We start from the raw sequence: 144,179 nt of genomic DNA, 5'->3' as shown, positions 1-144,179 counted from the left end.
GCACTTATCGCCTTGTTCTCGTTATTCGCGGTATTTTTGCTAACGATTCATTAAACAACTAGACCACAATCGTACTACGCTAGTCTTCAACCCACCGAAAGCGAATGTTCCCCACACATGTGCAAAAAACGCTTCGCTGGGGAATTTTATTCTGTTGGAAATAGTTTGCGACGCCAGGTCTCTCAAAGCAGGACACCTTCCAAAAAAAAGAATGTTTCCCTGGAGCACTACAAACGGAATCGATGTGGACCCACATCGCCTTCATTGTAGGCAATCCCATGTGCAAACAGGAGCAGTTCTCTGTGAAACAAGCATCCCATTTACTCGGTGCCCTCGTGGTCCAGCACCGTCACAAGGCGGGTATTGGTGTGCTGCCAGTCGTCGAGTGGCTTGAAGAGCTGGTAAAAGCAAAGACAGCCAAACCCCATCCAGAAGATGGTGGACAGAAGCAGCCCTCCGAGCACGGCAAGGAGCCAAGGTGAGTAGGGGCTCTCGAACAGCACGTACAGCCATGTCACCAACAGCACGAGGATACTCCCAGCGCCAAACGCCAAGCCAGCTGTCAAAGGTATTGCTGCCTCTTGAAATTCTTGCTCGAGGAACCACCACCACATGGGCTTGCTCTGGCGGCGCTCAGGATACGCCGCGCCACAGAAAAAGCACGATGTGCCGACAGGACCTCCCTTCAGGAGCTCCTCAAGGCAGGAGCGGTGATTGAATTTTTCAGTGCAGCTGCACGAGCAAATAAACAAAGGCTCATCCACACCATCCCCGGCGCACATGTTGCAATAAGGCTTGACTCCTTGCATCATTTGCGATGCTGGCGAAGAATTTCGAGTCGAGCGGATGTTGCGAGTGCTGTTGCGGTGAGTGCTGCTCGCAGAGCTGCCGCCCTGAACATTTGCCCTTGACGCCGCGTCTTCGCCGTTGTCCTGCCGGTAGTCATGGTCCTCCTCGTCTCCTTCAGAATGGAAGCGAATTACGCCGTCCCGCGACCAGCTGAAGAGTGCCAAGGTCTCCGGAGGCGACTGCAAGGTAACGAGATCGAACATCTCGCCCGCGAGACGACCCACGGCAAATATTTCCGCTTGATAATGATAGTGCCATTGGGGGTTACCCGCTGCAGCGCATGATTGACCATGGGAGTTAGGTTGCAGGCTTAATGCGAAAGCGACTATCAAAAGTGACAAATGGACACTTCCGAGCCTCCCTATCGAGGATTCTTTCTTGCACCATCGGCTATTTTTGTCAGTCTGTTTGCGCTCAGTTCGTCCTGATCAGGTTCGAGGGTGCAGAGAGTTTTATTTCTAGGGTAGCAGATGTTTGGTGGGCAACATCATCTCTAGATGGACCTTCAATTGTCAGCCGCCCTCTTTTGTCCCTGGGTGAGAATCCAAGGGGGCGTCGTCACATTTTTTGGCGGCACCGTCCTCTTCATCCGTGCTAGGCATTTATATTTTTGTGAGCCTAGACACTGCATTTCTCTCAACCAGGATCTAACTAAGAGTTCCAAAGCCCTATTTCTCGATGCAGGTGTCCCAATTAACCTACTACTGCGCGTGCATGCTCTGCGGTGAACGTGAAACAGAAGAACATTTTCCTACATTTCTGTGGTTTCACCCACGTCGATCGTCATCGTTGCAGCGCGGTTGCTCTCCAAGGCGTCAACTGTACATAGACGATCCAATGCGCCGACTTGACCGTAATCAGATTGTGTTTGGTGTGCTTTCCTTCGGGGCAGTAATCTCGTTACTCTTCTGAAGTGGTCGCAGCGGTATCTTATTGCTTTACTGACACAATGCGTTTATACTAGACGCCTTTCTATTTGTGTTTTACCTGCAGAAAACTTCGAGGTTTTGTTTTTTCTCATTCCTAATCGGGTGTTCATTTATTGCTAACCTTTATAATAATCTGTAGGTGTTAGACTTAGCTGTAAATTTTGATTTGCGCGTTTTCTGTAGGCTGTGTCTACAGTGCCGTGTCTACAGCCCTCCACTAAACCGACGTACGCCAGCGTTCAGATGAACAAATGCCGCGTCTGGCACTCCTTCACCCTCTTCTAACGTAATGCTGCTTAAAGTAACGTAACATAACCCAACGAACAGAAAAACGCATTTAAAACACCGAAAACTAACCTAAGTCTTCCAAATTATACTTAAAATATAAGAGATGTAAAAAATAAAGGAGGCAAGAGCCGAGCTCGAACCACCACCTTTAGTGACAGGAAGCTCGGACGGAACCTATACACCGCACCGACAGACACTCTGGCGTGTGTCAGCCCTGTCTTAAAAATTCCAATGTCGTCGGACGGCAATCTAGCCATGGCTCTAGAGCTGAGATGGAGTGCCGTCAGGCGGCACTCTAGACACTGCGTTTTCTGTAACTAGAACCGACAATTTATTGACCAATTCCCAAAGTGGGTAAGTGCCACGAGGACAACGAAATTTAAACACACCTTTGCCTACTCAAGCGTAGTTTTCACCGTCTTTTTCGGTACCGTATACCAGTGGTGATGGGTTCGAAGTGCAACGGAAAAGTAATATTGTTTTCCTGCCGTGGTGACTCTAAGGCTAATTACAAAATTTCGCTTTGGAAGTGAAAGGTTGACATGCACGTTTTTTACGGAAGGTGTACGACGCGATAGCGTCACTTAGACATTGAAAGCGCGTTTTGGAACAAACTTGCTGCATTTACCGATTATATTTTCCAAGCAGGGAAGTTGATTGAAAAGAGCAAGGCTATCTACTTGCGTTTCAATGACACGGCAAATGAAAGGTAGGGGCCATCTACGTTTAGAAAAGATTAAGTTAATGTCCCACGTTTCCTATCAAACATTTTCGCCCATCTGGATTTGTGAATGCGTGTGTCGGTTTGTTTCATGCGCAGAGTTTAGATTCTTCGGTGTTGAGATCCCCGTGTGGCATGGGGAAGTAGGCATCGTGCTCCTAAGCGTGGGTTGAGGAAACGCTCACCATGTTTTTCGCGGAGGGGAATGTCGTGGTCATGCGCGCAAGAAACATGGTATTGTAAGTTTGCGTATACATGTTCGTCGGTTGCGTCATTCCCTTCCAGACCCTCGTGTCCAGGTGCTAATAGGATGTGAACTTTATTAGTGCGAATTGGAGAATTTTCCCCAAGCTTTAAAGTTATCTGCCTGCATCCACCAGTCCAATGGCCTTTTGAGAGCGTGTAATGATGTCTAAGATTCTATTGGATACTTCCACTAGGCGTATATCCAAGCGGCGGGTATCCGTAAGTGGCTCCAATTCCTAATTTTTCTGTTCCTGTGTGTTGTAGGATCATGAAGTTACCACGATTTCCACGGTAATCCATTACGACATTTCTCGCCTTCGTACAATCGAATATCCCATCGTCGGCGCATACTGCGTCTCAGTTGTTGTGAAACTTTCCTCGGAGGAATGCGGCCGTCGTTTTCACCGGTCGGTGTATGTTGGGATCTAGGTTTTCTGGCAGAGGGTGAGCTTTTATGAACAATCGCTGGATCATTGACTTGTTCAGTACGCATTCTGGTCACTTTGTCCTGAGGTGTGTCTGTATTTGAGAAGATAGCCCGTCCCAAGTTTGTTTTTCCCAGGCGCTCAATTTATGCTACACTCTAGGAAATCGTGGCATATGGAAACCACAACGCCCCAGAACGACCAATCAGCGTGACCAAATGTGCGAATTTGTCGAATGGCGAGGCCCAGCATGCGATTAGCGCAAAAAATGGAAACTGCACTGGCACAACAGAAGGCGTACGTCTGCGCTGCGATTTCTAAGAGAGCAGGTCAGTACCTTTTCGATTATTTCAAGTAAACACCCAATTTAAGGAACTTTTCGGCGAAGGTAAAAAATGGGAGGTTGAGGGCTGCACTGTAGCGGAAGAACCACACAAGGTAGACCGTGACCATGGCTGCCCGAAACGGGGCCGAACGATATATCAAGACGGGTATTTAAATGATGATGATGAGAATTACCGGCGGATACCCGATGGGAGATTCAACATCCTCCCACGCCCGCCACGCTAGTTTCTAGCCTGGAGTACAAGCACTGAACCACAAGCCCAACGTGCTGGTTGTTCGACAGCTTCTCCAGCTGGCACTACGGGTCGATTACGTTCCTCCATAGTCTTTTGTCTTTTAACTCGGGCAATGCTCGCTCAGAGAGCCCCGAAGGTCACCGGATAGCTTGAGCTGCAGCTTGGACTCCTCGTTGCGTTACGAGCTGATGCGCCGCTCCTGATGCCTTTTAGACTCGCCTACGTTGAGTTGCGGCTCGGCTTTCTACGCGCGGATCGTTTACACGTCGCTCGCAACCATGTGGGTCCCTTTTCCTCTTCAGCGCCACACGACGGCGCTGCTTTCTTGACGCAGGACGCATCTGCTCCGGCGTCTCGTCTTGCGAGCAGAGCGAGACAGTGGCAAAAGGCAGCCTGCTGGATTTCCGTCAGCCATCAGACACGGTCACCGTAATCTTCCTTTATATCGTCGACCCGGTCGTACAGCAGCTGTTAACTCTCATCGATCATGTCTTGCTCACAGTATGCGAATGTCGCCTGCCAGCAACTGCCAGTTTGCAGAACAGAAACCTCGCTTCGCGTGATTAGCGCTGCTCGACTTCCACTGCATTCCGCAGCTAGTCCTGATGGTCGGCGTACGATGGGTAGTGGAACGTTTTCGTGCGCGGTCTCTCGATTATGTGCAGGCAAATAATGATTGTTTAGGGTGCGCAGGAAAGCGTAGCTTATACGATGATGATGGCGCCTAAAGGTCGCCGGATTCTTCGTCGGCTAAAAAAGGCTGATCCCATCTCTCACTCCCGCGCTCGAGGAAATCTCTGTGGGTATGAACAATAAGTCCACAATCCTAAAAGTTTGATGTTCGGTTCATAAGGTCAATCAACAGAAAGCTGACGGGAAACGCGGTTTTCTTTTGTCTCCAGCGGTGCATGCACCGTCATGCAGGCGACCCATGTGGGATGTAGGTGTGACCGCGAGTAAAACCACCGGCCTTATCCCGTTTGTAGCTGGTTGACGCTGAGGTTCAAGCAAACTAGAGTTAGGATGCGAGGGAGTTTTACGCCCCTCCGACTTAAGACATGATGTCGAGATATGATGTCTAAAGTCGAAAACCGGTACCCCCACATCTACGTACTTTGGGTATGTCGTACAGTATACTCCATTATAACCAGGAGGCCTAACGCCGTCAACTGCTACCGACCCCAAAATTACTAGTTATACTTGAGGCACTTGCTGCTGCGGGTGATCTATGACGTCGTAAGGCCTAAGAGCGTATAAATCATTAGCCCTTAGCATCTGCTTTCGCGCACAAGAGAAATCACGTGGGACAAAAATGTGGTATGACTATATCATGAGATAGTCATGGTTAGTCATTGATTGGTTTAACATTCAAATCGATTCCGCTAGGTTATGATGGGTATCAAATTAATGGTCTTGATGAGCGGAATAACGTTGGAGAAATACAAAAATGCTTCCTGGTTATAACCATGAGAAAGTCATGCCGAGCCTTCTATTGGGTTAAAATTCGAAGTGACCCCGTTAGGGCGTGTAGAGTATCAAATTTACGGTCTTGATGAGGGGAATCACGTGGTACAAATAAAAAAAGGCTTCGTGGTTCTAATCATGAGACAGTAATTATGAGTCATAGATTGGGTTAAATTCAAGGTGAGGCCGCTTAAGCATGTGGGCAGTCAAATTGAGGGTTTCAGTTAGGGGAATCACGTCGGACATTTAAATAATGCGCCCTGGTTACAGTCATCAGAGTCATGGTTAGTTTGACTGGTATGAATTCCATATGATCCTGCTAGGGTGTGTGGTGTATCAAATTAAAGGTCTCGTCTAGGGGGATCACGTGGGACAAACATAAAAACGCTTTCTGGTTATAGTTATGAGGATATAGCAAAAGGTATCTTTCTTTAATTGCTGGGTCGGGTTTAACCAAACTTCCTTGCCAACCCGTAAGGCAGTTGTGCTATATACATGAGAAGGCTTGTCCAGAGATGTCCATCAATGCGGTATATTCTAATAAAATTATTTCCGTCTAATTGCGGGATCATCGAGGCAGGATGGCATGGGGTAAAAACAAAAGCCATGCCAAGCTCTCGTACTGAAATCACCAGACTCAAAAACTCTCTGCTAATAACTGCCATTCAAACGTTACTTCCTCCATTTCCCCGTGTCCCAACAAACAAGCAAATCCTTCGACAAATACGGTGTCGTGGAAATTGTGGACGACCATAGGCGACAGGGGGCATCAGAGCTTATCAGAATAGCGAATTTCACATTTGTTTATGAATGAGCCTTGCGGACGCGTTTCGTGTCCGTAATTTCCTTCCAACAGTGTACCAACGTGCACTCGAATCCAGAATTGGCCAATTACATGTGAGACATTTACTCCTTGCTAGAGTGTAGGAGATAGAGAGGCAACAGAGCCACCAACACATAAACAGACATTGCGACAGAAATAAAACATTTCAGAAAAATAAGCAAGCGCAGTTTGTGTGTGCGCTCGAACTGATTTTATTACAATAAGAAATCAGCGCAAGATATCATAACTAGCAACTAGCAAATGACAACAATGTAGAGGAAAAGAATTAACTCGGGCTCTGCAGTTCTCAAACGACTACATGTCAAACACAATGAAAGAACAGATGACTGACGCAACACACACACACACACACACACACACACACACACACACACACACACACACACACACACACACACACACACACACACACACACACACACACACACACGCACACGCACACGCACAAGCACACGCACACGCACACGCACACGCACACGCACACACACACGCACACGCACACGCACACACACACACACACGCACACACACACACACACACGCACGCATGCACACACGCGCACGCATGCACGCACGCGCGCACTCGCACACGCACACGCGTGCATGCTGGAATTTAACAGCTGGGTACGGGGGCGTTAATTACTTACAACGATAGCGTGGAGCTTTTCCGAGCTACGAGAGGTCATCCCACCTAGCAAATGCTAATAACAACTAATACAAGTCCCTCAGCAAACGACGAGGCACTTTTCTGTTTGTCCCACGCGATTTCCTTCCTCGAGACCCTCAATTTGATACCCCACATACTTTAGCTCCACATCCCTCTGAATATTAACCCAAACTAAGGCTATCGATGACTCCCGTGTTACATGGTTCGCCATTTTCGATACTTTTTCTTATTTTTTTATTATTCCTTTTTTTAGTTTTTTAACATTTAGTTTGATCAATTGTCTACATTTACGCTTTTATAATGATTACAGGTTGAACTTCCGCGATATCTACATTTTTGTGTAAATGCAGGGCGTTACACGATCCTGGCGGGGGTAGGAGGAGAGGGGTACTCGGCAAATTGCTACGCATTAAAAAAGCAAAGGCATATCCATGAACGCCCCGCGCTTCACAGATTCGCGGGGACAGTTCGCTAGGACACAAGGCGTATTTTCAGGATGCAGAGCAACAATTCACGGAACCGTAACCCTTAACAGCTTCGACGTAAATGAATGGAGCAGTCAGCGCACGTCCCCTCGCCCAATCTTGCTTGTTTCGACCCAGGGACCCAGCACACCATCGAATCTGGACCGCCTCTGTCATAAACACGAACGCGGAGCCTACATCAATAGTTTTGTATTTAATATATACGTACAATTACTCGCAACCAGCGCTAGTCATCATGGGCAGCAGGTATAGCTGTATTAAATCTGCAACGAAAATTGTTTCCGACCTGACAGGAGATACGGTGTCATGTCGCCGAATGCAACGGCTTGAGCTCACGAATTTGCACCCGTAATATTTTTACCACGCGTGAATTTGAAAACACTGAATGCTAATGAAATCAGAGTCCATCTGAGCCCAAGTAAATTCCCAGCACGAGAGAGCTGTGAGGCCATTTGAGTTGTAAATTCATTTTGAGTTCTCAGCCCATTTTGAGTTCTGAGTTCATTTTGAGTTTTGAGTACATTTTGAGTTTTGAGTCCATTTTGAGTTTGAGTACATTTTGAGTTTTGAGTACATTTTGAGTTTGAGTACTTTTTGAGTTTTGAGTACATTTTGAGTTCTGAGTACATTTTGATTTTGAGTCCGAGTGAGTTCTGAGTTTTGCGCTCGATGTGAGTTTGACTTTGAGTGAGCGCAGATGTGCTGCTCATCATTGAGTCTGAGTTTGAGTGAGTGGTGATTCGAAAAAAAATTGTGAGTGAGTTTGAGTGAGCCGCGCCAACTTTGCCGAGGTATGGTACACACACATACACACACCCACACACACGCACACGCGCTCACACACACGAACACGCGCACGAAGGCACACACAAGCACACGCACGCATGTTCACACGCGTGTAGGCACAGACACGCACATACGCTCGCCCAAGCACATCCACACACGCACACACACATGTGTGCACCATGATATTAGAGTACGTTTTATAAAAATAGCTAATGCTGCTTTCACACGATATTCCGTCATAGCCACATCGTATAATCAAAGCATATATCAAATATATGACGCGCTTCCATGTAACCGTATTGTACAAACAGTAATGCCACTATATTTGTTATGCGTTCTCTTTGCAAATTTAAATTATCGGGTTTAACGAGCTGACGACCTGGGCTATGTTTTCACCACTTCGGTATCTTTAGTGTGGGCCGAAATCTCTAAACAAGGGCGTTTTCAATTTTAGCCTATGTCTGAAAGGCAGCCACCGCGGCCGGGATGGAACCCACATCCTTGGGATCACCACCACAAAGCCTCAGCCAGTGAGCCACCGCGGCGTGTCATGTTTTCTCTTGCATGTACCGATACTAAGCTTGCATGGCCCGATAGCAAGATTTTTTGTCGATCATAATAGAATCCATCAGCAAGGACTCAACCAGTTAACGAGCTGATTGACATCTATCATCTAAATTTCGGCGCCAAGAGTTGCTCCTGTCGCACCTTTCAGAAAGTGCTGACGTCAAAAGGGCTGCTGATTGGCTACTCATCCAGCAAGCACCTTCCTACCAAATGGCCCAAGCTTGAAATATTTCTCTCGCTGTGGTGCCTCTGTAACGATTCACAATAGCGCACCGGTCCCCTCACCCTCGTTATTCGCGCTGTTTCTTTCCAACTTGTCATGAACGCACTAGACTCTAATCGTACCATGGTACTCTTCACCTGCAAAAACGAATCTTGCAAACTTATGTAAAAACTGCTTACTACAGAATGAGCGTTTGACCTTTTATTCTGTGTCAAGTGGCTGAAGACGCCTCAACAAGCAATCTAAAGTACACTCCGACTCGAAAAATGAAGGAAGAAATGTTCTCCTGGAGCACTAGAAACGGGACAGACGTGGAGACGCATCCCCTCCAGTGTAAGGAACACCACAGGCAAAAATAAGCAGTTCCCTGCCAAACAAGCATCCGATTCACACGGGGCTCTCATATTTAAGCGCAGCCACAAGTCGGGTATCGGCCCTCTTCCAATCGGCCAATGGCTTGTAGAGTTGCCCAAGGCAAAGCCAACCAAATGTCACCCAGAAGACGGTGAACACAAGCATCCCTGCGAGGAGGACAATCAGCCACGGCAAGGAGGGGCTCTCGAAGAGCACGTACAGCCATGCCATCAGCAGCACAAGAATGCTTCCAGCTCCAAACGCCAGTTTGACTGGGAACAGGATGACCAGTGAGTGCCATTCTTGCTCCAGGAACCAACGCAAGATCGTCTTCGTCTTGCTGCGAACCGGATACGCTCCCCCGCACAAATTGCAGGTAGTGCCGCCATGACCTGCGTATTTGTGCTCCTCACGAGAAGAGCGGCGGATGAAACTGTCAGTGCAGCTGCATGTGGAAGTGAAAATAGGCGCTTCTAATTCATCACCGGCACACATCTTGCAATGCTGCTTGAAACCTTTCTTCATCTCTGAAGCCGTTGAAGAATTCCCGGACGAGCGGATGCGGGGGCGGCTGCTGCGTAGAGGGCGGCTCGCAAAGCTGCTGCCCTGAACAGCTGTCCTTGACGCTGTGCCGTACTGGCTGCCGTCATGCCAGTAGTCACGCTCTACCGCATCGCCCACCGATTGGAACCGAATGTCACCGTCTCGCGACCAGCTGAAGAGCGCCAAGGTCTCCGGAGGCGACTGCAAGGTGACGAGATCGAACATCTCGCACGCGAGACGAGCGACAGCAAAAATCCCCACTTGATAATGATAATTCGGTCAAGCGGGTCGCACGCTCAAGGGGCTGATTGGCCGCGGCAGTTATTTTTTCTGAGCTGCACTCCATATTAATGCCTACGGAAATCTGATAAGAGGCAAACAGACGCTTTCGTGTTTCCTATCGTAGGACGCTTGTTTTGCGCCTTCGGCTATTCTTTATTATCCCGTTTGCGCGACGTTCATCTTCTAAGGATTCCAAGGTGTAGAAACGTATACTTGTAATGTTCCGGATGCTTCTTTCGCAACATCGTCTTTAGGTCGTAATTCAGTTGTCAGCCACCCTGCTTCATTATTGGGTGAGAAAAGAAGTGTTCCACATCACATCCTTTAGAGGCGGCTGCCTTTTCATCTATGCTAGATATTCTGGTTTTTGTGAAACTCGTCACTGAAGTTATCTCAGTCGACATCTGATTCAGAGTTCTAAGGCAAAATTCCTCCATTGAGAGGTCACATCTAATCTCCTACATTATAAGTGCGCTCTGCGGTGCGCAATAAACATTAGACCACACTTATATTTCCGTGGTTTCTGCCTCGAGTCAATTGACATCGTTGTCACGTGGTTGTCCTCCAACGCGGCAGCAACATGTGGGCACTCCAACTTGCTAAGTAGACCTTTATCTTATAGGGGTTCATGTATATTCAGTTCGGTATCATATATACCTTGCATTCTGCAGAGTACAGGTGCTCCCAGCCGTAGCTCATTGATTTCTTACACCAGGCATCTATCCTACGAATTCTTCCCATTTGGGTTTTACCACTACTAATGCTCGTTTTAGTTTGAATCCTTCATGATCTTACTTTAATTTGTTGTTTACATTTATTGTTGGTCGTTCGCTTCTTGTTAGCTAAATTTTTTCTTCTTTGTCTTTTCTATAACCAACTGCGCCAATTTACCAACCAATCCCCGATGCGGGTGACTGCAATAACTCAAACCAAAATAAACCCACCTTTGGCTGCTCTATCGTGCTTTGGACCATTTAGTAACTGCCGTTGATCATCTCCTTTGGAAGGGTGATTTTGTATCTTTAATTCCTGCGCCCGCAACATGGCACATATTTCTTTACCTCTGTAGCTGTTCGACCCACCGGTGGGGATTGACTGCTGAAGAGTTCAATCAAATTCCTCCTCCAAGTGAAAGTCAAAACGAATTAAGTTTTTCCGGTTAGGTGGATCAATGGCGAAAGGCTTGTGCGGGTGAGACCAAAGACACGGGTTCGGTGCCCGAGGTGGTGGCATCTTTTCAGACAGAGGCAAAACGCGAAAACGGCCTTGTGTCGAGATTTCAGCGCTCGTTACAATCTTTTTCTGCAGCCCTGTACTATGGCACGTTAGGCCCCTAAAATATAAAAAAGTTGAATTTGGAATAAAAAAGGCACTGTCAAAAAAATGCAGACACGCACTGTTAATTATAAACTTTGAACTTGGGTGAAATATTTAAAAAATGAATTTGGAATAAAAAAAGGAACTGTTAAAAAATTCAAGGACACGATGCTGAATATCAACTCAATTTACTTACGATACAGAAAACATATATACCGTGAAATACTGCATAACATAAAGAAATGCGAAGCACTCATTCCCAATCGATACCAGTTCACGGCATAATCGCGTAGCGCCTGTTTTTATTTTCTCGTTAGATGCAGCCGAGGCTGTAGTAAACCACGTGTCACCCCTTCTTATCGATACCTCGTGCCTCGACAACATCGCATTCAAAGGGATTGTGTCTGCCGTACAATTTCATATATGCCGATGCCCGCGGTGCATGTGAATTGCAGCAAGGAAATGGAAGGTGGCCGAATGGCGTTGTCTTAGGCATGCAGCGTGTTCTTGTGCCTTGCGTTTATGCACCCGCCGGTTTGCTCCACCTAAAGTTGTTCTGTGCGATAGCGGTTCTTATGACATTTCTTATTGAAGGATGGTTCTTATCGCATTTCTCTGTTTTGGGTTGGTCGTTTACTCTCCACACATTTGATACGCTTTGTTAAGCCCCTGCAGGGCCTCTATCTCTTTGAGATTATGCCTTACGCCATGTAACCTCACGAACCACTCCTTTATTCCTTTTCGTGCTTCGACGTCTGGTATCTCTCGCTTCTTCATTCATTCCTTTGAACCGCTTTGCTAGGCTGTATAGCGTTTGATGTTTGCACTTTACGGCGAGCAACGTGGGACGTTTCTCAGCGCGCACCTTCCTTGATCCCAAGACGGGCGTGCGTGGTCGCCGGTGATGGCTGAGGGTGACAATGTAACCAACGCCATTCTGAAGCGCATTGCGGCCTTTTGAAAACAGTCACGCCCGTACAGACATACCAGGAGAGCGACTAATACACGTAACATATACGCCTGTTGGGCAGTGTGCACGCATCCCCAGAACTATAGTGTATAATATTCTAGTACACTATACCAGAACGCCGCTCGTAGTTTCCTTTCGGCCATTCTGGGTGCCGTTGCGATGGGAGTCAGCCACCGCTCCCGTGCTCCGTTTACTTCTATTCGGATATTTATATGGCTTCACGGATAACCTGCAGGAGATTGCGGCACTGCAAGGTGACTTCGTCGCGTGCAACGCCCTCAACAAGGCGTATCAAATGTGCCGTAGAGAAAATAACCAACCGAGAACCGGTAAATGGTGTAAAAACCATCGAACCACGTAGACACCTCTTCCAAACTGGAGTGGTATATAGCACACCACTATCATGGGGAAAATTGTACGTCAGAAACACCGGCAATGACTTAACGGCATGGCACGAGAACACATCGCATCACTCAGAACTATGCCATCCGGGCACCTACATTTTTTAATGCGTAGCATTCTTTGCCGAGTATAACCCCCCTCCTCAGCCAGGACAGTGTAACGCCCACAATTTCCACAGAAATGCAGAATTTGCAGATGTAACACATCTAATCGTTGTAATAGCGTAAATGAAGATTATTGATCAGACAGAATATTGAAAAACTAAAAAAATAAGTAAAACAGACAAAAATAGCGAAAATGGCGAACCGTGTGACGCCATTCATTTACACAAAAATGCCGATTTGGCGGAAGTAACATCTGTAATCGTTACAATAGAGTAAATGGAGATACATGGTCGGAAAGAATTGTGAAAAACGAAACCATTTGGCTCTAAAGAACTCACACTCTCGACAAGCGGCATAAGGACGCTACGCGTTCGTAGACAATTCTCTGAATTTCTGTAGATTTTTTACCGTCAATGCACATGGACCACGCGCACCGAGGAAATACACATGCTTGAGAGGAACACAATCACCCTTGCGCACGAGTTTGTTGAAGCACTATAGTCATTGACAAGGGTGGCCCGTGCTTGAGCACAGCTTCGTCGCATTCACGAAAAAATAAACGTGCCTGCTCCGGGATCATCCTGTACACTGATGCCGACTGGAAGTGAGTGTTTCGCATTTCACAGCAAAGCTGCATACCTCTACCCCGGAACGGTTTCATCGCCGAAGGCAAAAAAGATTTCGGTGGGCAAAAACGCCAAGGCACAAAGGCCTAAGACGCCAATTCCTAATAAATAAAAAAGTTTCGCAGGAAAGAACACCGCTCCGCTACGCCGATGACATCGCCTATTGACAAAGGAGGTTTGTGACTAGTCTGGAGCGGCCATGAATATGGAAAAAACTGAGTAGTTTTAAGTTTACCAGTGGGGAAACAAACCTTCCAAATTTGCGCGTATTAGTGAACAAGTCTGCAATTTCCTTTTTCTAGCAAAGCTTGTTTATGTGCTTCATGTATTGCACTGTCCGCGGGCGGAAGTCCAGGCTGTACACAGGATATTTGCTACCTTCATGTGGCGATCTCAATGGGGGCCAACGCGTAGGGATAAGTTGTTTCTTCCTTTTATGTCTGGTGGTGTTGGGTTACAGCGTTTGTTTTTGCACCAACTTGTGCCTCGTTTTTTCTTCTATTTTTCTACAAGTTGGCAAATCATCCGATTTTACTTACTGTACTCCAAAGCCACATAAGTTACCATTTATCTTTTCGCCTTGTTTCTACGGATGAGGTCCACAAGACGCCTCCATGGGGTTCTTTAAAGGAAGTTCTTTATACTTATCATTTTCTTACTACGCGCTTTACTCTGGAGTATCTATTTGTTTAAACTTTTAAGGAAGACTATGACCATCACTTTAATTCATAATATGTTCCCAGTGCCTCTTTATTACAAGCCCTGTTTGCGGGACCGTAAGAACAGTGTTGTAGATCGTGTCAAGCGTATGTACGTGCCGACAAATGCCAAAACGTTTTTTTTAAGCTTATTGGGAAACGCTTCCATTTCAAACATGGCTGCGCGACAAAAGGGATGTCGATGCCTTGGTCAGACAACTGCCGCTTGGGCAATCAAAGAGAGACTCTTGACCATTGTTTTGTGCTGTGCCGTGATGCTGCACCATGCCCTCCTCCCCGAACACCATTCGCTTCTTGCCATTTGAAGATGTTAATCGGGTGCCATATGAGGTTTTTTGTTCTGCTAAGATTGTTTAGCAAGTGGGAACGCCGCATGAGTGATCGGCATGCAGAACCCCCTAGGCCACCCAAGTGCATGTTTTCTGGAGCAGGCAGCGTTAGTGCGGAGCGTTTATGCGGCGCAAAGTGATCCACCGGAGTGGCTGCCTCTTTTGAATGCGTGCGTCTGCTTACCTGAATTTTGAAACGGTGCCAATCTTTGTTAGACTGACGGGCTCGCTCTTTGCTTTCTGTCAGTTTTTATATTGTGCGTTAATTGTCATGTCTGAATTTGTCTGAAAGATTCATGCATTAAAGAAAAAAAAAGAGTTGGTGTTACCTTGCGCCCGTACCAATACTACAGCGATGTGGGTTCGAATTCGACCTGGGCGACTGAAGTTTTTTTTTTTTTAATTATTAAAGAATTAGTTTTTCTACGAATGCATGTGCACTTCTTTCTATATTCAACACACAAAAAAAGGAGAAGGCGGGAATTCACAAAATATAACCTCTTGCAGCGGTCCCAGTGTCACTTTGTAGCGTCTGCGGCTCGTCTTTTAATACAATTAATAATTGAATGAGGGCCGTAAAGGGAAGGTCCTCGTACTCTTTTATTTCTTCCCAGAAAAAAATAAATCTCGAGAAAATTTTAATTATTAAATCTTACTGACTAATAGAAAATGTATTTTATAAAATCGGTAACTATTACGGGTAGAGTGGGTGGTTTTTACGACCAATTTTAATGCGGAGGAAACAGTAATATGACAGTAATTGAAGTCTAAAGATGAAAGTTTCTCTTGAAGGAAATGGTTCCGCCCGTTTTTCGTCCAGGCATTAAGGACATCAAGCTTTATTATTGGCATGCACGTTTTCCGGAAAATACATCGATGGGCACGCAGTACATGAAAAAGCACAACATGCCCGCAGTCGTGCATCTAATGCTTCAACCATTTCTTCCAGAACCAACAACCGGCTTGAGAGCTTTGCTTTGAAATTCCAGCACAGATTACACACATGCCAACACATGTCATGCATCACATGCGATGCATGCAGTTTCGTGCAGTGGGTCCGTGCAATAGTTGCATTTCCACTTGTGTGCACGCTTCCTGACATTCAATATGTTACTTAGTGAAAGCCAACCATCGTCTGCGAAGATTTCCCTACGCCGGGACGTAACTCTAGACACTGGCTTAAAGTTCAATTTTGGGTTACTTCGGATGCAACTCTGGACACTGCGTTTTATATTGCACATTTTTTCTCGCCATGTTCTCCCTTCCCTTGTTTTGTGGTCATCGACTCCCCCCCTTCCCCTCTATCTGTAAGAAATCTTCCGTGCGCTACTGCCTGCTGATTTGAATCGGCAAAAGTTGAAGAGGCAGCCATCGGCGTTTACAGTGTACAGCACATTCTTTGCGTGTGTGACTAGAGCTAGTGTTACTAAATAACGTTACAGAGTACCGGCACTCTTTTCTCCTATTGTTCCGTGCCGCCGCCGCATCATTGGTCAGTCGCCTCACGTGACACTTGTTTACACTGAGCCGGTTCATGCGCGCCGCCATTTTGTCGTTAATGCGTTTTCTGTCGGTCAACTGTGGTAGTCTCAGGTTGTGCGCCCTCCTCTTTGGCTGCGCGCGAGTGGCGTTGTTCCGAATGCGAATCAAAGATAACGCGCTTCGCCCCATTTCAGCTGGAGAAGTGTGTCCTACGATGCCGTGTTGCTGCGTCTTCGGTAGCGTTGTGTACAAATGACCTCGTCCAAGTTAGTGATGAGGCCGCAGAAGCGGGAATTTGGCAGCACTGATAAACAACAAAATGGCCGCCATTGCTCACTTGTGTCATAGAGTTTCATACTAATGTATACTAGAGGGAAATTTCGCGCGACTGGCGTCCCACTTCTGCGAGCGTTCCGTCGTGTGCCGGGTAGGCACGTTCCACTTGTCCTTGCATGGCTGACAAACAGGCTGAAAAGTTGAATCTGGCTGCAAAAAGCAATAATATTACTGTAGACGGTTAATGGAATTTGTTTTGTTATTATAAAATTGAGCCTACAAAAAAGATTAATTTGTCACTAATTATGTAGAAACTTCATGTACCATGAACAAAAAAAAGTTACCATTTTTTGTTGATTCTGGCTTTTTTGCTGATGATGGACCTTGTGGGCCCGTTCCCTACGTCACGATCCGAGATGTTGTTGTTAAATCTTTTATTCAAAAAGGGAAGGCCGGAGGCCTTGGGGAAGAGTTGGGAGGGGAGGATTCATGGTTGAAGGGGGCTCGTATGAGTTCGTGGACTTCAGGAGGCGGCATCAGTTTTGATTGATTGATTGTGGGGTTTAACGCGACGACGCAACGCAGGCGATGAGGCGCGCCGTAGTGGAGGGCTCCGGATTAATTTTGACCACCTGGGGATCTTTATCGTGCGCCGAAATCTCGTACACACGGGCGTTTTTGCTTTTCGCCTCCATCAGAAAAGCGGCCGCCGCGGCCGGAATCGAACCCGCGACCTCGTGCTCAGCAGCGCAACGCCTTAGCCACTGAGCCACCGCGGCGGGTGCATCAGTTTTTCACAGTACAATTGTTCAGCATTGAATGGTCCATTCACTGGTGTAGGCCATCGCTATATAACTCGCGCTAGACCACTCTTAGTGGCGAACCGTATTATAAGGTTAAGGGTGTGTTCATCTAATGTGAGGGAATCGATACGGGTTTAGGGATCTGGGTTTGGAGAAGTGAAATTCCAGTATCGAGAAAATTTGCGGCATATCCAGACCAGGTGGTGCAAATCAGCCTTGACGGCTTGCTGACAGTATGGACATTTTGGGTTGACGGGGGGGTAGTACCATTTGCGAATTGTTTCCGGTGAAAATGATGCATATGTATAGAATTTGTTAATAAATATTTCTTGCGTTCTTGTAAGGAAGGTCTGTTGGAAACGTGATCCTTCAGCGTAAGTTGCTTGAGTCGGAGTTTATTTTCGTGTTTGTACCGGTGTATGCGAATGGCGGGGGTACGCTGGTATTTTCGGTCGTGTACAAGCATTCAGGAAGGTCTGAAGGCGGGGCGACGGTGAGCTCATCGGAGGATAGAAAAGAGCAAGCCTCGTGCACAGCTCCATGGGCTGCCTGATTCCCCGGTGCCGCCAAATCATGGCCAGGAGTCCAGTCTATGCGGACTTGAATGCCATACAGTTGTAGGGTCATTGTTTGCCGGATAATTTGGTTTACGGAAGGGTGTGTTGAAAATGGTTGTCGAAGTTCTTGAAATGCTTCGTAGCAATCGGTTAATATTCTGATCTATTTTGTTATAGGTTGGTGGTGGTCGTACGTAAAGTAGTCAAGAGCATGAGTAATGGGAGTAGTTCCGCTTCCGTGGGCGTGCCAGGAATTTTGGAGTGTCGGCTTCCTATAATGGTTCGGTCATCTGGGGAAACCCAGGCAGTTCCAACATTTGGTGGTGTCAGGCTGGCATCAGTATAAAGGTCGATTTCGTCGGGTTGTTTTGTGCTGAATATCCTCTGACAACGTTTTTGTCTAGGAATGGTTGTTGTGCGGGTGATGGGGTGAGTTGTTGTTTGTTCGGTCAGGAGAGTTCGTTCACACGGAGGAATAGATATCGGTAAATCTGGTAAGGGGATGTGACCTTGCTTATCCCAGGCCGTCAGTATGGCACCTTGATGGGTAAGTTTCCACTTGAAGTTGTATTGGTCGGTTTCCTCTAGAATAATTTTTTCAATTGGTGGAAGGGCAGCCGCAGATTGGAGGTGAGAAATTTTTGTATGGCGTGGTAAGCCACTGATTGTACGAAGAGTCGCGTTGTGAAGGACATTAAGAGCGCGTCGTAGGGTACAATTCTATGTGTAAGATTGGGCTCCATATGTAAGAATACCGACTGCAACGGCGCGGGCAAGTGTCTGCACTGCTTTTTGCCTTGCTCCTCCTTGCTTATTAGATAGTCTTCGTATGGCATGTTGAGTCGAATTCCTTTTCTCTTTTAATTGGTTCAGCCATATAGTCGGGCTACTTTTGTAAGCGACGGGGATGCCTAGTAGGCGAATGTGGTCGAGTTTGGCGGTGATAGGTGTGGTGCCATCGATGATGCAAGGCGAACTAAAGTCAGGAGCTGGGTTGCGGCCAAAAAATGACAGAAATTCGATTTTATTATGGGCTAAGGAAAGCCCGAGATCCGGTAGGGTAGATTCACCGTAATCATAGTTCGTTCATTCGGGTAGTACCTTGACTCGGTCCATATTGTGATATCGTCCGCGTAAATAGTAAACCTCGCACTAGTGTCTCTTTGAAGGTTCCGGGCTATCCTATGGCTAGATTAAAGAGTGTGGGACTGAGGATCGAGCCTTGAGGAACTTCTCTGTCGAGGTAGAAGGTACGAGGGGTCCAACCTGGAAATGGTTTTTGAAGCTTGATGGGGCGGGCTTCTAGGAAGTTTCGGACCCATGTCTGTGCTCGTTGGCTAGGAAAGGCCTTAGCAAGTTCATCGAGGATGGCGCTCTGACTGACACAATCAAAGGCCTTTCGGAGGTCCAGTGTGAGTACATAGTCCGGGAGTCTCGAACAGCTTGAACGATTAATGACGCGTCGCAGCAGCCATAGGCTGACGGTAGTGCCGAGATTCGGGCAGAAACCAGTTTGCGCTGGGTGAAGGTATGGTTGGACACACTCGAGGTAGTGCACTATTCGATTGCTAATGAGTCCTTCGATGAGTTTGCATAAGACAGGGCCGAAGATGGGAAAAATCGTTAGGACAGGTCTGTTTTTTGTTAGGTTTCGGTATGGGATAGATGAAGGATGGCTTGAGATGTGGAGGTACCTGCCCGGTTTCCCAGGTATCGTTGATTTGTTCCAAGAGTTTATATTGTGCTGGTTCTGGAAGGTTGCGGAGGTGGGTCCATTGTATGCCGTCGTGTCCGGGGGCTGACTTCGGTCTACCTTGACGAATAGCTGTAGAAATTTCAGCGATTGTGAAGGGGCTTTCAAGGTCGGAGCACGGTTCCGGGATCGGGATTTCGGATAGAGGGGGTGGGAGAGTTAGTGATACGTGTGGAAAGAAGCTTTTGAGCAGCAACTCTTCGGTATCCACGGGATTCGTGCTGCTCGGCATGATGGTGGTAATTATTGGTGTCTTACTGCGTTTTTTGTCCCCAAGGCTGCGGTAAAGTTTCCATAAAGAAACATATCCTGGTGTTTTCCCGAGGTTGTGACACAGATTTACCCAGTTGTCGCTTGATAGTTCTTTTTGGTATTGGTTAATGACCTTGTACTGATGTCTGATACATTGGAGTATGTTGTGCCTTCTTCCAGTAGAGCGGTAGAGCTGGGTGAGGTACTCCATTCGCTTCCAAACGTTGGCGAGGTGATTGTCAAAGGCAGGGGAATCTTCATCACATGTAATAGTTTCCGATGCAGCAGCAGAGGATTTCCGTATAATTTCAGCCATTGCTGCAAGTGATGTAGGGGGTTCGTATTGAAGCAGACGATCTCGGAAGGAAGACCAATTAAGGTGGGTGCACTGTTTCTTGTTCCGCCCGTCCCGGATTCGTTTGCCGCGAAATGTGATGATAATAGGGAACTGATCACTGCCCCACGTTGTCGAGCAGGGTACGCATGATTTTGTAAGACCTGGCGAGGCAGACGTAAGGTCTGGTGTGATATCCTTTTGAGATGCATGGAGACCGATGCGGGTAGGGTATATTGTATCATTGATTAGTTGAAGATTTAGGATTTCAATAAATTCAACTAAGTTTGTTCCACGAGCCGAATTTGCTGAATATCCCCATGCCGTATGATGTGCATTGAAGTCACCCCCGACGAGAATGGGTTATTTGGATGTGCATTGATAAGGTATTGAAGCCATGTGAAGGGGCCGGTGCCGGTGGAGGCAGAATATGGCTGATAGTAGGCGTACACCAAGACTAACTTTTTAGCGTGGGGTGGCTGGGCGACAATGGCCACAACTTCGTGCATCTTCGAGTTCGAGGCGGGAACCTGCAGTTGTACAGCCGGAATCGACGCATCGACCAATATTGCTGCATACCCGAGGGTGGCTCCTTACGAAAGGGTTGTAGCCAGAAATTTTCGGGGTATCCAAAGTTTCTTGAAGGAGGAGGAAAGCTGGTCTGAGTTGCTTTACTTTACTGGTCAGAATTGTTTTCGCTGAAGAGAAAGTTCGGCAGCTCCACTGTAGGGCTGTGAGTGATGTGGGAATCATGGTTTGGATCGGGGTTGAACTTTTCTTGGGGGTTCGGGGATGACGGGTTCCGGAGGATGCATTGATTTAAAGACTTGCTGGAGGTCTCTGATTTGGTTGAGTTGACCTTCAAAATATTCTTGCATGTGACGGCCGTCGTCCAACAGTGCAAGCCGTTCTTGATGGATCTCCGTGCGAATTGTTTGTAACGTCTGGGTCATGTGTGGGTCATTTTTGGCCTGAGAGGTAGGGGTTCGCTTAGATCTGGGGCTGCGGCCGGGACCTGTGAGCGGCGCCACAGGTTGTTTTGACGGAGGGTTATTTGGGGGGTTCCGCTTGGGGACATGCCCACGCTTGAGATCAGAGATTTCAGCTTTAAGTTGCTGAGCTCAGCGATTTCAGCTTTAAGTTGCTGATTTTCAGTTCGAAGAGCATTCAACTGAGCAAGGATGGCGGCGAGTTGTGGATTTTGGTCGGTTGTCCTGGCTGCATTTCTTGTTTCGTTTAAAGGGGCTGTAAGGGAAGGAAAGTATATTTCTTTGGTGCTGTTCTTGACACGGTCTACCCCCGAAATTCCTTGAGCTTTATCTTTGGAAGGAGAGCTCTGGGTTGTTTGGGGTACGCGTCCAGGGCAAGTTGGGTTCAGCGAAATGTGACCGAACTCATCACAGACCACGCAGTAAATCGTCGGGCCACAGTCGTCTGATTCTATGTGCTTTTTTCCGCATAAGCGGCACACCGTTTGGGAGGGGCAGCACTTTGACATATGACCAATGTTATGACAATTAAAGCACACCATTCTGCGTGGTTGGTATGGGGACACTTTCACAATGGCCATATAGTATTTGACTACTTTGAGGGGCACGGGGGAATCGAATGTAATGACAGCTTTGTTAGTGCGGCCAAGGCGGTGCCAGTCAAGGATTTTGGCCTGTTCACATGGTAGCCATTGCTTGATTTCATCATTGGTGTCGCTGGGTTCAATTTCGATAACCCCATGAGAGGAGTTGGGCCGGTAGAGGGAAGGCTTTATTTCGACTGGGAGGGTGACAGTGGTGCCAGACTAAGGAAACTGAAGGTCAGTTACTGTTATGAGGCGGTCCTTGTGGGTTTCGTCGTACGTCGTGATGTGCAGGCAGTTTCCGAGAGTATCGTATTGATGAGAGGCTAGTTCTGCAAGGTACGGTTGTGGGGCGGTGTTACCGATGAGGTGAGCGAGGTTGTTTGGGTATGTTGTTAATGCTCAATTTTGATAGCGGTCTTAGCACGAGCAGATAGCGAGGTCTACTCACCTGGTCGGTTTGGTTGACAGGAGGGTGTGTAGCGGAGGATCTCTTCCACGTGACCAACTTGCAACGAGGATCGGGGCCTTGAATGAAGTTGTTGGAGGCGTCTTGATGATTCGAGCCGAGTTGATGACCAGGATTGGTGTCTTCAGCAGGAACAGTTTCTGTTTCATTCATCGCGACGTCTTGCGGTGTGACCGGACGGTTAGCAGGGCTCGGGTCAGACGGCGTCGGAGAGTGCTGGGGCTGCGCGGTAGGTGGGGGCTCTTGCGATTGTGAAGACGACTGCGGAGGCGTGCAGGGGTCCTTCAGGTTGGTCGGCGGGCATGGATACGCCAGCAACGGCGGCCGAAATAGCCCCGGTGGCGTCGAGGAATACATACCCCATTTACTAGGCCTAACGGCCGGACGTCGCTGTTGATGACGATATTCCAATGTAACTGCGAAGCAGTGGGCGATAAGAAATGCCAGTAAGGAGCGGTGAAAGTCCACTCACTGTAGAGGCACGTTTGAGGTGACCCAAACCCAGTCTAACGGGCGAAATAACATTGAAAAAGACAGCTGTTGCAACGTGGCCGGGCTATGGTTCACTTCCCACGATCCAAGAACAAGTGGATTGTCGTAGCGACAGACTACATGACGCGCTACACAGAGGCCGCCGCTCTTCCGGGGTAGACTGCACAAGAAGTCGCGAAGTTCTTCATAAACTGAGTTGTGCTGCGACATTGAGCCCTGAAGTCCCAATGACGGACCGTGGAACGGCCTTTACTGCGGATCTGATGCAAGGAATATTACCCTACAGTAACAAGAATCACTGAAGAACCACGGCGTACCACCCCCAAACAAACGGACTAACGGAATGTCTGAAGAAGACAATCGCGGATATGCTATCAAGGTACGTCGACGTTGAACATAAGACTTGGGTCGAAGTGCTCCCGTATGTCACGTTTCCGAACAACACGGCTATCCAGGAAACTACGCAGATGACGCTGTTCGAGCTTGTCTACGGAAGACGGCCGACTACGATGCTTGACACCATGCTTCCGCATGTACAAGACGACTACCTCAACCCCGACGTCCAAGGATACCTTCAGCGCGCGGAGAAGGCCGGCCAGCTCGCTCGAGTTCGTACAACGACACCGGCTGGTGAATGCCGGCCGCTACAACTCCCGACGCCGACACGCGGAGTACCACCCAGGGGATCGTTTATAGGTTTGGACTCCCATCCGACGACGCGGACTCAGTGAGAAGCTTCTGTGACGGTATTTCTGACCCTACGAGATTCTACGACGTGTTGGTCAACTTACCTACGAGGTGATCCCCAATGGTGATTCCGAAACATCACTATGACGCACACGACCCGAAGTCGCCCACGTGGTTCGCCTGAAACCTTACTACACAAGATGACGAACTTTTTTTTGTTGCTTGTTCGGACTGTTTTTTTTATTTTAGTTTCGGGTCGATGCACTCTTAGAGGGGGGGGGGGGTAATGCCGCGAACCATGCATTGGGTTTGTTTATATCTTGTTTTTCCCGACCGGCTGCGCCGGGCTGTGTTATCTGTGTTATCCGTGCGCGACGTGAAGCCTGTGTTCTATTCTTTAATTTTATGCTGCAGGTGTTATCTCTTTTGATAGGGAGAGCGTTTGGAAGCAAGGTAAACTGTTTAGAATAACCTTTTTTGATCTACAGTGTTCTGTATGAAATCGACGATTTGAGAAACTCTTGCGACAAATATAAATTCCCGCAGAGCAGACGCCACGGCATTCCACTCGGCGACGTTCGCCTGCACATGTCGCTTTGTTGACTGCGGCTTCGCCGCCTGTGTATTCTTTGAGTTGTTAGGGGAGCACAAGTTCGCTCTAATAAACGTGTTTTTTTGACGACAACTGCATCGACTCTGACTTCATGACAATATAAAGAATGAGGAGCTTTGTTTTAAATGATTCAAATCTACCTGAAGAGAATTACATAGAGAGAAATGCACAAAAAAGCGAAAATTTTCTTAATGAGCCTAAATGCAGCGCTGTAAAATCTAAATTCCCCTAGCTGACGTGTAGACTATATCATAAATAGCTTTTGCAGCGCTGCACTTAAGCGGGGTCACAAATGTTTGCGGTTTCTACAATTCCGTTCAGGTGGATTTCGAAAACAAAGCTCCTCAGTTGTCTACTCTTTAAGGGCTCTGAACCTTATGACTACGAAAATGGGCACAAGGTTAATCCGGAAGGTGGATGAGGGAGCAAGTACGCGTATGCGGCGCTGTAAACGTTTCAGTACAGACGAATAAATCAATATTGCATAAGCGCGTGATATACGGAGCCCCGCTGTTTCACTTGTAAGCAACTACGTAAACCTACCTAAAAACAATGTTCTCCACACAGGTACAAAAACTACTCACTAGCAAATGAACTGTTTGACCTTTTATTAATGACAACTGGTTACGACGCCCCCCCCCCTTCCCCCCTAACTTTAAAACAACCAGACACACCGAGAGAAAAAAAAAACGGAATGTTCCTTTTAAGCACCCGAACAGGATATGAAACAGGGACGCCTCCGCGGCAACGTACGACCACCTTCTGCAAACATGAGCAGCCCCCTGTCAAAAGAATAATCTGAATCACTGGGTGTCCTCGCAGTCCAGCAGCGCCACAAGCCTGGTGTTTGTGCTCCTCCAGTGAGCCAGCGGCTTGTAGAGGGTGTGTAAGCGAAAGAAACCAAACACCAACCAGAAGATGGTGAACACAGTAAGGCCTCCGAGCAGGACAGGCTGCCATGGCGACGAGTGGGCCTCACGCAGTACGTAGAGCCATGCCATTGCCAGGACGAAGAAGTTTCCGCAGCCAAACGTCAGGTTCGCAGTGAATAGCAAGGCGTCCCCTCGCGATTCTTCCTCCGAAAACCAACGCCAGATTGGCTTCGTCTCACGGCGGACCGGATAGGCCTCACCGCACGACAGGCAGGAAGTTCCCACGGAGACTTGGTTTATCTGCTGCTCCAGACAGGACCGGTGAACGTACTTGTAGGTGCACTTGCACGGGCAAGCAAACAGAGGCTCTTCTCCGGCTTCAACATCACACATGTCACAATACGGCCCACCTTCTTCCGTCGCCTCCGAAATGGGTGAAGAAGAACGAGAAGACCAGGCACTGCAGCTGCTTCCCTCAGTGCTGCTTGCGAGGCTGCTGCCTTGGACAGCTCCCGTAGATCCTTCGTCGTCGCTTTCCTCCTGGGAGTAGTAACGCTCCTCCGTGGCCTGCTCCGACTGGAAGCGAAGAACACCGTCCCGCCACCAGCTGAAGGGCGCCATAGTCTACGGAGGGGACTGCAATGGAGCAAAATCGAACATCTGGCCCTCGAGGCAAGCGAAAGCAAAATTTCTCCCTTGATAATGACGATGCCGCCAAGGGGCCGCAGGCTCTGGCGGATGATTGGCCGCGGCAGATTTGCTTGCAGGCTTACAATCTGAGTTAACGCCTACGGAAACCTGAAACAAGGTGAACGGACAATTCTGTGGTTTCAGGCCATCTGACTCCACATTGAACCTTGGGTCTCGTTTGTCATCTCGTTAACTCGACATTCGTCTCACTTTGGTTCCGCGTCTGTGGAAGGATTCCTTTTAAATAAGGCGGCTGCTCCATTGCCAACATCATCTTTAGATGGCCTTTCGGATGTCATCAGCCTTGGCTTATCTTTTTGTGCAGATGTAGGTGGACGTTATCGTCTCGTTAATCTGTACAAGGCCTTTTTATTTTTGTGAATCTCGCAACTCAATTCGTCTGAATCAGCATCTGCATAAACGTTTTAAAGCCCTATTTTTCGACTCGAACATCTCATCGAACCTAACCTAGTCTATGTACCACCACGGCTAACATAAAACAGTAGGACGTATTTGCTTTATATTTCAGTGCTTTCTCCTCCATCTCGCGTGGTTGCTGTCTAATGCAGCAACGGCACATGGGCACTCAATGCTTGGGGATTTGGCCGTAATTAGTTAATGAATGTTTGTATTTTTATCATGGGCGCAATACTAGCATTCTGCCAAGTACAGGTGCCCGCAGCGGTTCCTCATTACGTTCTGACTCCGGTCTTCTATCCTCCGTTCTCTTTATGTCCATCAGCTGGATGAGCTCCGTCGCTTTACGGGATCCATCGTTTTGGGCGAGTTCGAAGTTTTCACCTTATGCGGAAGAACTGTGAGTAGACTTCAGGATTACGCACATTATGCAACAAACAGCCCTTTCGAAGCATTCATTGTTGAAATAGATAATACAGTAATACCTCGTTAACTCTAACTCGCATATCTCGAAAAATCGTCTAAGTCGAAATTTTTCGCTGCACTGAACCATTTCCTATACGCCCCATGTATTTGGTGCCCTTTATTTCGAAGTATTTTTGGACAAACTCCGGATATCTCGAAATGTTGACTGAGTGGAACGAAAATTTCGCCGCCGCGGTCCGTTTCACTTAATTCGAGCGATGCTGCCGAGCCTAAGTCCCTCGATTTTTTCTAGTTTAGCCACGCCTACCACAAAGCCGATGTTTTCCCCGAACGTGAAGTCTGGGTCTAGAGGCATATCAACTTCGGCAAGCAACCCTGTGGCACGCCATGTGACGGTAGAGACATGCGCAGAGGTAGAGTGTACTGAAAGATAGAGGGGTGTCGTGCGTCGTGCGGGGAAAACCCCAGTGGAGTTCAGTGACGCGGAAGATCGGCTCATGCAATGCGTCAAGCAGCTAGAGGCCTCCTTACAAGGCTCGAGTGCGACCGCAAATCAGACCAGCATTACGCAGTTCTTTTCTGCTTAGTAAGATTGCAGTGCCACAAAAACCAACTGGGGAACGTCTCTTGTGTTTTTTTCCTCTGTCAAACCTTTATGAAAAGCAAGATTGGAGGCCGCTGCTTAAGAGGTGGTAAGTAGTAGCGCCTTTTTTTTTTTTTTTGCAGACAACCCGATATTTCATGGCAATTCGCGCAACTTTGTTTATCTCGAAAATCCGCTTATCTCGAAATATTCCCCGGTTTTTACTACTTCGAGTTAACAAGGTATTACTGTATCTGTTTCAATCAGGAAAAATCTGCAGGAAGCTTAAACTTTTTCGAACCGCACCATGACGTATGCCATTTTTTTTCAGCCCTCGGAGGGGGCCCCTAAGCCCGGCGAGCTCGGTTTATTTCAACCGTTTGAACCATGGATAGTCCGCCCCTGAGTACCGCAGTCCCCCGGTGGTCACGAGGAATTCATGCAGGAGTGTTAATGCTGAAGGTGCTTCCTTCTTCATTGTAGTAATTCGGTTTATGAAGGCGAAAGCATGATATGTCTCATTGAAGGGTGAGATTGAATGATCCCATCGTCGATACCAACGGTGCAAAATACCGAGTCAGGACAGAAGCGAAACAAAGCATGCCAGCCGCGTATCATTTAATACTGATTATAATTTGTTACTGAGTAATACTATGGATTCGTGAGGTGGCTTGTGGTGCATTGGGGTGCTTTAAGATGAATTAGTATGAAATAAAATGAAATAGTGATTAATTAGTGAGTGTTACTAATGATTAGCAAGGTGCGATTAGGGTCCTAAGAAAAATGAAAATGGATTAAGGGGAAGTAGGTATGATAAAGGCGGACTGGGATAGATTACGGTACATTTAGGTATGACAATATCGGATAAACGTGCGATTAAGCAGGGTTAGGATAGGTTAAGGCGTATAAGATATATTACCGTCGATTAGGACGGAAAAAGGTGTGTTAAGATCGATTCAGAGCGGTAAAATAGCGTATCTCCTGCATCTACGCGTGGACGCGTCTATAAAATGTATCCGCAATAATGTCTTCAAAGAAATAAGCAGACTTAAGTGCACTGCAAAAATTTTCATTCCTGTGTGGTTTCTCCACTGGCGCTGTAAATTTTGTAGGGCTGCGTATTGACACATTGCTATGTCCCAAGCCCGTCGCATCTATCTTCCCGGAGATCCGTCATAATGCTGTGCTCTTTACACATGCCTAGCACTAGAGAGCCGTTGTAATCTGCGTATCAATACCTGCGTGTCGAAACGTAAAGCATACCGGTTCGGTGCTGTTCCGGGGGAGCGCTTTGCTGAAGTTCAGTTGCGGTTCAAATAAAATTTCCCGCACCATAAAAAAAGGCGGATATCGGCTTCTCAGCCGTCGGCGTGCCGTCAACGTCCACCACGAGAAAATATTACCTGTATTCCTCTAAATCAACATGGAAACACGCACACACAGAGGCACCCAGGCATACAAGCAAACCCAAACACTCGCGCACGCGCATAGATGCACACATTCACATGCACATAACCACGGACACCCACACGACCACGCACGTACGCAAACGCGTGCACGTGCATGCACGAGCAAAAGGCGTTCTCTATGTCATCACACGGCAGCCTTTGCGTTGAGCTCTTATTCGCGTAGCAGCAGGCCCAAATGGCCGTGTGCCTACATTATCAGGCCTCCAAGCTGAAGATGAAGAACGGAGACACTAAAACTGCCCTACTACGTGAGAAATCCAGGCTATGGACATGCGACTCATGCGACCGAGTTCTCGATGGCACCCTGAAGTCGCCATATTCAGCTATAGGGGCAGGAAAATGTGGGGAATGTGATTAATTGTGCGTGTTTTGTAGGCTACGACCGGATTTAAAAATCCTTGTAGATCCACCGAAACTACCTCAAATTTAAAATAAAATGCTGGGGGAAGCGCAACTGCAAGATCAAGACCTATATGAATCACGCTCGTTAAATTAAATGAAATAGCTTGGTTGCTTTCGTAAGAACTTGCGCGGTTCAAATGGAATGATCTGATCTGATCTGATTCTGGGGTTTAACGCGCCGACGCAACGCAGGCGATGAGACGCGCCGTAGTGGAGGGCTCCGGATTAATTTTGACCACCTGGGGATCTTTATCGTGCGCTGAAATCTCGTACACACGGGCGTTTTTGCTTTTCGCCTCCATCAGAAAAGCGGCCGCCGCGGCCGGGAATCGAACCCGCGACCTCGTGCTCAGCAGCGCAACGGCTTAGCCACTGAGCCACCGTCAAATGGAATGTTTAGAGTCTTTTAACACGTTGGGTGAAGTGCCCTGTGTCTCACAAAAGCCGACGTGTCGCTGTCAGCGTTGACCGTGGGCTTAATATCAGCTGGAAATAAAAATTCCCCGCATTTCCCCGAGGGGAAGAATGTGAAAGTGCGAATGCACGAGTTGAATTTGCGCGGTTCGGTAATGTTCGCGAAAGAGAAATCACACACACACACACACAACTACAAAGAAAGAAAGATGCATTTATTCACAGACACCTATTTGTGTTGTCGTTGTACTTGATTGCTAGAGCGGATCTCAGCTTTGAAATTTCGTGTCAGTACTGCTTTAAGCAGGTGCATTAGCCCTTCTCACGCCCGATTCTTGGCCAATCCCCCACGTGGGTATGTGCCATGTCAGCGGCCAGGCAGCGCGCGCCCATCTCCCCCCGTTGCCAAGGAAGACGAGGAGATTCCTGGCCAATCCCCCACGTGGGTATGTGCTATGTCAGCGGCCAGGCTGCGCGCGCCCATCTCCACGTGCGCGGACATCGCCGGTGGACGCAGGTTCAGGGTCGCTTAAGAAGTGCATTGCACTTAAAAATTCAGGATCGCCACCTTGCCGCACCCGCTGAAACCCCCTGGATGGTAAGACGCGGCCCCAACTGATTGCATGCTAGCAGTAGCGGAAAGTTTCTCTGCTGGCTGGCGCCACTGAACGCATGAGGCGATTCATATGCGATGCGATTGGGTCCTTTAACGCTATCCAATTGCACCCCTAAATACAAAGCTGAATCGTGCGACAATTTTCTTGTTTAGCAAATAATCCCATGCGCTTTAAAGTAATCGGCAAGTTCTGCAGCCAAGAAAGAATTTTGACGTTGTTGTTAAATGCAGAGCATTTCAGTAACTCACGATGTCACCCGCGTTGACGTCCGTAGTCCGCACCGCACCCCTCCCTACTATATAAAAAAAATACTATCCGGCGCCCGGTTTCGATCCCTCGACCCTGCGGGCGGAACGCAATGTACATGGTGCTTCACCCACTGCGCCACAAAGCCGACACAGAATGGGACACTACGAACGCGCCTTATATCGTTGACTCATTCAAATTACTGCTGACGAGCGCTCTCTCGTCAGCATTTGCCACAAGTGCAACATTAACGTAACGCAAACTACTTAACGTCGTGCGCCCCCGGAAATGCTCTGCATTTCATCGTGCCCCTCGCGAGGGGGATGTTTCACTGCGTCTTCTCTCGGTCGCGGGACCCGTGGCGCCATCTGGCAGAGGCGCGGCACAACTCGTAGCACTTTCTTTGAAAAAGCGTCTCGAAAGCGCGGCAAATATGAAATAGGGATGACGCGCTTTCGAGGCAATCCGAAAGTATATCCCCATTGGCTCCGAAAGTATATCCCCATTGGCTGCTTTGTGTACAGACTCGGCGGCGAGCGTCCCGGGATTCTGGTGCCGACCGAACCCCATTTTTTTTATCTTCTATTTCCAAACTATATAAGAGCGAATAGTAGAGCAATTTGCTTTTCGCGTCAAATTAATGGTGGGCGAAGGATTTCTCGAGGCACATAAGTCTGCTTATGTGTTTTGCCGGCGGAGTACGGTGTGTTCGGGTACCTTTTCGTGCCACGACCACTGCCCATCAGTTGGACGACGCATGTCCAACCTCAATCGTTGCTCCGCTTCCACCGCTCAAGAACGTCCACCCAGCTCAAGCATTCTAGTCATACCCTTACACGCAGAAGTAGCGACGTATTCACCGAATCAGTCCGTCCCACAACTGGTCTAATAGCGCACATTGGCGACTGTCATCCGGCGAATGGCTGGCAATGCACAATATGGATACATGGTCCTGTGACTGCCATCTATGACCTCAATGTGAACGAGTGCTGCTATTATCGCTTTTGTTCACTTTCTTTCTCTGCTTACGCACACTCGGACCTCTGGAAGTTCGGCCCTAATGAGTTGTTTCAATCAATCAATCTCTTTTCCAGCGCCACGCTGCAGGTGCGCGACCGGCCGTAACATGCACTTGCAAGGTAGGGGCTCACCTATTTCCCCATTTTGTAGCCACGAATGCAGCATGCGCATCCTTGTGACTGATCGAAAGCGGGAGAAATTCATGATTCCTTACGAGTTTAGCTGCACATGAAAGAGAAATACAGCAACTGAGTATTTGGTTGGGCGAGTTGGTACATAGCGAAGTAACGAAGTGCAGCACAAGACGAGGGACAGAAACACAAAAGAGGACACACAGAGCGCTACTGACACCGACCTCTGATTAGCCATAGCACATAGGGAAATTATTCAGCCGTGAACCAGTACATGCTATTTATTTTTTTAGTTTAGTTCCGTTTTGGGTTCGGCGTGGCCGCAAATGTCGGTTCGGTTAAACGTGGTCTGGACCCCCCTACACAGGGGTTCTCTCTTTTTAATCTCAGTCACAATAGCGGTGGCCGCATAGGATATCAAACCATTTCCCGCAGGGACTTAGCGCAAGGTGTTCTCAGGTCATGGTCTCAGCGCAAGGCCACTCAGCTACCACGGCTGGTGACCCGAAATGTTGTGAGCCCCACGGTTCATTGTTTTTGTACACACAGGAAGATGGAGATGTTAAGGTAAAGAAGAAACACAGAGTTCTTTTGCTATGGTTCCTGCGTCGACATGTCGACGTATTGAACGCATTTTTTGTACCAACTAAAAATCGGAGTACAGTCGGAACTCACGGAGAAGTGCTTCTGCGCTAGGCAGAGTGTGAATTCATATGTGTCGCAGCAGGAAGGCGATAACTTTCAAGCTTTATAGCTTGAATCAAATTGTTAATTCCAACACTAAACAACGCCATTCATCAGCGCCTCGGTTCACTTCCCTCATTCCTGTATTCTCTGCGTTCAAAATGTAATTAAAAATAAGATCATCAACATCAGTTAACTAAACAGTTTTGCCGTTGCATTGAAATCACTCTTGTCGTGGCGATGAGCCATACAAACCAAAAGTTAAAGTGATACACTCATGGAAACTCCAAAAGAAAAAAAAATGGCGGCGCAAAAAAATCCCGCGTCGATATAAAGGCTTGCCATAGGTAAGCTTACGGTGTGTGCAATGCACAAAAAACGCAGGGTTCACAACGCCAGTTGGATAAGATCAGTTTTCCCGTCGAAACCCTCCGTAATATTTGATTACTTCTCACCTAAAGCCACTCTCAAGTCCAAAAATGAAGATTGCTTTCAAAACACGTAACATCAAGGTCTCAGAGTATTCGAAAGTCGCTGTGGATATGCTCGGGATGAGCAGTCATTATTATGCTGTAGGCAAGGGACCCGTGGACTCGGTGATGCTGTGGCTCTCCTACATTCATTGCTGGTGTGCAAGCCCCGGTCGGAACTGGAGAGCGACGATGGCATACGACCACCCCTGGAGCACAGCCGTGTTCGATCTCTGTGGCGCGTGGCACTTCTGACGCCGCCGGACAAACACCGCTGAGGATGATTGTGGGAAGATGTGGATGATGATGATAGTGGCGCTAAATGCGGGTGATGTTGCCGCCACTACAATGCCGTACGTAATTTTTGTTTTTGGAAAAATGTTCGTATTCCGAGCCATAAGCTACTTATACAACTGAATGAACAGTGGTTTTGCAACTTACCCACCTCTGTTTCCCTTAAAAAAAAAAACGTATTGAAACCCCTTTGGAAAGGTTCACCATTGCACATGTTCAGTGCTGCAAGTTTGAAGGGCTAATGAAATGTGGTTGTCTTAAAGATTCTTTAGTGCCTGCGAACCCTGTGGAATATTTCCTGTCAGCAGCGCATATTTGCAGTTTAGCGATAACTTGCTGAAAAGACCCTTATTCATCATGAGTTTCTTTCTGTGCTTGCTTTCTGGCTTAAACCTATGCCGGCCAGTCACCGAGGTATTCTACGGAACAATAAATGAGAACATAATGGTTCCCAGCATTTCCGAACAAACGGGAGGGAAAACAATCTATTTTTATTTATTCGGTCACACGGACAAAATATTGTCACGAGAACACGAAGAAGGTATTCCACTGTGGCCCTGGCGATTGATGACGCAGAAGCTGTGTGTGGTGGTAACCAGTTTGGCCGATCTCCTGATTGGATATGCGCCATTACAGAGGAAAAAGAACAACAACAAGACGGGCTCTGCTATGGCCGTTTGTCGACTATTCGTCTCATCATGTAAATACATCGCTTCATCGCTACATGGTTCGCGCCATCTGTTCTTCTGCCACGTAACATTTTGGTGGAGCTGCTGAGTATATCCCCATCCTGGCCCCAGCATCGCCCCGTCCTGGCTCCATAAGCGATCGCTACATGCCTCTTGGATCACGTCGGCCCTCGCCAGCCCCGATGAGCTATGGACGTTGCCGTATTCAGCCCCGTTTCCGCAACCAACAACCATACGAGATCTGTCGACGTGACCAGCCGCGACCCAGCGAGAAGACTATGCCGACCCTGTGCCCGCTACATGGTTCGTGTCATCTGTTCTTCCGCCACGTAACGATGTGTTACAGACGGCGGTGATTACATTATAGGGTAACCAAGAATACATTCCTTACCAACGTACCCATGTGGGTACGTTTCTACGTATACAGGGATGGCGCTCTTGAAACAGTTATCGTCTTAAAACAGTCGTTGTCGGGCCGGGAAGGATATTCCATTCCTTCATTGTACTTACGTAGCACAAAAGACTGGAGAAAGGGTTAGTTATGCACAAAAGAATTTCAACTTTCTGAATATGGTCCGAACGCTGCGAATGCGACGGGGACGCATTATGAACACATTATGTTAATAAGTGCGGTTTTGCACCTTCTGAACAATACACAGCAAAACAATTCACGGTGTGATGAAAGGAAGGCTTGTTGGTCGATTGCGTTCAGAGATGATATGCCCGCTGGTTACTGTATTTAGGGATTATACAAATATCCGACGAACTTTTTAGCGTTTCCATCAGGTGAAATAAGTTTATATTGAAGGACTCACATGTGCATTCAACGTATTCCTTATTCGTGCGAACTAGTGGTTTGTGCATCATCTTATAGCTGAAGGCACTTTCAAAATAGTTCGGTGTAAATAGTACCCTAACATGCGGTTAGGTTTCCTTATGACCGATGGCGACGTGAACATTTTAGGTTAGATTAGTGTCGGCATGCATACCGAGGCATCTGTAAGAGGTTACGCATTTTCATAAGTCGTTACGGAGGTAGCAGACGAATAGTTGTATTCAAGGAGGTATACTTACACTCAGTGGGCTCGGCAGCACGACCAACACTGGCCGTACTAATTTTTCTCGCATCATTTTCAGGGAGCTTGCCGAGTTCTGGTGCCTGCATCTGTCCTTCACTGGACGTCACTTGCCTTTGCACTGCCGACACCAGCATGTTTCCCGCGTCAGTTTCCAGCCACTGAGCAGTCGTCTGGACCGGCCGACCTACAGCAACACCCACTCTCGGAAAGATTGCGTATCCTGGCGAGCACAACCCCTGCAGCAGCCAATGCCTTATCGTCAGCCGTTTTCGTCACCCTGGAACTGCCCGAATTCTGGGACTGCCACTCCGCAATCGCCGGTTTGCTCGGCAGCACGACCAAGATGGGCCAGAATTCACCGCATCGTTTTAGTGCAGGTAATCAATACTCACTACCTTTATACAAAACTAAGTAGTAACCGCGCTCTTCTCGTACATCCGAGCTCAAGCTCCATTTGTGCCACTGTGTATGACTGTGCATGCATACTCGCGACCTCTCGATCGTATATCCGGTGATGTCGAATCTAATCCCGGCCCTCCCGGTGATGTTGAAACGAATCTCGGCCCTCCCGATGATATACCAACTGATTTTTCTCTCCAAATGATCAACATGCTCAAAGAATCACAATCCGGGCAGACAGCCTTGCTTGAGCAACTGAAATTCATTAAGGCGACATTGGCTTATCGTGATAAAGCACTAACCGAAATTAAAGTCGACTTGACAACATTGAGTCAGCTCACACGTCTATCGAAACAGTGAAGTCTGAAATCACTAAACTGACAGGGCTACTAATGTAAACGGAAAGGAACTCAAAATTATGGCTGCCTGGATTAACGATGCCCAAAACTGATCTCGGCGAAACAATCTCGATTGATTGATTATGATGTTTTACGCGCCGACGCACGCTACACAATCGTCTTTTCTACGGAGAAAACAATCTTGTTTTGAACGGAAATCAAGATGAACCAAACGAACCCTGGCTGGATTGTGAAGACACCATAGTGGTCGCCTTTTTAATGTGAACATCCAGCCCCTAGAAATTGAGCGGGCCCATCGCATTGGATCTTATTGCAGGCGTATTAGAGTGACGTTTTTGAAAACTTTAAAATAAGGAGACAATATTGAGCGTGACCAGCGAGTGTAAAGGACCTAGCTTTAGCGTCGCTCAAGATCTGTCGGCTCCCATTCGTTTTGCCCCAAAATTCTTCAATTTTCGAAAGGCCCAGGACCTTTCGTTTAAGTTGCGCCATGAAAAGAACGCGACGAATAACAAAACCTATGTATTCGAACGCTCCATCAATCAGGTAGTTCAGCAAAGTTTCCAGCAATGCCCTCAACCAAAGTGTAAAACAATTCCACTTAATCGATATATATTGTCCTTTCTGTTTCATAATGTCCGCAGCGTTATGCCCAAGCGTGATTCTGTATGAAGCCTACTAAGTTCATCGTCACCTAACATTATTTTACTATCCGAAGAAGGGTTAAATTCGTCCTTCAATGACAGTGAAATCTTTCTTTTCATAGCCGACTTCAATGTATTTCGCAAAGATAGACCTGATATCTCACGCGGCGGCGGTGTACTTATCCCCACTAACCGCAGTCTACGTTGTTCACCCACGAAAATTTCCTCTCTCTCGGAAATGATTTCGCTCAGTTGCAGTTCTCGGGTTCGATTCCCGGCCGCGGCGGCCGCTTTTCTGATAGAGGCGAAAAGCAAAAACGCCCGTGCGTTCGAGATTTCCGCTCACGTGAAGATCCCCAAGTGGTCTAAATTCATCCGGATCCCTGCACTGCGGCGCGCCTACTCGCTTGTGAAGCATCGGTGCGGTTAAACCGCACAATCATGTCAATCAATAAGTTACAATGCTGCTCGCCCACGCGTCCCCATCGGTGTTTGTTATCCTGCCCTTGACACGATAACAAGCTTACTGACTGCTACTTACGACGCCTTAAAGGAGACCTAAATATTGTGGCGAAGGCTATAAGGCCTGGAGCTTTCATCCTTTCCTCTAGCCTCAAAGCCCTGTGGATGCTACAAGCTGATAAACTCGAGCCAAACAACCTAGATACACTTGCAGGGTGCTTGTGCTCCGAGGTACGCGCAGCAAGTGGCTGCGCTCGGCGGTTTGTCCGGCTTACTTTGAGCAGCCGGCGCGCATGCTCCACTTACTACTGGGGCTGCATGCCACTGCTTTTCGCGTCGACCGTGCTATCGATGGCACGTCAGTTCTAGCAGAGGGGAAACGCCATATCGGAAGGCTCCGAAAACAACAAGCTCGCTTACGATAATGAATGAATGAATGAATGAATGAATGAATGAATGAATGAATGAATGATCGATCGATCGATCGATCGATCGATCGATCGATCAATCAATCAATCAATCAATCAATAAATCGATCGATCAATCAATCAATCAATAAATCGATCGATCAATCAATAAATCGATCGATCGATCGATTGATTGATTGAATGATTGATTGATTGATTGATTGATTGATTGATTGATCGATCGATCGATCGATTTATTGATTGATCGATTTATTGATTGATCGATCGATCGATCGATCGATCGATTGATTGATTGATTGATTGATTGATTAATTGATTGATTGATTGATTGATTGATCAATTTATTGATCGATCGATTGATTGATTGATTGATTGATTGATTGATTGATTGATTGATTGATTGATTGATTGATTGATTGATTGATTGATTGATTGTAGGAGTTTACGCGCCGACGCAACGCAGGCGATGAGGCGGGCCGTAGTGGAGGGCTCCGGATTAATTTTGACCACCTGGGGATCTTTAACGCGCTCCGAAATCTCGTACATACGGGCGTTTTTGCTTTCCGCCACCATCAGAAAAACGGCCGCCACGGCCGGGAATCGAACTTGCGTCCTCGTGTTCAGCACGATAATAATTGAATATTTCCACCTAAGACTAGCGGCCCACTTGCGTTTCTTGAGAAGAACTGCGAGTTGGGCTTGTTGGTATAGGTTCATGATGGGGGCAGCGCAAAACAAAACTTGGACAAGAAAGACAATAGTACAAAGCGCTACTAGCAACTGAGAAGTTTAATCGGAAAAACACAAAAATATACATACACAATCAAAGCCACAGTCATCACAACATGTACAGTACAATCTAACATCTTGCACAGTCGCGAGAAACAACAACGAAACCACTGCATACAATCAGACCGCACGTGTACAAATCCCCGGAAGACGACACGGCAAACTTTATAAGCCTTTTTCCAAGAAATCAAACTCAGCATCTGAATACAAGACAGATGGTTGGCTGACACAGGTATTTCCTTCTTTGTTAATGCAAAAAGCTGCCATTATCTCCTTTGTTGCCCGCTTTCGGTGTTTGTCAAGAACGATGGTGTGTGGCAGCAGCGGACGGCACGCGCATTCATCGTGGTTGTGGTTGCCATCAGAGAGCGTGAGTGGCGACTCCGGACGGCCCGTGCACTTCATGAAATGCATGGCCAAATGGGGACATTCTACCCCCTTCAACGAGCTGTGATGTTCGCGAAGGCGAACGTTCAGGCAGCGGCCAGTCTGACGTATGTACTTGTTTCCACACTTGAGAAAGGGATGCTGTAAACAACGTCTTTACTGTGCTCAACAAATTTCATGCCTTGCTTCACCCCACAACCATCCGTCTTTTTTTCATTCTTGTCTGCTAACCTTTTCGCAGCTGAGTACTTGGTTTTGGGCTGAAGAACGCGCACTCCATATCTTGAAGCCACTTACTTCAGCCGATGTGATAAACCATGTAGGTAAGGAATGACAGCTATATTATCGGGCACCAAACCCACTGCCCCGGCCCACGCTTACAGCCTTCTTAATCTCTCGGCGATTCTTTTAACAAGCCAGAAGGACGTCCCGAACATTCAAGTGTATATACAGGGCAGCCTGATTCCACGCGTCGAGTGCATTCGCGTACTTGGCCTTCGTGTTCAAGCAAATGGAGCCAACACAGCTACTATATCGACGTTGAAATCTAGTGCGGAGCAAATCAGCCGACTTACAGCCCGCATAGCTAACAAACAGCACGGCCTCAAGGAGGCAAATTTACTGCGCCTGGTTCATGCTTTTATTATAAGTCGCATCATATACGTGGCTCCTTTTGGAACACCTTCCCCAACCCTGTTCTCTACAACCGATATTACCCAGACACGTATTCCGACAGATGCAAGTGGTGTGCAGACAAAGCCACCCTACAAAACATCATATGGGCATGCCCACAGAAACGTCGTTCACCTAATAGAGCATTAAACATCAGGACTCAAGAGCAATGGGAGGCCGCCTTGCTCAGCTCTCACCCCGACTTACAATAACTACTCGTCCAGCTGGCAGAAGATGCCGCTAGGGCCCACGGGCTCAGGTCCGCCATCTAACGGGGAAGCCTAGGTGACTTCCGCCCTGTCATCCCCTTCCTTCTACCACTTTGGGCTCAAATAAAGTTCCTTCTCTCTCTCTCTCTCTCTCTCTCTCTCTCTCTCTCTCTCTCTCTCTCTCTCTCTAACAAGCCAAATGAACAGATGCATCTAGGTGCCCGGCTGCTCTTAACCTCTCTACCAGGGCGGCGACACTCGGTTGCATAAAATGTTTGCAGGATTTCTTCAATGCCGGTTTAATGGAAGAAAAAGCGACACCGTTCTTCACCAGCTTTCAATCAGCCGAATCATAGCTTAGTAACTCCTTGGTAGAACGTGGGTGGTACATCCAGCAAGTGTGGGTTTGAAGTACCTAAGCAACGTCAACTCCAGTTTTTGGATATATTAATTATGTTTCTGCCAACCCACACTTGCTGGATGTACCACCCAATGTCTACCAAGAAGTTACTAAGCTATGATTCGGCCGATTCGAAGCTGGTGAAGAACGGTGTCGCTTTTTCTTGCATTAAATCAGCGTTGAACAAATCCTGCGAGCATTTTATACAACGTAGTATCGCCACCCAGGTAGACAGATTAAGAGCAACCGGGAATCCAGATGAATCCGTTCGTTTGGCTTGTGAAAAGAATCGTCGAGAGATTAAGAAGGCCGGAACCGTGGCTCGGGGCAGGCAAAAGGGATTGGGTAGGTGCCCGATAAGGTAGCTGTCATTCCTTACCTACATGGTGTATCACATCGGCTGAAGAAAGTGGTTGCAAGATATGGCGTGCGCTTCGTCTTTTCAGCCCAATACAAAGTGGCCAAGATTTGCTCAGTGGTGCAAAGGTTAGCAGACAAGGAAGAAAAAAGAACGGATGGTTGTGGGGTAAGGCACGGCATAAAATTTGTTGAGTGCAGTTAAGACGTTGTTTATAGTATCCCTTTCAAGTTTGGAAAGAATTACATATGTCATACTGGCCGCTGCCTGAAAGTTCGCCTTCGCGAACATAATAGCTCGTTGAAGGGGATACCGTGTTCCCATTTGGCCATGCATTCCAACGAGTGCACAGGCGGTCCGGAATTCCCTCTCACGCTCGCTGAAGGCAACCACAACAACGACGAATGCGAGTGCTGTCCGGAGTTGCCACACACCATCGTTCTTGACAAACACTGAAAGCGGGCAAGAAGGGATACAATTGAAGCTTTTTACATTAAAAAAGAGGAGGAAATACCTGTGCCAGCCAACCATCTGTCTTGTAATCACACGCTGAGTTTGCTTTTTTGGAAAAAGTCTGATACAATTTTCTGTGTCGTCTTGTGGGGGGTTTGTACACCTGCGGTCTGATTGTATGCAGTGCTTTGGGGCTGTTCCCCGCGACTGTGCAAGATCGTACTGTACACGTTGTGATAACTGCGGCTTTGATTGTGTGTATATATTTGTGTGTTTTATGATTAAACGTTTCAGTTGCTAGTAGCTCTTCCTCCCGTAGTCTTCCTTGTCTAAGTTTTGGCTTGCGCTGTCCCCATCATGTGCGTTTCTTGCATGCGGCGCTGTCCCGGCGAACAGGTCTCTCCTAGGCAGGGTGGCGCAAAAGACTTAGCATCGCTGCAGTTATTCGGTAACGGCTTCATAAAGCCGCAACGTCGACGATCCCTAGCACACTTTCACTTCACTATAATCCCCTTTCACGCATTTGTTAACTGACTTTCAAGACTTTCAGCAATAGTCCAGATATGGCAGGTGGCGACGACTTTTAGTTGCTGCGTTGTGTCCGATTCGTGCGCGGTCAATGTCCACCATGTAGGCAGATGGTTTCGCTATCACGTGCGTAGCGTTTCTGCCTGCAGAATACGCTCCGTGCTTGTCATTCATAATTCGTAAACGACGCGCCATATCAACAAGATCAGCTAAGCTCGTGCAACGGATTGCGAGGGCCGGCATTCATCCCTCGAACGATACGCCGTGCCAGAGTGTCGCTCTCGTGGACGCCGCCCGAGCCGCCAAAATCACCACAAAACCACCTGCGGCTTCCCCCAAAGCCGGAAACGCTGATTGGCTGTAGCATTTGAGGGAACCCGCCAATAGCGCCGCCGTTGACTTCAGCGCTTGCTGCGTCATCTACGCTACGTCAAAAACAATACATGAAAGCTCTGTTAAATAAGGGCAAGACCTATATATAAATAAATAAATAAATAAATACATAAAAAGATGTAACTTTTTTAGGAAACTGGCTGGCTCAGAGGCCTACAAGGATGTTAGGGAGGGAAAGGAGGGGGTACAATTAAGTCCGGCTCAGAATGTCAGCCTCGCGTGCGAAATCCCAGAGGGAACGCAGGACTCGGGTGACGTGCGTGTGCTGTGATGGTGTCATCCAGAACTCGTACGTGGGCACTTGGCGGCGATGGCGCCCGCGAATACTCTAAAGACCGGGACACTCACACACTCGGTGCTGCATAGTAGGACGTACCCCAGGTCATAGGTTCGACAGTTGATGTCAGGATGGGAGTGTTCAACGTCGTCAGGTTGCTGGCGTCCATGACGAGGGATGTAAGCTCGCCATTTAGCAAGAACATCAAGGGTTAGTGCCGCTCCAGCTCAAGCCTTATGGATGAAAACCTCAGCAGCGCGCCGTAGTCCGCTCGGCAATGGATGTGGGTCGAAAGGTACCGATGCCAGAAGCGCTTGCCGTCCCAGTTTCTTAAGGAAGTCACGCTGGTCGTCGCGGTCCTGGAGTGAATGGGTGGTAGTGATCCCGTGGTCCAGCGGCGGGGAGCGGGAGTTTAGAAGCGCGTTCGCCAAAGCGTGAGCGGCCTCATTTCCGAAGCCACCCGCATGGCCGGGAACCCATGGTTACATGTACGTCCACATTTTGTTGTACGCGAAGTGCGCGGCAACTGCTCTCAATTTGATGAGTCAGACAGCCGTGGTGAGAAATCTGCCTTAATTTTCTGAGGGCCTGAATGGAATCTGTGTAGATGGTGAGGCGCTCCCCAGGGTGAAAGGCGCGTTAAGCAATAATAGACGTTGACCAGAGAGAATCCATGTGCGGCGCCTTGAGTGATTGCGCCTCCGCTCTTCGATTGTTGCAACTATTGCAGGAAGAGAAGAGAAACGATGGAGCCCTTCCATTCGCGCGCGCCGGGGAAGGCCCGTAATGACACGCATGGATGCTCTGTGTAGCACCTCCAGTTCGATTTAATTGTGCCTGAGTGAGATCAAAGCACTAGGCTCCCTAGCACGCAATGTTAGTAGTGCAACTACTAACATGCGGGTGACCTTTCGTACCCGCACCCGCACTGCAATGATGGGAAATTCTCTTAAAGGAGCACTGACACGAACATTTTATGTTACACTTTTATTTCTTTTATCGATGCTTAATGGCCTGGCGAACCTGAAAGAGCACTTCAAATACTTCAGTGCGCGATAGTTATTTATATGGAATGGCCTGAAAATCGTTTGTTTCAAATTCCCACGCTTTCATCCCGAACGGCGCATATGACAGAATCCCTGACTGACCTCACCGCTTTGTGCGGACGTCACCGGCGCCCACTTGAGAGGGTGTTGCGCCCTCTCGCCGCTCGTGGGGCCGCGCACATGAAGTGACGTCACGAGTTTTTGACGAGCGCTGCCGCGTCACTTCTTTTGGCTTTCACTGGATGATGTCACGCCGATGTCCATTTGCTGAGTGCCGCGCTCCGCGCGCTGCTCCGTCGGCGCGACAAATGAGATCCAATTAAACTATGTTCTTCGCGTCGCAGGCCGTTCATATTTCAGCCAGGGTATTCTGTTGAGTGAAATAAGCGAACTGTGCAATAATATTAACGCCGAAAATTGGTGTCAGTGCTCCTTTAATGAGGTGAAGGATCTTCATCCATGCATGCGCGAGCTCTTTAAGCCATGCGTCGGGACCTCCGTTCTCGTGAAACGGTACGCCCAAGATGCGAAACTGGCGGGTAGGTGATCGGATGATTAATTGATCCCCGAGCTTCAGACTCACTTTAGCTCTTTCTTCCCGTGACCCTCCCAGGAAAATGTACTGGATTTTCTCAGGCAACGGGTGCATGCCAATTTGTGGAAGGTAAGCGAACAAAGCATCCAGGGCAGTTTTAACTGCAGTTACTGCTTGTTCTGTAGTGGCATGCTTCCACGGGTCACTCCAGATGGTGACGTAATCGGCGTACATAGTAAAACGAATGCCCCTAGCGTGATCGTGAAAGCAATTTGCAAGCCCTCTCATCACTAGGTTAAATAGGGCTGGTGAGAGGATTGCCCCTTGGGGTACTCCTACACTATTTGTGTAGTGACGTAGTTGGCTACGCCCGCTACATATTTCGAATGTGCCGTCTTGAAAGAACGCTTTAACCATGTTTACGATTCGTGTGCCGAGACGAGCTTCTTCCAATGCTTGAATAATGGCTTCGTGACAGACTGTGTCAAACGCTTTGCGAAGGTTCACGGTGCGCAGTATGCTCAGCACACCGCTTCGCAGGCCGCGGCGCTTGTTTGCCAGACGTTGGAGGAGGTAGAGGCTCTCGTGTGTGCAAAGGTTTGGCCGGAATCCCGTTTCCGCTGGATGGAAACGAGGACATCGTTCTTCAAGGTGGTAATTGAGACGTGTAAGAACTATTCTCTCGAGAAGCTTTCAAAGGGTTGAAGTCAGTGAAATTGGCCGCATGTTGCTCAGTTGCGTTGGGGACTTGCCAGGCTTGGGAATAGGTATTATGATGGAGTGCTTCCATTCGGACGAAAAAGTACCCGACACCCAAGACTGATTGAAGTTTTCGAGTCAGTGCTGCTTGCCAGTGTGATCTAAATTGCGGAGCATCTGCCAGGGGATCCGATCCTTTCCAGGCGCACTCCGCTCATTTACGCTGTCTAAGGCGTGCAGCAATTCTTGTAGTGTAAATGGTGACTCTACCCCGTCATCGCAGGCTAGGGAACGTTTTCGGTATAGGTGAGGTACCGGGGGTTTACGAGGCTGTGGAAAAGTCGTAGATGCAGCCAAATACTCAAATTCTGCACTGAGGATGCCTTCATTGAGAAGTATTGCTTGCATGGGGTTTCCATGTTCGCGCTCACCGTTGATGGCTCGAAACGTTTGCCAGAGTTTTCGAATGCCTGTTCTTTCTCCCAAGGAGGTGCAGTGGTCGAGCCATTTTTCGTGAGCAAGTTGCTTCGCATAACGTCGACCTTGTGCCGTCTTATCGCGTACCTTGAGAAGGTCCACGAACCACCTACCCCTGCGAGGTAAGCATGGGGCAACTGCTACCTCTATTCCACAGGTTCAATAGATGTTGATCTGGTGTGGGAATTTTCTCGTTGACTCAGATGTGCCGAGTTGAGTCTTCCGCTGCACGCAAAATTTTCACGTGGAATGGGATGCACATTTCGTAACGCATAAAATTATCACGAAATTCGTCCCAATTCACAGCCTTTGTGTGCCGCGTACGATTTGTTGTTGTTGCAATATTCAGCTCCAACCAAATTTGTTAACGGTCGCTACCCATGGTATCTAGCCCGCATCGCCACTCGCGCAAAATACAAGGTGTGCTCCACGTTATGTCAGGGGATGTGTCCTGCTGGCCAGCGTGAAGCCCATGTCGAGTTGGGTAGGCGGTGTCGTTCGCCAATACACGGACAGCAGCCTCAGTTTCGTCGCTAAGGCGCTTCCCACGGATTGAGTCCAGACATATCCCCAGCCACGATGCTGGGCATTGAAGCCCCACACATGAGTATGACGACACGCGGATATTGCGCACGAAGATCCCGTAGCCATGTGAAATCTGCTCGTCTCTGCACACTTGTGTCTGGACCGATATTGCGAGCATTGTCTTGCGGGGTGCCCGTTTGCATCTTCCTGCTACCACCTCCTGGTAATCTCTGCAAAATGCAGCTGTATTCAGTGCCGTGTGAGGTACAGGCAGTCACAGAATAAACCGTACCAAGCGAGCGGTGCGCGAAAACTATCGGCGCGACACCTTCCGGCCCAGCGCCTGCTCTCGAGATAGCGGAGGGCGCATGCGTGTCCCTCCCTAGAGTTTGTGCATGTCAGTTTCCTTGATTTCGGCTGCAGCACTTTCATCATCTCCAATGCGACGCGCGGCGGCGCCTTGCGCGGCGAGCCTACCGACCGGGCGTGATGCATGTCGCAGCCCGCAGCGTGCGCCATGCGCTGATGCCGCGTAACTGTGCGTTCATCTGAGAATGTTCGTTCGGCGCTCTTTTTAGATGCGCCGCTGAGAGCATCTCTTGTCGGCGGCCCTGTCCTTCCTGCGTGCGTCCGTCGTCGTCGTCGGCGTCCGCACTCTCCTCCGCTCACCCTCTCTCCTCTCCGATAGCGAACACTCTCTCGCGAGGGGCATTGGATTAGATTCGATTGGATTGGCTTCGCTTGGATTGGATTTGGATTGGATTGGATTAAAGTGGATTTTGTTGGATTGTGTTGCGTCATAGCCGCGGCAGACGCACTGGCACCGGCGCGTGCCCAGGTGAGAGCGAACACTCTCTCTCAACATCTGCGGGTGTGCGGCCCAGCGCGCTCTCACTCCGCCGGTGGGCGGCGCTGCGCGCGGTGCTGCGCATGTGCCGTACTCTCTCTCTCCGCGGTCTCCTCTCCTTCGGGCGCGCTGCGCTTATAACCAGTGTTCCGCTCTCCGGAGGCCTTTAAGGCGCAACCACATGCGACGTTTTGGTCGCGTTTGGAGACCGTCCGCGGCGACGCGCGTTCAGCGCGCGCCACCAAATACACAGCAGCGCGCTCGAAGCGCCGGTGTCTGCGCATCCCAGATTTTCGGTCCGTTTTCGGCGTCTGCGCCGGATGTTGCTGTCCTCAATTTCCGGTCCCCCTCCGCACGCAACATGGCGGCTCTTTATTTGGCGGCTCTTTAGCACTTTATTTAATAGAACATCAATTTAACGTGTTTTGTTTGTTGAAGTTTTGATTATTCTTCAGTTTATTAAGAATGACTTAAACAGAACGATGCTGCCTTTACCAAAGTAAGTCTGGCAACTTGGATCGGAGAAGCGCTCTTCGCGCGTCTCATGTGGTTGCTCGCCCTCTCCAACGCCCGTTCCGCGTCGGCGCCAGGTGCCGCAGACGGTTGCAAGACGCGGCCAAAACGTTGCATGTGGTTGCGCCTTTAGGTCGACGGTTGCTCTCCGATTGCGCTTGAACCCCCCTAAGCGTCGCATCACACCAGGGTTCCCGCGAGGGGAGGTGGGCGTAATTTTTTGTCATTTTATTGACTGAAACGCAAACTGGCGTTGAAGAAAGGCTGCGATAAAGATTCACACATGACTGAACCAGTGCTGGTCGTTATGCGACAAACACACATTTGATAGAACTAAAAACAGCGACGTTTTTTTTTTAATTTCGAGTTTTTCCCGTGCGGCATATGAGAGGCGGTTTAAAGATGGGAGGAGGGAAGAAAGTAGGAAGGAAAGTGTTTATTCGCTTCGCAAAAATAGACCGAAATACACAACTGTCGGTGTGAGTGAATTGCTATCGAAAAGCAATGAGGCGTTTCCTTCCATGTCACCCATTGGACAGTGATAGCTATGAAGCGTATAAAGCACGTAACTCGTCCTCCACGGCCATATTCGCGAAGAATGCCGTCCCGCGTCCCCATCGAGCAACGGAGGCACATCGTGCGACTTTTCATCGAAGGGACTACTTGGGAATTAAAGTTGCCACCTCACCGGGAGGTCTAGTACTTCTGTAAGCCGCATTATTCAAGCTTACCGCGATCATCAGGGCAGACTCATTGACGCAGAGCGCAGCGGGCGGCCTAAAGTCGCCTGTGAGGAGCAGGAACTACTGATTGTCGCAGCCGCTGTGGAAGATCCCCTCCTGTCTGCAAAAGAAATTCGACAGGAGCTGTCATTGAATGTCTCTTTCGAGACAATTCGAAGACGACTGAAGGAGGCGGACTCGGGAGTTGCGTGGCAGCGCAGAAACCGCGCCTGACGAACCGCCAGAGGCTGGAAAGGCTGGAGTTCGCCCGGGCGGTGGAGCGGTGGACAACGGACGAGTGGAAGGAAGTTATATTCACAGACGAATCGACTTTCTGCACTCGCTGGGATCAACAGCGGCGTGTTTGGCGTCCGATGAGCTGCAGGTACGAAACTAAACTGTGAAACGTAGCTGGTAATGTGTATTCTAGATGATATATAAACTACTACAGTGTAAGAGGTCAAATCGGGAGCACGGTTTAATGTGAGAATTGCTGAGAATTCCTTCGGGGGTCCCGAGTGCAACGCTAAGCGTAATTGTTAAGGCTAGCCATGCATAACTGCCTGTTAATAACTATATTTCGGAGCAACCGATATACAATGTCCCTGTAAATTTTATTCAGCTGGGTTCATTTGAAACGTTTTAATCGTAGTTTTATAAGCACCGTTTGTTAAGCGCTTCTTGTCGCTGTTTTTTTACGAAACACTTCAGGTAACCCGCATCGGCTAACGGGGCTTTTGTAATTCCCGATATGGAAAGAGGATGAAATTGGTGCATAGATTTATGCAGGATACTGTTCGCCTACGTGGCAGTGGGGGTGCAGCCTCCCGCTAAAAAATGTGCCAGTAATTTCAATCGATACAAACTATCAAACACGGCGAATGTCCTTTCATTGATTTAGCTAGTATACCCTCCGAACATCTTCGGAGATATCTTTCCTCGGAGATATCTTTCCTGGATGTATTTCTGTATTTAGCCCGATGGTATTTAGATACCAGCCCGGCTACATCCAAAGCGTCCTTTCCAGTGAGAGGTGCTACGTCAGCATATGGGGCGCAATGAGTGCGGACGGCCTGGGACCCCTCGTCAGAATTTCTGGGCCATTCAATGCTTCCCAGTACTGATACATCATTTCGACAAGTCTGCTCCCCTACGTCCTAGCCGGGTGCTTCATCCTGCAACAGGACCTAAGCCCTGTCTTCACAGCACGAGGCGTGAGCTCACTTCTCGAGGACCACGCGGTGCGACGGCTGCGGTGGCCTCCGTGCGGGGCAGACCTAAATCCGATAGAAAATGTGTGGGGGATTATAAAGATGCATCTCGGCAAACGAAGTGACTGCGGTCACACGGCGGACGAGCTGTGGCAGGCAGTGGAAGATGAATGGGGACGCCTGCGCCCCCGTCCCGAAATCATAAAGTCGCTTTATGAGTCGCTCCCCCGACGCATTCGTGAAGTTATCGAAAACGACGGAAACTTCACACACAATTAATAGAGAGTTTTAGCAGTACGTATGCTCCGTTCGTTACGTTCGTTACGTTGCTACCGGGTTTACCGGGACCCGACTGCGCATGCGCCATTTGTTCCGTACGCGGCCGGCGTCTCTCCAGGCGCTCGTCTTCCGTGTTACCGTATCCGGAGCCCGCAACCGGCTTGCTCGGGTGTTAGAAACTTTAGGCTTAGCGTCCTGGCGAATATTTGATCGCCGCTATCTGTGCAACTGCGAATGACACTCCGTAACACAACGTTTCACCTCACTATCATCCCCTTTCTCGCATGTGAAACTTTATTTGAGCTACAACTGCCGTGAGCGACCGGTGACCGAGACATCTGCGTAGCCTGTTTCGATGCTTCCGAGGCAGGTATCGCCATCTCTCGGCCACTCGCCGCACCGCGCGCCGCGGCATCCATGGCCGGTCAGCATATGCTTGCATCGCGGCAGATATATCTGATCGCCGCTTTTAAAATAAGCCCCGAGAACAATCCCTAGCACAATTTTTCACCACACTAACACCTACTTTCTCGCAGGTGGAACTTCGTTTTAGTGATCAGATTGATTTGGAAGAACAGCGACAAGCGGTTGCTACCGTGGTCTGCGCCGGTTCGAGCCGCTGAGTGTGCCGAGCTGGCAGGCGCGACCGGCGTGTGCGCTGACTGTTTCCGATGCAGAAAACGCTTCACGATTGCCTGCTTTATCCATTTCTTGCGTACAAACCTGCGGAATCTACAAATTCAGCTCAGCGATCGTCGTAGTTGACCATGGTGCAAAAACAGTGGGCGGAGCGGCGCCGACGAGGCATCGCACACCCGCATCGGGCCATGTGTCTCAAATTCACGCGTACGACTAGTCGTGGTGACAGTCGTAACGATCAGTCGCATACGAATCGCGTGTACCAATTGTACATGTGTCTAGCGCTTCAATCGGGCAAGGCCAAGGCCATTCCTCCACGTGAACGGCGCGCGACCATGTCGTCACCTGCGCTCGCTCTGGTGCCGTCGCCGCCACCGCAGCCCCTGCCTCACAATGCGTCCGGCCGAGCGCGATTTATTTTAGATTTGCAATGCTTTAGGGGAAACTGCGTTGTTTATTTACGTATTTTTAGCGTGCGGATTTTTGCAACTACTCGGCTAATCAGCCGTCACACGGAACGAACGGTACGACGCTACGGAGTGCTAAAACACGTTTTCCGTCTCACTCTACGGAAAGAACCCGGTACGTACGCGCGCATGCGCAGTCGGGTCCCGGTAAACCCGGTAGCAACGGAACGGGCACGGGCAGGGTGCCTGAGAACCCGGGCATACACGGGTAGCTACAGGCAGCAGGATGAAACGTGTGCATGCTGCGGCAGTGATCGAGAAACTATAGAACATATTGTCAGGAGCTGCACAGAGATACGGCCACCGTGGGGTGAGGGGGAAACGACGCTGGCGGAGGCTTTGGGATTTGGGGCGAGGGGGAACCTCAACTTCAGGGCCATAGAGGTGGCGAAGAGGCGACTGGAGTGGTGGTGGAGGAAAAGCAGGGAAGGGATGGGTACGCAGGTTGAGTAATCATGCGGACGAGAATTTAGAACAGCGAGGGGAGAAAAAAGGGGGGTGGGAGCGAGGAGTTTAAAACAGAAAAGAGGGAGAGATGGGAGGGAGGAAGCAAATATATAGGTTAAACTGGGAGTAGGGCATGTAAACGTAATAAAACAGGCAAGTCGATTGCTGACAACCGACGCCCCGATTCAAAGGGAAAGCCACTAATCATCATCATCATCATCATCAGCATCGAAACAGGCTACGCAGATGTCTCGGTCACCGGTCGCTCACGGCAGTTGTAGCTCAAATAAAGTTTCACATGCGAGAAAGGGGATGATAGTGAGGTGAAACGTTGTGTTATGGAGTGTCATTCGCAGTTGCACAGATAGCGGCGATCAAATATTCGCCAGGACTCTAAGCCTAAAGTTTCTAACACCCGAGCAAGCCGGTTGCGGGCTCCGGATACGGTAACACGGAAGCAGAGCGCCGGGAGAGACGCCGGCCGCGTACGGAACAAATGGCGCATGCGCAGTCGGGTCCCGGTAAACCCGGTAGCAACGTAACGAACGGAGCATACGTACTGCTAAAACTCTCTAATAAGGGGAACCACTCGGACAATCATCGATGTCTCTTTTTTTTGTTCCGAACCGAATAAACCTTCGCTGTATTCAGTTCTTGCTATCAACTGTGTTCGTCGCATAACGACCAGCACTGGTTTAGTCATGTGTGAGCCTTTATCGCAGCCTTTCTTCAACGCCAGTTTGCGTTCCAGTCATTAAAATGATAAAAAGAGCGCCGAACAAACATTCTCAGATGAACGCACAGTTACGCGGCATCAGCGCATGGCGCACGCTGCCGGCTGCTGCCAAGCGTCACGCCCGCTCGGTAGGCGAGCCGTGCAAGGCGCCCCCGCGCGTCGCATTCGAGAGGAACGGAGTGCTGCAGCCGCAGTCAAGGAAACTGACATGCACAAACTATAGGGAGGGACACGCATGCGCCCTCCGCTATCTCTACAGCAGGCGCTAAGCCGGAAGGTGTCGCACCGATAGCTATCGCGCGCCTCTCGCTTGGTCCGGTGTATTCTGTGGACGCCTGCACATCACGGCGAACAAACACTACGGGTTGTGCCTGAACCAATCTTTCCGAACTGTCGTGTCTCGCGGTATGCACAATAGAAGGTTGAAAGTAACCGTCGTAGCCTCTAATGCCCGGTTGAGTACCCCTTGTCCCTTGCAGTAGAAGGAGGGCCGGGTTCCCAATATGCCCAACTAGCATGTTCAGTTCATTGGCATATGACCCCAGGCTGCGGTAGTTCCGATGTTGGGCATCCGGACATCTTGACATAGTGGTTGAAGATGGATGAGGGGTATAGGTGTTGTTGAGGTCGATGTTTTGGCTGGATAAACAAAATGTGGGAGTCTGAAGGGAGCTGGGGCAGCCGAGCAAGTATCTGCTGCATGAATTGCTGCATTGTTTGCTGTTGTTGCTCCATAAACTGCTGTATTGCTAGTTGTTGCTGAGTTTGCGTGGCTGCAGGACGTTGCGCCAAGTAAATGGTAGAATGAACACTTCCTTCTTTGCCGGTGCTGGGTTCAGTGTTAACACAGTTCAGTTTGGTTGCTGTAATTTCCGATTGGGCAAGTGTGATGCTACTGTCAGGCGAACGTGGCTGAGGTCGGTCATGCGCCTCGATGCGGTCTCGCTCTTTCCGCAATTGATCCTCTCTGCGCTGCCGCATCAAGTGGCGCTCTTTACGTTCTTTGGCTTGGCTGGAAAACTGGGACTTCACAGTTTCAAGAGATTTCTGGAGTTCTGAAATTCTGAAATTTGTTTTTCAAGTGCCTTATACTCGACGCATAGTCACGCTAAGCTTAAGTTTCTTCTAGTGTCAGTTCCTGCAATGCTTGGTCGATCTCTCCTTGGCACGGCGTGATGGTGTTTGAAGGCTTGTGGGAAACTGTTGCTTTGCGAGCGGCACAGCCGTATGTCCCATCCTGTGAAACATCAGGAGTGTCTCTTAACGACGCCGACCTGGCAAGGGAGGATGATGTGCAGGAACTCCTACGAGTCCTCTGGTGCGACTTTGTTGCCTGGGGCCGCCATTAAGAGTGGCGGATACGGGATATGCCCTTGCTGGTGCGGTTTGCTTGCCTGTTGAAAACTTCTCGTTTGGGACACTTTGGGTCAGTGGCAAGGTGTCCTCCCTCATTGCAGTATGCGCAGAAGGGCTTTCTTTTGTTTGGACACTGATCTGGAGTTTCTTGGTGAACAGTGCCGCACGTGGGGCAGACCGCTACAGCCTTTGGGCATATGTCCCGCTTGTTCCCTGGACCGTGGCATCGGAAGTACACAAAGGACGTAATCTTGAAGGGTATCACTTTCTTGAGTGTTACCAAATATTTGATCATGCGAGGAGGCCGAGAAGACTGAAACGTGATGAGGGCGGAGCCACATTTGCCCATCGGTCTTGCCGCTAGAATTTTCACACTTTCCGTGGTAAGTGCATTCATGAGAGAGGCGCTAGTTTCTCCCTTTTCGCAGACATGCATGGCTGCAAGAGACATGCCACGTCCCGACGCCTGATTCACCATGACTGAGTGGAAGTGTACATCCTGGTATGGGTAGTGCCTTTAGCCGCAATCGTTTGCCTGCCTGTGCTGAATCACAACTGTGTACGATGACCGTGTTAGCCTGTTCGCCAACCTTGATTGTCAAGTGCTTTTGTAAGTCGAGGTTTTCAGAGAAAGCGGCAATAGACTTGTACAGCAGTTGTGCACTGAGGGTCTTGATGTCAAATCGTACCTTGGGTCGAACAGTAAGAACATGACTTCCGATTTCCACATGCTCTTGGGCCTGTACAGGGCGGGTACGTCGCTTGCGACGGTGATCCACTTTTTCCCACACGCTGTGGTTGTCGTCATCCTCAGGCATTATCACAGCAGATGGCCAATGCGCTTCGAGATCCGCGGCGATGCGAACTCGCGGGTCCTCGTGCGAAGGTGAGGGATCCTCCGTTCGCTTGCGTTTTGCGAGGGCTGAAGGGTATAGTTGCACAAGGTTAAGCGCAGCCGAAGCCTCAGACGTAAGTGGTGTACTGGGAGCGTTAGGCTTAACGTCCATTGCACGGCCTTTCACTACCAGCGATGCATCAGAGATGAAGTCGCTTACCAAGAATGAATTTTTGAGCATTCCACAGTACGCTTACATACGCCACTCACATGATAAGGCACATAATTTTGTCAAATCCAGAATGTTTCCAGGAGCCATCGCGATGGAAGAGCGATCGCTCTTCTTCTTCCTTCTTCTCAAATAAATAAATAAATAAATAAATAAATACGTTTGTGTTTGGTAGCACTTAATTACATTAGCCACGTGTAACACCCACTCGAAATAGCACTGCGGTCGGGCTGAAGAGGGTTTAGGTCATTATCGAATATTATTCCTCTGAGGAAAACACAATCGTCTGCAAATATATACATGTTAAAAAAAGAAGTGTACGAGGGACTGAACATTGGGGCACACCAGAGTGCGCTGCACTCGGCTCACATTCGTTATTCTTAGCGCTGACAAATTCCTATCGTAATAAGATCTAGCGTACTTATTATGCGCACTGCTTTGGAAAGATGTGCTATGCAAAACATTGGCCGCGTATCTGCTTACTTCGCTGCAAATGTCGTAAAACGAGAGCCGCCTTCCGCCGCTGTCACGTAAATGCCTCTCTTCTGTTTCCCTCCCACTTCAAGCGCCCTTCCACTCCCGTCTCACTCCTCCCACAATAAACACAGTGGAGGTTTGCTAAAGTCAATTCAATTTTGGCGCGTTGCACTGCTAGCGCGCCAATTACTGGAAACTTTTGTTGATTGACTATGATGTTTAACGTGCCGGCGAAACACAGGCGATGGGGCGCGCTGTAGTGGAGGGCTCCGGATTAATTTTGCCCACCTGGGGATCTTGAACGTCGCCGAAATCTCGAGCACACAGGCGTTTTTGCTTTTCGCCTCCATCAGAAGAGCACACGCCGGTGTCGGGGAACGAACCCGCGACCTTGAGCTCATCTGCACAACGCCATAGCCACTGAGTCACCGCGATGGGTCTGGAACCTTTTGTTACTGTCGGACTTCTTGAAATGCCGCCCCAACGTGGCGCCCCAAGAGGAAGAGGTTTTTGTATTTCTGGGTGAAAACATTTTTCAAGGTGCATATTTTATTTTCTATCGCAAAAATAAAGCAGATCTGTACTTTAATAAAAGAACACTGCAAATATTACTTGGGTATTAATGTTTTGCCTCAAATATCCCTAATCTTTATTTTTGCTCGACGATGTTGACAAGTACGAACATTGCCAGCAGATTTAGTAGTTTGGAAATGCTGGGTCTATATAAACGCCTCGTGCGAGAACTTTTTTAACTTCTGGCCGGGCAACTTAATCGAGGGACGGACAGACAAACAGAAATACCGATATTTTCGCGTTTAAGTAGCCACCGACTATATCGTCTTTAGAAACTTCCATTATTCTCTCTGCCCTGTGTCTCTACTGCTAAGGACGAGAGCGATGGCGGCAAGTTATTTATCACCACTGCCCGTGGTTACCGCAAGGAAAAGACGCGGATACCAATATTAAGTAAAGCAGCAGACGATATCGTGATTACCATGTTCTTTCCTGGTCGCAGAGAGAAGCCCAGCGTTGCATTTGAGCACTTGCTGCAACCGCCAGTATTCGGAGTACCCGGCCCGTATGCATTAGCTGGAGTGCGCCCAATTTGCCGAACTCGAGGCCTGTTTACCAACGTCGCGGAAAAAGTCTTGGGTAAGTGAACTATCGCTTATTACAAGACTTCAATAACGGACAGCCACAACCTTTAGCCATAAGATTTCAACTTAAACGCTGCACAAGACTTAAATCGTTTTATACAGTTCCCTGTAACAAGTGCTAACAGTACCCCAATTCATTTATTTCAGTACCCCAGATGTTGGATAGAATAGTAGTGATTGGAACGCAGCTGAGCGCTCAAAATACCAAGCAGGAAAATATCCAGCAAACTCCAGCAAAACAAAACACTTGGAAGCTTTGAAGCGGCTGTCTAATTTGTGTCAGGAAAATTTGACGAGATGCCAAACACACTCTCTGCACAAGAAAAGGGAATCGCCGAACTAAGTTAGCAAGTGGACAGTCTTCAGGCACAGATGACACTTAAAAACAAAGAGATCCAACAGGTTAGAGCAGCTCTCAGTGACATGGAGCAGTTCTCCAGACGGAAAGACATTAAAGTGCATGGAGTCACCATCACAGATAAGGAAGGTCTCATGAGGAGTGCCTTAATGAAATTAGCCAAAAAACTAGATGTGCCCACACCCACTGTCGATAGCGTGGAAGCTGTGCATACAATGAAGTCAAAAGAGGGGAAGATTCCGCAATCCTTGTCAGGTTTCGGACTAGGAAAGTCTGCGACATTTGGCATGCCAAAAGCAGCAAACTTAGGGACGATGACATTTTTGTGAATGCAAACCTAACGCGGTACGTTAGACAGTTGATGTGGGCTACGAAAATGAAAGCACGTGCAACATCCTACAAGTCCGCATCGACACGAAATGGCAAGGTCTTCCTGAAGGAGAACGCAGGAAAGCCTGAAAGCCTGCTTTATTGAAGATGAGATGCTACAAGAAAATCGCCGCAAGCGGCTTGAATTACTTCATGGAAATATTAGAAGTATTAAAAAGCACTGTAACGGGATAACAGTCCATCTACCCGAAGAACGACAAGAACAGGTTGACATTCTTGCATTACCTGAGATAAACATTGATGAAACTTCATGTAAAACATACAAAATAACTGGTTTTGACTCATACCATTTTTTCGCAAAAGTGAAGGGGTTGTGGAATATTAGTATTTGTCAAAAACAACTGAATTCGGACCAACTCAGCAGTCCACTAAAAGAAGCGGACATTGTAGCAATTAAAATATCCAAAAAAGAAAATACGTTTGCCCTGTACGCAATATACCATCCGCCTTCCAATGGAACTCGAAAATTTGAAGCGTTGCGGGAAAAAATGAATTATGTAACAAACCTTATAATTACAGGTGACATAAATATTGACACCTTACAGCTATACAGGCCAGTTGCAGGAGACTATATTGATATCCTATCGCAGTTCTCCTTATATAACGTAACTTGGGAAGTTACTAGAGAAGAGCACTTAAATAATACGCTAACACGATCCTGTATTGATCCATTAAGCATATAATAAATAATTTATCCGCAGTATCTGAAATCATAGCGAAAAAATTGACTAATCATTTGTATATTACGCTAGCGCTACTGGAGGAGTGCTGTGCGGAAGTAGTTCGAAATAACCCACAGTGCATTCACATATTTGATAATAAATTATTAAGAAAATATGTACATGAATACGACTGGCCGAAATTGATAACATCTGATCATATAAAAACGTATGACCTTGTAGTTAGCAAGTTTAAAACCAATTATGCAAATTCAAATAAGACAGCAAATATTGAGCACATGAAAACGAGAATAAATGAATCAATTATGAAATCCTGAGACTGTGCCACCTACAGGATAAAGTCTAGAAAAAAACGAGACCAAAACCAGACTATTCGTTTCTTGAAGCGAAGTTTCGTACTTCTCGTGAACAGGTGACAGCGAAAGTTAGATTAGCGAGAAAAAGGTATTTTGCAACTAAGTTTGACCAGGCAAAAAGAAACCCCAAACATTTCTGGAACTCCCTTAACTACTTAATGGGAAGGGTAGGGACTAAGAACGCGGACGCAATAATACAACAAGGATATGGCGATATGCACGACTTAACAACTCTCTGCGACACGTTTAACGGCGGATTTGTCGAAGTACCAGCGCATTTAGGGCACCAATTAAAACAACACAGCTCGACACAACTAAACTTCCAAGCATCGCAAACACACCTATATTACCAGAGATAACCCAAAACGATCTACTAAGTACTGTGGCGACTATTTCTCCCCTTACCCCTCCAGAATTTGATGCCTTAAGGCCACGATATAGCAGGGAGAATATTAATAAACTGAATTGTGTAACTGCATGGATTCTCATGGAATTTACACATCTGGGATGTATAAATTCCATTAGAATAGATGTAATTAGAATAGCGGTGCCAGAAGGAGGGCTCTGCGAAAGGGTAGCAGAGCGCGCGCCACGGAAGAGAAACATCAACGCCGGAGGTAACCCGCTGCCCCGCGAGCAATACGAGCCGCCTTGAAGAGGTGAAGGTTGTGATGGAGGCGAACAGGAGGTTCCTGGCGATTGCGACCTCACGGAACGAGCTCCGTGAACGATGGCCTGGTTAGGCCCTCCGGAGGCCTAATCAAGTTGTGACGGTCACGGCAGCAAAGTTCAACAGAGAGTTCCACAGCAGATCAATGGAAGGCGCAACTAGGCTTTCAGCGGAAAATGCTGTACAGTCCGCACAAAAAAGATCATCAAGAGCAGAAAAGATAGTTTTAAAGCGAAAGCTTTCTTAGTGGGGCCGATGGCGTCCGGTAAAAAAACTAAAACTACTAGACTGGTCGGTTTACCGAAAAGCTCTGATAAGATCTCTGGACACACGGCGCGTGCGTGAAACCGGGCTTTCATCGTGTCAAAAGAGTTACTTGAAAATCTCGAAAAAGTAACGTTTCTAGGTAAGACAACACACGCATAGATCATGAAGAAGGAGTGCAATGGTGTACCTTTATCTCGTAAACCACGTATCGGTATACATTTAGATCGTAGATGTGTTTACTTAGTGAGCGAAAAATTGTCGCATGGGTTCGTTTATTGTTTGCGATTTGGGGTTTCAATGTTTGGCGATCGAGTAGACGCACGTTCAGCGAAGATTGGACGCACTTTTATCTTCCGCGCTTCTCTCAGCGCGCTTTAAGCCTATGCGCTTTTTTTTTAACAAGGGATGGTAAAGATTTTTTTACCGTAGGGCTAAACTGCTATCACAGCCATCCGCAATAAGGGCCTCCCATTATCATGCTTACATATTCAGTAGCAGTCCTCCTCACAATGCCGGATACAGAGAGAGCCCACAGGAAGTCTTGGTGTAAGCGGCAACGCCAACCAATTCTAATGTCGGATCGTTCAAGCAAAAAAAAAAAAACAGAAAAATACGGTAATCCGGGGCTATCGCCCTAGAGGGAAATTCGGCGAAAGTTGTCTGGGGGATACAGCTGCAAAAATATCCCACTCGGCGAAAATATAAGCTTGTGCATCTTCGCTGTTTTATTTATAACCGACACGCAACCGCGCCACGAAATTGTCACTGCGCCACCGTCAAAAACTTCTAGGACACCTAATCCCTCATTATAATGTCCTGGATGCGAGAGCATTAGGGTTTAATCGTGGAGCAGATATGCCAGTACTGATTCACAGCTGCTGTCGATGTAGACAGTTTAGAGGCCATCGCCGTACACATTGCACTGAATAAATTTACAGAACATGCGCCGTATGGAAGGCAGCGCATTCATTCTATGCATGATTATGACATGTTGCCTACAGTAGCACGCCTCCAGTGGTACGCATGTGTCCTCTCGTTATGATCGTTATCATCCGTTTCCGGTTACGAGGTTGGCTTCCAAACTTCAAATTTTGGGGGGTTTCACGCCCCGAAGCTACACGTGGGCTATGAGGTGCGCCATAGTGAATGGTTCCGATTTAAGTGAGGCCCCCTGGGCATCTTTAACATGCACCGAAACCTCCATCGGCACACGGGCGTTTTGGTTTTTCGCAGTTATCAGAAGACGGCGTCTTCTTCGTTCAGTTGCTATGGCTCAGAGATATGGGCAATTGAGTTTTGTACCTCTACGTATAAGCCTGAACGTACCTTGACCCGTCGCGGTGGCGCTGTGGCTAAGGCGTTGTGCGGCTGAGCCCAACTGCGGGGGTTCCATCTCGGCCGCGGTGGCTGCTTTTCAAATGGAGACCAAGATAGAAAACGTGTCTGGCGATATTTCGGCACCCCTTAAATATCGTCAGCCGTCGCGAAAATCCTTCTAAAGCCTCCCACTAAGGCGTGCGCCATAGCCCCGCTGTAGCTTCGCCGTGTTAAGCCCCACCCCCCTCATATATAAGTAATGAACGTCCTTTGCTAGCTATCCCCATAATTGCTACACGGGTAATTACCCTTCTGTAAGTGTTGCTCCAGCAGTGACTACATGCCTGTAATACACGTTTCTAAGTTGCAGGCCACATCCCATTAGTTGGCCTTCAGTAAGCTATAATCATCGATCTGAGCACGATGTCGCGGGCTCGATTCCCGGCCGGGGCGGCCGCTTTTCTGGTGGAGGCGAAAAGCAAAAACGCCCGTGTGTACGAGATTTCGGCGTACGTTAAAAATCCCCATTTGGTCAAAATTAATCCGCAGACCTCCTCTACGGCTCGCCTCATCGCCTGCGTTGCGTCGGCGCGTTAAACAAACAATCAATCAAATCAATAATCATCGAGCTGGGGTGGTCCGGAAGGTCCGTGGGCGTCGTCATGCACTCTGGGGGTGTCAGTTCGAATACTATTTTTTTTCTGCGAAAAATTACTGTTTTGAATAAAATTCCCCTGAGATCCCATGACAGATGTGCTCCATTTGGGAGCATTTATTTACCTCATTTTTAGCCTTTTACCTGTCGAGCCCTTTGTGGGGCCTTCTTCGGGCTTTTTTTTTTTTTTCATGGATACCAAAATTTAACCAAAATAGTTAATGGTTTCGCATTACAACTAAACGCAAGCAGCATCGCGTGCCCAGCCTTCCGTAGGTTTCTGCGCCGTGGCTACGGCGGGGCTGGCGAGAATCCACACGAGTGCTGCTTACTTTTTATCTCGCTGTGGTACCTGCTGCCGCAAATTGTGGGAGCTATCGTGCTGGTTTTTTTTTTGTCTTTTTTTTTGCTCGCGACAATTAGACGATAGCTTTAAAATGATGACTACCATTTGAAGCTTTCGCTGTAAAGCAAACTTCCAAACGCCGCAGTGTTACAGCTACAATCGTGTTCTTTAATTGTTCGTGTGGCCTGGCTGGATACATTGATAGGGTGACGCGATATCTCCTTCACCTTCACGTGGAACGGCAGGTGTAGAGAAGATCATTACGCGGAGTAATTTCAATAGGTGTTTTTTTTTTACTTTGTTCTAACAATACCGTTTTGATTAATTGTGGGGTTTAACGTGCCAAAGCAACGCCGTAGTACAGTTATCCGGATTAATTTTGATAACCTAGGGATCTTTAACGTTCGCCAAAATCTCGACCCACGGGCGTTTTCGTTTTTCCCCTCCATCAGGAACGTAGCCACCGCGGCCAGGATCAGGCCCACATCCTTGGGCTCAGCAACGCAACGCCTTAGCCACTGAGACACCGTGGCGGGTGCTATTTTTATATTCGTTGCCCTTAATTAAGTATTTCTCCGGAATTCCCCTGATACATGTCGCGCCTGTAAGTTATGCGGATTTTCTAGTTTTCGCTCGTGAGTTGCGCTCTGCTTTCAGTAGCGTAGTTACGGGGAGAAATAAGTTCCACGAAACGCAACCGCACGGACTTTTCTGCCTACGTCGGTATGCTCCACGGATAAATTTCCCTGCACTAGTGTATATGATATTGTATGACAGGACTCGCTCGACCTCTTTCACTCTTTCTCGGTGCACGCTCATGATGTATGCTAATACTTCAACCACGCGGGCGGAGGCAAACTACAACGGCTGCACTGGGTCAGCTATCACAGCCCCTCAGGTGGCGACACATACCTTCAATGGCGCTCTCCCCCCTCCCCCCGCCCCCTGGCGTACACCGAAATGAATGTATCTATTGAGAGGATCATATATTCCCCTGGTATGTTCATTTATTTATTTATTTCTGTACCCTAAAGGCCCGCCTGGGCATTGCATACGGGGGGGGGGGGGGGGGGGGAGGGGAGGAGGCTACAGTAATGCAACACGGGAAGAAAGATTCAAACAGTACAGATAAACAAAAAAGTACTATTGTCAATACACTAAACCATGTCAAAATAAAGGTAGAAAGGCAACAACCGTAAACGAAAACAGTTTGAAGGCGTTTGTTTTAAATTGTAAATACAGCCCAATTGAACACGCCAAGGGTTCTAAAAACGTATAAGGCACTGTCCTCAATATATCGATCATCGGATGATCCGTATCCGTAGAATACCCGTTTGTTAGTGTGGAAATCGTTTGTTTCGTCAACCAAGTGACTTCCACTAGACGAATGATTAACATTTTAAAAGAATTCAGGGGAAGTTTGGAGGCGCCCCATCTGAAACCTCACCAACGCTTGAACTAGCAGTCCTGGTTTCGCTGCAAACATACAGTCTACGTGCGGATGAAATGATGCAGCAACTATGAAGCGCGTGGTTGAGCAATCATTCTATTAACGAAAAAAAAATTGGCACACCTTGCTCTAGAGGTGCAAGGCGGGAGAAACAGCAGAGCTGGGGGTTGACCTAGCTACTTCCTACACTGACAGCATATTCCAGCAGAGAGGGAGCAGAAAGAGCAAGTTCATGTACGTCCCTCGTACGACGAGCAGCAACTCAAGCTTGTTGTTACCCTCGACATTAACGGTCTCGAAGACGTCGTCCCCGCCGACCGAGTCAAGCCCGCTTACTGCCCTCCCTCCAACCCACTCAGGGCTTTCCCGTCTCAACAACCCCGCCCCAGAATTCCCAATCTCAACCGACCAAAAAACGTCACATGGGCAACACAATGGCCTCCGGCTCTACAGGGGGAGCACTGTAGCGACCGGCGCGCCGTGAGTCCGCCGCGCTGAAGACGGTGGGACGACGACGAAGGCGGGAGCTCCTCACTTGGTACAAACCCACGCGCAAGCCTGGACGACACCGGGCGCTTCTCCCGAGGCGCATGCTCACGTGTGCTCGGATTTTTTTTTTTTTTTTTTGCTACAGCCTCAGCGCGAAGGTCCTGCCGGGCGCCTCTCACAGGGGGAGTTTTTTCTTGGTATTTTTTTTTCTAGCGTCAACGGACCAAGCTCAAACTTAAACAGCTCTTCTGTTAAAACTGAAGCGGTAGGTCTGTCAGAAAATATTGTCGGAAAAGCGAAATAAGTTACATTGGGACGCATTGAAATGGTGCCTGTCGAAAAAGGGATACCTACCACAAGGTCAGGATATTCCATGCTGAAATGACGGGTGTTGGAGTTCCGTAAATTATACGTGGCAGAAAGGAGCCGGAAGATGCCTTACCGGAAACTGCCGCCGTAGGTCGAGGCAAGAGGTGACGCAATTGGGAATCGTTTGTTAACGATATAAACAATTTAAATTGAAATACCACATTGAAAACAACATATTATTAAAAATAACATATTTAAAGAATAATTCTGCCCTTTTAACCCTGAGGAAAAGAACTTATAATAAACGTCCAGATCTCCTACCAGATCCAGAACTAACCATTGAGGGCCAACCCGTCCACAATATCCTACACCTACGCATCTAGGCCTCACCATACCAAAATGGGCTCAGGTGCCCAGAGCATATCCTTTCCTTGCAACGGACTCTCGAGCAACTAATCGACCTCATCCACCGAGTCTCCCTTCAACGATTTGGGCTACAAGAAACTGGCACCCTGGGCATCATTTACGCCATCCTTATTAACCGGGTTACGGGCAGGACACCATACTTAGCCCTTAAACCCGCGGAGAAGAAAAAAACTAAACGTCGCGATACGCCAACCCTACCAGGTCGCCCTTGGACTACCTGCAAAAACAGCCACAAGAAAACTTCTACAGATCGGCGTCCATATAATGCATGGGAGGAACCGGAAGAATGTCATCGCACCTCCCAATTCACACGACTCAAGCTTGCGCCAACCGGCAGGGCTACATTTTGCCGGCTCGGCTACAGGCCGCCCAAAAATGCGAACAGAGGTAACGCATACCTCTAGCCAGACGACACTCCATAAAAGTTGGACCTAGCCCTACAAATATGCACCCCATCCATAACAAGGCACGCCGTGAATCCCGGATACGAGCCCATGGAAAACGCTTTCCGAACCCTCCCGTTACTCGTTACACGGATGCCTCGCGCACCCCCAACAACCTGCCCATGCCGTGAGCGTCACCAACGCCAACGGAGAAGAACAGACGGCCGCTACAGTTCCCACAACCGGTGTTGAGGCAGCAGAATAACTCGCCATCGCACCACTGTGAACGATTACGTTGCATGTAATGACCGATTCCCAAGTCGCCTGCCGCAGCTTCCTGCTAGGTCACATATCCCCAGCGACCTTCAAAATACTGCAAAGTATCCGCCAGCTCTCGGAAATGCACACCTGGAACCCCGGACACGAGTCCTTGGAGGGAAACGAGCCGGCACACACCCCAGCCCGCGTTCATACCAACGGGGCGTTTCTCAAGAAGGCGAATTCATGCAACGCCTTCGCTCTCCAAGGCCTATTCCACTCCCATCGAGCCCAGAAATTCTAGCCCAGTACAGACCGACCAACTACAGTTTCTTCCAGCCCATCCCCATCTATCCAGAGCAGAGGCGACTGCATTTCGCCGACTTCAGACGAATTCCTATCCCCACGCCACTCTTCTGCATGCTGTGTACCACACACTCTACTACACTACCTGTAATTTCTGTTCCCAACATGGCCTCTTGTAGCACATGGTATGGGAACGTCAGAAAACCCCATCCCTTACCGCCAATCCTCACCCAACGTACGAGCAGTGGGCGGCCGAGATGGCCAGCACCGACCTCTCAATCCAGCGTAGCCTGGTGGGGAGGCCCAGGGCAGTAAGCACGGACCAGGGCTTCTCCGACTAGCACCCGCCGCGGTGGCTCAGTAGCTAAGGCGTTGTGCTGCTGAGCACGAGGACGCAGGTTCGATTCCCGTCCGCGGCGACCACTTTTCTGGTGGACACGAAAAGCAAAAACGCCCGTTCGTTCGAGATTTCGGCGCACGTTAAAGATCCCCGGGTGGTCGAAATTAATCCGGAGCCCTCCACTACGGAGCGCCCCATCGCCTGCGTTGCGTCGGGGCGATTAACATTAGAATCAATAAATCAATCTCTTCTCGGACTAGTGGAGGCCTCCCGCCGGGCTGGCGCACAACCATCAGCGTCTGAAGTTCGTCTCTATTAAAGTTTTTCACTCGCTCGCTCACTTCAATCCAGAACACTACTTCTGTGGCTCACATTGGCGGAATGAAAATTTCTCGGATAAATCTGAAAATTTCTAGAATAGGTTGTCGTCGTATGCAATCACCTCAAACGACGTAAAAAATTAGAAATATATGAAGTGCTGTTTTTCTCTATATGCTCAGTTTGTGATATCGATCCGACATCGATTTTAGCTTTACTCCGTACCTACACCAGTGCGCACTGCTTTTTTCAGCTGTATGCGACTAACGGCCACTCTATGCTTTTGTCTTGTAGGAAGGGGTATAATCAAGAGACCAATGACCGCAAGAACACTTTTTTTGGTGGCAGCACTCCTGTTGAATTTGCTGACTTGGGGCAGCGCATCAGTTCTTTTGAATGGAACCAACGATACAACGTTGAAGCCCGTCTTCCAGGAGGCCATGAGCAATGCTCGACGAATGATAGCTGAAGCATTCGCAAAGGTACCACTCGACATCATGAGGAGCCTGCAAGCGGCGGAGGTGTCCGCCTCGTGTAGCGTGGCCATGTTGAAAATGATGCGGGCGTTCCAGAACTTGGAGCCCTGGGCGTTCAGATGTGAGTATGCATATCACGAATATGTTTCATATCCACGTGTGGTGGGACAGTTTTAAAGCGAAGCTTGAGTGTTCTTGCTCATGGAGTCTGTAACGCGAAAACGCTCAAGTGAAAAAAAAAAAAAACGCTTCCCGTGGCCGAAATCGAACCTCGGTCCCTCGCTTTCTTTTTTTTCTTTATTGCCGGGCTTGGACATCAACAAAAACAAAAGGCGACCTGAGTTCCGTGCGTTATAGAGCCGACGTCTATCCGATTGCTCCATATCGACGTAGTCGAAGCAGCTTGGAAAAATTAGACGACAACCGAAGAATCTGTCACGAGCAAGCTTCGCGTTCCACCATCGTCGTAGTTTGACGAAGGGGGGGTGCATGATTTTTGTATTTGAAAATAAAAATAGGAATTTATTGGAATTCTCCGGATTATGGCGGCTTCATAAAACAACTGGCATGTAAGTAGCTTGGATACCGACTTTGAAATCGCAAAAAAATTCTGTTTTCAGTGAGTAGCAGCTCTGGCAAGAATTACTAACCACTGCTAGACGCGGAGCGAACTTCTTTGAATTACATCAAAACTGAAATTGACAAGGCGGCATCGCGTTATGCAAGTCCTCGAGCTAGCACAGCGTGATTGCGGCTGGGGGTGAACGTTTTTTTTTTAATATTTTTCATTTAATCCCATGCAAGCCTTGTATGCAGAACCTTTTCTGTTTGTTATCATTGGTCATTTGCACTTACACTAGTTCATTTCGGTTTTCACGACCGCACTTATGCCTCGTGGCCAGAAAACACAGTTCCTGCTTTCTGACAACGGCCTGAGATCGATAAATCAGGTATATCTAGGACAACAATGGGGTATATCTAGTTTCGTTTTACGCCGGTTTGCTGAGCAAGCTCTACAACCGTACCCTCTGTGAGCAAAAAGCTCCTACGAAGAGCTGTAACTTGTTCCAGGTATATGTTGCAGCCTTCTCCGACATGGCGCTCCAGAATAAGAAAGGGAAGTAGTCATAAAATTTAGCCATAAATTTTTTGTGTTCTTGCAAATAAGTGAATGGGGACCGGTTTAAAAATCATGCACCCCTCCGTCTAACGACGACGATAGTAAAGCGCCATGATTTCTCGTGAGGGATTCCTTGGTTTTCGTCAGAGTTCGGACTTTGACTCTTTGAACTTTGAATTTAACTCGCACGGAGTTTGGACTTTTAATCGCAGTGGCTTTGACTTTGACTCCATTTGCTTTCACACGCAAAAAGCTTCGCGTTCAGCCATCGTCGTCGTTAGGCGGAGGGGTGCAGGATTTTTTAAATTTTGACGCCCATGCACCCCTCTCGAAATCCCAACAGCTTTGACCGTGTTGGAAGGGCGCAATCGCATACACGTCGGCTTCGTAATGCTAGGGGCCCAGGTTCGATTCCGACCGCGGGGAGCGTTTTTCCCTTCCCTTCCCCCACGATCATCATCATGGTCAGAAAAGGTGGCTTTCCTGCAGTGCGTGTTGTGGTGTGCACGGAAGCAGTCAGTGATCGTAGAAAGCTTCGCTTCAACAGTATCTGCGGTCATTCTTTCCCTCACGCGGGTCCCCATAAAGGACCCAGGGGCGGGCAACGCCCCACACGCGATATTTATGGTGGGAATTTTGCTGGAGACGAGCCCACTACGAACGCATCATAGCCAGCGCGTACGCATCATCATCATCATCATCATCATCATCATCATCCTTATAATTATTACGCCCACTGCCGCACGTAAGTTTCCCCAGAAAACCGGTAGGATACCCTGTGATATCTGAATCCATTTTTTTTCCTCCAGAATCTTTTCACCTCCTTCCAAGATATTTGTCTCCAACGTCCTCACACAGGAACGAAACTGTAGGAGGGGGCACATTGTGAAGCGGACAGCCTTCGCGAGCTTCTTCCTCTGAGGCTTGCGACTCCTCTCCCCGCGAGAGGGCATCCAGTTCATTGCATCGGGGAAGCGACGGAGCGCTATCTTCAGATCTCGCGCTACAATTTAGCGGTTCTGTATACCGAAGCGGTCGGTGCGTCGTGACACAAGGCACCGTACGAGGTTCCCGCTTTCCGTTAATAGACACATGCGTTGCCAGCCGTGTACTCGTGCGTTTAAAAATGGGGCATCATCTCAACCTCAGCGGTTTAAAATGCTAGTGCCACCCCGACGTGAAAACAGAGCTGCACATCATGCGCAGCAGCCATCAACTCTAGCACAACTGCTGTACCGAAGAGCATGTGTGGTGAACCTGGCCACCGATATAAACTGCTCCTCCTGTCTCGCTGTTCCCCACAGCATAGACAGCATCTCGAAAATGCGGTAGTAAACTTTTTCCTACACCGAGAAGGCCTACAGTACTGTGATGTTTGCAAAGTTTGCTACGGCGAGTGATTTTTGCATTTTCTAGACGTTATCCCTCCGTGCCTTCTTCACAACGTATCGATTGATTGTAGGGTATAACGCACCTACGCAATACAGGCGATGAGGCGCGCCGTAGTGGAGGGCTCCGCATTAATTTCGACCCCCTGGGGAGGACCTTTGACGTGCGCCAAAATCACGCACACACGATTGTTTTGGCTTTTCGCCTCCATAAGAAAAGCGGCCGCCGCAGCCGGAAATCGAAGCCGCGTCCTCGTGCTCAGCAGCACAACGCCTTAGCCACTGAGCCACCGCGGCGGGTTTTACAACGTATTAGTGCATAGAACAAGGCCTCATCAGCAGAGAGGTGTCTGTAGTTTGAAACACGGACAGTAATTGGTTTCTGTAAGAAAGCGGCAGTGCAACAGACGGAACGGTACGAAAAGGAGACAACAAGCGTAAATGTTCGTCATCATTTCGTTCCGTCCAGCCTGTTGTGCTGCCGCTTTCTTATAACGTTATGTACCAACCAGCTGAAGTGTCAGTTCTTGTGAGCTTTATTTTTTGGCTCTCGTTCACACTGGAAACCTAAACACTTTTGCTTTATTGATGTCGCGAAGTGGTGGCATGCATGCGGCACGCGTCCTGCGCTTTCAGATTAACGCGTTTGTTTAACCAGGTATGCCAAGTTTTTATCGGCTCACTGACGAAATGTGAGGCTGAGACATTATGTGTAATCTCGATTTTCGCCGTGGGGCCCACAATACATCCCGGCTCAAGCGGGGTGAGAAAAAAAATGCCGTGGTTGAACACTATTATACAAAGTTTCTCTTGCCGGAATTTGACGCCGAGAGCACGAAGTTAACGTGCACACAAGGGCTCAGCAAAACAAAACAGATGCTTCTCGCCGCAGTTGCCTCTCTAGGCGCGCACGCGCAGTAAACGTGTATACAGACTGCACCTCGTATCATTTTCTGATTGCACGCGTATCATTTCCCGGCGGCACTCTCCCGTACTCTTTCCCCGTACCACCTCTCCGCACCACTCCACTTAGAACAAACGAGTGACAGGACGCTTCCACTCCGCTTGAGCGCACAAGGAGCCGGCTTGACCTTGGCTGACATTGTAGGTCAGATCGACGCAATGAGCGCTTTCCTGGTTTTGTATGCGGTGTAACAGAGCTTTCGCTCTAAAAATTTTGCCGGGCTTGAATTCGAAACCAAGTTCCCCGATCCATAGCTCTAGACCGCGCTGACGGCGCTTATGACCTTTGATACCCTTGCGCCAATAAACTCCACTAATGAAGCAGAGAGCGCCGAAAACGCGTACACAAAGGCACCGCAAGGCCAAACACACGCTGCTTGGCGCAGTGGATGCTGGAGGTGCGCGCACTCTAAAAATAAGCCCCGTACCATGTTGTTTTTTTTATTACTGCTATAAATATTTAGAACCGATCGGAATAACATAATGGAATACTACTACTGCCTGGTAAGCGCGTGTTTGGCGTCCCCACAACGCGGCCACGCTCGACATTGGCGCGAACGAGCGGCAAATTAAGCAATATATAAACTGTGCTCGGTTCGGGACGCATGTTCGTGCTCACTGTAACAAATTTTGAGGCGATTTTTTAGTCATTCGCTCACATAATTTAGACTCCCATAAGTACCAAATTGTCTAGCGTACGGAAATTGGTCACAGTTGGCACAGGACCGAGGTAATTGGAGAATAATGGGAGAGGCCTTTGCCCTGCAGTGGGCGTAGATAGGCTGGTGATGATGATGATGATGATGAAGTACCAATACATGTCGCTGCCGCGTACGCGTGGTGTCAGGGTCGTTCTCTTTTCTCAGTATCTTTCAGCGGGGTGTGGAAACGTCACCGCGCCATTTCTTCGTTCAGCTTTTACCGCCGTGAGCGGGATGAGGGATTCATAAGCAGAATGTTAAAAAAAAAATGGCGCAAACGGAACGCAGAAAGTCAGGCGGCCCCGTCCCAGAGCGATGCCGCGGCGCAGAATATCGCTGTATCACATGACGCCTGCAACCTGATGTTCTTGCATACGTCACCTGGAGGCGAGGCACCATGGGCAGTCACGGTGCGAGCAGGTGGACGCAACGAGGGAGAATCGTGAGGTGGGCGAAAATACGATGTTTTGATTTGCGATAACTCTACTAGTACACGTCGCTTTAAAAATTCCTGAAGGAGGTGTTGACTAGTACACTGAATTATTTGAAAATCTGAACACCTATGTATCAGCAAAACCTCCTTCAGGGCTCATTTAAGTGCGGACAGTACGCCTAGCCGCGCGACATTGGAGAAGTAACTTTTGTAGTTAAATCCAACATTTTCGAGCCATTTTTTTGCCGACACGAAGCTGATTCTTCCCGTTGACAATACTCCGCTGGAGTAGAAAGTAGTATTTCGCTAATGCGACGCGGCAAGTGCCACAATGACAAGTCTGCAATTCGTTTGAAGGCTGCATAAAGGATTCCGGGAAATTCCGAGAGGAAGACCGAAATGGCTTCACTAAGGCTGGATTTCTGTTGCCGTTGTTTAGCCAACAACGCGCATCGCCTGCTTTTAAACAGGTCTCTCCTTAGATGTCACCACAACACCCCTTTTTCGCCACTGCTGAAGATATGCGGAGTCATGAACACCCTGAAATCAGACGGTCACATATACAACGCGGCAGTTGTGTGTGACTTGTGAGTAGCACTAGTTTTTATCACGTCAAACACACTTACACGTCGGAAAAGTTGCTGATGCTGTTTTCCAATAAAGAGAGTATGCACCGACGATTAAGGAAACTAGAGTGAAGTTTGACCACGATATCCGACACACGTACGTGAAACTAGGTGAAACTTTGCGTTCAAGACCCACGACAGCAAGTACAGTCTCCATGGCGTTTAAATCAGTTTTAAACTGACTCTATCAGCGGGAATCGAGTTTGGTCTGTATAACTGTTAGTTTGCCCTTATCATCATCGACATCATCATCACCACCACCACCACCACCTCGGTCGTGGTCGTCGTCGTCGTCATCCTCAGCAGCAGCCGCAGCCTTATTGCGTCCATCGCTGGACGAAGGCCTCTCCCAAATACAATACACGCTTACAAGATTTTATGCACAGATCCACGCACCTTATATGTAATGCTGCAGCCGCTATGCACCCTGTAATGTGAAGTACCACATAATGGGCGACACTTCTCCGTTGCCGAAGTGTATAATGAACGAGATACCGCTGTTACGTAAATGACATTGGCTCACGTGCACTTGCCCTCGTGAGCAGTGTTCGACTCTTCCGGCAAGTACCCGACGGGAGTCTTACAAGGAACGAAGAGCGACCTCGGCGCCTTCGATGAATGCCTGGAGACGGAAGTGGTGGACAGTTTTGGTCGCGTTACGTCACAGGGCCAATACTGCTCCGTCGTGTTCTACTTTCCGAACGCTCGAGCTTTTGAGAGCGAGATGGCACCCATGCTACAGAGCCTCCATCCACTGGTAAGCTTTGAAAAAAAAATTCCTTTATTATTGCCAATTCGAGAAATAATCAGTTTCGCAAGTTAGAGTATTTATGTGACTCCAAAGCTAAAAATATAATTTTTGCTCCGTAGTTTATTATAAAACCTGCTTTAATCTATCTGTACCTACCGACAATGTATGGAACCTATGCTATTGCGTTGTAGGCCCATTTACTGCGGCATTGCGATTGTCCCAAGGTATACACAACAAGAAAAGTATAGAAGGAGTTCGTTGAGCCTGCAGTGGGATACCTTATTTAGCCTTCCTGCCTGTACTTTTTCTAGCGTACGGAAACACCCAATAAACAACACATTTAATTGCAGACTATAAAACGGTTCCAGAAGCGTACAGTGCGAATGATGTCAACCACAACAATGTGGCTAGAAGTTCGCAAATGGCAGGTTTCATTTAAAGCATTAAACCATACAAAAGAAAGTAGGAGAAGTTTACCAAGGCATTTTAGCGCGTAACAGCAGCCTAAACAGCGAGCTTACTTAATTTTGGCTTTTGGAAAGACCAGGCAAAAGTATCAATAAAAGCTAGAGCCCCTGATAAATGTTTAGTGCGTAATGCCACACCAACTGGGGCTTGACATGCCGTTCCGGAAGTGTTGGCTTAAGTTCAATTCACATTTTTTTTTTTCAGATGCGGACATTCCAGGAATACTTCTACCTCGACTCGCTCCATGTAGCTCGCATGGGGATCTGCTTGCTTAACGACTGCGACAAGGGTGACTTGCAGGCACTCTTAAACTCGGGTAATACTCATCATTTGGCATAAATACATTAACGTGACATCACTTATTTTCATCTGAAATATCCGCACCTGAACAAAAACAAATGCGGAATTTGTGGAGTGTAATATTGAAATATTAGTTCGCGTTCAGACGATACTAAATATGAGGTCTTGTTTTTAACTAGCAGAGAAATAATCCTGTTTGGACTGCCCTATACAGCTGAAATTTGAGGCAAGCCACTCAGGTTTATTGCGGTACAGTAACAAAACACGCACGCACACTAAATACCAGCGCTTGCGCGAAAGTTCACTTAAACAAAGGCATTAAATTACTATTGTAAAATCCAAGACCACACGGAAAACCAATTATAGGCCCCATTAAATATACAGTCAAAAAGTGTCATTATATTTGCATTAAAAAGGAATCCAGGTAATCGCAGCGGGAACGAACAACTTCCAGGCAACATGCAAGCCTCCGAATAAGTCAATGGTACGAGCCACCAAGGCCACGTGGGCTTTAAGTGGTAGTGGGTATGGTGCAATTTTCTTTCTGAGACCAGGTGACCCACTGGCGTATGAAAAAAAAGGCACGTGGAGGGAGGGGGGAGGCAATCGTTGCTCTTCGAGAGCATTCGAAAGCAGCTGCCCTGAGCCTTCAATTCCCCTCCGGGATTTGATCAACGATGTGCCAACCTCCGCCGTCTCGCTTCTAAAGAGGGAACTGTGCATCCGACTCTGCGATAATCCTAAAGGCTGTCTAGACAGGGATTGATTTCGACATTATGTACAATACGCCGCATGAGTTGGATTTCGGCGTTGCTATTTCTGGTTGTGCGAAATCTACCAGCAATGGTAACAATAATAAAATCAATATCCTTATTTCTAGTAGTACGGCTAACATGCCATTTCATGATATTCGTTATCTACAACTACGAACGCGTTTTCTAGCAGCAGTATGTTAAATTTAGATTGTGTTTAAGGCGTTTATATTGTTCACACATGTCGAACTTTTCATTTCAGTGAAACCCTCCTTAATAGACGTCCGGGTATCCCACTGCGTCACCAACCAGGCTCAACCGTGGACAGCCGCTCAGAAAGCCATCTGGTAAGTCATTACGGGGGTTCTCGAGGCAGGGAACTTTTTTGAACAATAAAACAAACACAATCCAAATGAATCAGCGCAATGACGGCCCCTCGGGAAGAACTGGTGCTTCCACCGACTCTAGAGGCGCTTAAGAGAACACATTGTTGATTTGAAACCACAAAACCTAGCTAGATGCCCACCGTCGTGGAGTTGTGGCGATGGGCTTGCTGCCGCCTCCTGTGTGTTAACAAGTCAGGCACCGAACTGCTGGCTCGAAAGAATACAGCTGATAATAACGCGCTGTGCCGTTAGAGTTGGTGCTAAGGGCCATGCAACGTCGTTTTACATGCTCTCCGAATTTACTGTGCGACAACACATATTCAAAGCTCTACAGTGTTACAGTGTGTAAAGTTCTGAAGTGGCCATCAAGACCGTCGTCTCTTTTGCCGTTTCGATTACTGCTAATGGCCATGGAATTGCGTCAAAAGAACTTCTGCCCAGGCCGGTTGGCAGAAATGGGTTGAGAGTGCAATTATACCTCACAGGAATCGGCTAGCAGAATAAAAAATTGTTCCCGAAACTACGAAGCCTCCATACTTAACTAGTAGCTACACAGCCTTAAACATCACAGAATGATGCGAGTTATAAAACTTTGCGACGAAAGAACCAGCACTACGGTGCGTCTTTTTTGCCATACGGTTAACCTGTCACGCTCCAAACATATATTTTTGGACGAAAACGGGTTGTTAGCTTTGGAAGTGTTACTCCACAAGAGACAGTATTGTTACTAAGGCTAGGCGTCAAGTAAATCTTTATTGTGGTTAATCGGCATGCATTAATTGATTAATTGATCGGTTAGTCGGTTGGTGTGCTTCGCAGAAGGAATAAAAAAAATAATGCCAGATTTCGATTTCCTAGTGTCTTTTTTTGCTATCAGATAATCAACACGGAGGAGTCGAAATCGCATCATACAGTCTTACATATTAAGGAGATATCGTGTCTATACATGGGGCCAGTCCAGGTGGGCTAAGGAGACCCCCGAGGGGTACATTCGTGGCACAAATGAACGTTTAACTGGCGCTGTTTTTAGAAGGAGCGAGCCCGGCGGCGCGGCTCCTCTCGTCTTCGTTGCCGCTTCATGTGGTTGCGCTTCTAACGATGGTCTTAAGAGATGTGATTGTTGCTTTGTAAGACGATGCCTTTAAATATGCTTACGCAGACTTTTGGGAGCCTTGATATTATGTCTGCTGCCCCCCTTTTCATGTGTAGAACCGATTACCCAATTAATCGCGAACAATCAATCAATCGATTAATCAGTAGATTAATCGATCAGTTTCATTCCTTCAATCGTTACCTAGCTAGTCTTTCTCCTAGGGATAACCGCCTAGCATTAAACGAATCACTGGCGTAGCTGCAACAACGTGTTCGGGGAATTTTGTATGTGGTATTTTTTTTCGAGGCTGTAGTATTAAGAAAACTCAGTTGAGTTCCCTTTATAAGGCCTTCCTGTTTGACGCACCGTGTAGAAATTGCATTAAGCAATTCTAGCTGTCATCCACCGCATAAAGTCAATATTTTATATGCAGCATGATTCTAACTCCAACTGCCGAAGTTCCGCCTCAACTTCACCGCCAACGAAATTTCAAGAACATAACATGTAATGAGAGGTGGTGGCTGAAGCCCCATGCATACACTCGCCTATAAACACTAAATATTGTCAGGAAGTGTATTCTCTAATGGCAAGGCATAGACGGAACCAAAAGTCGAGCTTCGATCCTCTCGGGGATAAACAACAGAGACATCCAGCTGAATTCGATCACGATCCAAGCGGTCACGATGCCTGTGCTTGCGGGGTATTCATAGCATAATCTGTATATTATATCGACGTTGATGGTAACGATGGCTTCATGGTCTCCCAGTGCACACTGTGTAGAATGATTGGGTACCTCTCCATCCTTGCAGGGGTACCCTTATATACTAGTCGCTGGCTGCAGACTTCGTTACAACGGCGCGTGAATGAGTTGTAAGAACATAGTAATATTGATGCAGGCATGGGGATGGCGTGGGCTTAGCGGAAGAAGGCTAGCTGCGCCCACTGCCTCACTCAGTGCTTCCTTGTCCACTGAAACTACCGCGTGATGGTGTCTTCCCTTACGTTGCTTTAGGAACACGCTGTATCCAACCTTTGTCATACCTCTTGGAACTCCCTCTTAAACAGACAACCCATTTTCCATGTCTCTCTCCTCGTATATAAGGTCTTAATATACCACAAGATGGTTTATAATCCCAAATCATCATGCCACTGCAACCCGCAGTAGCCTAACAACCTACGCACCTCCTACACGCAAAATAACAGGAAGACGTCACCAAATCAGAACAAGGCACCGTAATTCTCATCCAAGCATTTCTTACGAGTCACCTCACGCACAGGACGCCATTCCTATTCCTGAAGAATTCTGAAATAAAGAAACTCGTCACTATAACCCGTCAGGCCTACAAGACAGCACTCAGCCTACCCCGTGACACCACGTAACTACCACAGTTGGGCCTCCAATATGGCCGGAACTTATCAAAGCCGACAAAGCCACAAAACTACGCGGCCTCACCTTCTCACCCACTGGCCGGAGCTTACCACATCGGCTATTAACCTTAACTGCGCCATAACCGTAAGAATCCGATCTCCTCCATGAGTGAATATCCATCGCCCCTGTACCACGCAATATGCATCATCAGCACCCCGCAGCAAGCCGGCAAGCGACAACTCACCATCACAAATTACATACACCCGACAACCTACCACTCACTACATCGACGCCACGCCCTTCCAGAGCACCAATTGTTTTGTCACCAACCACCAGGGATAAGAAATCACCCCCGTTACGATTCGCACCTCAGTGGAAAGTTGCCATCACCCTAGCTTTACAAACCACGGAATAATAGATCGCGATCCTCACAGATTCTCAATCAGCCTGCTGAAACTACCTCACCGGTCGTATCTGCCATCAAGTCCTGCAGATTTTACGCCAGAATCTCCATCTGCCCCTTGCCCTCATCGTATGGACTCCAGTCTGCATATGGTTAGAAGGCAACGAGGCCGCCTCTAGGGCAGGGGGAGGGAGATGGGAGCCCATATTTTATATGGCAGAAAACATTGTAACCCACTTCTGAGCTCACGCTAGGGACCATACTCAGTTCAGTTGCGTCAGTTCACTTCCCAAGAGAAGTTCAAACGGACGTTTACGGCATTTGCGTTTGCTTCGTGAAATCATGCTGGTTGAGGGCGTATTTGAGGGCTCTCCAATAGTTTTAATTACCTTAGAGTCTTTACATGGCTGAAATCTCGGCACACAAGCGTTTTAGTTTGTCACCTACATCAGAAAAACTGCCGCAGCGACCAAGATCGAACCCGCGTTCTTGATCTCAACGGCACAACGCTTTAGCCACTGAGCCCCCAGGCGCGTGCGTGCTGTTGATTCAAGGTCTAAATGTGAAGAGGGCTTGAATGAGGCGATGCAGACTGTGGAGTGGGGTAACCGGATAGAGGGTTCATGTACGAAAGGTCCAGCCACAGCTACACGCTATACGTAGGCAAGTGTATTTTTGCTTGGCCATGGGCATGCGTGGGCATTTCACGGAGTGTCATGGTGACGAGTGCTCTATGACCTACTGGCTCTAACTGCAGCGAGAAATCAATAGATAACAAGCTGGCGGGAACCGTGATCGTTGCATGGTTCAACCGATTAACGGAGTTATTACTCATGAAGACCAGTTGTCATGGCCGACATCGTTACCCTAGCTCCCCCAGTGCGTGTGTGAGGTAACGTGCTCAGGTTTACCCCGGTGCCTTCGTTCTCTGCAGCGTTCCCACTCAGCTCCCAGGCCACTGTTTACTACGCTCCTCGACATTGTCCGCTAGGTGACTCAAGCTAAGGAGTTCGGGCCCCGCCGTTCGGGGCTGTAGGATTGGTCGTAGTCACTTATTGTGCCTGCTGTTGTTTACGTTGCGGATAGTCCCCAAGCAGGCCCAATGCCCTCCCACCAATGCCCAAGGCAGTCACCAATGCCGCGGCGTGTGTTGTTGTTGATTTAATAATACAGCTGTTTAAGGGAACCTTTCTTTTCTGGCTCCTTAGCCAGGTTTCGGGGGGCTGCTGCTGCTTTCTGGCGTCTTACGGCGCTAAGTTTTATCTTACACTCTAAAAAGTTAGTTAACCTCAGCTTCTCGTGCCCGCGCGGCCCGGTAAGCGATTCGCGTTGGGGAGAAGGGGGGAGTAGTCGTGAAGTTACTAGAGATAACGCGCGCGTTCTCGGATCGCTCCCGAAGAGTCGTCTGGAGCAGTGATTTCAGGGGAGGGGGGCGCACCCGTGGAAACCCCAGTTTCTGTGTGTATCACGGTCTCTGCGCTTGGAGCTGGTGACATCTTCGCCAGGGAGATTCTAATGCTGAACGGTTATCTTTACTTCCGGTATTTTTCTACGCACTCGCCTTGGTCCACAGTCCTAAGAAATGGCTGACGATTGCGATACTCGTTAACGCGAAAATAGAGTGCAGCACTTCCTTCGTCTCAGGAAGTCATCACGTGGTTGGTAATAAGGTTTAATGCACCGACAGTACATAGGGGATGAGGCGTGCCGTAGTGAAGGCCTCCGGATTAATTTCGACCAGCTGGTGATCTTTACCTGCGCTGAAGTATCGAACATACAGGTGTTTTCGCTTTTCGCCTCCATCAGAAAAGCCGCCTCCGTGACCGGGAATCGAACCCGCGTCCTTGGGCTCAGCAGCACACCTTAGCCACTGAGCCTCCGCGGCTTGTCAAAGTGATCGCGGCATAGGCGAACGTACCATTGTGCCCGCTCCTCTGGCATTATCTCGTAGCCCGTCGCTGCCGCGGAATATGTCTGGCGCGGCACCCTGCGCTACCGCCCACCCTCTCACACTTTCGCCCTACTCTTCTCCTCCGCTTTTCTAAACAACAAACAACAAACGAACATTTATTGGGATGGATGGCTCAAAGCCGCATCGGAGAAAGGGGTGGAAGGGAAGATGAAGGCATCAATAATGTCCTAACACGGAGGAGTTATCAACGAACCTCCATAATGCGAATGAACTCTCTTTGATGCGGCCATTATGACGGATCTGCAGTCCTCGTAAGCAAGGACTGAGGCAGGCAGATGTGTCAAGCATAGCCCTATGAGACCTATGCCGTCCCATACAAGGTGGTGTATGGTGGGCTTCAGCGCCTGCCCACATGCATAGAAGACGTATAAAGGGTCGGATGGGGATGCCGCCGCGATGCCGTCGCTTTACGTCTCGCTCTATCTTCCTTGTCCTCGTTCTCTCGCTTACAAAAAGGCTGTTCGGCGAGGAACGCCCCGAAACCACAGGAGCGAGCGCTTAAGAGCTGTGCTCTCAATATCGGGAACTACGCCAAGCATAATACCACTAAAAGATGCCACACCTTAGTTATTTCCACCCAGGTGTGCCGCGAAGAAAGCTTCGCATACGTCGGTTTCCATTTCTGCGTGGGATTCGCCTTTTTTTTTATTGGTACAAGTGTTTATAAAGCACAAGCTATAACCTCCAGGCGCATATAAGGGATACCTTATCCCATATTTTGCGTTGAAAAAATGACAATGCGGCCTATATCTCTTTTTTTTTTTAGTTTGTGTACCCTGCAGTTCATGAATTCAGGTTCACTCCGAAGTATAAAATTTCTGACGCGTTCGCCATAGGTTTTACCCTGCTCCAAATTTTCTTTGGCTGTTTCTTACACGCAGGCTGTTCCTGATCACTTTAGCCTGTTTCATCACTGCCTGCACAGCCATCGACCTCGTCAGCACGGCTGGTAGTATGAAAATTTGCCGAAGAGGTAAGGCTCCACAGTGGCAGCTAAAAAAGGTCGCGTTTGCAATCATACAAGTGGTTGAGGCATATATACAAAACGTGGACATCCGAATAGTGTGCCAGACTTCTACTAAACTACCATATTTGGCCACCCAACCAAATAATGCAGGGTTTTTCGCAGAGTGGGTATCTTGGCTTCACTTCAACTGAACACCGGCCCTGTCCAGATGGACTAACTGCTGCCGTTGGTATGGTCTGCCTGGAAAGATGAGGGGCAAAGTCAATGGCCTCCAGGCAGATTTTCTTCCAAGTTAAGGATGCGGTATCATGAACCTACCTCCTCGCGCTAAAAATATATTGGTACGATTACTTGTCTCCCTATGAGAACCAGCGTATGCCTTAAAACAAAATCAACGCAAGTATTTCAAGTTATAGGGTGCTTAGTGTCATGAATATCGTGAGCACGATTCAGGTTCTCGCTGAGTGGGCCTTGAAAGGCATTGGACATGGAGGCGGCTATTTCGACGGGGTGGTTTTAATTTTTTTTCAGGGAATGCATCTCGCAATATCGATTGATATTTCAACCTCCGATATGACCATAGAAACATACATTCGCTCTAGACCAAAGACAATGCTCAAACACTCACTTGTGGTACGAAGCACCTGCTACTCATCGCTGCCTTATTCTGAGGCCAGAGGAATGCACTACTCTGTCTGTACCCTTGCCCACAGCTTCCGCACGCCGATTGTATGACGAGTTCTGGAAAGCATTCTTTGCCTGATTCTGAGGCAAGCCCGCTCATTTTTTTATACAGGGGCCAAGGCCACACCAGCCTGTTTAGAGCACACTACGTGCACGGACATAAGTGGAAAAGCTTTTCATTTTCGGCTGCAAGATCATGCTAGATATTTTTCGCTTTATAATCTGGCGTTGGCTCTCTAATATGGAGGTACTATTTTCTTTGTATTTTGACACAGTGTGTACTCGCACGGCTTCCAGGAAACTTTGCGTTGAGAGCTAAAACCCCAAAAAGTAGAGCGCGAATAAACTGAAGCTCTATTTGCAGGACTATTTGCTTGTACCATAGTACGCTGTTCTTGTTCTGAACTATCACAACCGCGTGAAGGAAAAGTTACTATGCTGTTCGATAATCGTATGCTTTATTTCGCTCTTTCTACGACAGAAAATGGCTTCGCTGTTGCTTGGATTGAAGGTCGCAAGTAGGAAAAACGTGACGGCTGTGGCTTACTGGTTTATTTGACGCATCGACTGGCGTCTTAGTACGAGGAAAAACTGAATATGAAAACCGTCGGATACGGGCTGCCTACTATAAGCGCGCAAGTGCAACATTGCAGACACGCAGACAGAAGGCGTGGTGGCCGGCCGCATCTTATAAAGAGATGGCATCGCGCCCCTGCTATGCCGAGCAGCCACAGTACGCCGAGCTTTCATATCATCGCCTACAGTATTTTATACTGGAGTGGATGTTTCAGATGTAGCAGCAGTCATAGGCCACGTTTACGGGGTTGCGCCAGGAGCGCATCTCAGAGGACTAGAGCTGCGGAGAGATAACGCTTTCTAGACTGTTGACAATCTGGTGCGACTTCCGAACATAGCGGGGTGTTTACATGACGCCGCCGCCAAAAAAACTGGGTTCGCCACCCTTTTGTCCCACCATGTAAAGGCGCTAGGGAATTTTAGCCTAAATAAAATCTACCGGAACCAGAGATCGTAATGTTTTATACCCCTCGCCTTGGAAACAACCGACGCCTCCTTGATCAGAACTTAAGAGAAGGAGGTTTGTTTTCGTTCAGGCATGAGGTCTTTAATGGAGAAAATGTCAAATAACATTTGAACTTGAGCACTGTCATACAGACAGAAGCGAGAATTTTGCACCGCAGTTTCGTTCTAATGCCTTCGTCGCTTGACGTTCGCTTTCAACGAAATCGAACCTAAAGTAAGATTGACATGCTAGGATCAAAACGACCATTTCAAGGCTACGAAGGCTTCCGCAGTACATCACCTCGGCAACGAGAAGCGCGGAACTGATCACCGAGCTAATTTGAGGAACCGCACCAACTAACGTAGGTGACAAAAGCAACACACGCAAAACTCTTCGTCTTACTTGAACAATATTTCTTGCATGCGAAGGCAAAGCACGTGCTCGTGCTTCAAGAAGTCTCCTCGCTATAGCTTCGTGGAAACCCAACGTTGCCCAAGTTCTGAACTAAAAAAACATGATTACAGAAGCTCACCCATCGGCCGACACAGACTTCAGTTCGATGGACCCGATTGAGAAATAGAACGTGTCCCTTCATTCGCGAACAGTAGGACGTCACAAATGGTTTTCACCGTAGATATCTGGTTCCATGATAGGTACAACCCCGGCATGCAGAACGTTAATTAAAAGTGGTGATAGGCCGCGCCCCATCTGTAAACTGGTCTAAACGATACCAAATCACCCTTATATACGAAAAGAATGCGCAGAATACGTCTAAGCGAAAATTTTGCAGTAAAGAATATCGCGGTTCTAAGATTCTAAGATCTAAGATCTGCTAAGATTCTAAGACCTGCTTCAAGCCGTGGGGATGTGAAATTTTATAATTTCACATCCCCACGGCTTGAAGCAAGGGCGTTCGCTCTGAAACCCACAATTCTACCCCTAGGCTACTGAGGTGGAGCAAATGAGTTTTCTTAGCGATTGCCTAAAAGAATACAATGATTGTTTTAAGTGAAACAGTAGATGGCGCTGGGTGCGCACAGCTAGTGCCGGACTTGTATCAATCCCGCTTTTCAGCGCCACCAATCTTCGCAGATGATCCCGCGACTGCCAGAAGTTCTACGCAAATTGGCAACACGGCTGAAAGGCGTGAAAACGTATATTGAACGATCGCTTCCAACAAGTTATGTCTCTTCAGGATTTCCTGTAGTACCAAAAGCTTCCGACAAACAGTGTCTCTTCAGGAGTTCCTGTAGTACCAAAATAAACGCAATCCTTAGCTGAGTGACACACTGATGCGTTGCACGTATGGGAAAATGCAAGTGCGGGAGTGGCTGCGTGGCGCTGTACGGGAGAATGTGTCTAGAAGGGTACCGGGCGAGGGGCATGCTGCAGCTGCTGGAGATATGGTTCTAGCGCTCACCCAAACGCCTGGCTAACAATAGTGCACCAGCTATCTCCATTCATTACACCACTCCAGGACGTCCCACTCGAATGTTCCACCCGGGTGGGACGGGCCCTCCCATCCGGGCCCTCCCACATGCCAGAAAAAAGAGCAGCAGTGTGGAAGATGGCATGACCGTGTACCCGCCCATTCTAAGATATTTTGCTCTACCAGCAGACCTGCATGAGGCTACCGCAGCCCATGAAAATAGTACGATTGAGCTCCTAATCACAATGAAGGAAATACAGCCACGAAGTAATGCTCAGATCGCCGCAAATGGCAGCAAGCAATTTGTATAGCCTAAACTGCATTCTAAACTTCTTGAGTCACTCGTTCATTTTTCGCCTTAGTTTAGCCTAGTAGAGAAATACACCCTTGTTTAAATTTCAAGACACGTCTAAGGTGAAACTTTCACACCACGATGGCCATTTTATTATCTTCTCTCAGGCCTCATTATCTCCTTAACCAACATTTCTGGCCTCGCCACTGTCGTCATTTTGCAGGTGCAGCCGCAAAGGTGATCACGGCCTTCTCCGTGTTGTCGAACACGCGCATGCTTCTCAAGATCTCAGATGACAAAGACAGTGACGAGTACATCTTCCGGTTTCTACACGGAATTCGATACATTAGCATTGCCACCATCGTTTACGGGCACTGCTTCCAAACATTGCTCGACACTGTGGGTGAGTCACAGTATATGATTTTTTGGGGAAATGGAAGAACTTCTCCATTTCATACTCAGTATGAAAAGGTGGAGCCCTAAGTTTACGTACGTAACGTGTAAACAATTACAAGAATATCCTCGTCTTTCTAATATTTCGGGAAGGTTGATCAGGAGCCGGTGCTGTTATCCTTGGCTTCAAGTAGTAGAGAACAACACACATGTGCAAAATCTACATCTCGTTTTAGAATTCAAAGAGAGCGATAGGGCTTCCCAAGAAAGGTGAGCTCGGATATTTCCTTATTTGGGTGAACTTCAAATTGTGAAACGAAAACAATTTTTGATAACAGTTATTGTTTTATTGTCCTCGTGCAGCATGGTATCTCACTAAAAGCACCTTATAAGTACTTAATGCACCGTTACAAGCGGTGGGACATCCGTTTAATGGCAAGGATACCAACTGACGGCAAACGATTTAGTGCAAGAAAATACATCCGAAGGTGTGATGGCATACAAATAGTTGGCGCAACAAAATGTATTCAGAAAACACCGGAATTGGAGCGGTCAGAAATACCTGTGAGAGGCCTTTGCCCTGTAGTGGGCACAAATAAGCTCTTGTAAATTATGGTAATTATTTCTGCTTGTGTAGTTGGCATAATGAAAGTACCCATGCAGGTTTCAGTACATGTCTAAGAGCACGTTTCCAAGTCTAAGGCCGCAACGCATTCTCTGGGTCCACCTTTTGCCCGCTGGAGCCATCGATTCCTCATGCACTCGAAGGAAAGCGCGTTGATCAGCCTCCCCGCAATGCACTCAAGTGACCAATCCACGCCGCACCAAAACAAATTCGGCAGATGAGAACAACGTGAATGGCATTTGACTCAAAATTTTAATCAACGCTGTGCCACTGCCCGATGCAGAATGTCGTGCATGGTTGCATTGCGTGATGCCGTACCGCGCGCGCACCGAACTTTTGAGTAAATCATAAGGCCAACATCCTCATTGGCCGAAATTTTATTCTTAGCGGTGTGCATGGCCTAATATACTGCATTGTGGTGAAGCTGAATAACAGCAATGTCTTAGTGTGTGACAATGGGGTGCGGGTTCGTCTCGCTGTCCGGACGCCCTTCGATAAATTTTCCTCCAGATCCAAATTTAACGAATCTTATTTTGCGTTATTTTCCTTCTTTGCAACATCGCGCATTTTTTGTTCATTCCGTGTGCGAGATACGCCGGTTTTTCGGCCTACCGTGCCATCTAATGCATCCGGCATCATATACCAGAAACTATCCGCCAAAGATAGTAGTGAAAAGAAATTTTCTGAATTTGTTCTCATTGGGGACCTCACACGAAAATTTTTCGCTTTTCAGCCCGCCCTCTCAACTTCTTGATTGAGTCCAAGAAGTGGTCGGTTATTTTCCCAGCCTTAGCCTGCAACTGCGTGGATACGTTCTTCTTCATCAGGTAAGAACGAAACGCCTTATTACCATGTTGTCGAACCGAAAAAAAAACGCCGGTTTGTTTCGGGTTCAGGTTTAGGTCCCTTCGTCTTGTTCTTGTATACTTTCTGGTGTGACCGAAATCTTTCTCGAACCGGTTGCGTCAGGTTACTTTATACGCTAGGGACAAAATTGGCTGCGTATCTGCTGGCTTCGCGGCAAATGTCGTCAAAAGACGATAGTCTTCTGCCACCCCTTCCACGTAGATGCCTTCTTCTCTCCCTCGTCCACCTCTCATGCTTTTCCCCTCCTGTCTCTGTCCCTGTCTCTGTCCTCCCATGATAAACACAGCGGAGGTTTGCTCAAATCGATTCAATTTTCCCGAATTCTACAGCTCACGGGTCATCTATTGCAACTTTTCTTTACTGGTGGACTTGGAATGTCGCCACTAGGTGCAGGTGGGGCATCTTGAAGGTAGCGCACTTAAACACAAACACTAGGGAAAGAATTGACAAACCACAGCGTGATTTGTCAATTATTTCCCTAGTGTCCGTGTTAAAGTGCGCTACCTTCAAGATGTCCCATATGCATTACCAACTAGCCCAGTTGTCACTTTCTACTACGGGCAGTCTTGGGAAGGGGCGTTTTTTGTATTTTTGAGGGCAAGCGTTGTTTTCAACGCGAATTTTTTGTCTACAGCAAAAATCAAGCACACGTCTATTTTCGCGTGTGTGAACACTGCGAGTACTAGTTATGTGTGGATGTTTTGCCCCAAATATGCCGACTGATTATTTTTTTGTGCAACGGTGTTGACAAGGACGAAGGGAGGCACCATATTTAGTGATTTGGAAAGATTTTGTCTATATTAACTTCCCTTTTAAGAACATTTATAACTTTTAGCCGGGTGGCTGAAACGGGGTACAAACAGGCAGACAGAACAAAACTTTCGGGTTTTTAAGCACACAAACGAAGACTGTCGTCTCTAAAAAACAAGGCACAGGACATGTTCCCCCGGCGTCAGAAGTTTCCGGGACGCGATTTCGAAAATCGAAGTCAATTTCTCTGTTGTTTGATGGCTAAGCACTTAATTAGCCTTCCTAAGCGAAGCATCGCACTTAGCAGCATCATCACCATACTCATACCAGGAGCTTAGCCACTAGGCAGCAGAGAAATTGGCTTCGATTTTCGACATCGCGTCCCAGAAACTTTTGACGCCGGGTGTACGCTTTTGTGGCTTATGATGCTAACCTCCATAGCGTGCGGCTGCCGCGGCCTTGCGGATTGAGTACAAGGCGGCGCATATCCATGTGGCGCGTCACGGCGCATACCCACGCGGGCGACTGGCCAGAAATCGAGCAATGTACGGGGTTATTGCTCTCGAGTTGACTAAAAAAGATAAACAAAAGTAAAACACAGAAAAAGCAAACCTAAACCCAGAAAAAGAAACGTGACACATACAGAAAGAAAAGCAAAACACAGAAAAATAACTGAAAACCACAGAACAACAAAAGCAAAACACAAATAAGCAGGAGATAACCACGCAGAAGGTACTGACAACAATAAAACAAAGGAAACACTCGCGAATGCTCCGCACTTCCGACAGCTTTCACGTTAGGTGGGCATGCATCCATTTTAGTTTTTTACATGTGTCTTGGAATAACGTCCATGAAGGCAATACCCTGCAGACTTCGGTTTGCCCTTGTGTGGTCCTCGCATACTTGTAAACGTTACTGAAAAAAGTAACTGATGACAATTGCAATTACTTCACTGTAAAAAATTGCCGATAACGAAAACATTTTTATCCTCAAAAAAGTAACCGAAACATTTCTCTAGACTAATCGCTTACTTCCCACGTTACCTTTCATGCAATAATGTTATTATTGTAGCACCTATATACACATATATAATGACATAAATAGCGAGTTCACTGGTAAATTGAGTCGCAAAAATCGGTACCTGCATGTACGTATCTAAAATTTTCGTGAAAAGCTTTTTTAGTGTTGCGCTCCACCGTGTCAAACTTCTAAGTGGAGCTTGGTTTCCGTGGGTAGTAAGAATAACAGTTCGTAAAATATCTATGACGGACACCGACGCAGACGGACGGACGCAGACGCCAACGAGATCCCTGTTGGCGTATCCTAAAGCCGGTAACGAAACATAGTGAGGTGGCGTTAATAATCCTCAACGTCTCGTGCTTAAAGGGACGCTGAAGGCAACTAGCAAGTTGGGCTCACACGAAATTTCAACTGTCCCGTAGCCCTCTCAGCGTTTATTCGGTGGCGAAAGATGCTTCAATTGCCGAGGCATTACCAATTGAGAAATGCATTGCATCCCTCGCGCCATTTCATGACGTTTCGCGTGACGTTCACCGAGCCCGGAAGCGAGTGAGACAGCGGTGTGGTCTAGCAGGAAAACTAAAATCAGAGTCCTTTAATGCTTTCGAACAGTATTTAAAGGAGCCATGAAGAGAAAACACAAGTTTGGTTCATTCAAAAGATTGTCTCGTTAGAATCATACTGACACCACTTTTAACGTAAACTTCGCTCAAATAAGCTACATAATTAGGAAAAACGGGAATGGTCATGCGACCCACCAGCTCATTTCCCGCAACAGAACCTATGACGTCACATGAGCTAAGCTCTGCGATTGGCGGAGGCTGGCAGAAGCAGACGCAAATTAGGTAGAGCTTACAAACTAGACGAACGAGCGATTTGCGCTTAAATTTAGGGCACATTCTTTACAAAGCAATAAGAATGATGGGACAAACAGTGGAAGTTACGAAAGCACATGTAAACATAGAAGTACTGATGCGTTCTGCTGTTCGTACTGCGCACAGCATGCTTGGTTTAGCTACACAGCACTACGGGGCTTGGGGTTGTCTCAGACGACACTGGCCGATTGACGCAAGCAACGGTGTCTTACGTGACCCCATTTGTCGAGCGAGCACTGTTTCAGGGAACGAATTTTTTCTCCCAGAACAAAAACAAGCCAGGTTTAAATGCGGGCAAAAACAAACCAAACGCTTGCCATGGTATGGTGGCGCCATCTAGGTTACGGAACGTAAAGAAACGCGGGAACAAACCAACACCGCTGTACAGGGTGGAGACAACCTTTGAACGGTCCCGTGCCGCCGCAATTGGGCCAACGGGCTCAACGCCTTATTCTTTTCGTTTCCCACGAGACCTAGCAACGCGAAACAGACAATATGATTCAAACTTCTTCAGTAAACCGCGTTGCGGCGATAATTTTAGCGCGGTTTTCACACAATGACTTGCTTCGGCGGTGAGCGAGCAACCGAAAATGGCGGCGCCAGCGTATACGTGTCTCTACCCTGTACGGCGGATGCGTGAATGAAGGTATTCTAGGCTGCAGAGCGGTCGGTTCCTGTGATGTCATTTGGGACCACGAAAACGCACGATTGAGCGGGAAAATCAAAATTTTAACCTAAATTGTTTATTTCTCAGTGAATAAAGCACCGTTTGTATCCGGACAAGCGCTGGGAGCACTATAAAATACGAAATCTTTCGAATAAAACCAACTTGCATTTTCTCTTCATGGCTCTTTTAAGGACTTTGCTAAAACCTACAAAGCGAACCATCACGGCCGCAGGAGCCACTGGTCGCGCTGTCGGCGCATACGACAAAACAACTTGCCCGCCCTACACGTCCGCTCTGTGTGCGCCGATCTTTGTGCCGCACGCGTCCGTTTAGTTTACCTACACAACGTCTAGCGGACAGCACAACCTGAGCAAGAACGACAACAGGGGCGCTTTTTTGCTTTCCAGACTTGTTATGGATACTAGGGTTTCAGCCGCTTCGGTGAACTCGATTTTAGCTCCACTTGTTACAGCACCCAATGCGTTGAGTAAAAACGGCGCCTACGTTATCTGGTGTACTAGCACCTGAATGGCAGTATGTGTGTATTTGCGTACTATTACTATGCAGGCATGCGTGAGCGCGTTCATTCGAATACTCAATAAAGAAATTCCCACTTACGGCTCTACAGATGGGCTTACGTAGCACAGCCTTGGTATGCGTAGACTTGGAGGTAACAGGCACGTGAATACGCCGAACCTGCAATAACCAGCGCAACCGCCACCGGCACCGCGGCTTGGCAGCTTGCGAATGTCGGCACGGCTGGAATTATACCTGTACATTTGTAATTGTTTGTGGCTTATGATACGTTATGAAAGTTAACGTGCAAAGAAAGATTTTACGTGTTTTTTTGTTGTTGTTGTTCGGAGCTTGTGTGCGCTCTTCTCATTGTGTGGTTCCTTAAGTGACTCTAGGCACATCCACTCAGTCGCTGTTTAAGTCATTTCTGCTGGACGACTGTTAGGTTCATTTTTTTTTTCATTATTTACGAGATTATTCTAAAGATACTGCCCCAGAAACTGGTATATTCGTTTTGTAAGGACCCCAGTATATGTTTTTAGACCAACTTCGATTTTGACTTCAGTGTCCCTTTAATGGTTTCGATAAAGGAAAAAGGGAAGTAGTAATTTTTGCACTGAACTGAGTGACTCCAGCGTTCCCCCCCCCCCCTCCCCCCTTCGCTAAAAAATAATTCGAGAAATATTGCAAGGGGTTGTTTTCTAACCGAATACAGCAAAAAAAAAAGTAATGGAATTACAAGGAACGGTACTCCATAAACTAAGCACCTGAAGCTTCGAAACTTACAGAAAAATGTAATCGATTACAAGTAATTTATGTACTTGTAACGCGCCACGTACAAGTCCGGATTCTACAGCGTTTGTCGCTTGCGGTGCCAAACCTGAGGTCTATCAGCAAGTGGAAGTCTTAATTTTACATTATACAGTCTATGACATTGCGAATCATAAAGATGTGATGCCAAGGAGGGGAAATATTGTAGGGATGTTAGAATAAACTATTACTGAGCAAGAGCGATTCTCTACTCCCCAGCTACATTTTTTTCGCAACTTGACGCTGTTTCTAACTGCATAATTTAATCAGTTTGGGAGGTTCAGGAGCTTGATCTTCACATACATATTGTGAAGAGAGAAAATCTACACTGTTGTTGTAAATTATCACGTAATTTGCGGGACTTTTGTGTCAGACGTATTTTTTATGTAAGAGGCGATCTGAAAATACCAAAGAATTATCACCTATATAAAAGAAAATACAAGAAAATTAAATACTTCGCCTAATGCAGAAAATCCTAAAGGAGGCCACTCAGTTAAGCCGATAAGGCCATACGGTGAGCATCCATAGTTAGGGCAGCGGGTCATAAGACAAGCACCCGCAACTCCCTGGTGAAATGGAGAGTAAGATGCTCAGGCAGAAGTAGAACACGGGCACTGAGCAATTGCCATGAATTACAGAACCACCACCCAAAAGGTCGTGAACGAAAATTTAGGTTTAAGGGAGAAGGAATAAATGTATCGTAGGGCACCATTTTACTACTGTTCAAAGGTCATGCCATGCCCGTGGCATGCACCAAGTTATTTCCACATATTTATGGCGTTACGAGCAAACGTGGCGTCTCATGCACATTCCTATAAAAACTATGCAGTGGGTTCCTGATGTGCTTCGTTACTGCGAAGAAAAAATACAACGGAGTCACTACAATCGTCAGCGGTGTTGTTTTGAGACACATAAGGTAGGTGAATGGGGAACCCTAATGGGCCAGGAAATTTAACACGTAAATTAACAATAAAAAAGAAATAGGCAATAAAATGAATAACTGCATAAAACTTTTAGGCAACCTGAGCACTACTTCTGATGTAGAGATGGGGAAAACGTTACTGTTGATTAGTGGAACTGATATTCAGGTATTGTGTGCGCCGCCATGTTTCCCAGCTACTGTTGATGTGGACGATTCAGAATGCCTAGCCGCATACATGACGCCGATGAAATTTGTGGAGGAAGGCAGCACATTCCACGACGTACCAGTGGACAGTGGCATGTATCCAGTGGTACCCGTGCATCCTCTCGTTACAATCACCATCCTTCTTCTCCTTTCGACGTCTTGTTGCTCCTTCGGTTACCATGACTGAAACGCTTGGCCAGTCGCCCTTGCCAGCTCTACATGTGCCCTATTAGTGAATATGTACAATGCTCAATTACCATGCTCAATTTTTTTTTTCTGTAACGCTGAGTAAATGTCCCTTTAACACACGTCTCGAAGTCGAAGACCACAGCCCTATAGTTAGGCTTTCCTATCTCATCAAGAATCATCGAAATGCGGTTTATGGCGCACGTTGTGGTCTCTAATTCGGAGGACCCCGGTTTGAGTTCCACCCGACGCAAAATGTACGACACTTTCTGCTCAACTAAATTAGTTACAATTGTTCCGAAAGCTGGCCTCAGAAATGTAGCATCATGGCGAGCACCCTTAGACGTGTTTGTTTGTTTTTTATCTTTCGAACAGTTGGCCATTTTGTGTTCCGCGCATCGGCCATTTTGTGCTCCATGGACGTAATATGGCACGCAAAATATGGCCTACACTGAAATAGTATGAGCAGCAGTGACGTAATTTGGGCCAGCACTGAAAACATAGGGCCTCCTCGATTTACCTGTCCTGGACGGTCCGCGGGCTGTCCGAGGACTGCTTTCGGACCGGGAGCCCCATAGGAATACATGGGAAAATCGAGCGCCGGATCGCGTCTCGGGCAGTCCGCGAACGATCCGGGACTGATAATCGAGGAGGCCCATAGTTATCGCTGCGTTCACTTCACGTTAGCGTTCAAGCGAAACAATCAAACGGAAGTAGAAGCCCCACTACAATCGCCCAGTCACGATTCTTGGTGGTGGCTTGGGTCCGCGGCTGCCATTTGCACAAGCACGAGTCTGTGACGTCATAGAGAAATCGCCGGAAAGTGGCTGAGGAGTCGCCACTATCGCATCTGTTTTACTTAATATCTTGATTACTTCTTTGAAGTTCGCGGTGAAATTGGTAGCGAAATATTGGGCAGCGTAGTCGTTTTATTAAACCACACTTGTATTTTGTCTTCATAGCCCCTTTAAAGGGACGCTGAAGTTAATTTGTCAAAACTCCTTTTGCGTTTTCATAGCATAGGCGGGCTCAAATAAACTTACCTTTTATAGTTTATCCTATCATTAAATCATTCTTTCAATTATAAAGCCAGAGAGAAGAAATAATACCATGCGACATCTGCGGCGGCCGCAGCAACTACAGAGGAGATGCGATTCCGTCAGACCTGGGGCCCCATTCTCGACTGCACAAATTGCCGGCAATTTTTTGCGTAAGCACGACGTAAGCAATCAGTGACGTGCGGCCCCTAAAGCTATGACGACATGCAGTGTAATTTGACGATTCACTCATAAAGATCGCAACCAAGATATCAAATATTGTGCAAGAAAGATATAAAAACACTTGGCATGTACTATAAAAATTAAGACGGTAGCTGAGGCGGACAAGAAAAACACACTTCTGGAGGTCAAAATTGGCGTCAACACCACAAGGCGATCGAGTAACGTTGATCCAAAAGCGAGCGAAAGGCGGATGTCGAGCTAAAGAACATCCGACAATTTTTTTACCGTATCTATTTATTTCTTTCAATCGCTTTTAGTAACATAGCTGAGCTCTCTGCTTCAATGCAAGCTTTGTTGCGTTATCACCTTCCCTGCCGCCACCGCCGCCACGCCATCGTCTGCTGCTATCTTACAAGTTTATGCCGTGATCACAGAAAAACCTCCGTCGCATGCCCCCGTGCGAGGGACACGAGTAAATGCAGAGCATTGGGCGTTGCGCAGACACGTCTCGTTGCCCGAGCGAAGGATCCGCGGCCCGACGTTGACGTTTGGCCGCGGCTTCTCGTGCACGAAGTTCGGCGTCGGCAGCGCGCTTCAGACGCTTGCGGGCGGCGTCGGCAGCGCGCCATCTCGCCGCCTTGTCTTCTGCCGCCGTCGATGAAGAGGATGGCACGATGTCTTGAACTGGTACTGCAACGCTGCCGTTGGCTCGCGTCGCGGTACTGGTTGAAGGTGTTGCTTCCATCGCTTATGAACTTCGACGACGACCAAACTCGAGAGTAAGCAGAACAGAGCGCAGGATTAGAATGGAGTGAGTCGTGCCGATACCCGCTTTATATTCGTAGCGCGGGCAGTAGAGGGAGAGGAGGTAGCACCTGCTGCTGCAACGCCTCTTTCAGCGCCGGAGCACGCGCATGCGCGCCCGCACCTGTTGTTGAGAGCGACGAGGAGCGGGGGAGGGGCGCACGTGCTGGCTGGCTGCGGACGCCGATCGCCAATTGACGGGTGACATTGTGAGTTAAAGAGAGAGAAACAACATCTTTATTGCCTGCGAGAGGTTACCTACTGTCGCCAGCCTCCTGGGGGGGGGGGGAGGCAGCGTGTTCGGCCGCTGGCGTTCAAGGGCCGCCAGCGCAAGCTGAACGGCCTCCCGCTGTAGGTTGCAGTCTGTGCTGGCCACCACACTGGCAAGGCGTGGTGGCAGCGTGTCCATGAGTGGGTCTGTCTCTTGGCACTCCCATAACACGTGCACCATGGTGGCTCGATCCCTGCCGCACACCGCACACACATCACTTTGGTATACCTCCGGGCATACATGCTTTGCGAGTACTGGCGTCCATATTGCGCGTGCCTGCAGCTGTTGTAGCAGTACTGCCTCCCGTCGGGTGAGATTCCGTTGTGGTGGCGGATAAGTCCTTCTGTTTTCTCGATACCAGGTCAGCACCCCTTTATATGTGCCAACCGGTATCATCCCGTCATTGTCGCCTTCCGTAGGTCGAGGGCTCAGGGCAGTGCCGTGGCCGGTGAGCACATGCGCTGCTCGGTCTGCTTCCTCGTTACGGTTCGCACCCGTGCTCACCGGGCCCATATGCGCTGGGAACCATCTGATGGTCACTGGCACTAGTCGTTGTGGTAGGGCCCCGCACACCCTAGACGCGCACGAGGACACTTTGTTTGTAGCGAAGTTCATAACCGCACTACGCGAGTCGCTTAACACTGTTGTGCACTTTGGGTTAGTTAGGGCTAGTGTGATGGCCAGCTCTTCTGCTTGGTTGGAGTCCCGAGCCCGTACGCTGCCCGCCGTGTACAGCTCCCCTGAGGTCGCCACGGCCACAGCGTACGTGCCCGGGCGGTCTGGGTATGCCGCCGCGTCGACATATGCACCAGTGTCCGCGGCATATGTAGCGGTGAGGGCCTTTGCTCTGGCCAGGCGACGTTCTTGGTTCATCTCTGGGTCCATATGTTTGGGAATTGGTGGAACCTGCAGAAAGCGAAGCAGCGCGCGCGGCAGCGGCGATCGGTCCTTGTCCCCCTGCAGCCTCGTTTGAGAACCTATTCTTTGTAATATCGATCTGCCTGTCTTTGTCTGTGCTAGTCTTGTGAGTTGTGCTGTATGTTGTGCCTCTGCTATTTCGCTTAATGTGTTGTGTATTCCTAGCTCTAAGAGGCGCTCTGTATTAGTGTGTGTATAAAGGCCTAGTGCCGTCTTATATGCTTTGCGTATCAGCGCATCAACCTTTCGGCTCTCCGCTGTTGTCCAGTCGTGGAAAGCCGCGACGTAGGCCACGTGGCTGATCGCAAACGACTGCACCAGCTTCAGGAGGTTGCCTTCCTTCATCCCTGCATGCCTCGTTGCCACCTTCTTGATAAGCCTTACGGCTGTTAATATTTTCGTTTCCAGCTTTGTGATGGTAAGGCCATTGTGCCCAAGCGCATCGACGTGTAGACCAAGGATACGCAGCGTCTTTCTTCGCGGGATGGTCATCCCGTCGCGCGTCCGGAGGTTGATATTGGGTTCAGTCTTGTTTCCTCGGCTTTTTCGTTTTGGGGGTATGATCAGGAGCTCTGACTTTGTCGGGGAATGCTCTGCATTTAAAAGACGGCCGCGACCATGGCTTCTATGACACATAAGAGCAGCGAAGCGCTACGATTGATAACCGCGGAGCTCACCGATGTCACCGATTCACTCATTCGTCAAGCTCGACTTCAGTCAGCGTTGTAATGAACCAAAGAGTCACTTTTCTTTGTTATTTTTCTCTTGAGTTCGATCATGTGACCCAACAGCTTACTAGGACGAGTGTGAACAAATGCCATGCATTGGGTTCTCTTTGTCATGGAGAGGCTTGTACTGCCCTCTTATGTTGCGGTTACGCCCAACAAATAATTTTTACTTTATTGCCAAATATAAAAGCAAAATACTGCACGTTATTTGTATGCTCCATGATTGCTGACTTGGATGCAGTTGAAACTATAATTTGTTTCGGTAGGAAACATGCTTTAAACAGCGTGCATGCGAAACTGCGCCTGCTGCAAATTGGCGAACATTTCGCGGCGCCGAACGCCGGGGCAATTTTTTGCCCTATTTTGCTTGTATTTTGCGACAAAAACCACCGGCATCTTCAAGCTGTTACGCAACATTTCTTCCCTTTTACGCAGCCTGAAGTTGCCAATGCATGACGTAATCGTTCCCGCCAACTGTTTAAATTACGTCATTCCTTCTCGGCCAATCACAGAGAGGGCGTGTATTACAGGCCTTATTGTTGTTGAATAGCAAAGACAGGCCTATTTTGCCATGTCTAGTGCTTTTAGTCTGGTTTTTCAGTGCCGGCAAAGAATTACGCGCTTTCTGTAAAGAGAAATAAGGCAAACTTTAGAACTGCATGGTGCCCGTAAACGTCATAAAACGTCAAAATGACGACAACTTGCGCTGCTGAGCACGAGGTCGCGGGTTCGATTCCCGCCCGCGGCGGCCGCTTTCACATGTTGACAAGCTATTCACATGTTGACTGAAGAAATGGGCCGGATAAACCTCCTTGCACTACCTCTAGCGAGAAAGTACCATTTCATGCCCTAAACGAAGGCCGAGCCGAGGCTGACGCAGTGGCTGAACGCGCTGAACGCTCTGAACACCCTGGACGGCTGAACACGGCATCCGGAGGCGTTTCTCCCGCACCTTTCTTCTTTGCGTAGTACCCACCGGATCGTAAAAACCGTGTTGACGCAAGGCACACAGTCAGCCAATTCGGAGAAGAACAACTTCCTCCTGGGACTCGAACCCGCACAGTACGATGCTAACCGGGTTGTGCTCCATCCGACTATATAGGCTGCTTCAAGCGAGTTTCCATTCCCCTGTGGGTACAAGCCCGCGACTTCTTGTACGCACAAAATGCCACTTACTTGTTCAATTCGAACATTCCTTCTAGCCACAGTAAATCCCTGGGCTTTGCCTCCAACGGTCTGGGTTCGAGCCCCAACAGTGCGAAATATTTTTCAAGACTGCATGTAATTTTTTCGGTAAAATGTTATCTTTGCTTAATTCTACCCATTATTTTTGTAAATAATAGTGGTTTCGTACCTTCTAGGTCTGTTTAGGGGCGGGTGCGGCATATCAACATGTTTAATTAACGTGCTTCATCGGACCGGAAGTGCCCATGCCTTGTACTGTAATCGGTATATCGCATTGGTCGATTCGGGAAAAAAAATTCCGCCGGGTTCGAACCCGCACACTACAATGCTGGTCGCCTTGTACTCCATCCGAATAGGCTGAGGACACATGAAACGACGTACACAAATAACAAGTATATATGCCGAGACCCACTCTGTCATGACTTGCATTGCTGTTTACTTGTTGGATTGTAGCACTTAGCTCTTAGCTTAGATAACTATGTAAAATGCTTCCTTTTTATCAGGAGATATCTCCCAGCAAGTTTCAACAGTAACCGTTCTGTACAACAGATTTTAAATCCATTTTAATCTTTGCCCGCACGAGAAAGCCCAGTGCGGGCCGACATGACATCATCTGCTCCTTGCCACAAACTGCCGACGTCGAGGCTCCCGTGACGTAGCCCACGCTCCGGCTGCGGTTGGCGCGCGCTGCTACTCCGTGTGTGCACGTCGTGGTTTTGGGACTGACGTCATGCTGCCGGGCGCGTGGGGATGGTAAAGACCACGGAGTAAGGCGAACACCTCGGCCGGTCTGCGCTCGCAAGCACGCGCGTCCAGAGCGTCAGCGGTGCGGCAAAATGGTGACGCCACGTGATACCTCCTGTCATGGCGGCCACTCCGCGTTCGTTTTGTCGAAACCGAAACTGACGCGAATAAACGACGCCGTAAATAATTGTTTACGCTGCGACCGACCGTCTAATGGGCCATTCTATGATTAGTGGGCTAATAGGCACCCATAGCAGCGAAAAAAAAACGTAACACGAAAATATCGTGTGAGTACTCCTTTAAGGCTGGGCGTTTCCAGAATACAGTTTGTGCAGTAAGCTTCCGCTAGCCCCCACACGTATCTGACCAGTAGTGAGTTCGTTTCTACACACCGGAAGAATAATCGGAAATGTGTGGTCGTGCTGAAGACCGGTCTGCTAGTTCACCCTGCGACAACTGCTCCTCGTACCTTGGTTTTACGCTTTACAATAAAAGTTTCGGTTGATTTTAATTCCTTATTACGTAGACTAATTTCGCTTACTCTTCTGCTTTTCATTTCATTTTATTTGTTACCTTAAGGACCCGAAGGCATTATGTAAAAGGGGCTTAGAGAACAAACGTTTGCAGAAATACAATTGAACTGACATATTGTTTAAAAAATTAAAAAGAACTGCCTTTAGAATTTTTGCAAGCATAGCAGTCGCATAGGCATACGTAGCTTGATGATGATGATTGGATTTTTATGGCGCAAGGCCGATTCCAGTGAAGCGTCGTAAGCAAATATACGAATTTCATATGCGCTAGAGGGTAGCTATTTTGACTTCATCGACTTTAATAAGCTTAATACCAACTACGAACTTACTAAATAAAGCCACATTCTACGAGTGCAAATCTTGTAAAACTTCAGTTATCACGCCGCGATCAAATTGCGACGACACTGCGGCGGCCGAGCGATCGATTTTGTCGGCGCTGTGGCCGGCCAGCCGCGCAGTCAAGCCAATCCGTAAGAGATCGCGTCGTAGCAAACATCATGGGAAATCTGAAAGAGGTATGCAGAAAGAAGAAGAACATTTTCGACTTGTTTTTTTTAATATAAATTCACGTAAACGCACTCAGAATAGTCGGAACAAGAGCGAAACATCGTGAGATCACTTGCGCAGACTTTAATCTGCGTAAGTTATCTCACAATGTTTAATACTCACTTCAGTGCCCATGGTACCAGGTTCGTATGCCTAACCATTCTTGGAATTTTTTAATTTTTCAGGACGAGCATTCCGCTGTTTTTCTGTTTAATGTGCCTCTACCTGCTTCCTGTTATCACGGCCGGCCCTGACTTCCCTTCGTTCATGAAAAAGGTGTATGACGAAATCTCGGAGCACTGGTGGGACCTGTTACTTCAAGTTCGAAACTTCTACACAGTCACCCAATATGTACGTTTTGTGCCTATCAGATTAATGTGGTCAGTAAATAATTCCTTAAGAATGACGCAACGGATCCAGATTGGGGTATACGCTGATAAAGACGTTGCTGTGGTCGCGTGAGGCACCTCGTGGCGAACGTCGAATCTTAGGTCTGTATGATAAAAACAAATTGATGTATGTAAGTGGTACATGGTCGTTGCGTGGTATTTGGAGCACTTCTACGAAGCCCAAATATAGACCGCACGGACAGTCGGACACGTTGAAACAGCAACTTGAGCATTTTTGGTATGTTCAGAGTAACACTTTAGCCACGAAGTAAATAAACGCACTAAAATCATAGAGACGCACCCAAGCACTGATTTCAAACAGCAATTTGGGCATATGATCGAACTGATATTTTACCGGACGGTTTGACAATTTTATTGGCTATATGCGGTCCCCATAAGTGCCATCGTGACTTTCTTCCTCGCAAAATATCGACTCCTCTTGTTACTAACACGAATTGCACGAGCGTAATGGCATTGTTAAGAGCTACTTCTATTATTACTCTCGCCAGTGTAAGATTTCGCACGTTCAAGAGTTATGGCACGCTACAACGGGCTTAGATTTACAATGATGGCGGCAAGCACCAAGACTGCTGTGGGCTTCACACTGATTTCCGTTATGCTTTCAGAAGCTGCCTTGTGGCATGTGCCTGTTTTCCCTGCATATTCTTTTTTTTTCTGTATGAGGGAAATAAACGATATACTCATATAAATGCCCTCAGTATATTCATTCACGCTACGCTGAGGAGAGCATAAATCCGGATTAAAAATTTGTTGTGTGCACGCACGATTTTTCAAATAATTAGTACCAGCAACTAAAATTAGTCCTGTTGGATCTACGACAAACGAAGTGTGTAATAGTAATTTACAGGGAGCTGAACTATCTATATCTATTGTACAGCAATTCCCATTTTCACATGTAAATTTCCACGCAAGAAATGAGGTTGTATAAAGAAACTAACTTTGTTTATTTAGGAGCGTATGTATGTATGTATGTATGTATTTATTGCACAAAAACTAGAAAGGAAGGTCCACCAACAGGCGTAAATTGTCTCGCCTAGGGGCGGACACCGGAACGCCTGCTGGTGTAGGGGAGGTGGGATAGGGAGGAAAGAGTACATAGGAATAGGGGGATAGGGTAGAGGGCTAACATAAATATATAAAACATGGGCAAGAATAACCTATATACAACGTTAGGTGAAAGAAAAAAAAAACAAAGAAACATCCCCCTCGCGAGGGGCACGATCAAATGCAGAGCATTTCTGCGGGGGGGCGCGCCTGCAAGTCGTATGGATTACGTATTGGTTGTTGTTGTTGTAATTGTTGTCTTCCAGCGTAGACATTGTCGATGAAGTCGATGGTGAAACGTGCCGTGAACCCCCTGCCGCGGCTATGACGCAACGTGGAGCGGCTATGACGCAACGTGGAGCGGCTATGACGCAACACAATCCAACACAATCCACTTTAATCCAATCCAATCCAAATCCAAGCCAATCCAAGCCAATCCAATCGAATCCAATCCAATGCCCCTCGCGAGAGAGTGTTATAGCTCCGAAATCGCCACCACGCGAACGCGATATGCTGACGTCACGATCACGCCACAGATGTTAGCGACCGGAGCGCGCGCGAACGACATATGTGGTTTAAGCGCGAACCGACCGCGGCGAGAGAGCGCGATGCGAGCGCCTCACCTGTTCTTGCGCGCGAACCTAACGCGGCGAGAGAGGGTGTTGCGCACGTACCCACCTGTGTTGCGCCCGAACCGAACGCGGCGAGAGAGGGCGTTGCGAGCGGAGAGAAGGCGAGGAGGACGCGGGGGAGAGGGCGCACCTCTGGCCGACGGTTGAATGAGTCAAGGATATAAGGCACGTTCGTAACCTTCCGTTCTGTGTCGGCTTTGTGGCTCAGTTGGTAGAGCACCGTGCACCTTGCGTTACGCCCGCAGAGTCATACGATCGAAACCTGGCGCCGGCATGTATTATTTTTTTATATAGTGTAGGGGGAGCGATGCGGACGCGGACTACGGACGCCAACGCGGGTGACGTCGTGAGTTACTGAAATGCTCTGCATTTAAAAGAAACGAAACTAGACAAATAAATAAATATCAAGATACAGGACACGAAGGAGTAGGACACCTGCACACTTGCACACTTACACACACACACACACACACACACACACACAGGAATTCTACCCTAACAGCTACACTCCACTGCGACCCGGGCAGTTGCGTAGAGTTGTAGCTTAGTGCATTGTGGAGCCCCGAGGCCCCCAGGTATGCTCCCAGGGCCTCGAGCATTTTGTCCCGCTCCCTGGCATTTCCTGGGGGCCAAAGCAGTTCCTCGAGCGGCCGCACCCCTCGGAGCACGGCCAGAAGCTCCGCCCGCCCTGCCGCAAACTTGGGGCACTCGTACAGTACATGCGGCAGGGACTGCACGGGCGCTCGGCAGTGAGTGCAGGCGGGACTGGCCACCCGCCTCAGTCGGTGCTTCCGCTCTGACGTCGACGCGGCCCCCACGCGGAGGCGCAGGACGGCCGAGCGGAGTCGACGAGGCAGGCGTGATGCCCGCACAGGCGGCAGACCCCCTCCGACACGCAGCCGCGGGTCTGGATGCCCGGTACGGAGGTGTCGCTGGATGAGCAGGCGGGCGTCGTCCGCTGCCGGCTGGGCCAACATGTCCGAGGGAGGCAGCGCGTGAGCCCCGGCGGCCAGCTCGTCTGCCCGCTCGTTTCCGTCCAGGCCGATGTGGGCGGGGACCCACTGAAGGCGCAGCCGAGTGCCCCGGTCCGCCAGCTGCACCGCTTTCTCCCGGATGCCCCGCACCAAGAGGGAGTGCGAGTCGCCGTCCCGTAGACGCGCCAGGGCCACCCGGGAGTCGCACAGCAGGGCACAGCGCTCGGGTAAGGGCTCCACCTCCAGCAGCAGGTCCAGGCCCAGTCCGACACCCACCAGCTCGGCTGTGGCCGAAGATGAGGCATAGGGCAGCCGCGCCTGCCGGGTGGCCAATCCCAGCACGGCGGCCGCTGCGGCCGACCCCTGCTGCTGCCGCACCGAGCCGTCCGTGTAGACAAGGGTGTGGCTTTCGAGGTCACCCCAGACGACGCCCCGTGTCAGCTGCAGTTGTCCGCATGGGGGCGTCCGCCGCCTGCTGCGCAGACCTGGGATGTCCAGCCTCACTTCAGCTGTCAGAGCAGGAGCCGGGCCACCAGATTGCGCATCCACGGGGGCCAGCGATGGCTCAAAGGTACAGCAACCGCAGCGATGGCTCAAAGGTACAGCACTCGCCTCGTATGCGGGAGGTCCGGGGTTCGAATCCTGGTACCGCCGGACACCCACCGGTTTCTTTAATGGGTACAGGCGTCCCTGGTCGAGTGCGGACCCTTGAAAGGGGATTTCACGTCTGGAAAGCTGCCTTTACCCTATTGAGGGGCCCCTGACCCTTGTCCATCTGGCGGGGCCCCCGGCCATCATGCCGCGTTGCGCCATTGCCGGGGGTGAAAGAGTCTGGCGGCTTGTCCTGCCACAGGCGGTTGCGAGTTGAGCGTCCATCGTGGCTGTGGAAGGCACCATGTGAATTCGTGTTCCTTGGTGGCGCCGGGCACCTACCGGTAAAATAGGTACAAGCGACTCCCCGGCCTGGCGCTCGGCCCTTGTGTGGGACTACAACGCTTGGGAAGTTCACCCGGCTTGCACGGGAAATCGCCCCTATGGAATGGGGCGGCTGCAAAATCGCAGGAACTTTTAACCGCAGCGATGGCTCAAAGGTACAGCACTCGCCTCGTATGCGGGAGGTCCGGGGTTCGAATCCTGGTACCGCCGGACACCCACCGGTTTCTTTAATGGGTACAGGCGTCCCTGGTCGAGTGCGGACCCTTGAAAGGGGATTTCACGTCTGGAAAGCTGCCTTTACCCTATCGAGGGGTCCCTGACCCTTGTCCATCTGGCGGGGCCCCCGGCCATCATGCCGCGTTGCGCCATTGCCGGGGGTGAAAGAGTCTGGCGGCTTGTCCTGCCACAGGCGGTTGCGAGTTGAGCGTCCACCGTGGCTGTGGAAGGCACCATGTGAATTCGTGTTCCTTGGTGGCGCCGGGCACCTACCGGTAAAATAGGTACAAGCGACTCCCCGGCCTGGCGCTCGGCCCTTGTGTGGGACTACAACGCTTGGGAAGTTCACCCGGCTTGCACGGGAAATCGCCCCTATGGAATGGGGCGGCTGCAAAATCGAAAGCACCTTTGTTGTCTCCACGTCGTCACAAGGAGTTTCCGCTCTTCCGTCCTCGCGAGCATGCGCCCCATGCGCGATCGGTGGTGGCCCCTCAGTCGCTGCAGCAGCGGGCCGCCCCCCTCGGCGCGCCGCAGCCAGTCAATTTGGCGAAGCGCCCGCCGGTCAGCCGTCATCTCGAGGGTCCACGCCCCCGCCTCGGCCAGCGTCTTCTCGCACGACGAGCTCTGGGGCAGGCCGAGGCAAGCGCGGACCCCCTTGCGGTGACCCCTTTCCAGCTGCCGCCAGGTCGGTTTCCGCAGGCTCACCAGCGGCAGCGCATACATGAGGAGACCCACAGCGGAGGCGCTGTACAGCCGGAGAGCCGTCCGCTGTGAGCAACCCTTGTCCCGGGCCACCATCTTGTGCACCGCCGTGGTGGCCAGCTGCGCCCTGGCTCGGAGCTCCTTTGCTGCCTGCCGGAAGTTCAGCCGGTGGTCCAGGGTGAGTCCCAGGTACCGCACCCTGGTCTTCCACTGGAGCTCCTCACCATCGATGGTCAGGCGCCGGGTCCGTGCACGGGCGGCGGCGTCTGGATGCACCAGCATGGCGTCTGTCTTTGACGCCGACAGCTGTAGGCCGACGCCCGCCAGCTTGGCCCGGACTGCATTTATGGCCGCCTGCAGCTGCCGCACAATGGCTCGGCCCTGACCCTTGGGCCCCAGCACCCACAGGGCGATGTCGTCGGCGTACACCGAAATGTACACTCGGTGGCCCCCTCCTCTGGGCAGGCAGCCTGGCAGGGCGGCCATCACCAGGCTGAAGAGGAAGGGGCTGATGACGGAGCCCTGTGGGGTGCCCACGTCCACCGGCTGGGGGGCCGACAGGGCGTCTCCCACCTGCACCTGCGCCGTGCGGCCCGTCAGGAACGCCTCGACAAAGCCCCGCAGCTTGCCCCCAATGCCAGCCTCCTCCATGGCCAGGGAGATGGCATGACGCTGCAGGTTGTCGAAGGCGCCCTTCACGTCCAGCAGCACCAAGGCCGCCACCTGCTTGGAGACCATGGCGTGTTCAAGAGCCGCCACGACGTCGGCGATGGAGTCGGTGGCTGCCCGGTGCCTCCGGAAGCCCGTTAGCTGCTCGGGGATGGCCTCTTCCTCCGCTGCGATGGCCTCCATCCTCCGCAGTGCCATCCCTTGGAGCAGCTTGCAGCCACAGGATGTGAGGGCCACTGGCCGGTACGCCGTGACTGCCACAAGGCCCTTGCCTGGCTTTGGGATGGGCCGCAAGATGGCTAGCAGCCACTCTGGTGGCAGCCGGGCCGCGTCCCAAATGACGTTGTAGGCGGCCAGGAGCCGGCCGAACCCCACCTCATCCAGATTGCGCATCATCTGGTAGGTGAGGCCGTCCGCCCCTGGCGCCGACTTACGCTTGCAGCTGCGGAGGGCACTGCGGAGCTCAGTCTCCCTGATAGGGGCGTTGTTGAGGGGGTGAAGTACCTCCCCCGTCTCAGCAACAGCAGCAGCGGGCCCTGGTTCCGCCTGGTGTGGCGGCAGGAAGTGTGCAGCAAAGAGGTTGGCCAACTCCACAAAGCTGGCCTGCTTGCGGATGGCCATGGCAGCCAGGGGGTTGCGGTTTCTCTGGGGCTTCAGGACGGCGTTGAAGATGCCCCAGAGGCGGTGGCAGCGTGGGTCGGCCTCCGAGCTGACGCATAGCTCGGCCCAGCGCTGCCGGCTCAGGCGGTTGGCGTGACGGCGGCAAGCCGCATCCACTCGCCGGTATGCTGTCCAGTCCGCCCGCTCCCCCGAGCGCTGGGCCTTCCTCTCCGCACGGTTGTGCACCGCCCGCAGCTGCAGCAGCTTCAGGTCCGGCGTGGTGGCCCCCTGGGCTACTGTGCAGCTCTGCGTGGCTTGTCTGGCGCAGCAAACCAGGCCCCGGAACAGCTCGGCTCCTTCCTCCAGGTCCTGCTCGGCAAGGCGGCGCCGGAACAGGTCCCAGTGGGTGACGTGGTGGAGTGCGGCTCGCTTGGCTGTCCTGTCGGGTGGTGCGATGTGCAGCGGGCAATGGTCGGATCCCCACGTGCTGGGCTCCCTCCTCCAGGTGGCCTCAACCCCGGCTGACACTAGGGTGAGATCAATGGCGGTGGCTGCGCAATTGCCCCGCCGGAAGGTGCTCTCACCAGTGTTCAGCACGGACAGGTTGAGGCGCAGCATGGCGTCCCACAGATGCTCTCCGCGAGCGTCTATCCGGCCATCTCCCCAGGCAGTGTGGTGTGCGTTGAAGTCACCACAGAGGAGATGGCGGACTGCACACAGGGACACCAGCCTATCCAGGAGGCACGCGTCCCAAGGCCGTCCAGAGCGCACGTACAGACTGCACACTGTAAAGTCTGCACCACCCGCACTGAGCCGCAACGTCACTGCCGCGCACTATTGCACCACTGTCGTCACCGCACTGGTATCCAGCTCTGCGTGCTGCACATCGTTCCTCACAAACAGTGAGGCACGCGAGGTTCCTGGGGGGTGGGACGGGTCGCCACACACCACCTCCGAGCACTGGGCACTGTCACACGCCGTAGGGCTGTGATAGCCGGTGTAGCCCGGCAGGCGAGTTCCCCCCGAGCCGTCCCCTCCCACTCGCACATAGCTCTCCTGTAGAGCCACGACATGGGGCTCGTGCTGCAGCAGAAACGTACTCAGCTCCGCACGACGCGGTCGCAGCGAGTTGACGTTCCACTGCAGCACTGTAGGCACCAGGGGCTGTGTGCGGCGGCTTCTAGCCATGGCGGGGCTCGGGGTGTGGCTGTTCTTGTGAGGCCGGCTGCTTGCACAAGCTCTTCCGTCCTCGCTTCGACCGTACAGGGGCCGCCTGGGTGCTGGGCTGTCGCTGGGCTGTGTGCTGCTGCCGCTCCGTCCTGGATGCAACACCGCTGCTGCCTGGCTGCTGGCGCATCGTAACGGGTGCGACAGGGGGCGGCTGGGGCTGCGTGGCCGCTCGCAGGGCTGCACGGACGCCCATGCGAGAGGCAGGCGCCGGGGCTCGTACCAGTTCCGCACACACCCGACGCTCCTCCTGCCAGCGCGGGCAGGAGTGGTCGAGCACGACGTGGGGGCCCCCGCAGTTGGTGCAATAAGGCTTCGCGGCCTTGCACGCTGCCTTCAGGTGGGAACCCCCGCATCGCCAGCACCTCCTCTCGCGGTTGCAGCTCGCTGTGGCGTGGTCCAGCCTGCCACACCTGCCGCACTGCAGTGGTCGCGGTCGGCACACTCTCACCGGCCGTCGGAGCTTGTGCAGCGCTACCCCCGCAGGGGGATCGACGCCGAAAAGCGCAGGTATATTGCAGTCCCCCTGCGAACAGCTGACTGCACTGGCACGGGCGTTTCGAGGCTGGAGGCGACTGCCTCGGCCGTGATCGCTATGTCGTCGATTACGATGACACCCGTGCTGCTCGACGACGGCTCTCGCGGGCTCACGTCGATGCCACAGATGGTGGTGATGGCCAGTAGCACTTCCATGGCCTCCTCGGTACCCGCGTCCGCCGCCACGACGTTACGCTGCGCGTTCACACGCACGTCCACCACGCCAGGCCGCGCCGTGAGCTGCCCAGCGATTGCGTCACGCGCCAGCTTCGTGAACGTTGCCCTCGGATCCTTCGGGCGAAAAAGGACTGTCCCGAGGGTTGTGGGGCGTGGGGGAAGCTTTTTCCCCTCGTTGCGAAGCCTACGTGCCGCTCTCTTACGTTTAGAAAGCGACACGACCTCCTGCCAGCCGTCCTGCGCGGTGTGGTTGCGGCTGCCGCCGCTGGCCGCCAGGGCAGGAGGCTGCGCTGCGCTCGCGTCCTCGCGTGGGCAGCTCTTAGCGCTCACAGCGCTGCCTATCACATCCTCACTCGCTTCGACGGGAATTTTTTCTCCTTGGACGGTAGCGGAAGGGTCTCGAAGGGCGCTGGCCACCTTGCTGTGTCTCCCTTGTGATGGTGTCCGTCCCTTCCCCCGCGGCCGCCGGCGTGGCTTTTCCCGCAGGGCGTCCGCGTAGCTGCCGGCAGCTCGCTGGTTTCTCGGAACGTCCTCAGGCCGCGCGGCGACTGCCGCCGCCGGGGCCGGGCTGCGCTCCTCCGCCGCTGCAGCTGCGAGGAGGGACGAAAGCTACATTTAGGCTATGAGGCGCGCTGTAGTGGAGGGCTCCGGATTAATTTCGACAACACCTGGCAATTAACCCGAGCTGAAATCTCCTTCCACGGGCGTTTTATCGACTCGCCTACATCTCCAAAGCGGCCAGCGCTGCCATGATCCAGTGTCCTTGGGCTGCAGCAACACGCCTTAGCCCCTGAGCCACCGCGGCCGGTAATGTTGACAGCTACGGAACACTCGGCCTTCTTTTTAGCGTGCGGGTGTTCCGGGCCCAGAGGAGTGTGCCTGAACGAGATCATAAATAAACAAAGGCATTTCAGGATGGGTATATGAGCGATCTGAGCTGATGGCGTGCCTGTGTATGCTTGATGGATTGAGTAGCCGAAGGTACACAGGCGATGAGGCGCACCGTAGTGGAGGGCTCCGAATTAATTTTGACCGCCTGGAGATCTTTTAACGTGCGGCGAAATCTCGACACAGGGGCGTTTTTTTTTGCTTTTCGCCTTCATCAGAAAAGCAGCCGCCGTGTTCGGGAATCGAATCAGCGTCCTCGTTCGCATGTATGTATGCTTGTAGGTCTGACTTTTTACTTAGTGGTGTTTTGCTACCTTCACTTGAACACTGATATTGCCTTCTGTTTCAGACCGTAATGCCGCATCTTTGGTACATTTCGGCGGACTTTCAAGCTTTTCTCATTTCTCTGCCTACATTCCTGCTGCTCAGAAGGTAAGGCTTACAGTTGCACAGTTACAGAATGAAACGCGTGGGAGCGATTTTGTTCAGCCCCTCCGCGTTCTCTTTCCACGAAAAACCTTTTTGTGGTTCTTTTTTTTTCTTGTTTCTTGCAAGTGGTCATGCAGGACGGAAGAGGGTCATACTGCATGAATGACCAGTCTTTAATAGGTCAGAAAGTTTTATCACATTGAGATCCTCATGCTAGCGCTGATGCCTTTTTTTCAGGTCAGGAAACATTTTTTCAGATCTTCTCTGTAAGGGTAGTCCTTCAGTCGAGGGATACATAAGACATCCGGGCGGTCCTTGCTCTGGACTCCAAAAGAAGCCGCCTCCAGTTGACAGCTGGGTGTCAGGTTCTCCCACAGCTCAGAGAGAGAGAGAGAGAGAGAGAGAGAGAGAGAGAGAGAGAGGGAGGAATGTGGGAAGGTTTGGGTTTCGCGCACACCCTAGCATGATGTGAGGTAGGCTCTCTGCTTGATTGTAATATTGGCATTTTGCAATGTATTGTTCAGGGCACATAAAATGGAGCCGGGTTGGATGAGGGAAACTGTTGGTTTGAAGCAGGTGAAAGGTTGATTGATTGATTGAATGTTTATTAGCATTTGTCACATGAAGTTTACAAACACTGATTGGACCCATAGCCAGAGGCTAGGGCAGGGTCCAGTAAGAAAAGTAATGGACAGAAGCGGGAAATATCAATTACACATAATACAGATGTAGCTATACAGATACTTCCACGTAATTATGAGCATACTCATTTACAGAGCAGAGAAGTATTTCTCTCCTTAAACAATCGGGTCACAAAAAACAAAATTACACATGTGCATACAATCAAAAAGTTATGACAGATCACTTTGTGGACACACCCAGAAACATCAGTTGAAATAAAAAAAACACTATAACTATCACGGGTTTTAGGAAGAGGAAAGAAAGGCTAGGTTTACAAGATTCATCAGTGTATAATTATACAAATATAAGCGTTTACCACAAAAAAAAGAAGCAGTTACAGCCTGTTTAAGAATTGATTTTTTAGTTTTACCGCAGCATTGTGTGATCTCTTCAATTCAGTGGGCAAATTATTCCAGATCTTTATCCCTGTGAATTGCAATAATATCTCCCCATAAACGTTATTTCTTTGTGCCAAGTTAAAGTTACCGAACGTGATACTTATAGTAGGCCGAGAAGAGGAATAAAATGACGAGACATCAAATGGGTTATTGTATTTTCCAATACTCTTAACAGAAACAGTCGTCTTGTATTCACGCAAAAGATCAAAGGGTAGTATTTTTAGCGATCGAAATAACGGCCGGCTTGGCTCGTTCTGGTTACTGTGACTTATTATTCTTATGGCACGCTTTTGTAACCTCCGAAGGGGATCCAGATAAGAATCATAAGTCCAGGCCCACGATTCCATGCAGTAAGTTAAATTGCTATTGATGAATGCGAAGTAAAGCGCCCGCAGAATGCTTTTATCGAAGTAGCCTCTAGATTGTAAAAGCGCGTGACAGCCGGAAGCCAGCTTTAAACCGACGGTATTTATTTGACCTTCCCGGTGAAAGTGGTTATCTAGTATAATCCCGAGGTATTTAAACGTGTCCGTACGTTCCAGTATGCAGTTGTCAATTTTAATCTGAATATCTTCGTAACTACTTAATTTCCTGCGGGAATGAAATATAATGTACTTCGTTTTATCGGCATTAACCGTTAACCTGTTAGCAAAAAACCCACTGGGAATTTTTTTTCAATTCGGAGTTTACTTGTGTTTGTAATTCAAAAACATTGTCGGCCGCACATATTAATGCTGTATCATCGGCATACATAAGAATTTCGGAAGAGCTTAATACATGAGGCAAGTCGTTGATATAAATTGAAAAGAACAGCGGCCCGAGAACCGATCCCTGCGGCACCCCTGTGTTCAGATATTGCAGTATGGAAGTAATATCGGTCATCACGACAGCCTCCTGTCTGTTTTTGATGTAATTAGAAAATAACTCATAGTATTGATTACGTATACCGTGGTGCTTTAATTTATGCAAAAGAATTGAATGTTTCGATTTGGAGAGCTGCGGATGTGGGGCTGGGTAAGGTTGTCGTTACTGAGTGATTTTTTGAAGATTGACCAATGGCGAGAACGTCGGTAAGTTTTTTGCAGCCTGGTTGGTAAAAGCGCAGTCTTGTCGATTACAGCTTCAGTCGCCGAAGCTGCACGTCAGATATGAGACGTGCTGTAGTGAAGGGCTACGGATGAATAACGCGTAGAGTATCACTCGCGCATTTCTTGCCTCGCTTGGAGGAAGCAAAAGGCTGTCACCAGATTCCCATAGCCGGGTCCTGCGAGCGAAATTCCAAATCGCTGCCACATGAGTAAAAAAAAATCGCAATGGCTTCATGCAGCCTGTTTCCACTTGTAATTTTTTTTATTGGCTGCCATGACCTCAGAACATACCCAAACAGTAGGATGGATTGGCGAGCGACGATGACACAAGCTAATTTCTGGCGAGTTCGGGTCCGGATTATAGCGTCAAAATACGTCTCCAGAAATAAGTGTTACATGTAAAACCAAATTGTCCATATAAAGCAGGTACAAAGCTGAAGGGAAGAAAAAAAAGCATGCAAATCGGGATAGTGTGAACCCCGCGCAAGTGCAGCAGCGCGCAACCTACGGAGAATTCGTACTTCAAGATAAAAATACCGATGTGTTTCTCTACTACGCAAAAAAAAAAAAAAAATCGTAGCGTATAACACACGAACAGCCATCCAAGAAATGAATTCTGAGTTCGCATGCTCATTCGAAGCTACGGGCTGAGAGATTGGGCATTTTCCCTCACGCGGAAAGGGATTGGCCTTCTCCGCGAAGGGGACGAAGGCCTGTCACCGGGATCATTGTAAGCGCGGTGATTGGTAGACACATCCATGGCAACTATAGCACAGAAGTGTCCTCACTAACTTGGGGAGAATATTTAAGTATGCATCCGTTACTTTTCTTGCCATTGGCGGCACTTACCGCTTCCTTCGAAACAGACCAATATTCCTAAATGTTTTTCGGGCGAAGGCGTTAAGTCCCCAACTCTATGGAAACCCGTCGTCGTTGTTGTTGTCTGGTTCGGGAAATGGCCGCTGTTGTAAAAAGTAAACAAAAAAGCATTTTTGACCATTTGACTCAGTAGAGGATTTGAACCCGCATTTTCCTAGGAAGATCCGAGTGCTTTACCACCAGGCTACCTCCGCCCGTTGGCAGGGGTGGAACACGAGTTGCAATAACGCCTGGGACGTGACACGTGGACGTACACGGCGTGCGAGTAAATCAGGGGCACCGCGGCCACGCGGAACTCTCATTCTGGGGAATCTGCGCCGTCTGTTACCAGTCAACTTGTTGAAATAATTGCGGTGAAGACGAAAAACGAAAGTGAAGAAAGAAAAGATGTAGCCGTAAAAGAGCCTCTCGAAGCGCCAAATAAAAATTCGCGCCAAAATATTAAGACACGAAAGCGAACAAAGAGACGCAAATACAATTTAACCCTAAACAAGTCGTTCATAGGTACTACAACTGGGCCTTCGCATTCAAAACACGGAACCAGACTTAAGTGCCCCGAGGAATTTTTTTTCAGCGGCATCTTAAGGGCTTTGTAACCTACATGATGCTAAAGAGTAACCTTTAAAAAAAGCTAGTGAAAAATGCATGGAGTCAATAGGGCGCAATAGCGTTGTAGACGGGAACATAGGGTATCTAACAGGTGATCACGGTCAAAATAAGCGCCAGTCTGTTTTTGTTCTTTGTTTTTTTTTTTTTTGCAGGTGGAAGGTTGTGGCGATTGGCGCGTTCCTTGCAATGTCCATTTTTGCGTGCGGTATTGCGACCTGGCAAATCGCCGGTACAGACCTTCCGCCGTTCCTTATAATTCCAACGGAGTCTCCCATGTAAGTATTTCTATCTCCAGACTACTTAACACAAAAGAACTGGAATTTTCGGAAGATTAAAAAACATTAAAGGGTGCCTGCGTGACTATCGCTGAATATTCACCAGTGTTGGAGGAATTGCAGAAAATGTGTACTGGAACACTTGCAAGCAGGGTAGTTTCGAAATTTCTGAGGAAGTGAGGAGCGACAAAAACTCTTCGAGGAATTTATTGTTTTCGTTCTTAGTACTGATTGAGCCCGTTTCTGGATATGGTTGATGCTAGACTGCCGACCATTTTGCAACAGGACACGAGCGTATACTTATCAATCTCGTATATATAGTCACCGCGAGTGATCGGTCGCCTCGTTTGATAAACTCTATGATATTGCCGCGAACCATGCTATTGTCTCTATGATATTGCCGCGAACCATGCATTGGGTTTGTTTATTTGCGTTTTGCTTTTACCGCCCGGCTGCGCCGGTCTGTGTTATCGCTGTGCCAAGGGAAGCGCGTGTTCCATTCTTTCTTTCTGTGCCGCATGTGTTATCTGTTCTGATAGGGAGAGCATTCCGATCTAACGTGATCAGCCCGGAATAATCTTCTTGGATCTACAATGTTCTCGATGCGAATCGACGGTTCGAGAACCACGCGCGCCGAAAGATAAAAAACTCCCACCTCCCCTCGCGGGAACCCCTTTGTAGATGCGACGCATAGGCGGAGCGGCGAAGGGACCGCGTTTTATAGCGCGCATAACGTTGAGGGGACTGCGTGAGCCGGTCCTAGTCGATGACGACTTTGGCGTAATTGTGAAGCGGCGTGGACTCCAGGTGTTTGAGCCAAGCGTAGATGTTGCTTCGCCGGAGAACCGCACGCCGGTTATATGCGCAGCGCGCCCGAAGGAGAGGAAACCGCGGAAGAGAGAATACTGCACATGCGCCGGCCCCAGCGCGTCTGCCGCGGCTATGACGCAACACAATCCAACACAATCCACTTTAATCCTATCCAATCCAAATCCAATACAATCCAATCCAATCCAAGCCAAGCCAAGCCAAGCCAATCCAATCCAATCCAATGCCCCTAGCGAGAGATGCTGCATTCCAATTCGCGGACAGCTTCGTAGACAGCCTACGAAGCAGTCTAACTAGACGTCTAAAGGAATAAAATTGGAACGGCGCCGCGGTCGTAAGCGCAACACCAGCGCAGACGACAGCGTCATAGCAGACACGTTGAGGTGCGCAAGCCGCAGGTTTCGTAACTATTATTACCGTTGTTATTACAAATGTTACGTAATTAAAAAAATTAAAAAATTATCTTCATCACTAGTACCTTATACTAAATATTTAAATAAAGGAACAAGTGCTTTTGTTTTAACATTAATAAGCAAAAAGTTGGCGCTGGCGTCACTTATTAGTTTAGACAGGAAGGTAGCCTGCATCGTTGCTGACTTCGATGCTGTCCCCTTGAAGCAGTCTTCATTGACTGCTTCGTTCAAATTGGAACGGGGCTTAACATGGCGTACTGTCCGCGAAGACGGCAACGAAGCTGTCTAAACGGTAAATTGGAACGCACCCAGAGTGTTCGCTATCAGAGAGGAGAGGGGGTGAGCGGCGGAGAACGCAGCTGGCGCGGCGAGGAGAATGGGGGAGGGGTGGACAACGCCGACGACGAGGATGACGACGACAACGACGACGACGCCGGAGGGACAAGGCAAGTGAATGAGATGCTCTGCATCTAAAAGCCTGCAGTGCAGACGCCGGGGTATTCGATTCTGCGACGTTCGCCGACGCACGTCACTTTGTTGACCGCTGCTTCGCCGCCTCTGTATTCTTTTCAGTTGTTAGGGGAGCACAAGTTCCCTCCAATAAACTTGTTTATTTTCCAAAACAACTGCGTCGTCCCTGGCTTCGTGACATCTGGACAAATAAACAAACCCAATGCATGGTTCGCGGCATTGATTTATAAACGACTGTAACGTTTATAAATCAATGCCGCGGGGTCCTTCAAATTGGCGAGCCAACACAGCGCGTGGTGATCTGTCACAACCTTGAATGGTCTTCCATACACGTATGGGCGAAATTTTGAAATCGCCAATATAATTGCCAGGCACTCTTTCTCAGAGGCAGAGTAGTTTTTCTCCTCCTTCGACAGAAAACGGCTGGCATAGGCGATTACGTTTTCGCACCCGCTTTGTTTTTGGACGAGGACGGCATCCAAGCGTATATCACTGGCGTCCGTGTGTATTTCCGTTTCGGCGTTTTCGTCGAAATGAGCGAGCACGGACGGGCTTTGAAGGCGTTTTTGCAGCTCGCAGAATGCTTTTTCTTGGTCGTTGTCCCAGCTGAAAGGGGTGCTATCTTTCGTCAAGCGCGTGAGTGGCTCTGCAATGCGTGCGAAGTTTTCTACGAAGCGCCGGTAGTATGCGCACATTCCGAGAAATCTTCGCACGCCCTTCTTGTCTTTCGGCCTTGGGAAGTTCGCAATGGCCGAAGTTTTTGCCGGGTCAGGTAGGACTCCCGCGGCGTTGACGACGTGGCCCAAGAGCTTCAGCTCCTCATACGCGAAACGACACTTTTCAGGCTTCAGCGTTAACCCCGATGTATGAATGGCCTCGAGTGCAGACTCCGACCTTGCAAGGTGTTCGTCGAAATTCAGGGAGAATACCACAACGTCGTCGAGGTATACGAGGCAGGTGTGCCACTTCAGGCCAACTAGCACCGTGTCCATGACTCGTTGAAACGTTGCTGGCGCCGTGCACAGCCCGAAAGGCATCACCTTGGACTCGTATAGGCCATCCGGGGTTATAAATTCAGACTTCTCTCGGTCTCTCTCATCCACTTCAATTTGCCAGTAGCCGGTCTTCAGATCCATCTATGAGAAGTACTTCGCATCGCAGAGGTGGTCGAGGGCGTCGTCGATTCATGGCAGGGGGTACACGTCCTTTTTGGTGATTTTGTTCAGTCGCCGGTAGTCAACGCAGAACCTTAATTTGCCGTCTTTTTCTTCACGAGTACAACCGGCGCAGCCCACGGACTTTTCGATGGCTGTATTATGTCGTCGCTGAGCTTGTCGTCGACTTGAGTCCGGATGGCTTCCTGCTCGTGTGAATAGACGCGGTACGGTGACTGTCGCGTAGGTCGGGCTCCATCGTCGGTTATAATTCGGTGCTTCGCTAGGTGTGTCTGACGTAATTTTGAGTTTGCCGAAAAACACTCGCTGTACCGACGGAGCAAATCCAGTAATCTGTCCTGATTTTCTTGCGGCAGCGCCGGGTTCACGTCGAATGGTTGCGGCGGCTTGGAAGCATCTGCGCGTGCGCATTCAAAGTTAGCGACCGCGATCACTTGACTTGCTTCTTGCGTTTCTTCGAGGAACGCAATTGCAGCGCCCTTGTTTAGTTGCTGGTACTCCTCGGTGAAATTGGTGACCAAAACATGGGATTTGCATTGCTTAAAGCGCGCAATGCCTCTTGCGACGGAGACACCGCGGTTGAGAAGCAACCTTTGGTCACCCTCTACGATAGCGTCGATGTCAGGAGCAGCATCCTCACAGTAGACGGCGATCATCAAGCTTGCGCGGGGTGGCAGGGTGACGTGATCGTCGGCGATCCTTACAGCAGCACGGTGATCGGGGTTCAGTGGCGGCGTCGTGGAGTGATCAGAGGAAAAAGTTATCGACTTGGTCTGGAGATCAATTATTGCGCCGTTGTCCGTCAAAAAGTCCATTCCGAGTATTTCGTCGCGGGAGCAGTTAGGTAAAATTACGAACGCAGCAGGGTACGTGATGCCGTCTATGGTGACGCGGGATGTGCACGTTCCACTTGGCGTTACGAGATGGCCTCCTGCTGTGCGTATATGCGGACCGTCCCATCTTGTCGTAACTTTCTTCAGCTTAGACGCGAATGACCCGCTCATCACCGAGTAGTCGGCTCCCGTGTCGATGAGGGTGACTACGTCAAAGCCGTCGATGGACAGCTGGACGTCGGACGCTGCCTTCCTCGAGTTCCGGGTGCGTCGGGGCGTCACATCTCGGCTTGTGCGTGTTGACGGTCGGGTGCTATGCGTCGTCGTTGTCGTCGTCTCAGCGGCAGGTTCGGTCATGTCAAGTGCGCGTCGCGCCGTGTGGTTGTCGTCGTGTTCAGGAGTCACGTCAAGGTTAGGTCGGGTCGTCGGGATGAGGGCATGTCGTAAGTCACAGTCTGCGGCGAATCGTTGCGTCGTTGGAGGGTTTTCGTCTTTCCGCCGTTGTGCAACTTCACCTCCAGAAGTTGCCGCCTTTAGTTTCCCCCGTGTGGGCTGGGGGACCTTCCACGTGCGAAGTCAGCACTGCTACGGCGGTCCGGCGATTGGTACGGGTAGGGCGACGCGGAACGATTGAAACGGGCTGGTCCACGGCTGGTGTTGGACGGGTATTCTTCAATGTCAGATGGACGCTGGCCCGGTTGGGGGCGTGGTGCGTCGACGGAGAAACCACGAAGTCCGAGTCTTTTGTATGATCGGCGACGGTATATGGGGAAGCCTCTCCGCAGTGGTAGCACAGGGGACGATTATCCGGTGTTCGCCATACGTCAGTCTTCCTGGGCGTCTGGTTTCGTACTACAGGGGGTCGGGCGGGCGACAGTGAGCGGCGGTAGGTTGGGCCTCTTGACGACGTTTTTGATTGATTGATTGTGGGGGTTTAACGCGCCGACGCAACGCTGGCGATGAGGCGCGCCGTAGTGGAGGGCTCCGGATTAATTTTGACCACCTGGGGATCTTTAACGTGCGCCGAAATCTCGTACACACGGGCGTTTTTGCTTTTCGCCTCCATCAGAAAAGCGGCCGCCGCGGCCGGGAATCGAACCCGCGACTTCGTGCTCAGCAGCGCAACGCCTTAGCCACTGAGCCACCGCGGCGGGTTTGACGACGTTTTGGAACAGGGCGGTGTCGACGAACAGCCGCGGAGTAGGTCATAGCCTCTGGCTCGCGGGGTGCTTCGGACGGCGTAGAAGTTCCCAAAGCCTGCTGTACTTCTTCCCGGATCACGTCAGTCAGGGAAGCGACTTGAGGGTGTGGCGTCCTCGTCGAGAAAAGTTTCCGCAGCTCCACCCTCACCACTGCACGGATGGTGTCCTGTAGTGAGTCGCAGTTAATAGCGCCGGCACCAATCGTCTCCGAAACCAGCGCATTGATGGGACGGTCGTACTGCCTCGTTCCGATTTCGAGCGTCTTCTCCATCGCGGCGGCCTCAGACGCGAATTCGGACACGGTCTTGGGGGGGTTGCGAACAAGGCACGCGAAGAGCTCATGCTTCACACCTCGCATCAGAAACCGTAGTTTCTTTTCTTCCGTCATTTCTGGGTCCGCACGGCGAAAAAGTCGCTTCATCTCCTCGACGAAGATCATGACCCCTTCGTTGGGGTGCTGCGTTCGAGTTTCCAGCAAAAGCACTGCGCGTTCTTTTCTGACCACGGTAGTATAAAGGTCTTCAGGAACTGGCTTTTGAACTGAGCCCAGTTTGTCAAGGAGCTCTCGTGGTTCTCGAACCAAGTGCGAGCCGAATCTTCCAAGTAAAAGAAAACATGCCGGAACTTTCTGCGTCGTCCCACCTGTTGAATTTCCGGACACGCTCCAGTTTCTCCAACCATTCTTCTGGGTCTTCTGCGGGGGCTCCTCGGAATGATGGCGGATCCCGTGGCTGCTGCAGAACGACGGACGATCGGCTTGGTTGACCATGGTGCTGGTTGCGATGTCTTTCTTCTTCGCTTTCCCCGGTAGTAGACCGAACTCGGGTGGTAAATCTTGCCGGCGGAGGCTGGCTCTTGTTGGACTGGCTTGGCGGCTTTCAGAGGTTGTAGTGGGCATGAAGGGTGCGATACCCCGCACCTCTACCAGATGTCACAAAGCCAGGGACGACGCAGTTGTTTTGGAAAAGAAACAAGTTTATTGGAGCGAACTTGTGCTCCCCTAACAACTCAAAAGAATACAGAGGCTGCGAAGCAGCGGTCAACAAAGTGACATGCGTCGGCGAACGTCGCAGAATCGAATACCCCGGCGTCTGCACTGCAGGCTTTTAAACTCGGAGCGTTTCTTAGTCGCACGATGTCCCTCGACCGTCGGCGGCGGCGTCCACACGCTCACTACGCATGCGCGTCGCGGCGAGGCGCAGGTGCGCGTCTCTCCCCCGTACCCTGCTCGCTCTCAACAACAGGTGCAGCGTTGTTGTCCGTCCGCACCCCTCCCCCTACACTATAAAAAAAATAGTTATCGGCGCCTGGTTTCGATCCAACGACCCTGTGGGCGGAACGCGAGGTACATGGTGCTCTTCCCACTGCGCCACAAAAGCGACACAGAATCAAAGGCTACAAACGCGCCTTATATCCTTGACTCATTCAAACTACGTCAAGAAGCTGCTGATACACGGCAGCATTTGCATCGATCTCGTCTTCACCAGTTGCTGCAACGCACGACCACCGCACGACCAGACCCCTTAACAGCACACTTTAGCGACCACAAAGCCGTCGTTCTCAGCGTCCAATACAACTACAACAGCAACAAATAAATAAATGACGACTTACACCAACCTTCTCCTTGCCTTCACTTCTTGCGTCACAAAAAAAAGAAAAATTGGGCCCATCTTTCCACGAGGGGGGACTCGAGTTGCAAAATCACGAAAGTAATAATTAATATATGAAAGAAATTATAATAATTATAGTAATAAGCAATAATAGTTAACACATTCACTACCACCCCACCACCACCCCCCAAACACTAGTTAACGCAATACACCCACCCCCTACGCGACGCATTTACTCGAGTCCCCCCTCGTGGGGAGATGGGCCCAATTTTTTTTATCTTTCGGCGCGCGTGGTTCTGGAACCGTCGATTCACATCGAGAACATTGTAGATCCAAGAAGATTATTCCGGGCTGTTCACGTTAGATCGGAATGCTCTCCCTAGCAGAACAGATAACACATGCGGCACAGAAAGAAAGAATGGAACACGCGCTTCCCTTGGCACAAAGATAACACAGACCGGCGCAGCCGGGCGGTAAAAGCAAAACACAAATAAACAAACCCAATGCATGGTTCGCAGCACTCAGTCTATGATATGCCTAATACAAATATATATACAAGAGCCTCGAATAACGCCTTCCCAACCTGATCCCAAGGAATAGAAAACTCTGATGCAATTATCAAGCAGTCCACCCGGCGCACTCGAGCGGAGCAATGCGACTGAAGCCGCCGCCTTACGTAACGAAGTAGCCTTGGTACTCTGGGACACATGGCCAGGAAGATAGCTAGGCGGCTCTTGCTGGCGACTCGCAAGAGCCGTCTTTCATTTTGGGAAGGCCGATATGTCTGCGGAAATGCTTCTTCAAATGGCATGGGGCAGGCTTTTGCTTGGGCATTATACTCGCATGTTTTCGGCACAGTTTTCATCCGTGATACAGTTGATTAAATGTTTTAGATCCAAAGCATCTTTTGCTCGGGGCTATGTCCGTTGTCCGTTGTCCATTGTACGTTGTCCGTTGGCGTCCGCACGTCTCCTGCTCATCCCCCTCTCCACGCCAGCTGTGCGATAATGCACTTCTCACTCCGTCCTCCTCTCCACGCCAGCTGCGCGATAGGGCGCTGCTCCCTCCGTCCTCCTCTCCACGCCAGCTGCGCGATACGCGCGCATGCGCGCCTCTCCCTCCGTCCTCCTCTCCACGCCAGCGCTATATATAACCGCGTGCACGCGCCGCTGCCTCAGTTGCTTCGTCGGATGAGTCTCGCTCCGGCGTCTGATGAGTACCGACAGTCCTGCTAGCGGATTGGCTGGCACAAGTTCAGCCAGTATCAGCCAACCAGTTAACAGAGCCGTTTGGCAGAGGGGAACCCTGAGGTGATGCGAAGCATCGCGGACTTTCCAACAACGTTCACGCGATGTGGGTAACCGACGCAAGTGAAAATAAAGGGAACTCCGCGATGCGTCGCCTCACCTCAGGGTTCCCCTCGGGAAGATGGTGTAATTTTTGTGGGAAACCTTTCGTTGGCGTACTTATGACAACAACAACAAAAAAACCCTGATTTCCTGGATTGTGGTCGGCTCAGCTCTATATTTATCGACTCTTCGAGCCGCAGAGTCTCTAGGCGGCTTTAGAGGAAAACGATTTTCTTATTCATTGTTGAATTGAAAAGCGGCTCCAAAGCATCGCTCAACAAACATTATGACAGCTTCAGATGGGCGGCAATGGGCGATTCTACGGGTCCTTAGGGAGAACTGTATCTTACACAAGGCCAAGCCTAAACTATAAAACGTCGCAGTGGAAAAGCGAAAGTTCTCGTCCACCCTAGTTGTTTTTGTACTTCCGTCTTGTCTATAAATTTTAAACGATTTTGTATCGTTAACAACAAACAAGAATACGCTTGCCATTGTTGGGGAGTTCCAAAGTGATGCAAGAGGCACAACCAACGAGGGTATCTGTATTTGCTAGACCCGTCTAGCTTCTGCCATATAATCACAATGATCACAATCAATAATCACAATCAATAATCAATATAATCACAATCGCATGACGAGTGTGTCAGCAATCCTAAGTTATCATGCACTAACAACCATACCTCAGCAAAGTAGGCGCGGCTCACTCAAACTCACTCACAATTTTTTTTTCGAATCACCACTCAGTCAAACTCAGACTCAATGCTGAGCAGCACATCTGCGCTCACTCAAACTCAAAATGTACTCAAACTCAATATGGACTCAAAACTCAAATTTTACTCAAAACTCAAAATGTCCTCAAACTCAAAATGGACTTAAAACTCAAAATGTACTCAAACTCAAAATGGACTCAAACTCAAAATGTACTCAGAACTCAAAATGGACTCAAACTCAAAGTGAACTCAGAACTCAGAATGGACTCAAACTCAAAATGTACTCAGAACTCAAAATGGGTTAGAACTCAAAATGAATTCAGTACTCAAATGGCCTCACAGAGATTGAGACAGTGAGAGAGTGAGAGTGAGAGTGTGAGAGAGTGAGAGTGAGTGTGAGTGTGAGAGTGTGAGAGTGAGAGTGTGAGTGTGAGTGAGAGTGAGAGTGAGAGTGAGAGTGAGAGTGTGAGTGAGAGTGTGAGTGTGAGTATGAGTGAGAGTGAGAGTGAGAGTTAGAGAATGAGAGTGTGAGTGAGAGTGTGAGAGTGAGAGTGAGAGTGAGAGTGAGAGTGTGAGTTGAGTGTGAGTGTGAGTGTGAGTGAGAGTGAGAGTGTGACTGAGAGTGAGAGTGAGGGTGAGGGTGCGAGTGTGAGTGAGAGTGAGAGTGAGAGTGAGAGTGAGAGTGAGAGCGTGAGTGTGAGTGTGAGAGTGAGAGTGTGAGTGGGAGTTGAGTGTGAGTGAGAGTGTGAGTGGAGTGAGAGTGTGAGTGTGAGTGAGAGTGAGTGTGAGTGTGTGAGAGTGGGAGTTGAGTGTAAGAGTGAGAGTGAGAGTGTGAGTGTGACTGAGAGTGAGAGTGAGGGTGAGAGTGCAAGTGCGAGTGCGAGTGTGATTGTGAGTGAGAGTGTTAGTGAGAGTGTGAGTGAGAGTGAGAGTGTGAGTGGGAGTGTGAGTGAGAGTGAGAGTGTGAGTGAGAGTGAGAGTGTGAGTGTGAGTGAGAGTGAGAGTGTGAGTGAGAGTGAGAGTGTGAGTGTGTGAGTGTGTGAGAGTGTGAGTGTGAGTGAGAGTGAGAGTGTGAGTGAGAGTGAGAGTGTGAGTGTGAGTGAGAGAGAGCGTGAGAGAGAGCGTGAGAGTGTGAGTGAGAGTGAGAGTGAGAGTGAGAGTGAGAGTGTGAGTGTGAGTGTGAGAGTGAGAGTGAGTGAGTGAGTGAGTGAACGTGTGAGTGAGTGTGAGTGTGAGTGTGAGTGAGTGAGTGAACGTGTGAGTGTTAGTGTGAGTGTGTACCTTTTGCTTTATACCTTTTGCGATATCCTCATAATTATAACCAGAAAGCATTTTTTTATTTGTCCCACGTGATCCCCCTCGACGAGACCTTTAATTTGATACCCCACACACCCTAGCAGGGTCAAATGGTATTCATACCAGTCAAAATAACCATGACTCTCATGACTGTAACCAGGACGCATTATTTAGGTGTCCGACGTGATTCCCCTAACTGGAACCTTCAATTCGACGCCCCACATGCTTCAGCGGCCTCACCTTGAATTTAACCCAATCTATGACTCATAATGACTATCTCATGATTCGAAGTACGAAGCCTTTTTTATTTGTACCACGTGATTCCCCTCGTCAAGATCGTAAATTTGATACTCTACACGCCCTAACGGGGTCACTTCGAATTTTAACCCAATAGAAGGCTCGGCATGACTTTCTCATGGTTATAACCAGGAAGCATTTTTGTATTTCTCCAACGTTATTCCGCTCATCAAGACCATTAATTTGATACCCATCATAACCTAGCGGAATCGATTTGAATGTTAAACCAATCAATGACTAACCATGACTATCTCATGATATAGTCATACCACATTTTTGTCCCACGTGATTTCCCTTATCGAAACCTTCAATTTGATGCCCCGGACACCCAGTGGCATCATTGTGAATTTTAACCTAATTTATGACCCATTTTGACTATGTCATGATAATAATCAGGAAGCACGTGATTACCCTCATCGAGACCTTTAATTTGATAGGCCGCATACCCTAGCGTCATGAACTTGAATTTTAACCGCATCTATGACTTACCATGACTACGTCATGATATATCCATAACTCATTTTCGTCCCGAATGATTTCCCACATCGAGACCTTGAATTTTATTCCCCACATGCCCTCGCAGCGTCATTTTGAATTTTAACCCAATCTATGACTCATTATGACGGCCTGATGACTACAATCAAGAAGTATTTTTTTATTTACCCCGCTTGATTCCGTTAATCCGGACCTTTCATTTGATACCTTACATGCATTAGCCTCATCAGTTTCACTTTTCACCAAATCTAATGTGGTCATTATTCTGTCTTAAGGGGCGCTGCGCAGTCATTTCGGCTAATTCATTTGAAACAGCAGAAAGGACAGCCCCCGCCCCCATTTCCCCCCGGCTCTCACCTCTTCCTTTGTGACCCCTAGTATATCAAGCCGTTAAGAGTAGCAGGCGAACAACCAGCACGCCAGCGCCGCCGTGTGCTTTCCCACCACCCTTTCCCACGCTCTTAGTGGATCCGTCAGGAGGAAAAGTTAAGACAACCCTTTTTTATGACCTCACCAGTCATTTATCACTCACGCGCCCTGCCGCGAAAATTAGGTATACAGCAAGTGCTTATGGCCATGAAAATTCAACAAGAAACTAAAAAAAAAAATCAGACACCCCCTCCCTCCCAACCTATCATGCAGATCGCGATTGGTGTAGTACCCGCAGGGAACCTGAATTCCGAGCCCACAGTGACGCATGAAACTTAACAGCCAACCATAGCTTCCTGCTAGGCTACTCATATGTACTCAAGCTAAAAATGGACTCAAAACTCCTATGTACTCAGAACTCAAAATGTACTCAAAACTCAATATGTAATCAAACTCAAAATATACTCAAACTCAAAATGTACTCAAACTCAAAATGTACTCAGAACTCAAAATTGACTCAAACTCAAAACGTACTCAGAACTCAAAATGAACTCAGAATTCACGAGGTCTCAATCGTACTCAAACTCAATCGGACTCAAACTCAGTCGGGATCACTCGGCTCAAACTCACTCAAGCTCAAACTCACCATGCCACACTAGCCTCGCGCTCACTCAAACTCAAACTCACGCCTGAGTTTGAGTCCAAATGAGTCTGCGTGAGTTGTCTCATGAGTGAGTTCGCCGACCTCTGCTAACAACTTCCCTACGCGTACAAGAGCAAGCGTTTTTAGTGAACTTATTTCTGTTCATCTTCCCCTTTTTGTTAATCTTGAGCGCACAATAGGCGAAAAACACAGTTGAAATAAACATGCGTTTGGATATACTGCAAGAGTTCACAAGAGTGTATTTGTTTTAATAATGCTGTAGAAATTTTGTGTGATGGCATTTGCATAAGGTTGACACTTGTTAGTGCCCCGTGAAAGCAGTGTAATGATACTAAACATTCGTATCCCTTGGCTGATAAACCATTTTCCCGAAATACTAAAGCAGAAAGGCTGTCGCTGCATCAAACTGCGACGTCATATAGCAAACGGTACTTGTCCTAAGTTACGAATTTTCGTTGTCTGTGGACTGACTGACAACACAGAAAATGAGTACTATGCATAGTTTATCGGAGAGTAATTCGGTCACCCTGTGTAAGTTTGAAGCTAAGAGTAGCTACCACTGAGGGCAGTGTGTGGCTCATATCCCACGTAATTTTAGGTAAAGTGCAGTTTAATCTTTTATTAAATCTGTTAATTTACCTTGTAATAATAATGTCGACATTTTGGGCCCCATATTGTGGCACTTATTACTGCGTCAGTACCAAAACGTGGCCTTTCAGTAAACAATTTTGCCGCCAATCAGGGGAGACACAGCGACACAAAAGCGGAAAACGCGGTAGCGCGTGAGAAGAGGGACGGCATAAGTCCAGCCTGCTGTCGCATTGCCTACGATGGCGCTGCGTTCGCACCACTGCCCACCTAGTTCCTACGTAGACTTCAAGTGCTAGAACAAATGGCTGGCCCCTTGCCTCCCCGCCCCCCTACGGGACGCTTCCCGCCTATTATTATACCAGTTGTAAAATGGAGCTTGAGGCGAGTGCAGCGCTGAGTACGTGGTAAAACAGGATGAATGCGAATGACGGCTATATGCCGACACTGGTCAACAACAAAAAAATTGGCCGCGTATCTGCTCCTTTCGTTGCAAATGTCGTCAAAAGACGATAGTCTTTGTAGACATTTGCCAAGGAAACGCCCCCCTTTGCTTTCCCGCTTACCTCTCATGCTGTTCCTGTACCGTCGCGCTCATGCCAAGGTAAACACACTAAAGGTTTGCCCAAGGCGATTTGAATTTACCGCGTTCCACTGCTACAGGCCAGGTTCCTCTCGATGCCAGCGCTGAAGAGTACGGCGGAGACGCGCGTGAATGGAGGCGGCCGACTACAAGGTTTATAGAACCGCGTGGCCGTGCTCCACCGTGCAGGGTGTCGAACCGGAACCGGAACCGAACCGAAAACCGGAACCGAACCCGAATTTTCACCCGGAACCGGAGCTGAACGGGAACCGTATTTTTCCCGCCATTTTGGATGTGAACCCGAACCGCAACGAATTGAAGGAACCGTTCCGAACCGGTTCCGGGGCGTCAAAACTGTAATTTCTAGTTTTTGATTATGGTGCCACCTTTTGTTTGAAGATATTTTTACCACTCGCCCGACAGCACCACAAAATATTTTGCATAGTCTGCAGCAGCACAATAACCCACCAGGTTCTCTGCTTATTATTAGCCTCATTTAATGTAAAGTTGACCGTATATGCTATCAGTTTGCTTTAGATACTGCTTATCACCCTAAGTTTGGTTTTTCATTCAGAAAAAGTTAAGCTAGAACGTATATTCCGAAGGAGCACATTATGGATTGTTTCTCATGATTTCTATCGATGGTGTTTAATATTCTGTAAACTTGTTAATGTGTTGTTATTTGAGTGCATTCCTGCCCCCCTGTGAAGGCATTCAGAACCATTATCAACAGTGAATCCATATCTTCCACTCATTTTAGTTTGAATAGGCAGTTATATAAAAACAGCGGTGAAACAAACACTCCCAGTTCTCCAAGTGATCGGTACCTTTTCTTGTAGAGTGCCGTTGTGTACCTTCTGCTCTCAGAGAGTACGAGAACTGAAAAAAATATTGGAGGGCTTTTTAATTTCCACTTTCAAAGTAGATGCGACCGAATTTCTGTATTATCTTGAGTCTTCTCTACCGTAAAGTTAAGGTAGAGCATGAAGCATGTAGCATGAAGCAAGTAGCATGAAAAAAAGTCGAATAATGCGGATTAGCGGTAGTCTGGAGTGGATTTGTGAGATGAGTGGATGAGCTGGTGAGAATTAGTGGGATTGGTGTGTTGATTAATTTGGATTAGAGGAATTAGAGGGTCTGTTAAGGTGAACTAGAGGGTCGTACCATCCACGATACCATCCACGATTTGGTCCTTGGTTTTTGTAAATATTGCGGCGGTCTCCCTCTCGACCAATCAGAAAATTTAGTTTTGCAGAAAATAGCCGGAAAGTTATGTGATGACCACCTGAATGCTATAAAATGCCTTTCTTTAAGCACGTTTTCGCTGTTACATTATTTCTAGTGTAAGAGTGACATCTCGAACCGAAGTTAGTAAATAATTACCTAACGCATATTTTATACTCATCTAAGGGTTTTCAATACAAATATACAGGGTGTTACGACGATAATTGGGAAGTTCAAAAAAAATTTCGTCAGCGAATCGCTGCTCGGTTCACGCTCAAACTTCACACAAAGGTTGCATTTTGTGGTCTATTTTGTTTGACACCGGGAACAACGACGGCACTTGTCTGCTTATTGTGAAAATAAGTAAAAGCGATTTTCGCCTATGGGAAAATGGCGGCCGAGGAAAATGGCGGTCTCAGGGTATCAAGCTGTGTCGAATGTCTGAGACCCTGATACACCTATAGTGGATGGCTGCAACAAATCTCTCTCCCCCCCACCCCCCCTTAAAACCTCCAACTTTCTACGGAGCTTTGGGAGAGACCCGTGTCCAGCTCAGGCCTCGAAGATCAGCTGCGCCTGATCGATAGTGCTGTCGACTCGCCCCGAGATCAAGGGGTCCTTGAATGAGGACGCCTCTCTGATACTTTTCCTCGATTTAATTAAAGTGCATTTTCTCTCTCTCTCTACACAAGCGACCATTACCACTGCTTGCGACCGTACTAAGTTACTATCTTTCCTAGAACCCAATCGGTGCCACCTGTGGCTGAAGTGTCAGTAGCAAGTTGTAATCGCTGGTGAGTGAGCCCTTATCTTTCCTTCTAACCAGCATGTTAGGAGATGGAAGTTGTGGAGAATGGCATCCCTTTAAACGCCACCTGCAACGGTTTACAGTGTAGGCTGACGCCGACGCGGAACATTTTTCGACTTCTAGCATTGCTAATGATCTCGTGTTAAAGCTAAAACGCCGTTGAAACTATGGGTAAGTAAAAAGTGTAACAGTCCAACCAATTTATTTTAAATGTGAAATTTTTTCTCTCGCCGTGCGAAAATACGTGCACGTGCGCGCGTGCATGCGTCGACATCTGATGTTAGCAAAATAGACAGCGGGCGCACAGCCTCTCTGCTACCCAGATACGTTTCCTGCCCCAAAAAGAGGCTTCCCGCTTGCCAGTAAACTACCTGTCTGCCTGCCTGCCGGCCAGCCAGAACATTCCGGCGAGGTTGGGAGATTTGGAGACGAGGGGCGGCCCGCCGGCTATTGGGGGGAAGGAGGGGGGGGGGTAGAAGGGCGTGAAGCCGCTGCACGGAGACACTCGAGGCTACCAAAAAAATCGCGCCAATCCACCCCGTGAATGTGGTTGAAAAGCAAAGCTGTAAACGGCACCCATAACGATTACTCATGCGACGTCGCTTAAAATCACTCACATCGCTCCACAAATAGTAAAACCAGAGAGAAGTGAAATGCACTTAACCACACCATTTATTACTTCAAAGAGATATTCCTGGTAAGGTTAAATCAATGCATGATGCATGAACGGTGTTTGGTTGAGTTGTATTGGTGTAGCAAGAGTGGAAATTTTTTTTATAAAATCAAAGTAAGCTCCAACCCGGTGTTAGACGATCTGACTTCTCCGTCTCTACGCTGCGGACGGAGGCGACGAGACTTGCGGCTGAGAAGGAGGAGGAAGAAATACTTCTGTTCAGATTTCTGAACGGCCCAGAGTGCAGCCTTGGGGAGTGATTCCTTCTCCTGTGGGGCCCATATGCAGTCCGCGCGGCCTGTGTTCTGTCCACCCGCTGAAGCTGGGTAGGTAGAGGGGGCCTGGACAGCAGCATCTCCCATTGCTCTTGTTGGGTAGTTGACGGAAAGAGAGGAGGGTGCTCAGGGCTAAAGTCGCACACTCCGATTACGGGGTGGTGTATTCCTACTTCTTAGAAAAATTTACATTCAGCGTCGTAGCGATTCGGATGCATTACGTGAAGACGCGTAGGCTGCGGGAAGGAGCCCGGATTGTATGAGCCGTAGGGTAGTTTGTTGTTCTCTGGAAAGGTCAGGGTAAGGCGAAGGTACGGTCTGTCTCAGAAGGCGATAATGCTGGATTATCTCCCTGGACGTGACAAGCGGGTGACTGTCCTCGTGCAGCTCCATAGCACGGGAGGTAAAAGCGCAGGCTTGTTGGGTGGGCGTATTTTTTGCCCTCCATTGAAGCGTGAGGCGGTGTCCAGATGAGCTGAATGCAACCGTTTGGGGAGTGGTTTTTTAGCACGCACAGTGCATGTCAGGACACCCAACGCGACTGGTAATTCCAGTGGGCTTGCTGGGAATCGGTGACTACCCTCCGAACCCCTGGTTGAGTGAGAGCCAAGGTGATGGCTGCCTCTTCTGCTGCCGTCATTTGTTGGGTCCTAAGCGAGGTACACGCAAGGAGGTTGGTTCTGGAGGTAGCCACGATGATGGCGTGTTGCTGCCCTCGATGTTAGGAGAAGTCTGTGTAGATAACTGCATGAGCCCCACCGAGGGTGGTGTTTAGCGCTTGAGCCCGTGCTTTTCGTTGATCCTCGTCATGTGAGGGGTTCATATTTCTAAGCAAAGGGAGCATCTTTAGTTTTCGTCGCCAAGAGTCTGGGAGTACGTCAAGCGGACTGACATTCTGGGCTACCCAGCCAATCTGGTGAAGCATGCGGTTACCCACCGCAGGTCTGAGTCGGACCTTCTGGTTAGAAAGATGGCCTTCTATCAGCTCTTCCACCGTGTTATGGAGCCCGTGCTAAGCAGCCTCAGTGTGGACGCACTCATGAGAAGACCAATGGCCTGCTCAACCGCCTTTCTAATCATTATATAAAGCATCTCTATGTCTTCCTCGTCGAGAAGAAGATAGGGGTTTGTCGTAAGTAACTCTCGAGAGAACAAAAGCTTCAATTAAATTAAAGGTACCGGATTCTCTTAGGCCTCTATTCTTGGTGGCAACTCGCCTGATCATGTGTATGATTAGATTAATGCTGTTTTTGAGGCGCTGCAAGGAGACGTCACTCTTGGTGTTGGCCTGGAAATGTAGGCCATGGATCTTGATGCTGGGGTTTGGAGTGATGGCCTGGTCATCAAGGAGTATTTGAATGTATTCCTTGATTTCGCGTGAGGGTGGACGATAAGGAGCTGTGATTTTTTACGTGAACACTGGAGGCCACAGGCTTTAGCACATTGGCGTACTAAAAGTGAGATTCCATGGATTGGTGTGAGCTTCCTTTATTTTAAGTGCGAATGCACTTTATAAGCGACCCTGAATTCCGTTGACCGCCGTCCGTCCACATAGCAACAGCTGCGGGTGCGCGCGCTCCTCGTCTTCCTTGGCAACGGGGGGAGATGGCACATACCCACGTGGGAGATTGGCCAGGAATCTCCTCGTCTTCCTTGGCAACGGGGGGAGATGGGCGCGCGCTGCCTGGCCGCTCACATGGCACATACCCACGTGGGGGATTGGCCAGGAATCGGGCGTGAGAAGGGCTAATGCACCCGCTTAAAGGAGTACTGAATCGAAATTTCAAAGCTGAGATCCGCTCTAGCAATCAAGTACAACGACAACACAAATAGGTGTCTGTGAATAAATGCATCTTTCTTTCTTTGTAGTTGTGTGTGTGTGTGTGATCTCTCTTTCGCGAACATTACCGAACCGCGCAAATTCAACTCCTGCATTCGCACTTTCACATTCTTCCCCTCGGGGAAATGCGGGGAAATTTTTGTAACTCTTAGCATATGAGCAAGGTGCGCACAGGGCCGCTACACGGGCGTGAGTGGTCGTGTGACGCTTCCACGTGGCATTCAGCGAGAAGGCAGGGGGTAAACCCGTAGATGTGCTTGGTCAGTACACCATTTGTCTTCCCGTGTTCGCGTGGGCTCGTAGCTAAATCGGTAAGACAACGGGCTCTCGCTTTGTTAGTCTATTAGTTCCAGGTTCGATTCCCGGCGGTGCCAGTAAATTCTTTTATTTGTTCGCTGGAGTTTTCTGGTGACACCAACGGTCGCGAAAGAACCCTTGGGGGTAGAGGTAGAAAGCTTTGCTTTAAAAATGATGGTGTACGGACGGGTCGTCTGCTTAGCGGACGGACGGGGCAATGGACATCCTGCAGGGAGGCTGTACACTGCCAGAAGGTTCTGGCGAGAATGCCACACCAAGGAAGATGAGGAGGAGGAATAGGAGGCCCCGGGGCGCTGCCAACTGATCAGGAGGCTACAAGCTTTAAGTTTGTAAACCAGTTGAACATGGAAACAAACGACTAAATGTTAACAAAAACTGACAGGGACAATGCTGGACTAGCAACTGAACGTTTATTACAAAGGTCAAACATATATACGGGTTCTAAATGCTTATCACATATGCTGCGTTACACATGTCCCATCAAGGCCAAAAAACGATATCGCGCAAATGGGTCCTTGTCGCCCGATGAACTAAGTCTTGGCACATGCGTGCCTAAGGTACAGCTTTTCTTTTTCGGTCAGCTGTACTGACGGGCTGCTCACGCACTCGCGGCGTTTTGCGTCTATCATAATGGCCCAACTAGCCCAAAAACAAACCCTCCTGGGCTACAAGCTTGCCTTCCAGAAGACTGAGGCAAGGATACATCATTTGGAAACGAGGTGTGGCCCGTCCCTCGTCGGCGAGGGGAGTGGATCCCAAGGCGGTACAGCGACGGCTAAGTAGAGCCACATTTTAGAGCGCAGCTTTTAAGCGCCCGCTCCTGTGGTTTCGCGTACTCCCTTAGCGTCGCCCTCGTTGTAACCGAGAGAACGAAAAGGCCACCGAAGGTAGAATAAGCATTAAAGCGGAGGATGAAAGTACGGGGAAAGTGTGAGGGGAAGGGACATGCTCGCCGGTGGCGACGCGCAACGAGATAACGACAGAGTATAGCGTGCGCAGTCATGCGTTCGCTAATGACGCGATAGGCTTCCTGAGACGCACCAGATATGCGCCGTCACCGAGGAAGCTGCAGTTCGCGCCACACTCAAATTTCGCATTAGCGAGTATTGTAGTTGTCAGCCATTTTTGTTTGTTTCCTCAAGAAAACTACTGGATATGAAACTGCGGGTTTCTCAGCGAAGAATAAAGTTAAACTAAGTTCTACAAATAAGCGAAACCAAATAAATAAAAATAGACCTGCGGCCATAAAGACCACTGATTTCACCTGCACACACATATGCAGCCTTAAGTGTCCCAGCGAACCCTTTATTTCGTTTCAGTTAGTGTTGTAATCGATGACCTACCATAGAAAACAATTTACAGTGGATTGTACAGTTAACAGAACTCTTCAACGCTTTCTATAAACGTTTTCAGTCTTTACGTCACTTCTGGAAGCGCTGAGAAATCTGTAGCAATTGCCAGCATGGGGCAACACTGCGTGATTTGCACGTCGCAGTGGATACGCCTTCCTTTTTGGTTTGATTTTGCGACCTTCTTTTTAAATTGGCTATCAAGCGCGTTCTTTGCTGTATTTTAGGGAAAGCCGGCAAATAGCCACTACACCCTGTAATGACGTAATTCCAGCAGTTGAAGAACGCCGAGACTGGGAAGAATAGATAAATATTTTGAGCAAGTTTCTAAGTTCTCTGATGGGCATAGAGCAGTAATTTTTGGCTGAGGTACTTCGCGACCCCTTAACATAAGTACAGGATGTGTTGGTTGTCTACGTTCTGCAAGCATTCAAGATTTAGAAAAAAAGTTGACAAAAGTGTTTAGGGTCCCTTTAAGTTGGCCAAAGCAAAACATTTCAACAAACAAACCTACATTGTGACTTCATTTTTATACCGACGTCACAGAGAAATGAAAAACCGAGCGCACACAAAAAAAAGCAAAAAAACTCATGCCTTTTTTTCCCGAACCCGTCTGAACCCGTTTGAACCTGTTCGAACCGGTTCGAACCGGAACGAAATGGTGCTCCGGAACAGAACCCGAACCGAACCCGAAAGGCTTGAACCCGAACCCGAACCGAACCCGAAAAAATACCGGTTCGACACCCTGGCTCCACGTGCGTTCCAAGCAGAACGTGGAACCTAACTAGTGGAACCTTTCGTTGCTGTTGCCGCGTGATTTTTCATATGCCGCCAGGAGGCGGCGGTTTTCCGCAGTAGATGTAGAATATCATTTGCTATCGAAAAACCAAGCATCCATGAATTTGTTAATAAAGGAACACTGTAAATATCCCTTGTGTACTAATTTGCTGTCTTATATTTGCGTAATCTCTTGTTCTTGTTCGACAAAGTTGACCAGTATGAACATATAAACCGGGCTTAGACGCTCACATTTGGCTGTGAGTAAGACTATTGCGCAGTATGCATTTTACTTTGGCCGGGTGGCTGAATCGAGTCACAGACAGACAGACGGACAGACAGACAGACAGACATACAGACAGACAAAAATTTCCGGGTTTAAGTAGCCCAAGAAAGAATATCGTCTTTAAAATAGTGACATGCAGACGGTGCCTCTGCGAAAGCGAGCAAACGTGACTGCTGAGGCGGTTGGAACAGAAACAAAAGTTGGCGCGGAATGCTATGAGGCGGCGATAGATCACCGTGTTGCGGCAGTTTAAAGCTGGAGGAAGGCCTGCGCCTCGGGCTGAGCCTCAAGATCGGGATTCACAAGAATGAAATTTCTGCTCATTCGCAAAGATACACTAAAAATCAATTAATTTTTACGCGTTCTTTGCGGGATAGTCTGTCCAGTAGCGCTTCCCATCACTAAAAAGAAGGATAATGGAACTATATTTCCACCAGGATCCCCTAGTCGTGAGCTCCCGGGATAGTCGACAGGGCCATCTCTGCGCGTTCGCTCAGTGCCCTTTGCACTTCCGCGCTAGAGTCTAAAGTCGGCCAGCCTCCTTTCCCGTGAACTTGGGGTAGTATTGGGTATGGTGATAACTTTGGGGTTCTCTGTGTAAGTATAGAGCGCATGAAAGTAATCTCGATTTATAAAGACGTGGAAACTTCACGCCGACCCAGTTAAACGCCCATTTGAATTTTAAGTGCGATTCATATATATATTTTAAGAATGCTCTGGGAAAACGCTTCAACAATTTCTTTAGTTAGTATGTATACTTAATGCTCTCCTGAGAGCAGCATAGATTTTGTTCAATGCCCTTGACTTCATCCGCCATACGTAAGGTAATTCAAGAAATCAGTTCGACAATAAATGATTAAAATGTCGCTACCGATGTAAAGAAGGCCTTCGGTACGGTCAATGTACAAATTTTGTTTTACAAACTTAAAGGCTATGAATTGAACAATAAAATATGTAGCATCTATTCTAGCTACCTCAATAATCCCAAATGCTGGTCATTGATAATGTCAACTCCCCCCGCCAACTTTAGCCCACAGCTTCTCCCCGTGAGTTCCACTACGGCATGAGCGTACTGCAGTGGTAGGTACTAGGACCGATGCTGTTTTTATTAAATGTCAATAACCTAGCGAAAGCATTAACCCACGCTTAACTAAGTACGCGCGCTGATGACATGGCTAATCTTGTGACTTGTAATAACGTATATGAAAGTCAGAAAAAGGTCCGCACAAAACTAGAAAATATTTCTTGATATTTCTCGCTCCAAGGGCTAAAAATCAACAGTAACAGAACAACACGTTCTACACTCTCTTTGCGGTGCAATACGATCCAAGAAAAGCTTCTAGCAGTTGCTGCTAACAAATGCTTACTTGAACAAGGTGACTTCAATATACACTTGAGAGTTGTTATGGGTTGTAATATGTACTAGCAGAGTCAGATAGATGCTGCCTGTGCGAACACAGCATCTACTTCTGCGCACTTATGGTACTCAGTTCTCGTGAAAAAACTTTAAATGCTTTCGTTAAGAGACACTTGACATATGTCAAGTGTCTCTTAACGAAAACATTTAAAGTTTTTTCATTCCGCTGGTATCCAGTGGTATCATTCCGCTGGATGTAGGGTACATATCTTAATCCTATTCGTCGATTACAAAAGCGGGATTGGAGAATAATGGCCCACTAAGCTGATCCAGACGCGCCGAGCCTTCCATTGTTAACGCAGTTGATGTTCCGTCGTTTTATCAATTCTTTAAAAAAAGCAGACGTGTTTTGCAACGTAGTATACTAAATTTTAGCCACCATTTTCAGGACGAAAATCGTGCATTGTGCTAATAGCCAGAATCCCAGGACAATGATCTCACAAAGCGTCTATAGTATGATGAAAGGCTACGGAGAAGTCTATGTTGCAAAAATATTTATTACATTTTACGTTGTCATCAAGCAAGGCTTACCAGTTCTTCCCTCTCCTTATATGCGGGTCACCAAGACGGTCATGCTTTCTTCACGGGTGAAATGGGCCTTTTCTACACAGAAACCTTCGCTTGAGTGGCGAGCACCATGCAACCTGTATAGTGGGAAGGGCACAGATGGCTTCATGTATTCTTGGCACTCAGGCTTCCCAGACCGAATTTACATTCAACTCATATGATATACACTAGTGTGATGCTGCAGTGCCGGGTCTCTGTCGCACGCATGCATGCATGCATCATGACTACCAGCTTACTACAGAGAAGCTGTTAATAGCTAGGTTATGACCAAACCCGAGTCTGTCGACAGAGTCGCGTCGCATGAGATTTTCGTCCCCACAGCTACAGTAAAATGCTCTGTAGCTCTGAATTTAATGCAGGTATCATGGAAAAAAGTTATACTGAATTCGACCGCTAAATCAAGTCTATCACTGTGCCGAGTTTCATTTACTTGTCATTAATAGTTAGTTCACAGTGAAGCTGCAATTGCTGCGGAATTTCCGTCTGCTTTAGAAGCATGGCCGTCTTCGGAGGGAGTGTGATTACATAAAACAGCTGTAACTCTTGTTTTATCAAAATTGCCTTGTAACAAATTACGTGAGAATCATCCGCGAAAGCGACTCTAACGTTACACCGAGTTTCATCTATTTTTCACAACTACGTAGTTTCGGTAAAGTTGTAAACATGGGCGTCGGCCGGGGGGTGCAAAAGGGGCACTTGCCCCCCTCGCAAGTCGCCCCAGTACTTGCCCCCCCCCCTACCCCCCTCTCACGCCCCTGCTCACTTTTCCTCAGCCCCGCAGCTCTATTTGTGCTTGCTTGTTTTTTTGCTGAAAGTCGTTGTCAGACACTTTCCAGAATGTTCAGTGCGACCTTACCGCAAAAAAAAAAAGAGAGAGGATGAGGCGTTTCTGTTGGCGTTTCTTGAGCGGGAACTCTAGCAGACACCACAAAAATATCTAAGTTAGCCACACCTGGACGCCTTTACCCTGCAAATTGTTTTCCTGACATTTTTTCTGAAAAAACCGAATTCAGTTTTCAATTTAAATCAATTTGAAACCTAGCTTGTCCATCCCCGGATTAGCTATGCCTGGGTTCTTTGTTAACGACTTCCCTCGCCTAACGGCAGGTTCTCATATGTATCTGCAAGGCTGGCTTCCGTGCGTTTGCTCCTGCAAAACATTCTGGCTCGAAGCTGCTGCTTGGAGTCGGAACGCGTACATTTATTTTTACGCTCAGCTTTGGTAAAGCTGCAAAGACAACTGCAAGGAACAAGGTTCCGGGGAATATGATAATCCATTGCGGTCACGCGTACCCCCGTCCAGTAAGCACCTAGTAAGCACCATTAAAATGCTGACAAAGGTATTATCGCCTGACATAAAAGCATTTGCTCGGAACACAAAAGATGCGTGTTAATACACTTATGTACAACTTTCTATGACACGAAAGACCTTCAGTGGAACTGGCCTCAGAATTTTTTTTCCGTGAGTGCGTGTACGACTAGTATCAGTATGAGGTATACTCGCACCTTCTTGTGAATACGTGAGTGCTCCTCAACTGGTTTGTAGTTTTTTTGCTTGAAATACTTCACGATATTGTTCTCTCTTTGCGCAGTGTCCTCAGAGTTATGGCGACCGAGTATTACCGCCTGCCCTTCTATCATATTGTTTGCTACTTCTCTGGCTGCGTCACCTTTATCGTCATGGACGACTTCAGGCATCACAAGCTTTCGAAAGTAAGTAACGATGTTGAGGGGTAGTCCCTACGCAGAGATGGACCAGAGAACTTAAGAGCTTCGACTTCTCCTCAAACTGAAATTGCTTTTCTTGGCTTCAGCTCAACCCCAATCGCCCCATTGTAGATTACGTCGAGACAGGAAAGCTCACCCCAGCAATGGTTATGCACCGTGGGCCACACCTCCGCTTTCACTTTGCTCACTTCAACATGATTCTTCAATTCCCTTTTTAATCTAGATTTTGTTTAGAGAATTGCACTCCTGTGAAATGGCCATCTTACTTGCTGGGTGTCAGTGTAAGTAGTATTCATAATTCATTCATAGTGTATAGTATGCAATCACTTAAAGTCATTCTCTCCGTCTGGAATAATTGCGCCTGTATATACGAGGGGCATACAACGATTTATCTACATCGGCAAGAAAGCAACCAGAAAGCTTGCTGAAGAAAATCTGCAGGCACGTTTGAGCATGACTCAAGGTTATGAATGCGTAGCTGAAGCTAAGTTTTCGACCAGCATGCTAAAGCTTTCAATGTCAGGGGATCCGTCGCGTCAGGGGACCCGACAGGGGACCCGTCAGGGGACCCTTGGCGAGAAATTGCTTGATTTAAAGGAATCATCGGTGAAGAAGTTTGCACAAAAAAGGGATCAAAGATACATCATATTCATCAACGCATAGCGGCGTTTTAATGAGGGTCATTACTTGCTCCAAAAAAGAGAATCATGCACCCCTCCGTCTAACGACTACGACGGTTGAACGCGGAGCTTCTCGTGAGGGATTACTTTGTTGTTGCCTGAGTTTGGACTTTGACTCGCAGACGGTTTCGACTTAGACTCGTTGACCTTTGACTTTTACTAGCATGAAGTTTGCACTTTTATTCACCGCGGCTTTGACTTTGACTCTTCGTCATTCGATTTCACACGAAGAAACTTTCGTGTTCAACAATCGTCGTCGTTAGGCGGATGGGTGCATAGTTTATCCACTGATAAAGTTGGATTTCCTGCAGTTGGTTGTCGTCTGTGACTCGTATACGTGTTGGACTTTGACTCGTTGAACTTTGACTTTGACTCGCACGCAGTTTCGACTTCTGATTGTAGCGGCCCTCAATCCACGCCCCCCCCCCCCCCCCGTTCTGCTACGCCGTTATGCATCCTTCTTTTTGCCCTTCTAAGTTACTCTCCTTACACTCGTTAATACGCTCCTTGTCCCTCGCCTTCTTATTGCCGTCACCATCGCCCATCCCCATTTCCTTCCCTTCTGTCATCCCACTTCCCATTATCACCAACTCACTCCTACTTCCCCCTTCACGTCACGATTCCTCTCCCCCTTTTCCCCGTCCCTCCCCCTACCCTAGTTCCTATGCGTTTCTCTCCCCTCTCTTTCATCTACTGCCCTCTCTCTCTCAATCTTGCACGAGCGTAGCTCGCTTCTCGTGCTCTAGAGGTCATACCTTTGCCCTCGAAGCTACTGACGGGGTGACTGGGTCTTCCCTTGTGCTCAAAAGTTCCCTTGACACGAAAATCGAAGCGATAATTGTCCGAAGCCCAAGCCAAGATAACTGCTGTGCCATCACTTCTCTTGGCTTGCCGGAAAGTACCGGCGCACGCGAGTCGTGCGGCAAGTTCCTGAGAGCTCCTCTGGAGTTCTCAGCTACGAAAAGTCTCCCGCACTTGTTGCCAGCGCCACAGAAGGTCCACGACCAAGTTTCAGCAGCCAAGTGTGAAGCGCGTTTGTTGTTAACTGGAAGGCGCCCGCGGGAAATTATTCCCCAGGCGACCTCGCCGCGTCACAACAATCCCCAACGCTCAGCCCCGTGACCACGAGACGAGACGAGCGTCGAGGCGTCCGTCTCTATCGGCGCAATTATAGAGTAGATAGCTATAACAGAGCGGAGAACTAGTCCAGGTACGGTACCCGGTCCACCTGCGCATGCGCACAACCCGGTTTTCCGTCTCTGCGCACGCACAGTAGCGCCGGCCACCTACCGGGTGCCGTACCGTGACCGTTTCTCCGCTCTGCTAGAGCTCTCTAGTTTTAACATACCATGTGTATCGTGTGTACCGTGTGTACCATGCATACCGATACCCGACTGGGCATGTACGCATTCTTTCCGGTGGCGTGGCTTAGTTCCGCTGAAGGGCGACCGCTCCACTTGCCATGCCATCGCATTCGTTCCTGGGAGGGGTGGCCCTCCTCGCCGTGCCCGCGCCCATGCACAGTCGGGTCCAGGTACACACGGTGCACTCGGAATGCTAAATCTCTGTATTATCAGATCCCGACATGCAGCCGTTCGCGTCATCCCATCCGGCAACCATCACACAGTTCCAAGGTCGTCAGCGCCCGCCATAGCCAGATTACAGCTGCCACTAACGTCCCTCGTGGACGTTTTCGCGTAGATCCTGTGTCTTCTTTTCAAGGACGATTGTAATAATGTGTAGCATTCTTTGCCGAGCACTCCCCGCGCCCCCCCCCCCCCCCCCCCGCAGCCAGGACGGTGTCACGCCCTGCATTTCCACAAAAATGCAGATTTTGCTGAAGTTCCTCCTGTAATCGCTATAATATAGTAAATGGAGATAATTGGTCGAACAAAATTTTGAAAAACCCTATTTAGAAAAAACCAGAAAATTTGGCTGTGAAGAACTCGCACTCTAGGCAAGCGGCATAAGAATGCTACGCATTAGCAGACAGTTCTCTAAATTTCTGCAGATTTTTTTTGTTTCACAGTCTGCGTGGCCCATGGTGGATGCCATGCGGCTGTCAAGAAAGCCGCCCATCGGGCTCATCCAACTCACCCTGGCAGTCCGCTATCGCCGGCTGAAGAAGAGCAACAATAGGCGTAGCGAGCATGCAGTTACATTTGCTACTGCGGGGGGACAGAACGGACCTTCCCAGTAGGCCTCAACGCCTCGCTGTTCGTCAGCCGGCCCCAGCAGAATGCCACGGTCAGTTAAACGCGCTAACTAGGTGTATTGTTCAGAGCCGTGCACCATCAACAGTGCTTCCCGCAGAGTGTGAAGTTAACTATAGTGCTCTCGAAACAACCTTCCTCCGGCCAGTCACCCGCGCGAGTGGCTGAATTGGGCAATTCGTTTAGCAGCTGTCACCCTTAGGTAGAAATGATAGACCGCCTTCCTCGTGCTCTGACTACAGACTCTTCTAAGCAGACCTCCTCAGCCGGTTTCATCACTAGCGCAGGCAGCGTTGTAGTTTCATCTGCTGGCTTATCCTAATGCAGGCCGCCAACTCTACAAGTATTCAGCCGTCCCTTCGCCTGCTTCCCGCCATCGTTGCCGCCGACTTCCTGCTTTGTCTATCCTCCTTCGTTTCCTGATCTTTGATCGCGCGCTCGCTGCTGCCACTTTCCTTCCACAAGCCTACAGGCTTAAGCATATTGTCGGCTGGGAGTGTGGTAAACATGGGTGGTCGGGGGACCTTCAACAACCGCACCACCTGTGTACGTGACTGCCACATTGCCTTCGAGGAAAGCTCAAGAAAGCATAGAACACGTGCTGCCGTCTGCAGCGCCTGTCCTGTGAGTTCTTCATCTATGTGCTCCGTCGGTTGAGCGCTGCTTGTAGTAAAAGAATACGTTTTAACTTGCCTAGCATTCCGTCCTTCTGCGACGTGTGATATTATCTAAGTCAATTTATTTATTATTTGTTTGAAATTTATACGTTTGGTATGTTTACCTGTAGGATGGACGTTCGAATGCGGAAGTTATCTTCTTTGCTCGGTGGAAAGATTGCCGAGCAAGTAAAATAAACAAACATTTGTCATACCTTTCACCTGACCTACTTGGAACAAATTACTGAGGTCAACGCTTTCCTTCTAGATTGGTTTTTGCCCGTGTTGATTTCAGATGTTCGTCGTGAACATGTGTTCTCAGTGCATACATTTTATACAGTTTGCATCTCCACCAGCTTGGCCATAAAAAAACGCGGAATTTAATAGAATAAATAAATAAATAAATAAATAAATAAATAAATAAATAAATAAATAAATAAATAAATAAATAAATAAAGTGCTTGACGTTGAGATGCGCTCGAATTAGGTGCGGTTAGGGGTTAAGTGAAGCTGAGTAGATGTCTGTGGTGCAAAACGCCTGCTGAGATGAGTTTCCCAACTCGCACCTCCAACTCCACGGTGGGGTTAAGGAAAAGGATTTGAGTTTAAAAGGTGATCGAAGCTGGTGAGGTCATTTTCGTACACCATGGGTGCAATAGAGTTCCAGACATATCCCTCGCGTCTCTGATGTCGAGTCGCCGTTGGGCTTATCTCCAAACGGGCGCACCGCATCTAAAAAAATGTCCGTAAATTTTCTTCGCCACAATGCGCCCAATGACCAATCGCAGCGTCCGCGGGAACAAGTCTGGCAAATGAAGAGGCCCGGCATACGGTTTGGCCCGAAAATGTGCCCTGCGCCCTGTGCCCTACGCCAATCAAATCGGCACGCTGCTGAGCACGAGGTGGCAGGTTCGATTCGCGGCCGCGGCGGCCGCTTTCCTGGTGGAGACGAAAAGCAAAAACGCCTGTGTGTACGCGATTTCGGCGCACGTTAAAGATCCCCAGGTGGTCAAAATTAATCTGGAGCCCTCCACTATGGCGCCCCTCATCGCCTGCGTCGTGTTGGCGCGTGAAAACGTACATTCAATAAAAAAATCAAACAAATAGGCATGCTCGCATGACCCGTTGTCACTAGGCTGACCAGATTCCTCGAGTCAAATCATGTGCTGGACGTCGTCAACAGCAAACTTTAGCGCTATTCCGCTGTAATTTTCCGTCATTGTATACATTGGAAGGAAGCCGACTGCCGGACTTTGATTAGCACAGTGCCCCAGTCGCGTTCAACAGGGCTATTCAGGCCTACTGCCGAAAGAATTGTTCTAACATTTTGATGGCGCAGGTAAATGGTCGCTTCTGTGAATGCTCTTTTGTGTTTAGAAGATGGAATTAATTAACATTTCTATGCATAAAGATTTTTTTCCATGAGTTTAAAAGTGTGTTGATATTCACATGCTATTCTTTACAAGCGACGAACCGTTCTACCTGGAATTGGCTAATAAAAAGTGCACCCACGTCTTCCTGCTCGCACTTTGTAGCCGCTTCAGGCAGCAGGTTGGTGCCTATCAGCGTCCTGCGGTCTGTGCTGCGCTTTCATGAAGTGGCCGTGGTACCGTGACCCGGTGCCCACATCCGAACTGGGCAAGCTGATCACATCGTTCGTCGACCGCATCATGTGGTCCCTCTTCTTGTCCTGGGTTACGCTCGCATGCGCGTCGGGCCGCGGAGGTGAGCACAGGAAATCGTGAAATCTTTAAGGGTCAGAACTTTTTTTTTTCACACCCGTGGAAAGTTTTCCCGGCATCGCGACTGAGTGACCACTTCGAATACATCAAAAAGTTAATCCGGGCAAGTTTCAATTCCCTAGAAAGGAGACCTGAATTCTATATTTTGAACACTTCCTCTAATGCGTTGATTTCACAATGACAAGCTTTTTGTGCTGGAATATTCTTACTAAAACACGTTAAGGAAAAATGTATTTTAATATTTGATAGATATATGCATGACTGCGGCTGAGTTTATTCAACGCACCTAAAAAATCAAGTGTGGTACTGACGTGGAGGCCGATTTAACTCCTTAGTATACGGGTGAGCTCACAGTGGTTCGTGGTGGTGGAAAAGCAATAATAACAGGAATGGAAGGAGGGGATGTGTTGTCACGGGGCCCAGATCCTTTCATTAACCACTGCTTTTTAACACTTTTCCTCACCATCATTCGCTTCTGTATTCATGAGTAGACATTTAAGATCACGCTTAAATCACGAAAGCACTTGGTTTGGCGCTGTGCAGGTTGAGCGCTGCATTTTGACCTCAGACTCGCTGCAGCGTGATCTTCCAAGCGATCCGTTAACACCTGATGTGAATTTTTGACGGGAATTGCAAAGGTTTCGTAAAAAATGGGAATTTTGGAAAATGCATAAACGCAAGACAAAACCACCGTAGTAAAAAATCATTTTCTTTCCAACGCACTTCTGTACTTCTCTTATCTCGCGATAACTACAGCGGTCTTCCCTGATACATTTTTCGTCCCGTGGCTACAAGGCGAAAAACTTACACCCCTTCCTCAATGGTGGACCTTAAGCGCTGCTTCTTTGCTTTCTGTAAACCCAGCTGATACTAAACGACGTTAAGGAAACGGTTACATTCATATAATACCAACATTTTTTTCAGAAAACTTTTCTGAAATTTTGCGGGATCAACTTCGTTTGAGTCCTCAATTACCATAAATCCCACCGATAACAGCCAAGGACCCATCAATTGTTGGAGAAATCTAAAAGTCGTAAAATTGGGTACCGAACAATCGGTCTTTAAGCGCAGTAGCTTTTGTGCCAATTTCAATTTCAACTTCGAGTTCTTAATACAGTGCCCTCTCCCGCTGATGCAGGTATACAGGCGTCGTACGTAAGTGCATATGAAGTGTACATAGGGCATTCCGCTTAAGTATTGATGAATTTGATTCAGGAAAACACCCAATTTGACGCCATTTTTTTTTAAAGGTGTAAAAGGTAGGTTCAGAGCCACACAAACTTAAGGTCTCAAAACGCCAACTTCACCCGCCGCGGTGGCTCAGTGGCTAAGGCGTTGTGCTGCTGTGCACAAGGACGCAGGGTTCGATATCCGGCCGCGACGGCCGCGTTTTTGATGGCGGCGGAAAGCAAAAACGCCCGTGTGTTCGAGATTTAGGCGCACGTTAAAGATCCTCAGGTGGTCAAAATTAGTCCGGGGCCTTCCACTACGGCGCGCCTCATCGCCTGCGTTGCGTCGGCGCGTTATAAACCCAACATTCAATGAACCGAAACGCCAAATTTGCGGGTTTTTTCGCTCTCGAATCGATCAACGCACAAAAAAAAAAGCGGAATGATACGTTCCTACCCCTTATAATAGTTGTGATTGCTCGTTTATTCGGGTATAGGAGTAGCAGAAAAGTAGGGGATTTTATAAGTCACACATTCCTCAAAACACCCCTGGTAGGACTGGCCAAAATCCGCATTAAAATGCGAAGGCCTGCTAATTCGGGGATTCTGTGCTGGCAGGTGTACAATTCTCGTCGCCATACATTACGAAACAACTATGACTACCCTTTTTAGCCACATTACACTTAAATGACTCACAACTCTTATCAAAGAAGCAAAATCATAAGATCGTAAGGCTAGGGAAACAATTGGACCAAGACTTGACATGGTTTATGTGCTACACGGAGTGTCGACAACGTAATGTGTGCACAGCCTGCGGGTCACAAAAAATCGCGTTTTTGAATATAGTCGCATTACCGACCTCGTCATTCGCCAAAGTTGCTGTATTTAGCTCAGTGATAAGTAATTGGGGCAAGTCATGTTCAGGCAGACGAACTTCCGTTTTCTACGGTTATTTTAAGGCTTAAAATGTTCAAATGATACCGCAATTGACACATTTTTCCAGCAAATACCGATCTAAACAACTCTTTAGCATGTGCTACACGGCAACTTTCAATTTACCGTTGGACGCTGACTTAAAGGGACCCTGCAACAATTTCGATAAGCGCTTTTACTCTTTCCTTTGCGTCTTGAAGCACTGCGAAGGCTATCGTTATCGCCAGCACGGAGCGGCACTGCGTGATTTGCTCGTCGCATCAGATACGCCTTCAGTTCCTTCTTTGGCTTTGTGGCTTTATATTTGAAGTTGCTATCGAAAAGTGTTCATTGCTGCAACTGAAGGAAAACGGGTCAACAGCCGCTACATGGCCTCAGTGACGCAATTCGGGCCGTCGAGGAACGTCACGACCGGCAAAGAGATAAAAATCTTTTGAGCGAGTTTCCAAGTTACCTGATCGGCATGGAGCCGTAATTTTTAGCTGGGGTACTTTGCGACACCCTAATCTAAGTATTTGGTGTGTTGGGTCACTACGCTCTCCAAGCATTTAAGGTTTCAAAAAAAGTTGAAAAAAGTTCGAATACCTTTAAAACTGCGCCTTGTGTATTTTCAATTGAGCTCTCGATAGTCCATTCGTTCGAAGGCCTTCGGAAGGCCTTTGAAACGGCCCTGTAGTAAGGGTACTTAGCATGTTTATAGAAAAATATTAAATCCTGGGCATGCTTCTTCTTCATGTATAACTGCAAAAGACTATTTCGTTGTTGTGCGGAATTTTTAACGTCTTCTTGCAGGTTTTGTACGAGACGTTTTGTCCTGGAAGCCCCTTGTGCCTCTAAGTAGGCTATCCTTCGCCATCTACCTCATCCACCTGCCCTTTCTGCAAGCTGTACTTCACACTTCTAGGGAGCGTCTGCACTATTCAGTTTTTAACCAGGTAAGGTTCTACCAGTAGTTACTGCGTTTATACACTGTCTACAAACTGATTTTCCTCAATGGGCATGTGCGAACATACGAGTTCACTTCGTTCCAAAGAATGTTTTGCAGGACTAGCAAGCGCGGCAATTGTTTACATTAATAATTATTGACGCTACTAATTAAGCTAATTATAGACAAACGGAAGAAATGACCGTGACGCCCAAGGACCGTCTCGTTTTGTCCGCGCTCTTCGTCATGTTGTCGGAAATATCGCCCTCTGCGATTTGTAGTCACAGGGAAAATCAACCGCATAATAAAGTTTATTGCGGGATTGGACAACAAAATTATCGCTCTATTTCACTAAGCTATGTGTGCATGTGAGTGGTTTTCGAATAAGCCATGATACTATTGTACATTGCTCCGCTCTTCCCTTATGGGCGGGCAGAGAAACATGATAGTGCAAGTCGCTGTTATACCACTTTAAATGTAGAACAAGCCCCCGATATTTCTGCAGGAACCACCGTTGCCTTCAGCACACTTTAGCACCTAGTAACGTAGTGTTTCTTACTTTATACACTATAGAGGAATCTGGCGCCAGCGTCTATGCGGCTCACATCAAGGCCGTTTATGTCGTCATGGGTCGCCATTATACCATGCGCTCGATTTAGTTTCATCATTCGCTTGAATGGAAACGTTTTGGCCGTAAATTCAAATACAATGCCACAAAAATGAAAATACTAGTCTGTAATGATATAATTACAAAATAAACCAGCCCATTTTAAAGCTAAAAAATTAAAAAAACAAATCGTCGTCTTTTTACTGAGAGTCGGCCAGAACGGTCATGCCTACTATTGCAGACCAAGCTGGTAGCTAACAATAATGTAAAATTTCGTGAGAAACTAATTAAAGGCCCTTATTCTGGAAAAATTTCAAAGAATATTTTGTTTGAAAAGCTCTGAAAGCTTTTATGCGAGTACCTATGAAAACGAGCACCTCGCATTCCCGGTGTTTCCGTTCGTGTTTTCGTAACAGACCGTCTGCCACAACTTTCGTAGCGGCAAATGACCCACTCACTGAAGGTGTGCGGGCGCAATTAACATATGTACTGCTACGGCAAAAAAGGACCGGGAAGCGCACTCTATTTACCACAAACGAATGTGTCTACATTCCGGGTTTGTACTTATGTAAATGTTTGCTGATGGTCGCTCGCCGGCACTAGCCCTCCCACTGGCTTATAATGAAGCACAGCGGTCTTAGCATGATCTAAAGGAGATAATTTTGAGTTTCCAAGTGAAGCGAGAAAAGCGTAGCAAGTTTCGGCCATTCCGGCCAGAGCGGCTACCTCGTAGACATACCAATGCATAGTGAAGAAAGCAAATGCAAGAAGACGCTTAAGAACCCGATAGACATACCAAGCTAGCAGCTCCACTCTTTTCATAAGGCCAACCCCCACTACCCCCCCCCCCCCCCTTGCCGACATGGATTCCAAGGCGCAGTTTCCTCTCTAGTGCATACTTACTTATAAGGTCTATGCCTAGTAAACCGAAGAGGTTTTTGTTAGAGGGTTGTGCGTGATGAAAGGGACTCTGCAACACTGCCGATAAGCGCTTTCATTCTTTCCTTCGCGTCTGGAAGCATTGTGAAAGCTATCGGCAGCCCGGAGCGCCTCAGCGTGATTTGCTCGTCGCAGCAGATGCGCCTTCCATTTCTTTGCTTTTGTGGCTTTCTTTTTAAAGTGCCTATCGAATGCGTTTATTGCTGCAACTGAAAGGAATCCGACGAATGGCCGCCACACCGCTGTAATGACGTAATTCTAGCGCTGGAAGAACGTGAAATAGGGGAAAGAGAAAAACATTTTCTTGAGCAAGTTTCTTAGTTCTCTGATGGGCACACAGCAAACATTTCTGGCTGACGTACTTCGGGACCCTTTATTCTACGTACTGAGTGTGTTTGTTGACTACGTTCTGAAAGCACTTAGGATATAAAAAGAAGTGCCAAAAAAGTGTTGCAGTGTCTCTTTAAAAAGAGGTGAAATCAGTCTAGGTTGAAATTCACAACAGCATTTTTTGTACTGATAAGGCAGTTAGAAAAGTAGCGACATCACGAAGGTTCAATACGGTGGTTTACTGCACCCCAAACCAAACCAACCTAGGTACATACGTCGCACCATTTTTAAGCCGCCCTAAATA

The 144,179-nt window shown here is 48.7% G+C and overlaps 2 protein-coding genes across 3 annotated transcripts in view; both read left to right on the top strand.

Moving 5' to 3' along the window:
• Nucleotides 1–54,330: 54,330 nt before the first annotated feature.
• Nucleotides 54,331–103,886, top strand: LOC144158052 (uncharacterized). The gene is made up of 11 exons (XM_077688724.1): nucleotides 54,331–54,464; nucleotides 64,082–64,384; nucleotides 70,040–70,251; nucleotides 70,918–71,029; nucleotides 72,028–72,112; nucleotides 77,870–77,961; nucleotides 81,605–81,784; nucleotides 83,133–83,226; nucleotides 88,734–88,820; nucleotides 96,351–96,516; nucleotides 103,587–103,886. The coding sequence occupies exons 2-11, from the start codon at nucleotides 64,105–64,107 to the stop codon at nucleotides 103,884–103,886; spliced, it is 1,608 nt and encodes a 535-aa protein (XP_077544850.1). The 5' UTR covers nucleotides 54,331–54,464; nucleotides 64,082–64,104.
• A 29,690-nt stretch (nucleotides 103,887–133,576) lies between these two features.
• LOC144168580 (uncharacterized) overlaps nucleotides 133,577–144,179 on the top strand; it is a 12,911-nt gene continuing 2,308 nt past the window's right edge. Inside the window, exons 1-2 of one of the 2 annotated variants that reach the window (XM_077697537.1) lie at nucleotides 133,577–133,666; nucleotides 138,766–138,955. In XM_077697537.1, coding sequence (XP_077553663.1) covers nucleotides 133,634–133,666; nucleotides 138,766–138,955 — 223 coding nt within the window. In that variant the 5' untranslated portion in view covers nucleotides 133,577–133,633. Of the gene's footprint in view, nucleotides 133,667–138,765; nucleotides 138,956–141,870; nucleotides 142,010–144,179 lie in introns of those variants that run through there. The other variant, XR_013322190.1, reaches the window with a different exon arrangement.

The sequence above is a fragment of the Haemaphysalis longicornis genome, unplaced genomic scaffold (genome assembly GCF_048455015.1).
Source record: "Haemaphysalis longicornis isolate Haplotype H1 unplaced genomic scaffold, Haemaphysalis longicornis Haplotype H1 scaffold_1, whole genome shotgun sequence".
NCBI classification, from domain to species: Eukaryota; Metazoa; Arthropoda; class Arachnida; order Ixodida; family Ixodidae; genus Haemaphysalis; species Haemaphysalis longicornis.
Note: the sequence above shows the minus strand (reverse complement) of the source record. Positions and strands in the feature narration are given on the sequence as shown.

Coding starts and splice junctions, on each gene's coding strand:
- LOC144158052 (XM_077688724.1), top strand. CDS start 64,105: ATGACCGCAAGAACACTTTTTTTGGTGGCAGCACTCCTGTTGAATTTG. Junction 64,385..70,039: donor GGAGCCCTGGGCGTTCAGAT/GTGAGTATGCAT, acceptor CCTCGTGAGCAG/TGTTCGACTCTTCCGGCAAG. Junction 70,252..70,917: donor TACAGAGCCTCCATCCACTG/GTAAGCTTTGAA, acceptor TTTTTTTTTCAG/ATGCGGACATTCCAGGAATA.